This window comes from Panicum virgatum, chromosome 9K, assembly GCF_016808335.1.
Source record: "Panicum virgatum strain AP13 chromosome 9K, P.virgatum_v5, whole genome shotgun sequence".
In the NCBI taxonomy this organism is placed as follows: domain Eukaryota; kingdom Viridiplantae; phylum Streptophyta; class Magnoliopsida; order Poales; family Poaceae; genus Panicum; species Panicum virgatum.
Genome location: NC_053144.1, coordinates 22,950,731 through 23,073,429, shown reverse-complemented (window position 1 = coordinate 23,073,429; position 122,699 = coordinate 22,950,731). Strand labels below are relative to the sequence as shown.

The window sequence follows — 122,699 nt, the reverse complement described above, 5'->3', positions numbered from 1 at the left end:
AATGGGCAAATCGAACTGCATGCCGCCTCTGTGGCGCATACCGTGCGGGATGCAGAGCCCAGTGCGGGCAGCCTTATGGGTTGTGGGGTAAGATCCGCTTGGGGATTGACTTGGGTTCACTCAACCTCATGGCCAATTGGCCACTCTTGATAGAAGATGGAATGGAACTTTCAGCAACTTCAGATGTTTAGGCAAATTAGCTTGGTTGGCTGCGGTTTCAAGGTTGACAGGCTACGTTCGAAAATAGTTAGAGCTTTGTTAGCATGAATTTTCTTTAACTGTCGAAGGAGAGACGACACATAAAAAGCATGTAACAACTTCCCTTTAGTATTGCAATGAGTTTATTTCCGGCCTTTTCTTGAGCTACTTGCATTGGTGGATTTCTAATCATATTAATTTTGTCGGCTTCTCAAGTTTAATGTATTGACTAATACATAATTGTTGGTGTGTGCACACGTGAGAAGTTATATTACCTAATGCGCATATGGTAAATCATTCCTTTTTCTCCGCACGTCACTTTTGTGTTTTTATATGTATGCTCCTTGAGCTAGAAGACTAAATCCTAACATTTTTTGTCAATATAAATCCCGGTTGACATCCGCAATGATGAATCTCCGGTTGACCGTAAGTTTTGCAACTTACGGTCGACTGCTCCTCCCCTTTTCCTCCAGCGGCGCGGCTGCTCCTCCCCTTTTCCTCCATCTTCTTCCCCCCTTTTCCTCGTCCCTCGCTCCCGTCCGGTGCTCCGCCGTCCGGAGCACCCGCGCCGCCGCCGCCGCCCCTTTTCCCTTTCCATCTTCTTCCCCCCTTTTCCTCCATCTTCCTCTCCATCCTGCATCTAGCAGGGGAGCCCCTCTCCCTTCCTCCCGGATCTAGCGGCGGGCGGAGCGGGGCGGCGACAGAACTGGCGCGGCGGCGGCGGCGCCGGATCTGCGGCGGAGTGGCGCCCCTGGGCGGCGCGGCGGGGCCGGCAGCCGGAGGCGGGACCGGCGGCGGGAGGCGCGGCGGGGATGCCGGATCTGCGGCGGAGCGGCGCCCCCGAGCGCCGCCGTCAGGTTGTTTTTTTTATAATCTGAATAAAAAAAATTTCTACCGCAATTTTTTTTATGTAATTTTTTTTCAATTGATTTTTGCACAAATTTTTCTCGTTAATTTTTTTCTTGAATTTTTTTTATCTATCTAAATTTTTTCTTGAATTTTTTTCTCTCTCTAAAATTCCCCTTGAAATTTTTTCTATCTCTCCGAAAATGTTTTCTGAATTTTTTTTCTAAACCTTTTTTATTACAAAACGACATAAACTTACTAAAAAAGAAAAAAAACGGTCGGGAGATCGATCGTAGGGAGCCCCTCCCTACGGTCAACCGTAAATTAGCGAGACCCGTTGACATCCCACATGCCATGTTTCCCCTCATCAATCTTAGTTGTGGTATTGTCCAAGTTGAAGCTCTGCACATATGAGTTTGTATTGGACTATTTTCAAAGTTAATATATTATTCAAATATTTGAACTTGTTTGAATTGCCTAATATCATCATCAATATTTTTAGTCCAAACTTGCAACCGCAAGTTTTGAGTTTTCTTGTATATGATGGTGTGTGAATTAAAATAGTGAGTTTAAGGTAAAATAAATAGGTTCAATGCAGATATGTTGTATGGGTACAAATCATATAATTATCTTGGCAAAGAACAAAGTTACCATGTAAATTTGACACATAGCCATCATTATAGTGTTGTACTACCAGCGCAACAATAAATACAACTTGCATATTACTATATTTTTATCATTCCCCATAGCAAGTACAACCTGCATCATGGTCATATACACTAATACACATGGTATCCTTGAACAAGATGTTTCATGCATGTAGACAATACATTTGTTGAGAATATTATTTAACATGTGTATTTTCTTTATTATACTAGTTGCTCAAAATGACAAAAAAAATACACAAAATCTTTGAGAAGATATTTTGTAGCTAAGAAGATCTTAAGGATGTAATGAATATCTTCCCAAATATTTACTCTAATATAAAGCTTGACATGCACAACAACAACATATCTCCAAATACCTTCTATTACTTCGTTGTAAAGTTTCCAAAATTATTTGGTATACCAGGTATTTAATTACTTTGAGGTTCACATATATAGAAACAATTTATATCATTTAAATATCTTCTGTTACTTCACTGTAAAGCTTCCAAAATTAGTTCTACCCAGTAGTCAATTACTATGAGATTCGCATACATATCTTTCAAATATCATCTATTACTTGATTGTAAAGCTTCCAAAATTAGTTATCTTTTGATACACTAACTATTCAATTTCTTTTTAACATGCAATCCATGAATTTTTCTGTTCTCTTCTCACTTCGTGGATGAATCTGATGCGCCTTGTCCAGATGAAGGAGAGGTAGCTGTCAGGGTGCCTACACTACATGAAGAAGATGCAATTTATCTTAAAGCTCGACATGCATGAACATGAATACGCCGAATATCCTCTATAGACTGTACTTGCATCACATCGCCTATCTTCCCCTAGTGTTCTACCCTAGTAGACTTTTTAAGTACCTCAGCCATATGCTCATCATCCTGCAAAATTTTTCCATGACACTTCACTACTATACCGGTCGTGGATGGCTGCACATTTGGATCCTAGCTAGGTTAGACTTGGGAGTAGTAGTTACCCATGTAGCTAGCTGGCAATTTCCATAATTCACAATGATTGTATTAGATATATAATCATGGAAAAAATGTAGAATGCCAACGGTAAGATTGTAACCTTTTTGATGTGGTAGTAGCAAAGATTTAGAAGTTGTATCTATATTTGTAGTAGCAAAAGTTATCATAAAATATCAGTTCATTTTTGTCGGTGTCCTGACCCCGCGACCCAGCACCAACTAGTGAATGCGCCGCGTGTCCCCGCCTCCAGATGGTTGATGCAAGAAGAAATACAATGACACCGGGTTTATCCTGGTTCCGGCCAAGGAGGCCGTACGTCCAGCAGAGGAGAGTGCACTGTATTACTTGCACCGAAGTGCTTGTAGTAGGGGGTACAAGCTTGGGTGAGAGAGGGAGTGAAGCTCCCAAGTCCCAGAGTGAGCTAGGGATGTGAGTGCTCGTGTGCTTGAGCGCGAGTGGAGCTGTTGGGATCCGATGCCCATGTAGGGCGCCCGCCGCCTCCTTTTATAGATCAGGGGGGGAGTTACACGTGTAGGATTTCTACAGGTCGTCTCCTCTCCCCCCGGTCTAGGGGAGAACAGTCGGTCTTCCTTGTCGCCGGGTGTCGCGGAGCGTGACGCCGGACGTGGGCGTCATCCTGGCAAGTCTCCGGCGGTGCCCAGGGCATGTCCGAGCCCTGTGGCGCCAGTTGACGGCGTGGCGAAGACTGCTGGGGGCGCAGTGCCTTGCGTCGGATGAGGTGGCGTGCAAGGACGTCAAGGGTGCTGAAGGCTCTGGGCTCGCCTTGGTGGAGGTTTGTTCTGTGCTCGAGGGTCGCTGCCCATACCTACTGAGGGTCCTGTGAGGGAGAAAAGTACAAGGAACAGGTGGCACAGTGGACGGAGATGTCAGGCAAGTCCGCACAGAGCTACACGGCCCTGCCCTGCACCGGGAATAGTGGTACAGTGGCGGGCGCAGGTTGAGGGGACGCTAATCACGTCCGCTGTGCGGTGTGATGGCCGACGCCAGCTGACGCCGCCTGACACCCGCCCCATGCCGTGGAGTGGTTGACGAGTAAATGCGCCCCGTCCCATCGGGTGGTTGGGCCGCAACCCCCGCTCGCCGAGGGTGGTCTTGAGCGAGGCGGTGCCTCCCCCGCGCCGAGGCCCTACGGGGGGCTCGGCGGAGGGGGCCTCGAGCGAGGCGGAGATTGCCTGTGCTTCGAGGGCTCTCGACGGAGGACCCTCGAGCGAGGCGGAGGTTGCCCCATGCCTAGCGAGGCCTCGAGGGAGCCATGGCGCGATGCTGGGCCATGGGCTGATGGTGACTTGGGCCTTCCGTACCGGAAGAAGCTTCGGGAGTCCGAGTTAAAGAGAGATCCGGCTCGAGTGCCAAATCCCATTTGCGTGTGTTGAGGGCGTTTTAGCCCGGGGTTAGGGTGCCCCATAAATATGGTACCCGACAGTAGCCCCCAAGCCTTTGGTCGAGTGAAGGGACTCGGCCAGAGGGTATTTTGGCGATTTTGCTCGCAGACGTGATCGATCGGCGCAACACTTCCGCTGGGCGCGTCTGGGCGTTCGCCTGCAGGAGGTGATGACTCGCGTGTCGGGATAGTGCGTCTGCAGAGAGAGCACTCCGGGGCGCGCACCCCTTCTTGTTTTGTTGTGGTGACAAGACGCGTCTGCGCAGTGAGCGGGTCACGGCCATGATGGCTCCTGCTGCTCTGCGGCCTGTGCTGGCGCCGCGCTGTCCGGTGCACAGGGTCTCAACTCTGCCTCGCCTGGTCGCCTTGTGGCACACCGTTCGAGAGCAGTCGACCAGTGTTGATGCTACGTTGCACGGCGTTCAGGGGCTCGACTTGGCCTGGTCCGGTTGTGTCCTGGTACGGTAGCCGAGGGCATCTTTCGTTCATGGGGTGTCGCGCCGTCACGGGCGGTCCAAACCTTGCCTCTGCAGTAGGCTAAGGCTTGGCGTCCGATGTGGCTATAAATAGGGTTCCTGGGACTCCTCTTCCTCCCCAACTCTCCCTGCTCTTATTTCTAGCTCCGCCTAAGTCTCGGGGTGGCCTGGCTTCCTTAGTCTTTGGAGCTAGAAGAATGCTTGCGAGCGGCGGGCGAATGCTGGAGAGAGCGTGCTCATCATCCCTCGGCTTCAGTGGAATCGACAGAAGAACATGGGGCCTGTGGGGTCCCTCTTCTGTGATGTCCCCCAGCCTGAAGGGGCGTTGAGACGCCTGACCATGGCGTTGGCGCCAGGTTTGGTTTCCGTTCTTTGGGTCGTCCCTTTCGGCGAGGAGACGGCTTCGAGGGTGCTGTCCGCCAGCATGACCCCCCGCAGGGTCTTCAGTGGAGGAGAAGCTAGAAGAAAGCCTGCGAGAAGAGCATCCCTTTGGACCTGTGCGGTCTAGGGGCCGCTTCTCGCAATCCTGAGCAGCTTGGTCGGAACGTCGGCCAAGGACTTGGTGCTCTTCGTCAGCGCTCGCTCCTCCCCAAGACAGGCAAAGTTGCCACGTGGGTGGCAATGCGTTTGCATCTTTCGACGGCTTCGAGCCGGCAGCCCTTTGTAATCTTTGTCCGCAAAAAACAATGAAGTCTCTACTTCTTTGGCGCGTTTTCTGCTTCCTGCTTGATTATTAGGGTCCTTTGTAATCTTTGTCCTCGAACTAGTGAAGTTCTTTCCATGGGGGCGCGTCAGCGCACCCGCGGATGTAGCCCCCGAGGCCTCGGAGGAGTGGAACACTCGTCCGAGGGCTATGAGCATAATGTTTGTTTGGTTGGACGGCAGGGTTTCATAGCGTTCGTTTCAGCCGGCCTCGGCGTTATTTCAGCCGGCATCGGCATTCAGCTGGAAATGCAACCTGTGCTTTGTTCATACCAGTTCAAACGGCTCGTCGAGCATGCAAGGGGGGCAGTTTGATATGTAAGATTTCACCATCGGGCGATGACCGGTTTGTTCGAGGGTGTGGCCTTTTGCCGTGAAGTGCGAGGATCCCCCGAGCCCCAGCCCGTGTGAGGGCGATCGAAGGGGTCCCTCGTCTTGTCGGTACGACCCTTGGTCTACCTTTTTGCAAGGAGGAGGCGTGAAACAAACCATGCTACCCTTGCCCGGGCCGCGAGTCATGGATGCTTCGGTGAGCTATTAGCGGGCAGTTCGAGTGAACGTCCATGCCCCATTCAGTAGGGGTCGGCTCGTGGTCCGGAGACACGTTCATGATGCACTTGCAGAGGTTCGCTAGGCAGGGCTCGGACCCGTTCGATGGGGTCCGAGGGCTCGGTGCTCTCCCTCAATGGGATCCCTCGTTCTAGCTGTCGGTGTTTACTGCCAAGCCTGCTCAGGGATACCCTTAGTAGTAGGGTTTGTAGGTAGGGATCGACGGCTCTGGAACTCGATGGTGCAAGGAACACAAAGATTTAGACAGATTCGGGCCGCAAGTTGCATAATACCCTACGTCCTGTGTGGTGGTTTGTATTGCCTTAGGTGTAGATGTGTTTCGAGGGGGGTCCCTGCCCGTCCTTATATATCCGTGGGGACAGGGTTACATAGAAAGTCCTAGCTGAGCACAGTTGGAGTCCTTCTACAATACAATCAGGTAGTTTCCTTGTACTGCAGCTAGTACTACGCCAATAATTGTAGTTACAAAAGAGGTAAGATACATCCATGAGCTATCCCTTACTCTAGAACATTCTATGCCTGTGAGCAGTCCCGCTGTCCCGGGTCTGACAAGCCCCTGAGCTCTTTGTAGCCGAGTCCTGCAAGCGTCGAGTACTTGGACGGCGTCTTCGAGTACTTCAAATAGTCAGAACATTCTTCTGGTTGCTTCTGGGTCTTCCTTCTGATGCGCCGAGTAGTCCTCCAAGTACTCGTGGTTGCTCTGAGGCTGTGAGGTGCTCAAGCCCCGAAATCTTGATCATATATGGTGCGCGAAGTACTCGCACTCCATATGGAGTAGCCCCCGAGCCTTAGGTTGAATCGCAGAATCAGGATGAGGGTCACTTCAGTCTTTTTCCTTCTTTATTTCCCAAAAAATTTGAAAAATAAATCTCTGTTGCACATATCCCGTAGCCCCCGAGTCTTGAATTTAAATCCCTCCATTTAGATTTAAGAATCAATGTAAACTCATGGCAAAAACTAAAATCTTCCCTGAGAAGGAAAGAATCCATTGGCATCCCAAATATTCACAGAATTATCCCTGAAGACCGTATAAAGCCGGTTGAAAGCCTCCAAAGGTTTTAACTCTTGAACTCCTGGCCGCTGTCAAACTCAGATTCACATTTGCCTCTTCTCAGTCAAAATCCAAAAGCCCCTCTCGTAGCCCCCGAGCTAATACCAATGACTGTGAGATGACTCCCAAGAAGAACAAGTCTAAGATTGAAGAGGGAACAATCACCAATATGTCCACAGGTTGGCGTAAAAGCAAGATATCTGAATCACTGGTCCGGGAGTTGGAGAGTATGGTTCTCCTCCAAGAGCAGGGCGTGAGCCAATGACGCACTGGTGAAGGAGAAGATTACACTATGGAAGGTACTCTTGAGACCGTTATGTTTCGTGATTTTGTAGAACGTGGTCTCACTCTTCTCGTGTCAGAATTTTTTCTATAGACTTCTTCAGTTTTGGGGAATTCAATTACACCATCTCACTCCCCAATCCATCTTGCATCTTTCAATTTTCACTCATTTCTGTGAGGCATTCCTTGGAATTCTCCCCCATTTCCACCTTTTCCAATATTTTTTCTTCCTTCTTCCAATCCCTAATGCCACCAATCCCGCCGTCGTCGGGGGATGTGAATTGGTACTCCGCCCTGAGAACCGAGCCGAGTACTTGGCTTATGATCCGGCGGGTCAAAGAGCCGAATGGAAGAAATTCTGGTTCCATGTTGGGAACTTTGAATCCCCACTTCCAGAAAGGACTGCTGGTGCCCCCCAAGTCCAGGAGAGCTGGTCGAGTAGAGGACCTGGTGGCAAGCAAGTTGAAGCCATTCTTCGTGCGGTTGCCATTATTAAGAAAAAAGGAGTCACTGGAGATCATGTGGTCTTCTCATTTATTAGTCGCCGTACGCAGCCTCTCCAGTTGCAAAAGCATCCTGTCTTTAGATATGAAGGTACGCAGGATCCCACTAGGATGTCCTCAGAACAAATGGCTCAGTCTGAAGTAGTAAAGAGATGCTACAAAGTACTCGATAACTTCGACAAGTCTTTGATGCTTCCAACACTCTTCTCGGCACAAAATCCTCCCGAGAATGCCTGTGTTTGTGATTTGGATACCATGTCCAGTACTTATAGTTAACCATTTTTTGATCTTCTAACTAAGTATTGGCTTCTCGGCACAAAATCTTCTAACAGCAATAAACGGAAGGTGGCTCCCGGATCAATGTTGCAGAGGAAAGTTCCTCGTCTCGATGCCGGCTAGTAAGTATATAATATTCTGTTGATTGTATCCTGTTTGCCTTAGCTTTCTTATTCAGAATCTTGCTTGGCTAGGATCCAACATCTTTCGCCGCATGACAAAGATCAAGTCCAAGACTTCCGCAAGTGGGTGTCGAGTGGTTCGGAAGGAACTAATCGATCAGCCCCTGATTCTCCTATAATTGGGTTGATCGACAGCTCGGCCGCCGGTTTCATGAGTGCAGACACAGCTGAGAAACCAAGCGAACCAAGCCCTGAAACATCTGATACTCCTGTGGCTGCTGAAGGAGCCTCCAAAGCTGGTGGCTCTAGGAGTAGTGGAGCAGAAGGGTCAAAAGGTCCTTCCATTCGACTGGTACCATTCCAGTCTATGCCTCAGTCCGCCCAGGAAGAGTTGGGAAAGGAACTGTTTGATGATCCACTGTTGTCTCTAGACAACATGAAAAAACTTGTAGATTGTATGCAGTGGAGCTTTAAATTTACCAATGTGAGTCTTCTGTCACTACTTGTCTTTGTCGAGTAATTGTTGATGTCTGACTAGATTCGCCTTGTATGTCTCAGGATGTAGCCAATCGATCTTTCTTGAAATCTCATACTTTATATAAGACTGTAGACAATCGGAAGATCTTAGAGGAGCAAAAGGCCATGATTGCCAAACGACTGGATGAAGCCCTTGCAGCTCGGAACAAACTTTATGAAGCAAGTCAGCAGCATCATCTGGAGATTTGTGACATGAAGCGCCGGATTAAGAACCTTGAGGAAGAAAGATCAAAACTTCAAGAAGAAAATTCCAGGCTTCAAAAGCAATTGCAGACTGCCCAAGCCTGTAAGCACTCGATCTTTTGTCCTGATTTTGCTTTGGCATATCAATTTTTGAGATATCTTTCCATCAGGTTCTCCGAAAGACCATTCTCGACTAATAGCAGCAGCTCAAGCCCTTGTAGATGTGGTTGATATTTAAGAGGAGTCGTCAAGTAGCAAGTCCTTGGTGGAGCGCTTGGAAGAAACTCCCCAAAATTTTTTTGATGTCATGACGGCTACTTCCAAGAATTATCTAACCCATATGATAGGAGTTGTCAAGTCATACTTGCCTCAGTTTAATTTAGCTCCGATAGCTAAAGGAATAGCTCCCAGTTGCTCTGATGAGAAATTCCGAGAATATTGTAAGGAATCAGAAGTGATTGCGGAGGAAATTCTGAAGAACATGGCAGAGTAGACCGCTTGTAACAACTCTTATAATCCTCAGTGAGCTCTTGTCGTTGTTCATAGCTTGTATCCTGTTGGTGTGTCTTCAGAAGCATAATATGATACAGTAGGATAAGTATGAACTAGTCGATAAGTCGAGTAGAATACCCGCATGGAGTAATCCTTAAAGTTAATCAGTTAGGATGAATCCCATTGGACTATCCAAATAGAATAAACTTGTAAAGATATCCATAAACTACTCGATCAGGCGAGTAGTGTGTCCTTACCAAGGACTGGAGTAATCCGTAAGACAAAACTGTTAGGTACGAACCCCATCGGGTTGCCCAATATGTAAATGTCATAGGGATATCCAAGGCTTACTCGAGTGAGGCGAGTAAGGTGTCTAACTTGTAGACTGGAGTAACTACTAAGATTGACCTATTAGGGCGAACCCCGTCGGGTTGCCCAAGATGGACAAAATGCAGTAGTATCCATAACATACTCGAGTGAGCGAGTAGTTTTGCCTTTATAGTAAGGCTGGAGTTCCTTATAGTTGACCTATGAGGATGAACTCCGTCGAGTTACCCAAGATGGACAACTAGTAAAGGTATACATACACCTTCTCGAGCTAGATCAGTAGGTTGTGCCCTTATATTAAGGGAAAGGATGCGGCTTGTGTAGTTGTCTTGATGGAAAACTGTGTAAGATTATCCTGAACTAGTGATGCCGTCAAATTGCCTTTAATGTAGTCGATATGCCAATAAGGTTCCTCACTTTATTAAGGAAATCAACTAACACCACTAAGCTACTTGGCTCAAGGATAGAACTTGCGCAAGTGCTCGATGTTCCAGGAATTCGGTACCTCATTGCCATCTGCATCAGTGATTCTGTATGAACCTGGTCTTGTAACCTTAGTTACGATGAAGGGACCTTCCCATCTGGAATTTAATTTGTGCAGTCCTGTCTCATCCTGAATCCGGCTGTCGGTACCCCAGGACTGGGGTACCCCCTCTTGCTGTGTCTAGGCAAGAGTCTCGTAGTTATCCTTAACTACGCCCTAACGGCCGAGCAGCCGGACCCTTGTGGTCCGGAGCCCTACTCTCCCGGCAAACGGCCCCGGACCCGCTCCCCGCTTGGGGAGGCTCCGGTGACGCCACGTGTCCCGGAGGAGGTAGCCCTCAGCCAAAACTGCTGGGGCCCCCGGACCCCCATATACTATCCGGAACCCTTAGCGGGGTGGAACCGACACCCCGCCTGGGGCTGGTCCGGAGCCGCCACGTGTCCACAAGTGCGGGCACGCACGCGGGGACGCGTGGCTTCCACTGAAAGACTCGCCTACCTACTGCATTCAATGCGGTAGGCGGAAGTGCGCTCTGCCACAGCAGAACCCGAGGCGGCTTTTGCTAGGTTGCACTGTTGGTCGCGTGTTACCAAGGCGCACAGAGTAGTCGCTGGCGCCGCCCACGCTGCGTATGTCAATCTACTATGCCAGTTGGACACGACGGCTCGGCTTCGCCTATTATGACGCCTACACGGTAACCTCGACAAACTACGCCGCAAGCTACATTGCCCCAACGGGCGCCTCGCCGATGGGACAAATAAAGACTCCCCTCGGTCAGAGAGTCTAGAGGGCGATGAAGCGTATCCGAGAAGAGATTCTCAACCGCTATAGCTCCATTGAAGCTTTCTGCGCAGTATACTATACGTCCACGTTAGACCCACCTGTCGGGGTCGGAACGCCTGTGTACGCGTCCCCTTGGTCTATAAAAGGGAGACGCTCGCTAGAGGAAGATTCAGTCAAGTCCCGGCTGGGCAGAGGATAGACTCATTCATACTAAGAGCAATACATCTCACAGTGGACGTAGGGTATTACGCTCCGGCGGCCCAAACCACTCTAAACCCGAGTGTTCTTGCGTTCTTGCCCCCAAGCCAGATCGGCCTAATCGCCTAGTGCTTTCCCGAGTACTCTCCCTCGTGGATTAGGCGGGTGCGTTCCGCCACCCGGCTGTGGGTACCCTAAAAAACCCACGACATTTGGCGCCGTCCGTGGGGAAGGTGCAGGCGTTGGCTAGATCTCCAGGCTTCTGAGGCTGAGCTCAACCTCTGCAACGGCGACGAGAAGATGAAGAGAGGCATGGCATCACCCTCCAACACCTCTGCGTCGGCTCAAGGTTTTCTCTCAAGCAACCATCAGGGTTCCCCTGTGGCGGCATGGCGTCGGCTCAAGGCTTTCTCTCAATATGAAGCCTGGAGCCGACCGCTGTGGCTCGGTGTAACACCGTAATTTAAATTTCAATATTTAATAATAAATTTAATTGGCTTTATTTATTTTTCTAGGATTTAATTTGCTTAGCCTTGCATTTATAATTTATTTTTGGCTTCATAAAGTAATTAAAAAATTTCTAGGTTTAAACTTGTAGTTGCATTCATGCTGGTGCATGGTTTTATCTTGTTTGATTGTATAGGAGTTTGAATTCAAATTCATTTGAATTCAAATAGATTTGAGTTTGGTTAGAAATAGAAAAGGGAAGGAATTAGAAAAGCCCAAACCAACTCAAACCGGCCCATGGCCCACCTCCCCTTTTCCCCAGCCCAACCCAGCAGCCCAGCCGCTCACCCTTCCTTCCCCATCCCGCGGCCCATTCTCTCCCGGCGCCAGTCCAGCGGCCCACGCGCTCCTCTCCCTCCTTGGCCCAGCGCTCAGCCGCGCCCGCGTGCTCGCTCGCGCGCGCCGTTCCTCTCGCTAACAGCACCGGGCCCGCATGCCAGTGCCGCCCCGTGCCCCCGCGTTGCGCCCGCACTCGCCCGTTGCTCACTCTGACTGTTCGGCCCCACCGCGCCAGCGCTCGATCTCCCACTGACGCACCACGCGCTCAGCCCGTGGGCTCTTCCTCGCACTGACAGGCTGGCCCCGCGCCCTGCTTGCCCCACCTGGCAGCCGCCGCAGCCCAGCTCGCCGTCACCCGCGCAGCCCGCTCGCTGCTCTGCCGCTGACCAGCCGGGCCCGCTTGCCAGTTCCATCCCTTCCGCAGCGCAACGACCCCGCCATCCCGGCCGAGATCCCCGGCCACGATCCCGGCGAGCCTTCCTTATCGGGCGTACACGCCGAGATCCCGGCACCCCCTTTAAACCACCCCGCAACCCCCCTGCTCCCCATCTCACGCGCTAGCGCCACCCCAAACCCTAACCTACCACGCCACGCAGAGCTCCCTGCGCCGCCGACGCCACGCCACTCCACTGCACCCCAACCCCACCGGAGCCGCGCAGAGCCTTTGCCTCGACGCTGTGAAGCTCCCCGGAGCCTCCACGCTCGGCCTAGATCCCTGCAGCGCCGGAATCACGCTGGACCTCAACTCGGGTGAGAAGGGCCGCCGTCTCAATTTCTCACCACCGGTGCATCTCCAGCCCACCTGACCCTTCCTCTGGCTTCACAGTACGCTCGCACATCGATCCGCGGGACCAGGACGACCGCAGCTGGACACCCGCACCCGGACCGCGAAGCTCCGCCCCATCGCCGCCGCCGTCCTCGCCGACGACTCCCCTCTACGCGACATCCCCGACCCAATCCAAACCTCGGTGAGCACCCGCGCCCTCTCCTGATTCTTTTGCACTAACTTTTGCAGCACGTAGGCCTTTCCCGAGTCCAGAATGCCGTTCAGCGTAGCACCGCCGTGCGCAGGGCCGCCGCCGCCATAGCCCTCCCCACTCCAGACCTCCCCGAACCCCGATAACCCCATGGGTGGATTACGCGTTCAACGCTGACCCTCCACGGCCAAACCCCGGCCCAAACGGAGCTCGGTAGCCCCAAAAACCCCTTCTCCGGCGAGCTCGCCGCCGCGGAGCTCTGCTCCGGTGGTGTTCCGCTGCCGCCCCGAGCGCCCTTGCCCAGATCTGTCCGATCCGAAATGGACGCACGCGATTAGAACCCAAATCGATCAGATCTGGACCGCTAGATCTCGATGCAATGGTCTGGATCCAAACGTACCGGTTCGGCCTGGCTCTTTTTCTAAAGAGACCCTCGGCTTTTCCCTATTCTACCCGCAGTCCACCTCTATTCAAAAGTAATGGCAGTTTGGCCCAGGTTTTTACTCAGACCCCCCTGACCTTTCTAGATTTAGTACCCGCAGTCCAGCCCTGATGTTTTTGCGAGTTAGCCCCTGAATCTAAGGTTTAATTACGTTTGGGCCCTAGGTTTTTGCAGAAAACCCCCTGGAACCTAGTTTTTCTCGCAGATAAGCCCCTAGAACTTGTTTTTGCTCTAGATTTCGCGTTTTAACTCCGTTTTAGGCGTTCTTTATGTCCACGCGATCGTTGTAACGCGTAGAATAGTTCTAGCATAGTTTTGGTTGCTGTTTTCATGTATTGTTGTACTGTTTCTTAGTTTTTGCTATTGTTTGCATGTATGTTTGTGTTGTGTATTATTTTTGGCCATGTGTTCGTGAGTAGACGTTGATCCATCTGAGGAGCCCCAGTACCAGTACCCAGAGCAGCCATCTTCAGACCAGTTTGAGCAGTAGTAGGAGCAGTTTGAGGAAGGCAAGTATAACATGAACACCACCCATCACTTTTAAATACGTTTTCATACTGCATTTTAATATTGTACGCTTATAAGGACTTTCCTAGCCACTTTATATCCTTTATATATATATCCTTGGGTTGTATTTTGGTTAGTTGTGCTAGGTGCTGCGCTATAACACACTTGGTCCTTTTTAATTAATTTGGTTAATGGTATATGCTACTTAATTCTGGGAGTGACCCGTTTGAGTGGCTCACGTCTCGTTAAAATTGGTTTTTCTAGAAACTTGGTTTAGGGGGCTCGCACTGTGTTATGTGCTAGCTACTCTCCATAAGGACCGTACGTCATTAGAGCGACAACCTGGGACAACCGCGCAACCACAAGACTGGAATGGGATGGTCTTGGCTTACTAATTAGGTCATTTTGGTTCGGGAGTAACTTACCGACGGGGCAGGAGGGGTGGTGAGCTTCAATGGTCCCCAGGCTACGAGACTTGGTCTGCGTACCCCTCGAGGTGGTCACCATCGTTGTGGAGCCTGATTCCTTAGCGGTTACACCTTACCTACGTGTCCTTTGTAACGTCCTCGTAGTGAGTTTGTCAGTCATCTCACCTAAGGAAGTGTGATGAACAACTAGCGTAGCTCACAACTTGTGGGTAAATATGTGCAACCTCTGCAGAGTGTAAAACTAGTATACTAGCCGTGCTCATGGTCATGAGCGGCCCGGATCCTCCTTTTGGTTAGTGGGGTTATCTTCCTTTGACGAGGCAGGTTTCCCCGGGTGGCTTGGTTTGGTATGGTTCTCAGTAGTAACATGATTAATTTTGATTAATTACTATGTAACTGAGTTTATGGTAATTCATCCACTTGTAGTAAGTAGCTTAAATAAAATTTTGCCAAGACTTAAAAGCTAATGCAGTCAGTCAGCCAACCTAGAGCCTCATAGTTTGTGTTATACTTGTTGAGTGCAAGTTGTGTACTCACTCTTGCCTACTCTACTCTTTTTCCTCTTGGGGACACTCTACGGCTGCTTAGTTCCTGCCGACGCGAGGGAGTTCGCTCAGTGCTACCAGGACTACGAGGACTTCTAGGCGTTCATCTCCCAGTCGACGTCCCTGTGGTGCCCAGCTTCCGAGAGGCTTCGTTTATGTATTACGCTTCCGCATACTCTATATCAGACATTTTGTTATTAATATAATAAATAACATTCGTATTCATTTTATTATATCTTTTTACGTGATATGTGCTGTGTTATATTGTCCATTCTGTTGTATATACGTGTGACTTGATCCTGGCACGTATATGATTGCTCGGTTTATGTCCTTTTATAAACCGGGTGTTACAGGAGGTCGGGCTGGGCGGTTCGGCTTACCTTGTCTTTGCCTTCTTCCTCCTCTCGCCGCCTTTCGCTCGAGCAGACGGAAAGAAAAAGAGACAGAGAGAGAGCAGGCGCACCCTTTCCCTTCTTCCAGTCCTTCTTTTCCCCGCTTCCTTCCGCCGTCGCGATGGTGAAGGAGGTGCATCTCGTCGACCCGGTACCGTGGGGCCACTCCACCGCCGATCAACAGCATCTGGAGTCACTGGTGGCCGTCGGGCTGCTGGCGCCCAACACGGATCTGGCGCGCCCGGTGTGTATTGCGCCGGGGTCGGCGACGGCGCCGAACCCTCCGAGCGGCTACGTCGTTAGCCTGGCGCGGCTGCACGAGCGGGGCTTCGGCATCCCCGCCGGCAGGTTCATCCGTGCGCTCTGCCACCACTACAGGGTGGAGCTGCACAACTTCGCCCCCAACGCCATTTCGCAAGCGGCGGTCTTCATCACCGTCTGCGAGGGCTACCTGGGGATTCCGGTCCACTGGGACCTATGGAGGCATCTATTCCGGGACGAGCTCTACACCGAGTTCATCTCGGCGTGGGTGAGGAGGCCCGTCCGCGCTGGAGGCCTGACGCTCCAGGTGCGGGGGACGAGGAAGGAAGACTACTTCCCCTGTAGGATGACCACCACCAACAGCGATTGGGACCGAGAGTGGTTCTACCTCCGCAACGATGGCGGGCGGCTCCCGGCGTACTCCGGCAGGGTGCTGTGGGAGAAACAGGACACCTGGGTGTAAGGGGTGTCGCCCCCGAGCGCCAGGCTAGGCTCGAGGTGTACACCAGCGCCCTGCGCTGCCTGGCGAACAAGGGGCTAACCGCGGCCGTCGTCATTGCGCATTTCCACCAGCGGAGGGTGCTTCCCCTCATGGAAAGGAAGCTCCCTCTTTTTGGGATGACGAAGGATGCCTCGTTCGAGGGCTCTCGGATGGCAGTGGAGGAGCTGTCCCAGGAGGTCGCCTCGCAGAGAGCCATCCGGGCAGTGTCCCACCCCACGGGCGGCCACAGGGATCTGTGGAAGCTCCCCATGCGCCCCGACAGGGTGTACATCCAACTAGTTGGTTTTGTTTCTGAGCCTTGGTGCTGGTGTTGCCGCTTTTGCCTGACTTTGATTTCGTTCGCAGGGGGTGACCCACAAGGGATACCCATCGACCCCTCCGCTTCCAGATGAACGGGATGCGAACCACGCGCACGCGGAGAGGGAGAAGGAGCGGAAGGACGCAGAGAAGCGGCGCTGCGACCGGAAGAGGAACGAGAAGGAGGCATGGGAGAAGGAGAACCAGGTGTGGGAGAAGGAGGGCAAGGTGCCCATCCCGACGCCTGATTCCACGCCAGAGCCAGAGTCCCCGTCCCCGGTGGAGGCGGGCCAGGTAGATTACTTGATGGTGCCCGACATCGACGCGGAGCAAGCCAAGGGCGAGGACATGGGCGCGCAGTCGCCTATCAAGAGGTTGCCCGCGCAGCCGGGCACGGGGACCCACAAACGGGTGTCGCCGCCGAGGGGTCAGACCGGCCTAGACGTGGCACCCGGTGACCACCCGGCGGGAGCCGGCGGGTCGTCGAGGGCCTCGAAGAGTGGTTCGAAGATGCACATGCTCGACGCCGCGTCGGGGTACGTTTCTTCCACCCATTTCTTTGCCTTTCATCTGCTATTTCCCCCAGGTTTAACGCCTTCCCCCCTTCGCTCAGCGTGAAGGCCTCCTCCGCCCGGAACCCTCGGCTGGCGCCCATCAAGGCCCTCAAGACGGGGAGGTCCGTGACACCGAGCATGGCGCCGCAGCCCCCGAGCAGGGGGACTCGGTCGGTGAAGGAGATGGCCGAGGAGCTCCGGGTGGCGATGGCCCGCGGGGCCGCGTCGGCCCGGAAGCAGACCGGAGCGGGTGACACCGGTGGGCGCGCCCCGAAGGAGGGTGCCCAGCTAGATGTTGGGGGAGAGGCTGGCCGAGGTGGCACGGAAGATTTCGCCCGGCCAGACGCCGAAGGGGAAGTCGGTCGAGGCGGCAAGGAGGAGGCCGCCCAGCCGAATGCCGGTGGAAGAAGCGGGGCCGACGGGGCTGCGGTCAAGTGGAAGGAGAAAGCCTCGTCCCGGGGCCCGAGGAGGCCAGGGACGAGGGGGCCATGGTTGTGGTAGAGACATCGCCGGCAACGGAACCGGTGGGTCCGGTGCTGCAGTCGGTGCTGTAGGAGGTGGTGGCAATGTCGGCGGAGGATGAGTCGGCGGAGGATGAGTCGGCGGTGACGGTGCCAGGGCAATCCCAGGCCCCGGGGCAGGTCACCCCGAGCTCCGCCCCTAATGCTGCCGGCGTTGAAGCCAGGCAGGGGCCCCCCGTGGGAGCCGAGCGGGCGGTGGTCCGGCACGGGGGCGCCCCGGGCTTTAGTCGCCAAGAGCGAGAAGAAGAGGAGGTCTGTAAGGCACAGCACGAGGTCGGGTCCCAGATCCAGGCCGCCCTCGAACTCGCCCTTCGACTCCATAAGACGTCAGATTTCGAAATCAGCAGCGTAAGTGCCCTTCCCCAGGATTTGTCTACTCCTGATCCCATTTGCGTGTCTTCCGCTTACACTCTCCATCCGCAGCGGCTGAGGCAGATCTCGCGTGACAAAAGCACCGAGCTGGCCCAGCAATACTCCGAGGTGCAGTGGCTTGAGCTGCAAAACGCCACTCTGATCGTGTTATCGCCATAAATTAACAGGGTTAATTAATGGGCCGCGAGTGAGTTGGGCTTAATGAAGAAATTGAAGAAAGCTTACGAATCGGCTCCTGCATGAGCATTTGGGCCATGTGGGCCATGTATCCTTAGATTTAGTTCAGATTGAGTTAGAGATAGAGTCCGATATGGACACATTAGTTTAGATTGTTTCCCAAGTCTCCGGACTATAAATATGTACCCTATGATATTCGTAAAAAGGGAGAACGTCATCACGTTTTGCAACAACACCTTGGCGCAACGCCGCCCCTAATTCTAGGGTTTCATCCAAGTAAGCGCCATGCTGCCCTGATCGTCTTCTTGCGATCAGGGCAGCATTGTTCTTGCCTTTACCTTGGTATTACTCGTATTGAAGCGTTTTTTATGGGGAGTAGTGCTAGTAATCTTGATGTTCATAGCATGATTTTTAGTAGATCTATCGTGTTTTTATTGCTTACCATCTACGAATATCATGTTCTCTCTATGCATTCATGCTTGATCTTAAGCTAATTCTCGTCGCAGAGGGTTAGCTGCGTAGAGTTAACACCTTGCTTCTTTTCTATCTAATAGATCCAGTCTGTTATGGTTTGTTCTTATTTTATAAGGATTAGCTTAATATCTGCTAGGTTAGGCCCTGCAAACGGATTAGATGTTCCGGTGATGCAATAGATGCTTTATTATGTCCTTAATAGGGATTGTTCCGGGAATCGGCTCTTGCTAGTTCTTAGGCCTCTGTTTTTTGTTATGGTTTAGTTATCTGTTATGTTCGCTAGGCCTAGTTACGTATAGGATGTTTTGATCTAGCGGTGAAGCTTTTACTGTCGTGGATCGGATCAGCTAGATTTAATTGAAGCAAGTTTTTCATAATTATTTGCTTTATTCATCAATATCCGGATAGATGCAGATCCAATCTGACACCGGGACTCGATCAGTTCTTTGAAATCCGATGCAAGAGTCGTCCCAGGGAGCCGACCACGGCTCGGACTAATGTTTACACGTGTTTGTGCATGCAGGCAAATCGTTTAAAGCACGTTCGCACCTTCCTAATCAGGTATAGGTCAGGTGGCACGGCTTACATTCTCCGGAATCTTCGGCGTGTGCCAGATTGCGGTCCGAGGAAGCAGTGCCTGCCAGCGCCCCGGCGACCTCCCGGCTCTTCGTGTTGCCTATCGCTACTCGCCGGTGGGTTTTGACGAACAACACATACTGGCACGCCTGGTGGGGCATTCATCAACAACAACGCCCGCCGTAGAGATGACTGGACCTCAAGACCAAGCTCCTGTTCTGCTGGTCACCAAACCTATCACATATGAAGAGCTGACTCTAGAACACAAGCAAAAATATGATGAGGTCAAAGCTCAGTTCGAGGCCGATCTCATCGGCTCTTTCGAGAGGACCCGCAACCACGGCATTAGGTGGAAGGGGTTCTCACCAGAGGGCGCTCTCGACAACGTTGATCTGTCTGTGCCATCAGAGGAGTGCACCAGGGCTCTACGCCAGGAGATGAACTATATGGTGGCTCATACGCTTCATCGGCACTCAGAAAGCCTGGTAAACGAGCTTGAGCGTGTGGCACATCGCGTTGTCCAGGAGGTGATCAAGAACCAGTACTCCCCATCGGGACCAGTCCTGGGGAGTCACAGGGGGGAAGCTGCATTGCAATCTAGGCCGCCAGTATCGTACTCGCTCGCGACAGCAGGACAGCAGAGTTCGCCGATCTACGTCGTCTACAAGATCGGCGGTGACCCCGGGGAGGGACAGTTCCTAAGCGAGCCGCCCAAAGAGATCCCGCACGGCTACACGTGCGTGTACATACCTAACAATATCAACCCAACACGCACGGGGCAGCTGGTGGGTACAGGAGCCTCAGGAGCAGACGTAGAGAAACAGGCATGGCTGGCAAAGTACGCTACCGGGCCGAGTGCTGAACCCTCGACCCAGGAGTTCTTAGTGTGGTGCAGGTCAGTACAATACTAAGGGACCAGTTTGGCATCCTGCCCAAGAGAAAGGCGATCGGCTATTCCAAGCCGTATCCAAGTGACTACGATTTGATCCCATTGCCACCCAAGTATCGGCTCCCGGAGTTCACCAAATTCAGCGGAGCAGAAGGAGCCAGCTCCATTGAACATGTGAGCCGATACCTGACGCAGCTTGGGATGATCGAAGTATCGGATCCTCTGAGGGTCCGTTTCTTCTCACAGTCTCTCACGGGTTCAGCTTTTGGATGGTATACATCACTGCCCCCAGATTCGATCCGGACTTGGAGGTAGCTGGAAGACCAGTTCCACACCCAGTATCATTCAGAGGCTGCTGAAGCCGGGATTGCCGACGTCGCCCAAGTTAGGCAGAAGCGAGGGGAAAGTGTCTCAGAACCGGTGCTACACGTCACGCATAACAGAAAAGGAAGTGATTGATTTGGCAGTTCTGGGACTCGCTAAGCTGATCAAGGATCTGGCTTTTCAGTTGGAATTCACCTCTCTGGCACACATGGTGCAGAAGCTTACGGCGTATGAACACTACCACCCCGAGCTGTACCAGGAGAAATTCAAGCGCCATGTCAATATGGCCCAAGCAGGTGATTCCGATGATTCTAGCGAGGAACAGGAAGTGGCTGTAGCAGAGTGGACCCGGGGGGCAAACCCCGTCCCATGCAAATGGGTCAAACAGAAGGGGCTTGTGAAGGGCTTTGACTTTGATGTGGCCAAGGCAGAGCAGATATTCGATCTACTGCTCAAGGAAAAGCAGTTGAAGCTCCCAGAGAATCACAAGCTACCAACAACACAAGAGCTGCAGGGGAGGCTGTACTGCAAGTGGTACCACTCGTTCACCCATGCCACAAATGACTGCAAGGAGCTACATCGGTAGATCCAATCGGCTATCGAGCATGGCCGATTAATTCTGTCCCAACACAAGATGAAAGTGGACATTCAACCATTCCCACAAGCTAACATGGTGGAGCTGTCAGATTTCGGACCCAAGGGCCAGAACTTGGCATTCCAGATCAACATGGCGGGACCCATGCGCCGCCGTGACGAGCAGAGGAAAGAGGCCGCTTCTGGCAAACGGCCCCAGGATAAACACGAGCCGGAGCAGCAACATGTTACTGAAGAACAAGTACGTCACATCCGCAATCAGCTTCCAGCTTCCATTCGGCTTTTGGAAAAGTACCAATATCAGTACAAGTTGCGCCGCCGATATGAATCAGAAGAGGAGGAGTATGAGCACCGCACAGGGAGGACGCTGGGGAGGCGGTAGGCTATACGCGACCACTGGCATTGCCCGTTCTTCAAGTATTGTTGGAATTCCGTCATGAGCCGATTGCCTACTATAGATGATTGCTTGGAGTGCAGGCCTCGGGAACGTCATCCAGGCGAGACATCGGTGTTCCAGCGCTTGGGGCCCAAAACACGTCACAACGACCATGTTGAGCGGCCATCCAGAGACGATTTTGAGCTAGAAGAGGAAGACAAGTATCATCGGCCACGGTGGTGTCCTGACGGGCTCAGCCGCTCACAGAAGCACCGAGTGTAGCGCCTACGCAACCTCGAAGAGGCAGAAGCAAGATACCTTGACGTGCTGAGGAAAGCGAAGTGTGGAAAGGCATCCTCCAAGGAGGGAGTGGCGCCCCAAGCAGGCAAGAGCCGATGAGAAGCCATCGGCTAATGTGAACATGGTGTTCGTGCTCCCATCGGAGTTTCGGGCGCCCCAACCGGAGGAATTGGCCATCGCGTAGCTGGATCTCGGCCCACAGCCGATCATCTTCGAGAAGCCCAAGGAGAAAAGCTACAAGCACATGAAGGGATTGTATCTCAAGGGTCTCATCGATGGCAAACCTGTGAATAGGATGTTGGTCGACACTGGCGCCGCAGTCAATCTGATGCCGTACTCAGTGCTGTGCCGGTTGGGTCGTTCCACTGCTGATCTTATCAAGACCAATGTGATGCTCAATAATTTCAATGGTCAGCCGTCGGAGGCACAGGGTGTCCTCAATGTGGAGTTGACAGTTGGCCGCAAGACCGTTCCAACATCATTCTTCATCATCAACAGTAAGAGTACATACACAGTGTTGCTTGGGAGGGATAGGATTCACGCAAATTGTTGTGTTCCTTCCATGATGCACCAGTGTTTGGTCCAGTGGGATGGCGATGGAGTGGAGGTGGTCCGTGCAGATGATTCCAACGAGGTATCGCTTGCAGACATGAATGCCTGGGATGCGGAAGGGCAAGAGCCGATCTCAGGGATTGCGCTGGAAGACTGTGATTGGATTGAAGCGACAAAAAACAGGCTGAGCCTGGTCTTATTCACTGGCCTCACAGAGTAGACACATCCTAGCAAGCTACGGAATCCAGCAAGGTTAGAGAGGCTGGTCCCAGCGACCGGCCCCAAAAAATGAGTAATATATTCTTGGGGTTACAATTATTACATTATGTACAAACAATGTCCTTTGCTGAGCATTCAGTTGTGAATAATAATGGAAATGTGGGAACGGCCAGCCCGTGCAGTTGGCCGGAAAAATTTTCTTGTTATCTCCCTGTGTTTGCTGTCGATGTCGATCTTTCAGACGGCGGCAAGTTAGGGTTCAGGTTCACGTCTGCTGACGATTTGGAGGAAGTCGATATCGGTCCCGGGGATAAGCCGCGACCGACATTTATCAGCAAAAAGTTAGACCCGATCTTGCGTGAGCAAATGATAGCATTGTTGAAGGAGTACCGGGACTGTTTTGCATGGGATTATACTGAGATGCCCGGTCTGGATAGAAACATTGTCGAGCATAGCCTCCCGCTTAGGAAGGGGTTTTGGCCGTTTCAGCAACCAGCACGTCAGATGAAGGCCGAAGTCCTACAAGAGGTTAAGAAAGAGGTGCAAAAGATGTTGGATGCAGGATTCATCAGGCCATGTCGGTATGCGAAGTGGATTTCCAGCGTGGTCCCTGTACAAAAGAAAGATGGCCGATGGCGAGTCTGTGTGGATTTCAGAGACCTCAACAGAGCAACGCCAAAAGATGAGTATCCGATGCCTGTTGCGGAAACATAGATCAACGCAGCGGCTGGTCATAAGATGATGAGTTTTATGGATGGTAATGCCGGCTACAACCAGATTTTTATGGCCCCAGAGGATGTACACAAGACCTTTGGTTATGACCTTTGGTCAGAGTACCAGGCGCGGTTGGGTTGTTTGAGTACTTGGTTATGACCTTTGGATTGAAAAATGCCGGTGCAACATATCAACGTGCCATGAATTACATTTTTCATGATCTCATCGGCAAGTTGGTAGAGATCTACATTGATGATGTCATGGTCAAGTCCACGTCGGCTAGGGGACATCTGGAAGATTTGCGTCAGGTCTTGGAGCAGACTCGAAGGTTTGGGCGCAGAATGAACCCAAAGAAGTGCGCCTTTGGTGTATCGGCCGGTTAGTTCTTAGGATTCCTAGTGCACGAGCGGGGAATCGAGATCGGCTTGAAAAGTCAAGAAGCTGTAAGGAAAATGAGACCGCCTACTACGAAGAAAGATTTGCAGAAGCTCATCGGCAAAATAAACTTTGTCAAATGATTTATCTCCAATCTGTCTGGGCGCATCGAGCCGTTCATGGGTTTGGTGAAAATCAAGTCTGATGCTGAGTTTCGCTGGGGGGCAGAACAACAGAAATCAAGGAATATCTATTGAGGCCTCCAGTGTTGGTTCCACCCCAGCAAGATAGGCCTTTATATGTATACCTGTCCGTGGGTGATACTTCCATTGCTTCGGTATTGGTTCAGAAGCACGACGGCCAGGAGAGGGTGGTTTTCTAACTTAGCAGGCGCATGTTAGACTCCGAGACCAGGTACCTTGAGATCGAGAAGCTTTGCCTCTGTTTATTCTTTACATGCACAAAGCTTCATCATATTTTGCTCTCGACGGAAATGATTGTCATCTGCAAATCGGATGTCATAAAGTATATGCTGTCGGCTCCAGTTCTGAAAGGCCGGCTCGGGAAGTGGATGTTTGCATTATCAGAGTTTGATATCCGATATCAGCCTGCGAAGGCAGTCAAAGGACAGGCACTGGCAGATCTCATGGCAGACAGGGTCAGCACCGATATAGCTGCACTGTTTATACGTGCCTGTGCCATGTTTTTTGACGGATCGGCTTGCGACGATGGATGCGGCATGGGAATTTTGTTGGTGTCACCTCGAGGGGTGACTTATTCTTTTTCCATCAGGATGACTGCTCCATGCACCAATAATTTAGTAGAATATGAAGCTGTGCACAGAGGGATGGAATTACACCTGGAAGCTGGTGCAGAGGCAGTGGAAATATTTGGGGATTCGAAATTGGTGATTTCTCAGCTCACGGAAGAATATAAATGTGAGAGCGAGACTCTTTTCCCAATATGGATGCAATGCCATGAGTTGATGTCACAATTCAGGTACATTAATTTCCACTGGATACGCAGAACTCTGAACAATGAAGCCAATGATTTAGCACAGATGGCTTCCGGTTACAAGAAAAACAGCCGATGGGGTCGATGTGGAGGTTCAGTTTCTAGAACCTGGAGACTGGAGAGCCGATATCTTCAATTATTTGAAGGATTCGGATCGGGGGGCACTCAGAAGGATAAGACTCAAAGCCATGAAGTATGTTCTGATTGGGGACGACATGTTCTACAGGACTTTAGAATGACTGCTGCTTAAATGTCTGGGACCTGCAGAGTTGAATCGGCTCTTGCATGAGATTCATGAAGGAGCTTGCGGTACTAATCAATCGGCTCACAAGATGAAATGGCTGATTAGGCGATCGGGGTATTACTGGCCTACCATGCTTGAAGATTGCTTCAAATATTACAAGGGATGTCAAGCATGTCAGATATTCGGCAAGATTCAGATGGTACCGGCATCAGTAATGAATCCTATTATTAAGCCATGGCCGTTCAGGGGTTGGGCCAGGGATATGATCGGCCAGATTAACCCACCGTCTAGCAAGGGCCACCAATGGGTGTTAGCTGTTACAGATTATTTCACAAAATGGGTAGAGGTGGTACCCATGAGGTCGGTGGCATCAAGAGATGTGATCAGTTTCGTTAAAGAGCACATTATTCATAGGTTCGGGATTCCTCAAACCATTACGACTGATGGAGGATCGTTCTTTATATCGGAGGAATTTAGGAAATTCGCTGATGATATGGGGATTAAGCTGATCAGATCATCTCCATATTATGCCCAGGCTAATGGACAGGCTGAAGCATCCAACCAGAGCCTTATTAAGCTGATCAAAAGGAAGATCGATGAATATCCTATGCGCTGGCATGAGGTGTTGTCAGAAGCTTTGTGGGCATATCGTATTTCATGTCATGGATCCATTAAGACGTCACCGTACCATTTAGTCTAAGGTCAAGACGCTGTGTTACCATGGGAGATCACGGCTGGATTAAGGCGTGTTGAGTTCCAGAATGATCTGACGACTGAAGAATATGCGGCCATGATGAGTGACAATGTGGAAGATCTTACAGAGCTGAGACTTTGGTCACTTGAGAAAATTAAGGAAAACAAGGCTAAAGTTGCTCGTGCATACAACAAAAAGGTCAGACCGAAAGAATTCCAAGTTGGAGACCTAGTTAGGGAGGCAGTGTTACCATTGGGAACCAAAGATAGAAAATATGGCAAGTGGTCTCCAACTTGGCACGGACCATACAAGGTTGATCAGGTTTTGCCTGGAAATGCCTACATGCTTGAGGAGTTGGATGGTGTCAAGTTTCCTGTGGCTATCAATGGCCAACACCTCAAGAAATATTTCCCGAGCATGTGGGAGGGCGAATGACAAAAGCTGATGAAATCCATCTGGCTGAATCATGAAAGGCCAACACGTTGAGTTGGATAGTAAAAAAAAGAAAAGAAAAGGCCAACACGTTGAGTTGGCCAGTAAAAAAAAGAGAAAAGGCCAACACGTTGAGTTGGCCAATAAAACAATAAAAGGGGGAAATTAGGCCAACACGTTGAGTTGGCCAGTTAAAAAAAATATTTGAGAAGCGAGACAGCCGATGTGTGACCATCGACTTAAGATGTTTTAAACAGTTAAAAGTTTCAGGTTAACAGGAAATACTAAATGTTTCTTGAGCCTATCTATTAGTTCAGGAATTCTTCTATGGCATGGATGGCTTCTGTGCGGACAGCGTCTGCTCGTGCAATGATTGCTTCGTCATCCTTGTCATCGCCTGTTACTATCTGTCGACTCAAGGTGCTTATCTTTGCAAACTCTACTTGTATCTGCTCAGCTATTTCTTGGGTTTCTTGCTTGGAGTTTGCAATAGAACCTTCCTCAGCCTGGATGAGTTTCTTGGTGGTGCGGACCTTTTCTTTGAGTTCTGCCAATTCTTTCTTCAGGAGACCGAGTCGATTCATGTTGGCAGACACGTCAGCTTTGATATCTAGAGTTGCCTTCTTCAGGATGAGAGCCTTGCACTTTTGAGCAATGTCAGCTTTCAGAGAGACTTGAGAACGACGTGCTTCTATTCTTTGTTGTGCTCTATTCACTTCTACCCGGAAGAATGGAAGATTGCTGGCTGGCCAAAGCTTGATTTGCAGCGGCTCCGAGAGTTGGGATTCTATTTGCTCGAAGATGTTCTTTATTTCACTGGAATCACCAACTAGAGCAGTAATTGGAGCAGAGAGCAGACGCTTGATATTATGAAGCTGATTTGTAATTGTAATCGGCTGCTGTGGTGACTGCACTTCTGCATTCGGTGCATTCAGACCCATTGATGCTGGGTCAACGGAGAGCAGGTCTGAAATATTGAAGCCCTGCCGATATGATAAAGATTAGTTTGGAGCGAAGTGCATTAATGGAGTGATCAGCTGATTTAAATCAGCTCATAAAGTTACCTGTTCTGAACAAGAAGTGATGATCGGTTCAAGTGCGGCCGGTCCAGTTGGTTTGGAGGTGACAACAGGGGCTTCGATTATGTCAGTCAGTTCGTCATGCACATCCGTCAGAGCATTGGAAATTTCAGTTGCTCCAGTGTCAGCTTCATGAACGACGACTTCGTGTTGTACTGGGCTACTAATATTAAGGATGTCTTCAGCTGCGTCCTGGAAATAGAATTATGGTCAACCAGAATACATATGTACGCAATAAATAAGAGGTTTTAGAAAGATGAATTACCTGGTTGGTGTTAGACTCTGATGGACTCGAGGAAGCTTGTGCTGATTTCTTGATGACTCGCCTCGTGATCATCTTCGTTTTCTTAGTTGGGACTCGGGGGGGCAACACTTGCAGAGGTTTGTCTTCGTTTAGGAGCTGACTGGAGTAAGTCTGGCTGAGCATCCATTATTACTTTCTTCATTGATGGTGATCCCTTGCAGAAGAGGACATCAGGAGCAGTTGGAAGAAAGTGGAATGGTTCCTCGTTACTGGTCACGGGTTCTGGATCATCTTGTTGCTGTAAGCAGGGTGAGCAGGATTAGTCAAGTAAAGGGATAGAGGACTCAGAAAGGATTCAGTACCTCTTCCTCGGGGATTATATATTCAGGATCAATTTGCTGCAGTCGAGCACCTAAAGCTTTTCTGAAAACATGAGTTTTCCACATTCCCCACCATGTGCAGAAGTCGATTGATGAGGGAGTGAAGGACAGATCGGCTGGTATTGGAATGTGGAGGTTGTCAAACATGCTGTAGCATCTTGAACTGGTGAGACCATCAGGCAGATCGGCTCTACTCTCCACCAAGTGGTGAATATGGAAGTGGGGAGGGACTTGTCCTAAGCCAAATTGCCGAGCTACAATGACTGGTTGATAGGTTTCATAGCCCGGTTTGATAATTCTATTGGAAGTACTCATGCCAACAGGGAGGAAGCCAGGTCGAATCATCAGGGAGTATAGATGCCGAGTGCTGTCGTCATCGGCAAAACTATCCAGCCTAATGGCAGTTGGGTTCTCAAAGGATTCAGATTCAGTGAATGGAAAATAGAGTGGATTGTTTAGTCCTTTGTAGAAAACTCTGAACCAGTTTGCTGCATCTGTTGGATTTAGTTTGCTGCCAGGGAGGCTGAATAGGGCTTGGCCATAGCTAGTGCATCTAATTGGCTTGCCGTTTTCGTCGGGGAAGGAGTTCTTGGTTAGGCTTTGAAAGTTTGGGATCTGATGCTGAAAGTAAAGTTGTGCCCATAACTGAATAAACCACCAAGGGCCTCCAGTTTTGAGTTTCTTTTGGTTGAGCAAGTTGATTGTCATCAGGTGGAGACATCTGTATGTTTCTCCAAGGAAAAGTTTGCCTAGGCCGGTGCGGTTGCCATGGGCCAGGTGGTAGGCCAAAGGAAGGTAATTCTTAGTTGGAGCTAAGGAAGGACCACAGAAGATGAAATGTTCTAACCAAAGATTTAAAAAGGTTGTGTGTTCCATTTTAGTCACTGGACCTTTTGTTTTCATGTGCTGGTTCATGTAAGTGCCCCAGTTTGTGAAGTTTGCCTTGGATGAAAGTTTAAAGGGGACTTCTGCCATTTTGTGGGCAGCAGGATTGGGGGATCCAATGTCTAGGCCAGTGATCATGGTGACATCTAGTAGAGTAGGGGTCATGGGACCGTGGCCAAATAGGAAACAGTTTAGAGCGTCAGACCAAAAATAGCCGATGGTTTTCAGAAGGTTCTCATCTTTTTCAAGGGGTGATAACGATAAGCTAAGTGCATCGGCTATGTTCAATTCCTGCCACAAGGGCATATAAGTTTTTGCTACTCTGCTATACCATGTAGTCCAGCTCTCAAGAGGATTAGGCCAGGCTCTTAAGCAGTCGGCCCAGAGGTTCAAATCAATGTTTTGACTTACGAAAGGGATTCTATTTGCTTCACAGAGATTAAATCGGTGGGATTTTCATAAGTTCGTGGGCCAAGACAAAAGGATTCGGGATTGTAAGGATGCGGCAGAAGGATGTCTGACACTTGAAGTTTAGAGATTCAAAAATTTACATTTGGTGTCATATTTCAGAGTTTAATTTGTTGGAGGCTCAACAAGCTGAAGAAAGTCAAAAGGGCAGGCTGAATATTACCTTTAGGCCGCAGATTGCCGCATCATTGGTTGCCGAATTCGTCATCTGAGCTGCAGAATCCGATATGGTTCAAATCTGCTGACTTAGGGTTGGGTTGTTTTGCGGATTTTGATTCGAATTCTGGATTATTTTGCGAGTTTTTGCTCGAATTTATGGAGCGGGGTTCTCGAATTACGCTCAGACTTGGAGTGTCTATTACGAGTCAGATTCAGAATGGAAGTGGTGTTCTGTTCTTATGCGGGTTGCTTCCAATTTTGAATTCCGTCGGCTCTTGGACATTAGTAAAGCCTGATGCGATGTCATCGGCTTTTTTGGGAATAATCCAAACAAACAAGATGAAAAAAGACTTCATTAAAGGTTGGATTTTTACAAGCAAGAAGTCAATTTAACAAAGGATAATTCCTTTGGCTTTATAGTACTACTCCTATACTACTACCTACATCAACCGCTCGTAGGTAGCTAGTACCTACGGCGCTTGGGGCTTCGGGCCGGCGCATCTCCACTGTCGCTGTCGTCTTTGTCGTCGTCGTCGTCACTGGCGCCGTCGAAGGCGCTGCTGCCCTCTTCTTCGCTGTCTTCCTTGGAGGACCCGAGGAATCGGAAGGGTTTTCCTCCCATCGGTTCGTCGCTGCTGGAGGAGGAGCCGATTTCCTCTTCCGAGGAGGAATCGGCTCCATCCGAGGAGGAGTCTTCCTCGCTGCTATTCTCCAACTCCTCCTGGAACAGGAGTTGGAGGTCTTCGCCTTCGGTCTGGGGCTCGTCGTCTTCGGAGGCGATCCCGAAGTCGAACTCCTCTGTATCCCAATGCATAGGAGCGAGCGCCTCGTACGCCGCCGCCGGGTTGTACTCCGGCGTCGGTTCTCGACTCTCAGGGATGGAGTCGAGGGAGGAGGCGGAAAGGTTTGAAGAAGAAGGGGAAGAAGGTGGGGAAGGAGATTGGCCGATGGAGTTGGAACCGGAAGAGGAAGAAATCGCCATGACTACCGGCTACTGAAGGTTGGGGTTTTCTGCGCTACCTGGCTTTGGGAAGAAGATGAGTTTGCGATGAAGAGAGCCGATTCGGGATGAGATTAAATAGTAAAAAAATGGGAGATGGATTGGCAATTTCACGTTCTACGAGGAGCCAGTTACAGAGACGTTGCGTCTTCCTTGGTGGTTGCAGTGTGTTTTAATGAGCATTAATGGGAAGATGAAGCGACGGAGTGGTTTTGGAATTATCATTGCCAAAACCAGGGGGCATGTGTTATCGTAATAAATTAACAGGGTTAATTTATGGGCCGCGAGTGAGTTGGGCTTAATGAAGAAATTGAAGAAGGCTTACGAATCGGCTCCTGCGTGAGCATTTGGGCCATGTGGGCCATGTATCCTTAGATTTAGTTCAGATTGAGTTAGAGATAGAGTCCGATATGGACACATTAGTTTAGATTGTTTCCCAAGTCTCCGGACTATAAATATGTACCCTATGATATTCGTAAAAAGGGAGAACGTCATCACGTTTTGCAACAACACCTTGGCGCAACGCCGCACCTTGGCGCAACGCCGCCCCTAATTCTAGGGTTTCATCCAAGTAAGCTCCATGCTGCCCTGATCGTCTTCTTGCGATCAGGGCAGCATTGTTCTTGCCTTTACCTTGATATTACTCATATTGAAGCGTTTTTTATGGCGAGTAGTGCTAGTAATCTTGATGTTCATAGCATGATTTTTAGTAGATCTATCGTGTTTTTATTGCTTACCATCTACGAATATCATGTTCTCTCTATGCATTCATGCTTGATCTTAAGCTAATTCTCATCGCAGAGGGTTAGCTGCGTAGAGTTAACACCTTGCTTCTTTTCTATCTAATAGATCCAGTCTGTTATGGTTTGTTCTTATTTTATAAGGATTAGCTTAATATCTGCTAGGTTAGGCCCTGCAAACGGATTAGATGTTCCGGTGATGCAATAGATGCTTTATTATGTCCTTAATAGGGATTGTTCCGGAAATCGGCTCTTGCTAGTTCTTAGGCCTCTGTTTTTTGTTATGGTTTAGTTATCTGTTATGTTCGCTAGGCCTAGTTACGTATAGGATGTTCCGATCTAGCGGTGAAGCTTTTACTGTCGTGGATCGGATCAGCTAGATTTAATTGAAGCAAGTTTTTCAAAATTATTTGCTTTATTCATCAATATCCGGATAGATGCAGATCCAATCTGACACCGGGACTCGATCAGTTCTTTGAAATCCGATGCAAGAGTCGTCCCGGGGAGCCGGCCACGGCTCGGACTAATGTTTACACGTGTTTGTCCATGCAGGCAAATCGTTTAAAGCACGTTCGCACCTTCCTGATCAGGTATAGGTCAGGTGGCACGCCTTACATTCTCTGGAATCTTCGGCGTGTGCCAGATTACGGCCCGTTGTCCGAGGAAGCAGTGCCTGCCAGCGCCCCGGCGACCTCCCGGCTCTTCGTGTTGCCTGTCGCTACTCACCGGTGGGTTTTGACCGACAACAGATCGAGCGGCTGGGCGAGGCCAACACCTTGGTGGCCAACCTGGGGGGGCAAGACCACGGCCGGCAGGAGGAGCTGGCCCAAGCCATCGAGGAGCGCGACGTCCATAGGGCCGCGGCGGAGCAGAAGGCCCAGAAGGTTGAGGTGCAAAGGGCGACTGTCGAGCAGAGGGCCCAGGAGGCCCAGCAGCAGATCACCGCCTTGCGTAGGAGCATGGAGGAGCTCACAGCGAGGGTAGCTCAACTGGAGGAGACCCACGAAGCGCAGGCGACCTCCCTCATAGAGAAGGAGGTCTTCATCGAGGGGCAGAGGAACGCCCTCCTCACCACCGAGCGCAAGCTCACCACTGCGAACACGGAGATAGAAGAGGGGAGGAAATGCATCGCAGGTAAGTACCAAGATTAAGTTTGGTGTATTTCGATTTACCGAGACTTATCTTTGTTGCTACTCAGGGCTGCGGAAGGAGGTGTCGGAGGAGACCGCGGCGAAGGAGGCCCTCCAAGCTGTGTACATATCCCTACAGAGGGACTATGGCGACCTGGAGGAAGCCGCCGTAGCTGCGTGCCAGGCTGCCGAAGGTGAAGATGGCCAGTCGGGCAGCTCGCTCGTCAGCCGCCTAAGATCCTTGCGTGAGCGGGTGACCGAGCAGCTGAAGGGCGCCCTCCGCCTCGGCGTCCAGAAAGCTCTTGGCATAGTCTCGACGCTCTACATCGTCGACTAGGACCTACTGGCGACTGGCTGCATCGTCCCCGATGGCGATGATGATGCCAAGATCGACGCTATGGAACAAGCCGATGCAGGTGCCGAGGGTGCCGCCACCACCTTGGCCGGGCTTTTTGAAGGCGACCTCCTCCCCGACGCCGTGGACGATGAAGGAGAAGGCGAGCGCGATGAAGGAGGAGGCAGCAACCTGTAGATAGCCTGGGTCTCGAGCCCAAGTAGACAAGTTAGGATTTTGCCTTTTGTTTCGCTTTGTAAAGACAATATCTTAACTGAGCGGCCGTTCGAGGCCTTCGTGTGTATTCGAGTGCTGTTTTTTCTCTACTCGTTTTCTCGCGCTCTCGCGTACGACTTAGATAAACTTCTGCAAGGATGTTCGCATTCGTAAACTACCTAGGCGCAGGGAGGTGAGTGAGGATGCCGTATCCTGAAGGCGTAGGCGGTCCTCAGGCCCGGCCAGTCCCTTGCCAGAGTTATTTACGCCCTGCGTCCATTTTTTCTAAGCATTCGAGAGACTTGGGTGCGAAATGCGAAAAAACTTTCAGAAAAAATATGACACTTTGGGGACATTTTGGGTCCCCCCCTTGTAGCCCCCGAGGCAGGCTCGGCTTTGCCGGGGGCAAAGCCAAGACTCTCTCAATGTTGTGCGCATGTTCAAGCCCCTGAGGGTTCGAACGACTCCCGAGAAATTTAAGATACGAGTACAAAGTATGTACAAACGACTTAGAAATTCAAGGATAGAAACGACGTAGCTGCTGAATGTTCCAAGCGTTGGTGAGGATTTCGCCCTTCTCGTTGGCCAGCTTGTAGGTGCCGGGCTTTAGGACTTCCACGACGATGTACGGGCCTTCACATGGCGGCGTGAGCTTGTGGCACCCTCGGCTGTCCTGCCGAAGCCTAAGCACAAGGTCTCCCTTGTTGAGGTCTCAACGTCGAACCTTCTGCGCCTGGTATCGTCGCAGGGACTGCAGGTAGCGTGCTGAGTGTAGAAGCGCCACGTCACGGGCCTCATCCACCTGATCCAGCGAGTCCTCGCGAGCCTGCTGGTTCTGGTGTTCTTGGTAGGCTTTGAGCCTCGGGGACCCGTACTCCAAGTCAGTGGGGAGGACGGCCTTGGCGCCATAGACTAGGAAGAACGGGCTGAACCCCATGGCCCAACTCGGGGTTGTTCTCAGGCTCCAAATGACCGAGGGTAGCTCCGTGAGCCACCTTCGGCCAAACTTGTTCAGCTTGTTGAAGATTCTTGGCTTAAGACCTTGTAGGATCATGCTGTTGGCACGCTCTACTTGGTCGTTCGTCTGTGGGAGTGCCACCGCCGACCAGTCCACACGTATGTGGAAGTCGTCGCAGAATTTCAAAAACTTCTTTCCTGTGAATTGGGTGCCGTTGTCTGTGATGATCGAGTTCGGAACCCCGAATTTGTAGACGATGTCGGTGAAGAACTGCACAGCTTGCATGGACTTGATCTTGGCGACTGGTCGAGCCTCGATCCACTTGGAGAATTTGTCCACTGCTACCAGCAAATGGGTGAAGCCCCCGGGTGCTCTCTGCTGTGGCCCGACGAGGTCCAGTCCCCACACGGCGAAGGGCCATGTGATGGGGATGGTCTACAGAGAATGAGCTGGGAGGTGCGTTTGATGGGTGTAGAACTTACAGCCCTCGCAGGTTCGCATGATTTCCGTGGCATCGGCGACTACGGTTAGCCAGTAGAAGCCCTGTCGGAACGCGTTACCCACAAGGGTGCGTGGCGCCGCGTGATGGCCACATGCTCCGGCATGGATGTCTTGAAGCAGTTCCCTACCCTTGGGGATGGGGATGCATCGCTGCAGGACCCCCAAGGGGCTGCGCTTGTATAGCTCTCTGTCGATCACGACGAAAGACTTGGCTCGCCTAGCGACGAATCGCCCCTGTGCGCGGTTCGAGTGTAGCACCCCTTGGTTGATCCAGTCGAGGTACTGGTCACGCCAGTCTTGCGAAAGTGGAGCCTCGTCAATTTGCATTGCCTCGCCCTCGTCCTCCGAGGGTGCCTCGGTTTCAGTTTCCATGGGCTCGGAATCATCCGCCGAGGGGTCCCCGCCGTGGGGCTCGGCGTTCGAGGGGCCTGGTTCCGCCGGATCCATAAAATCGACGGAGGGCTTGGCGATGTCGCGAGCAAAGATGTTCGCGGGGACGGTGGTCCGCCCTGACGCGATCTTGGCTAATTCGTCGACATCCTCGTTGTACTTGCGCGGGACGTGGTTGAATTCTAGGCCGTCGAACTTGTCTTCGAGGCGGCGTACTGCGCTGCAGTATGCCTCCATCTTTGGGTCGTGACAGCTAGACTCCTTCATCACTTGGTCGATGACGAGCTGAGAGTCACCGCGTACGTCGAGGCGCTTGACGCCTAGTTCGATGGCGATGCGGAGGCCACTGAGGAGGGCTTCGTACTCCACCATGTTGTTGGACGCAGGGAAGTGTAGGTGAATTATGTAGCGCATGTGCTCCCTGAGGGGTGAGATGAAGAGGAGGCCGGCGCCGGTTTTCATCACCGACCCGTTGAAGTACATGGTCCAGCATTCAGCTTGGATTTGCGGTGGGGGCAGCTAAGTGTCCGTCCACTCAGCGACGAAGTCGGCCAAGATTTGGGACTTGATCGCCTTGCGAGGCGCGTAGGTGAGAGTTTCTCCCATCAGCTCCACGGACCACTTGGCAATTCTACCCTCGGCTTCCCTGTTGCGGACTATCTCTCCCAGAGGGAAAGACGAGGCCACAATGACGGGATGGGCCTCGAAGTAGTGGCGCAGCTTGCATCGAGCCAAGACCACCGCGTATAGCAGCTTCTAGATCTGCGGATAGCGTGTCTTGGTTTCGGACAACAATTCGCCGATGTAGTACACCGGCTGTTGTACAGGCAGAGCATGGCCCTCGTCTTGTCTTTCGACAACGATCACCGCGCTGACTACTTGGGTCATCGCGACTACGTACAGGTAGAGGGGCTCGCCGTCTATGGGTGGTGTGAGAATGGGGGCATGAGTGAGCGATGCCTTCAGCCTGTCGAGGGCTTCTAGAGCCTCGGGGGTCCGCGTGAAGCGCTCAGTTTTCCTCAGGAGTCGATACAGAGGCAAACCTTTTTTGCCGAGGCGTGAGATGAAACGGCTGAGAGCTGCGAGGCAGCCCATCACCCTCTGTACACCCTTCAAGTCTCGGATCGGTCCCATCCATGTGATGGCCTCGACTTTTTCAGGGTTGGGCTCGATTCCCCGCTGTGAGACAATGAAACACAAGAGCATGCCTCGAGGTACCCCGAAAACGCATTTTCCCGGGTTGAGTTTTACACCTTTGGCCCTTAGGCAATCGAACGCGATCCTGAGATCAGCGACCAGGTCGTCCGCCTTCCTGGATTTTACAACGATGTCATCGATATATGCCTCTACGTTCCGCCCGATATGGTCCCCGAATACGTGAAGCATACACCGCTGGTATGTAGCTCCGGTGTTTCTGAGGCCAAAAGGCATCGTGACATAGCAGTACATGCCGAATGGTGTGATAAAAGAGGTCGCGAGCTGGTCGAACTCTTTCATCTTGATTTGGTGGTAATCGGAATAAGCATCAAGAAAGGATAAAAGTTCGCAACCCGCAGTTGAATCAACGATTTGATCAATACGTGGCAAAGGAATGGGAACCTTCGGACATGCTTTATTTAAACTAGTGTAGTCTACGCACATCCTCCAACTTCCATTCTTTTTCTTCACTAATACAGAATTAGATAGCCACTCGGGATGGAATACCTCCTTGATGAATCCGGCCGCCAGAAGTTTCTGCAGCTCCTCGCCGATCGCCCGGCGCTTGAGCTCGTCGAAGCGTCGCATGCGCTGCTTCACCGGCTTGGAGTTGGGTCGGATGTCAAGGGAGTGCTCGGCGACCTCCTTCGGTATGCCCGGCATGTCCGAGGGGCTCCACGCAAAGATGTCTGCATTGGCGCGGAGAAAATCGACGAGCACCACTTCCTATTTGCTGTCGAGGGTGGCGCTGACCTGCAACGCCTTGTCGTCGGGGTGATTCGGGTTGAGGGGCACCTTCTTGATACCCTCGGTGGGTTCGAAGCTGCCCGCGTGCCGATGCGTGGAGTCCAAAGCCTCGCTTGCCATCTTGTCGAGGGTGGCCGCGAGGGCCTCGTCCTCCGCTTGAGCCTCCGCGACGTCGCACTCGTAGGCATGCTCGAACGACGGGCCGACGGTGATGACGCCCTTCGGAGCCGGCATCTTCATCTTGAGGTGTGTATAGTTGGGGACCGCCATGAACTTGGCGTAGCATGGCTACCCCAGAATGGCGTGGTACACCCCACGGAATCCCACCACCTCGAAGGTGAGTTCCTCTTTGCGGAAGTTCGTGGGCGTGCCAAAGCAGACGGGCAAATCAATCTGCCCGTGTGGTTGAACTCGTTTTCCCGGCGCGACACCGTGGAATGGTGACACGCTAGGACGCGGCTTGTCCAAGCCGATCCCCATGAGCTCGAGGGTGTGGGCATACAGGATGTTGAGGCTACTGCCCCCGTCCATGAGCACCTTGGAGAACTGGGTGTTGCCGATGATGGGATCCACGACGAGCGGGTACAGTCCCGGATTCGGGATGTAGTCAGGGTGGTCGTCGTGGCTGAAGGAGATCGTATCCTCCGACCAGTCGAGGTAAGTTGGCGTAGCCTTGGTGACGGAGAAGACCTCTCGGCGCTCTCGTTTGAGTTGTCGAGCGGGCATGTTCGCTGCAGGCCCGCCGAAGATGAAGAACACATTCTCCACATGTGGGTAGCCGTCGCCACCTTTGCCTTCCTCGTCCTTTTCCTTCTTGGCCTCGTCCTTGCGGCCGAGGCGGTTGAAGTACTTGCAGAGCATATCACACTCTTCGAGGGTGTGATTGACCTTGCCCTTGTGGTAAGGGCACGGCTTCTTGAGCATGTCGTCAAATAGTCCGCCACCTCGAGGGGGGCCTCGAGGACCTTTGCCGTGGGGGTGACGATGAGGGCCTCATCAGAGTCCTCCTCTTGCCACTGACCGCACTGGTTTGGCGGGCCCTTCTTCTTGCCCTTCTTGCCTCGTTTGGGCTTCTTCTGGGTTTCCTTGGCTTTGCTGCCCTCCGCGGGTGCGTCCACCTTGCGTTTGCCCCTTTTGCTGTCGAAAATAGCTCCAACTGACTCTTCGCCGGAGGCGAAGTTGGTAGCTATATCGAACAGCTCGTTGGTGCTAGAGGGAGGATTCCGCCCAGCTCACGCACAAGATCCCTGCACGTGGTGCCCAAGTGAAAGGCACTGATGACTTCAGAGTCCTTGACGCTAGGGAGCTCGGTGCACTGCTTGGAGAAACGCCAGATGTAATCTCGCAAGGGCTCGTCAGGTTGCTGATGGAACCCTCAAACATCCCAAGAGTTGCCAGGGCACACGTATGTGCCCTGGAAGTTACCCACGAAAGTCCTGACCAAGTCAGACCAGTCGTGGATCTGGTTGGCTAGAAGATGCTCAAGCCAGGCTCGTGCAGAGTCCGCAAGGTGCAGAGGAAGATTGCGGATGATGACAGCATCGTCGGTTGCGCCACCTAGCTGGCATGCCAGGCGGTAGTCATTGAGCCAGAGTCCGGGATCCGTCTCTCCCGAGTATTTGGTGATCGTGGTGGGCTGCCGAAAGCGTGGGGGGAACGGAGCAGCACGGATTTCCCGGCTGAACACACGGGTGCCCGGAGGCTCCGGTGATGGACTCCTATCTTCCTTGCGATCGTAGCGTCCACCACGTCGAGGGTGGTAGCCGTGAACGGCACCGTCCTCCTTCTTCTGGTTCAGGATGTTGCGGGTGTCGCCGTCGCGAGCGTCGCCACGCGTGTCCTCGAGTCGCTCCTTCGCAGGAGTCAGCCTCACGCGGTCGTGTTCCGTGGGTGCCTTCGCTCTGTCCGCTGCCGGTGGGGTATGCACCGAGGCCTCGCGGTCTTGGTGCGTCGTCCCGCCAGCTCCTACCGAAGCCACCGAGCGCATGCGAGACGCCGAACTCTCAACCTGCTGCACCGCGGCATCCTCGAGGAGCACTTGTGCTTCTTTGCGCAGGTTACGGCCTTCGGGCGTCGGTGGTTCGGGCATTGCAATGACCAGAAGTGCCGCCGCAGTGATCTTCTGGCTGGCCCTGGGCAAAGCCAGGGGACTTCCTTTGCGGCCGTCCGCCAGGATCTGCTGCTGGGCGACACGTCCTGCATCTCGAGCCTTCATACCGCGACCGGCACGCTCTTGCTCGAGGGTGTGACGTAGCTTCTGCGTGTGCCGGCGCTCCTCCTCGAGCTTAGCTTCAAGCTCTCGGAGCTGCGCCAGCTGAGCTTGTCGTTCCGCTGCGTCGGCCGGGGTTGGCGGTTTTGGTGCAGCGGTTGCTTCCACCGCGGCTGTTGCGGCACGGGCCACATCTGCCATGATGATGTTGTCGTCGGTGTCACTGTCGTGCCCTCCCAGCACGGCAACGAAGGATTCCCGAGTCGGGTCGTAGTCCCCCTCGCTAGAATCATCGGAACAGGCGAGGCAGTAGTCTGCTGCATCCTGAAACGACAAGAAGGCTCCGAGATTACGGACCCCGGAGTTATCCCACTCCGGGTTCACGCGACCCTGCGTGAGGACAGACCCCTCCTCCACCGACTTAGGGTATGAGCTGTTTGGCGTAGACGCGATGAGGTTGTGAGCCGAGAGCAGATGATGTCCGGGCAAATCCTCGTACGCGCTCATGTCGGTGCTGACTGACGACGCGTAGGTCACGGCAGAAGCCTGCATCCCATAAGGATAGCACGGTGGCCTGGCCGTATGTCCTTGCGTCGGCGTTGCCATCATTTGTGGTGACGAAGTGGTGATGCCGTGCTCCACCAGGGCGTCAGCTCGCGACTCACCGGCTTCGACCCACGCGGGGGAGCCAAAGCGTGCCTCGCTGCGCCATTGCATGCGCGCTCATCGCGCGCGCTGGCCCGAGCATCTCCGGTGTTGGGGTTGCGGCGCTGGAGCATCGGGGTTAAGTGAGAGAAGCTCCATGAGGTATCCGTAGCCGGTTGCCCTGAACTCAAGGCTCCCGAACCAGATCACGTATCCCGGTGGGAACGGATCCGACACGCCCATCGGGAATCGTCTCCACATGTCCTCCATCTGGAGACAAAAGGGAACGAGATTGTTATGCAGCGCAGCCCCTACTTGGCGCGCCAACTGTCGGTGTCCTGACCCCGTAGCCCGGCACCAACTAGTGAATGCGTCGCGTGTCCCCGCCTCCAGATGGTTGATGCAAGAAGAAATACAATGACACCGGGTTTATCCTGGTTCTGACCAAGGAGGCCGTACGTCCAGCAAAGGAGAGTGCACTGTATTACTTGCACCGAAGTGCTTGTAGTAGGGGGTACAAGCTTGGGTGAAAGAGGGAGTGAAGCTCCCAAGTCCCATAGTGAGCTAGGGATGCGAGTGCTCGTGTGCTTGAGCGCGAGTGGAGCTGTTGGGATCCGATGCCCATGTAGGGCACCCGCCGCCTCCTTTTATAGATCAAGGAGGGGGGAGTTACACGTGTAGGATTTCTACAGGTCGTCTCCTCTCCCCCGGTCTTGGGGAGAACAGTCGGTCTTCCTTGTCGCCGGGTGTCGCGGAGCGTGACGTCGGGCGTGGGCGTCGTCCTGGCGAGTCCTCCGGCGGTGCCCAGGGCATGTCCGATCCCTGTGGCGCCAGTTGACGGCGTGGCGAAGACTGCTGGGGCGCAGTGCCTTGCGCCGGATGAGGTGGCGTGCAAGGACGTCGAGGGTGCCGAAGGCTCTGGCCTCGCCTTGGTGGAAGTTTGTTCTGTGCTCGAGGGTCGCTGCCCATACCCACCGAGGGTCCTGTGAAGGAGAAAAGTATAAGGAACAGGTGGCACAGTGGACGGAGATGTCAGGCAAGTCCGTACTGAGCTACGCGGCCCTGCCCTGCACCGGGAATAGTGGTACAGTGGCGGGCGCAGGTTGAGGGGACGCCGATCACGTCCGCTGTGCGGTGTGATGGCCGACGCCAGCTGACACCGCCCGACACCCGCCCCATGCCGTGAAGTGGTTGACGAGTAAATGCGCCCCGTCCCGTCAGGTGGTTGGGCCGCAACCCCCGCTAACCGAGGGTGGTCTCGAGCGAGGCGGTGCCTCCCCCGCGTCGAGGCCCTGCGGGGGGCTTGGCGGAGGGGGCCTCGAGCGAGGCGGAGATTGCCTGTGCTTCGAGGGCTTCCGGCGGAGGACCCTCGAGCGAGGCGGAGGTTGTCCCACGGCTGGCGAGGCCTCGAGGGAGCCGTGGTGCGATGCTGGGCCGTGGGCCAATAGTGACTTGGGCCTTCCGTACCGGAAGAAGCTTCGGGAGTCCGAGTTAAGGAGAGATTTGGCCTGAGTGCCAAATCCCATTTGCGTGTGTTGAGGGCGTTTTAGCCCGGGGTTAGGGTGCCCCATAATTATGGTACCCGACAATTTTCTATCATAAGAAATATAAATGTTAAATATTTTGGAAGCCACTACTTTTATTTAGTTCTCCCTTTTCAAAGCCCAACAAGTTGGGCAATTAAGAGAAGAAGTAATTCATTCATATTTTCATATTTGCCATCCAGATGCTGGCAAGAGAAGAGAAGAGAAGGTAATGTGATTATGATCTATATGGATGAATTTCAAGCTAGGAACAAGCCATTACTTTAGCGAATACAGATGAACTCAGAATTAAGTATAAAAAATAAAATATAAATTTGAACATTAGCTTTTTGATATAGGCACAATCTCTAATGATAATCTTCTTAGTACCAAATCTGGAGGAATATATTTTTATTTTTTGCATCACTACCAGCAAAAAAATGCTTATGTAGTTCAATTAAGGTGGGAAGCATCGTGCTGAGAGAAGATTTATGATTCCGCCTGCGGCCGGCGGTAACCAATAGAAGCACAGGAATTAGCGGTGGAAGGCTCTTCGTCCGCTTTTTGCTGGCGCGTAGCGCGTCATTTGCTTTCATCTCTGCTATTTTTTTTTCTCATCCACGTTAGATTCCGCCAGCTCGACGCCGCTTATAACGCTCGCTCTGATGGAATTTGATTCACTGCTCGCTGGCTCGCCCAGTTTTCTCTTGGCCTATCGGCTATCGAGCTGATTTGAGCCGAGCTCGGCCTCCAAGGCGTTGTCCAAGCCCTCCGCTCGAGGTACCGTCTAGCTGTAGCTTAGGTCAGTCTCAATGCAGTTTTATGAGAATTTTATGAGCATTAAAACTCTTGCCACATCACCATTTTTACTGACACGGCTCGGGCTCGACTGTCTGATGAAACGGAATGAAACCTGCACTGAGAGCTTCATCGTTTCATCGGGGATCTGGTGCGCTATCGCTGCCATCCCAAGCTCGTGCCCTCGGCCTCCTGCCCTTCCTGCGCTTGCCGGGGGAGCTCTTGGGAGGGCGGAGGGGAGCTGCGGCTCGCCGGAGATGCCGGCAGAGCTGCGCCTAGGGGAGGCCGAAGGGAAGGAGGAGGGGAGTCACGCCTAGCCGGAGAAGAGACCGAAGAGGAGCTGCGCCTTGGGGAGGCCGAAGGGAGAGCGGAGGGGAGTCGCGCCTCGCCGGAGAAGAGGCCAAAGAGGAGCTGCGCCGGAGAAGAGGCCGAAGGGAGCGGAGGGTAGGTCGGAGGGAGCACCTGGCGGACAGGAGAGGCGAGCAGCAGCTCGCCGGAGAAGAGGCCCAAGAGGAGTCAGGGAGGGCGGACGGGAGCTGTGGCTCACAAGGCGGAGGGCAGCGACGGATGGGGGATGCGATTCACGCAAGGAAGAAGATAGGAAGATAAGGTTGGATGAAAAGAAAAATAGAGAAAAATAATAATGGAGAATGACAAGTAGGGTCTATAAAATGACAAATGGGCCCATAGCTGTTTTAACCGACGGTGTTAATATAGATGTTTCAAAAGGGTGCTAAAAAAGAAGATATTTGAGATTAAGAATTCCGTGCAAACTATAAAAACTTCAATCTGATTTATTGGATCAACATCCAAAGGGTACGGGAAATTGAGTAATTTTACCATATAGACTCATTCTTGGATTGGGTAATCACACTTTTGTAAATCTTCCCTCCCACCTTTTTGCGCCTCTCTTCTTGGATGTTGATCTGATGGTCCAGATTGAAGTTTTCATAGTTTGCACGGAGAGATTAGTTTACATCTGATATGTTCCCATATAATATAGTACAAACATATAGTATTAATCAATAAGTTTTATATATAAGAATGTTTATTTATTATATTCAACTCTACTAGTATTTAATTTAGATACAATTGCAAAAAGGCTATAGAGTTCTCATGGCACACTTGATCACAACACAACACAATACAAAAAGTAAATGATGTATTTTATCTATAAAACTGTGCTATAAAACTGCGCATTAAGAGTAACAGTTTCGTCCTATTAAAAAGTTGACATGGCTGTTTTGCCAACCCCATGAAACTGCCAGTGGGACCGGTCTTGTGCCATTCCCCGTGCCCCTGGCCGCTGGGCTCGCTCGAGCTCGGCTCGTTGACTTAGCTCCCGCCAGGCCGCCACCGCCACGCTGCCATTCCGTCGAACACGTCGCCGGCATCCCCGTCTCCTCCGCGCCCCGGCGGAGATGCAGCGGTTCTTCTCCTCCACCTCCAACGCCCCACGGAGTGACGACGACGCCGGCATCATCCTGCTCTCGGGCCCCCCGTGCTGGTACGCACCTCGTGCTCACCACGCGTTGCCTTGCTCCAGCTAGCTCGTTAGCGTACGCGCCGCGCCGGGATCGAGCTGTTGCAGACCTTAGCGGCCCACGCATCACGCCGTGCTCCTGTTTTGCTGAAGGGCAGCGGGAAGACCTCGCTCCTCTTCCAGTTCGCGGTGAACCGCGCGGCGGAGAGCGGCCGCGGCGTGGTGTTCCTGTGCAGCAAGGGGAGGCTGGAGAGCAACCCCCCTTTCTTGTCCCAGGTGAGGATCCTTAATTTGGTTGGCAGCGTTGCTTATGGGGAACGGGAGCAACCTGCGGGGATTGCACGTGCTGGACCAATGTTCCTCATTTTTCTGAAGCCATACCTGCTCATTTGATTCCAGGGTGTTGATCCATCGATGAGCTTACTTCAGAGGGTACAAATCAAGTAAGGGATCTTTGGCTTGTGGATGTGCTTCTTTTCCTGCATATTTGTTGTCATGAGGTGATAGATTGTGCAACGTTGTGTATTTGATAGACTGTGATGCCGGTTTTTCTCTCTTAATCTCTGGTCTAAATTTTGCTAAATGGTAGCCGTTTCATACAGCGATGGGTAACTTTTGCTCAAATTATGTGTTAACTAGATACATTGAAGATGGCGATGAAATCAGAAAGTACTTTGCTGCATTTCACCTTCTTGACAACTACCCCGCTGCAGTCATTGTCGACGATTTTGCAGATTTCTTCTCCGAAAGGTGTAACTTCTGTTCTGTCTTTGTGACTTTATTAATGACATTTGTCTCCATAAATTGCGAACTTCATGCCATGGCTTGCAATTCTGATTCAGCATTTGTTACATAAACTCCCAATAGGCAGTAACCTTGAAATGCCCCCTTCTATGTTCTTCTAGCAAACTTAAATTACGGATTTGAGGGCACTGATATCTGAAAAAACAGATATTTTGCTGTGTATTCTGTATCGAATTGTTAATGTTACACTCAATCATTTTTACATATTGCTTGAGTTACATATTGTCCCATAGTTCAGATTATCACATTTGAAATACTGCCATCAGTTGTTAAGCATTTCCTCATAGCACAACTACTCTATGTTTTAGGGATAATATAACCTCTGAACAAGCATTTGTGTTTGATTCACGTTCCGTTATACAAAAAAGTTATACACCAGTACACAACAGTAAAATTAAATTCAAGACTTGCAGTCTTCATTTTTCTATATAGGTAGTTCTGATCTTGTTGAAACTGTAATAGGAGCTGCCAACAAAGATATGGAACTACTAGGGCTCGAGATCTAGCAATGGTTCGTGTATTAGCTTTGTGCCACAATGCTATTGCACATGCAAAGTAAGTGATGCAGTCAATGCAAAATCTTGGAATTTCTTATTACCAGTTATTGTTTTCAGTAACCATGTAAATCTCTTTCGTAGTGCAAAGCTTGGATCCCTTGGTTCTTGCAATCTATTACTATCTGATGTACAGCAAGGTGATACCCCAAGATCACTGTTTATTTACAAAAGATGGATAAATTCCATATATACAATCCGAGGTAAATCCTGTAGTAGACACTATTCTTGTTCATTCAGTTCTTACTTTTATTGTGCAATTCCTTGTGTTGCTACTCATCACCTGGAAAGTTTTGGTCATTGAGATGGTAGAACAGTTTACACTAACATACTCAGAATAAAAGGTATGTTGGGGCATGATATTAATTACCAACTTAAAATACCCAGGTGAACATGTCAAACTACCTGTCAAATAGTCATCACAAAATTGCAGATTTATTATTGAAAATGCCAAGTGACCTTTTCTTTTATTTCATAAAGTTAGCTCCAATTATGTTGCTCATGGCTGAATTGAGGTTTAATATTGCTTGAGTTAGCATGTTTAAATAATTTAATTTCTTGTCCTTTTGCAGCTGATGGCAAAGGATCCTACATACTTAACAATATTGGCAGTTCAGAAAGTGAAACCAAGAAAGCAAGAAAAGCCAAATACTCAATAGCGCTACAATATCTTGTTCTTGAAGAGATCAGCAATTAATAATTCTCCCCTTTTTTATTACACTGCGGTGCCCAAGAATCTGGAAAAATTGCCTTAGGCTGTTTGGAAACAAAGATCGAAGCGGCCAGCAGCTAGTTTAGCATTCAATTTTCTACCAGTTACATTTGGTGCATGTGAGTTTGTTGTAAATACAAATTTGCATCCCTAGTTGATATTGGGCATTTGCACCAAACCGCAATCGGCTTTGATATGTTGTACTGGACTTCAGCAATTATGTTGTATTGGGAAATTTCCAATGTCCTCATCTTTCCTGAAGCTCAGGAATTGTTCTAGTTGTTGGACTGGGTTTTCGACATGTGCCTGAAAAATATTTAATGAAGCAGCAAGGCCCTTCTTTAACGACATCCTTGGCACGATCAAAGTGGCAACTAAGTAGTCAACTTCACCATTCTTAATCAAATTAATGTACTTATGTCAGGCGTATTTCCAATTTTCCATTAACTAGCCTTTGCTAGCTCTCCCAGTGAACGCTTCATTCAGTGTATGCTTTTCCCTTGAATGCTTCATGAAAACGGCTAGTAAAGTACATCAAAAATATACAGGGCAAGACAAGCTACAGATTTGCATTTTACTTATCAACAAATACTGCATTCCAGGCCAGCCTATGTCATAAGAGCCTGATGCTTATCCGTCAGCAATTTTCAATCATTTCCAAAGTATAACATATCCATATGGAAGACACTGGCATTGCAATGTATTATTTAAAACACCATCGAGAAACCACAAATATCAGTTAAGTTGCCAAGAAAAGAACAAAAGGTACCCAAAAAAAGGCTGGACCAAAGGCTATGCCAGAAATTGTATAGGAGTTTATACTCCTCCTAGAAGGGCATCAGGTATCACGATGGTAAAAAGCTCAGTGACATAGGATGTTCTACCTCTCCAGAACAAACTAAAAACTAGGAACACACAAATGTCACGGAATTCTTCCTGACTTTAAGGCTTGCCAACCTTCTCATAAATCTTTAACAATCTCAATGCCCATGGAATTAGCTGTGCCAATGATGGACTTGCACAGCGCCTCAAGCGACATGTGCTTGCAGAAGGGGTCGGACTGCTTCAATTTCGCGATCTCATACACGTGGCGGAGAGTGAGGGATGACACATTGCTGTGGCCTGGGCGACTGCTGGCTGTTTCTATTCCTGCAGCCTTCTTGAGGAACCATGATACTGAGGGTGACTTGACAACGAACTCGAAGGTGCTATCCTTGTAAGCAGTTAATGTGACTTGCATTGGAGTGTCTGCCTTGTACTTCTGGGTCCTGGCATTGAAATCCTTGCAGAAAGCCATCAAATTGAGCCGATAGAAACCCAGCGCTGGACCAACTGGAGGTGCAGGACGGGCAGCACCAGCTGGAACAATAAGACGAATTGTTGCCAGTACAGGCTTCCTAGCAGCAGCATCTTTCAGAGTTGCCATCATTCAGAGTAATACCTGGATTATAACAAAAGGTTCCATCAATCCACATCATTCAGAGTCAATGCAGTAGCTGAAAATGACATCCCACTTAGTGCACAGTCTGCCTCCATTAGATGCCCAGAGTTCTGAAACACTTTGGGCTTAAGAAGCAATTTTCACATGAAATATTTCCGAAGCTACCTGCCCTATCGAATTTATCCCAGATGTCAAGAAATAGTATTGCATCTGGTCCAAATAAGAGTTCATAATGACCAGTGTAACTAGTCATCGTTCAGGAACAGATAAAAGCAAATCATCTACTACAATGAACCTTCATGAACACTGGAATCATCCACTACAGTGAACCTTCAAGAACACTGCATGGCAAGCGTAGAGGGCATCACTCAAAAAAGACTTCAAGACAAAAATTGTTATTCTAACCTTCAAGGGAAAGATGCTATTCTTGAAATGTACGACGACTGTCGATCAAATAGTAATGTAACTTGGCATGTTGAGTTTACTGAATATATGACTCTAGGCAGAGCCAAAGGACTATCTAGTTAGAGAGACCTATGTCGAATTTGCAACAGGAGTTAGCCAGTGACACAGCTTCTCTCTGTCAGCAGCATAATCATAATAAAGGGAAAGAAAAGTAGAGATTTTGAAACAGATCAAAATATCAGGAATGCCAACACCAAGGTATGGCATCTGGTTATACTTGCACTCAAGTACTGAACTCTAAGAAGCAGTACCCAGAGAAACATGCAGCATGATCCAAATACCATGCCATATGATATTTCTGGCAGGAAAATCGTTGGACAGTAGCATGGAAGCTACCAGCGCGGGGGCGGACCAAGCATAGGACATATATTGTAGCTGGATTCGGATCCGAATACAAATAGTTTTGTTAGGGTTTGGGGTGCTCCGTCTTGCACAGCGGAAGGAAAGAGAAGGGGCGGCATACCTGGAGGATGCTCTTCGTCGGCAAAGGGCTTGGCGAAGACGTGACAAATGGCGCCGCCGCTCGCCCAGTCGTCGCCGCCAGGGAAGGAAGAGCAAGGGAGAGTCCGAGAGAAGGGAGAAACAGAGGGAGGAGATGGGAGAACCTGAAGCCCTGAGCCCTGAGCGGGGGCCGAGAGGGCTATGAATGGGCCGAGCTCGAGCGAGCCTGCCACCTAGGGTCTGTTTGGTGGTCTCCTAGCACATCTAGCACAAATTTTTACCAATAATTAGATGTACTAAATAAAGCTAGTTTTTAAAAATAATTCCACAACTCTGTGCTACTTCACGAGACGAATCTAATGAGGTCTTTGACCGCATGATTAGAGAATGGTTATTGTAGCCAATCATCAATTAATTACCGACATTATATTCGTCGCGAAAAATTACACTCATCCGTGAAAAAGTTTTACAAATAAATTTTATTTAGTACTTCATGCATATAAGATTTCTTTGTTGCGCTAGTTGTGTTTGGAGAAACCAAACAGGGCCTCGAGGATCCCAAGCCGAGGTCGATTGAGCCCGAGATGTTCTTAACTCCTTTATTTTTCGACTCCACCGCAGCAGCATTCATGGTAGATGAGGAGATGCACGTATAAATGATGGGTTTAATTTGATAAATAAATGATGGATTTAATTTGATAAAAATATTCAATTTCTCATGCCTTTTGGATGTTAATTCGATGATTCAGATTGAAGTTTTCATAGTTTACACGGAGAAATTGGTTTGCATCTAATATGTTCCTTCTAATTTATGCGAGACAACAGCTCACTAGCTAATGAAAGGCTCAAATAGTTGGAAATTTAATAGAGGTAGTAGGATGTATCCGCGTGCCATGCAAACAAAAATACTCGAGCTACATCGAATCTTATATTGCTGGAGCTCACAAGCTCCAAGTTAAACCCAAGCTCGAGTTGATTTCTAGTACAGCTCAGCTTGAATTGAGTTTTAGCAAGTCAAATTTAAATAGGTTAATTGAATTTATGTCATTACAATTATCACGCTTAAAAGATACACCATTACTTAAATAATTCACGAGTCTCGAGCTTTTCTGGTAGTCCTACTGAGGAATAGAGGTGAACTTCGCGGATCAGCAGGTATAAATCAGCTAGTCATAACATATTTTATTGAGTAAAATGCACCGTCGGCCCCTAAACATGACAGCGGGTGTCATCTAGGTCCCCAAACTCTCAAAATGCGCATCTAGCTCCCCGATCTTGTTAATTGGTTCACGTGGGGTCCAAATCACCATTACCCATGTTAAACCGCCAGCTTATCAAGCTGACTGGGCACCTAACATGTGGGCCCACACGTCAGATCCATCTTCCTTCTTTCTTATTTGCATTCCACAACCATGGCCGGCACGGCGGCCCCGCCGGCACGCGGCCAGCTGACGGCGCGACAGACCTTGCACGTCCAGGGCAGCCTGAAGGGGTCGGCGCGTGCGGCGGCGGAGCACAGGCTCGTGCAGGGGCGCATGCCGGCAGCACGACCTACGCGGCGGCGCGACAGTGTTCTGGCAGTAACGGCGCCGGGGTCGAAGGGGGAAGAGGATGGGGAGCTTGAGGGGGTCGCGGGAACCTCACCGTTGGCTTGAATCGGGCGGAGGAGGGATGGAGGGACGATATCAATAGGTGGGGGCGAGGTCCGGCAGAGCAGCAATTCCGGCGGCCTAGAGATGGTTGATTTCGGTCGGGTTAGGGCTCTGGCAGACTTGAGGTTGCTCGCGGAGGTGTGGGGTGGGGTGAGGGGGTCCTGGATTCGCGAAATCAGAGAGGGTGCGGCCGGAGATGGCCGGCGCGGCTCCGACAGCTGCCTGTGCTCGGCTCGGACCTCGTCTCGACTCGTCGATCTCCTCTCTCCGGCCCTCGTTCGCCCGATTGAAGCCCATGGTGAGGTTCCCCGCGACCCTCTCATGCTCCCAGCTCCTTTCCCCTTCGTGCCCGGCGCCGCTGCGCCGCCGGCGTGCGCCCGTCACATCCCGCCCCTGCGTGGGCCTACACCACGCCGCCATGCGCGCGCCGACGCCTTGGACGCGGGTAAGGTCCGACGCCCTGCCGGCTAGCCGTGCACCGGCAGGGAACGCCGTGCCGCCGCTGCGCTGGCCATGGCTGTGAAAGGTAGAGGAAGAAAGAAGATGGATCCCGGACTTGTGGGCCCTACATGTCAGGTGCCCAGTCAGCTTGACACGCTGGCAGTTTAACATGGGTAACGGTGATTTGGACCACACATGAACTATTAACAAGTTCAAGGTGCTAGATGTGCATTTTGGAAGTTTGGGAACCCGGATGACACTCGCTGCCAATTTAAGGTCTTGCAGTGCATTTTACTCTATTTTATTTCTTTACTTCTCTTTCTCTTTTTATATACTTCTATCTTTTCTTTTTTAATATACTAGATGAAATAGTAAAATTAATTGGTCATATTTTCAATAATGCTCTATTTAGCTACATAAAATATGTTATACCAATTAAATTAGGCTCTCATCCAATCCAATTTGTTCCTAGTTCGAGAATTAAACTCAAACTCTAGCAATAATTCAACGTAGACTTGTTTCATCTTTTTTTAAAAAAAAACTCAATATCGTATGATAGTTCCAACTCTAGCAATAATTCAATTGCTTCTACATATTTATACATGTAATAATTTAGAATATCATTATCATGTAATTGAGTGCTAAAAAATGGTATGTGATCTATTGTGAATTTGGTTAATCAAGCATAATTTTAGTTTGACTCTGGCCTCCTTGAAAAGATGAATCGATTCGAGTGCTTGTCAAGTATGATCAAACCAATATCAAACTAGAAAAGCGCATAACCTTTTTATCAAAAATTTTGATTTGGTCCAATACGCATCACTGAAGAATGAACCTTAATTTCCCTATAAAAAAAGAATGAACCTTAATCTCGAAGCGTATATAATAATAGGAATCAAACAGCAACACTCTATTGTAACATAGGAACCCAAATACAATTGAACATAAACGGACTCAAATATAATAAGAAATTGAAAACGCACCAAAATCAGTGGCGACCCATGCGGGACCTTTCACCGTGTCACATATTGGCTAGTCCGAATATAACTAGAGAAGAATTTTTATGGCCTAAGATAATCTGTAGACTTTGACGAATGCAGAACAGTTCGTCTTATCATTTCGTGCAGTAGGAAAAAAAAGTAGAAGTGTTATGATCAGCGACTCAGGTTACGTTGAAGGACATCGACCAATATTCTGGTGAGCTGCACCGTAGCTCATCTGGCAAAGGTATTTAGCGCAAAGACGACTCCTCTAGAAACAAAGGAAACATAGAAATGTAATTCTCGAAGCTCTGGTTTGGTTTCAGGCTGACAGTGATACCTGCACGTTGGCAAGAGCGGATAAACTGCAGCGGAGTCTGTTACCAACTAGACTACGTGGGTCACACTCGCAAACTAGACACTGAAACACTGCGCCTATGTAATAAAGATGGAGAGAAACAAGGACCTTTGAATCGCTTAAATCTCCGCAAGAGAACTTTAGCATCGTACTCGTGTTCAAAATAGAACAAATCATATCCTCATCAGACGAATTAGTAAGCCCTACAATACAATAATGTCACAAGCTTGTTTACACTGACCGATGCCGAGACCACTGCTCCCTGCGAGGATCTTCCTTCCCTCTTGTAGTGGTGATGTATCCATGCGCACGCTGCCCTCATCAAATGACACCAGGAGCATCGCAAAAAGAAATAAATCAAGTACAATGGTTTTCCTCACTCGGCTGTATTCGATTCCTCCATTTGGTCATCTCCAGGGAGTCCAAATATCCGTAGGTTGCGGTCCATAGAACCTACGGCAATGTACTTAGCATCGGCTCCGAACTTCACAGATGTTACTTTACCTGTGGAAGGATAAATATCACAACAGAAGGTCATCAGTGTGCTCCAAGTTGAGATGGTAATCAAAGACTGCGACAAAAGAGGGATGTACCTGTTCCTGATAAGTCTGGTAATGTCTTGATAAGATTCCATTCAACCTTGACATTAGCTACTTGGTAAACCCTACAGACAGTCAGAAGGCAGTCTTTCAGTTTACTACCACTAAGGATTGTTCTTATGCATTGCAGAAGCTTTTATACTAGGCATAATACTTAAAACATAATTCGAATATTTGTCAAGTTCTATAGGGAGACCAAAGAGTTCATATTATTTATGCAACAAAAATAATGCAGACACACGTGTTGTCTTGTCTATCAAGTTAACATCAGTACCAGCCAGAAGCCAAGAAACCAACGCATGATTGCATTTAAGTGTACTCGATGGAAGAAACCACAGCATCTCAAGCAGTCTCTCGTGGAATAAGTATGACCTTACTATACAGAACACACCAAAAGCAACTAATTTGAAAGTCGGAACATTTAAACAAGTAACAGGCAGTGTACCAAAACAATATAAAAGAACTCAGTGCGACCACAAGGCCATCGGGGTGTGATTGGTTAGGTGGCTAGGCTAGGTTGTAGCCTGGCTAAGAGTTATGCATGGCCTGCGGGGTGTGATTGGTTAGGTGGCTAGGTTGTAACCTTGTGCAAGCTTTTGAGCCTGTGTTTGGTTGGGTGCACTAGCACTTTTGGCTTGTGTAAGATCTTGATTGGTTACCTGCATTAGGGACTGGGCTGCACAAGAGCGCCTATTCCGATTTGTTTCGATGGCTGCTGTAGCCGGATCAGCCCACCACATGCCCAAGTTCAGTTAGCTTGCCCCCTATCCTTTTCTCCCCCCTTGTCTCCTGTACTGCTACCCCTCGTCTACTCTCCTCTGTCTAGCCCATGATTTTGGCGCGCAGCTCCTCGCCGCGCGGCGGTTCTCCGCTGCCCTAGACCCTTGGTGCTTCTATGAGCCATCAATCCCTTTGCACCAAAGCCCCATTCTTCCGCCACCAAATCACATTGATGAACCATCAATCACTCTGTTGCAGTGGAGAATATCGAGAGGACTAAGAAGGGGTACATAGTAGCAATAAAGGCCATGGTGTGCGGCTCTCAGATCCGCCGGCGACATGCTCCTCGTCTCAGTGCTTGAGCTCCTGGTAGAAGGTACTCAGCCACCAAATCGATGGCATCTCCGCGCGGACGCCGCACCTGCTGCCGCCCGCAGTGCTGGAGCTGCTCACGGTGCTCCCCGAGGAAGCAGGAGCAGCTGCAGCAGCTGACCGCCAAGGGCCAGGCGTGGCTGGGTGTCGGCCGGAGCCACGAGGCTGTCGCCGCGGGGCTACGCGCCATGCTCGACCAGCTCCTGCAGCAGCTCGCCAGCAACACAGAGAACACGCAATCCTGCTGCTTAGAGACCTCGCCGGTGTTTGTAGCCTCCTCCGCGCGTCCCAGGGCCCGGAGCCGTCCTGCAGCGGCGTTGACGCGCAAGGTGGTGCGGCGACAATAGCACGACCTGGGGAGCGGCAGCGGTAACGGCAACCTGACGGGTTTTTTTTTCCCACACAAGGTGGGCTGCAGTGACCAGTGTGGGCCCACCAAACTTGGCCTCGCGGGGCGCTATACAGGCTGCACAGCAGGAGACGAGGCTGATCTGCGTTTCCCACTGTGAAGGCCGGGCCAATTGCACTATGGGAGCCTGGCTAAAGGGGTCTATCCAGCCAACCAAACAAACCGGGCTGCACTATGGAAGCCTGGGTAAGGCCTTATGCAGCCTACCAATCACCCCCCAAGTAACCAGCCTGCAAACTGGAGGTTCGTGTATACCTAAACTAGATTACAAATAGGAATCCCCAAATAACATTGCCAGGAAATTCATGAACTCTCAAATGCCAGTAGTCACAAATAGGAATCAAGTTACTGGAACGTACTGTAGAGGAGAATAATAGTTGTATCCCTCCGAACCCTAGAAGGGTGGGATATATAGGTCCTATACATGGGCCTCTATACACGGGCTCACATATACACCAACACCCCACCCCCCACCCCCCGCAGTCTGAACTACCGGCGCAGCAGTATTCAAGACTGGACAACAAGAAAGCCAAAACCACCCCCCCCCCAGCCTAAACTACCAGCGCAGCGGTGTTCAAGACTGGACAAGAAGAGAGTATAAAGGGCAAATACCCCCGCAACCACAACTAGCCACCTGCTACGTTGAGGCTGGAGGAGGGTAGTCCCTTGGTGAAGATGTCGGCAAACTGGGAGGTAGTCGGGACATGGAGTACCCGAACATCGCCGATGGCGACCCTGTCGCGCACGAAGTGTAGGTCGATCTCCACATGCTTCGTCCGCTGATGCTGGACGGGGTTGGTGGAGAGATACACAGCGCTGATGTTGTCGCAGTAGACGAGTGTGCTCTTGGCGAGCGGGCTGTGGAGCTCCGCCAAAAGCTGTCGTAGCAAGGACGCCTCCGCCACACCATTAGCGACAGCCCGGTACTCCGCCTCAGCACTGGAACGGGAGACAACCGGCTGCCGCTTGGACGACCAGGAGACCAGGTTGCCGCCCAGGAAGACGGCGTAGCCGGAAGTGGAGCGACAAGTATCCGGGCAGCCAGCCCAATCAGTGTCGGTGTAGACCACCAGCTCAGCAGAGGACGAGCGGTGAAGCACCAGGCCGAGGTCCACAGTGCCACGGACGTAGAGGAGACGCTTCAGCGCAGCAAGGTGTGACTCCCGAGGATCATGCATATGGAGACAGACCTGCTGAACAGCGTAGGTGAGGTCCGGCCTGGTGAAGGTGAGGTACTGCAAAGCGCCGGCCAGACTCCGGTAGGCAGTACGATCAGCCACCGGATCACCCAGATCAGCAGACAGCTTCGCCTGAGTGTCGACAGGAGTGAGCAGGGCTTGCAATCAATCATCCCAGCCCGCTCCAGAATATCGAGGGCGTACTGCCGCTGGTGAAGGAGAAGACCAGACGGGCGAGGCTCAACAATGACGCCCAAGAAGTGGTGGAGCTGACCCAGATCCTTCATAGCAAACTCCTGCTGCAGAGAGGAGATGACACTCTGAAGCAACTACTGACTGGAGGCTGTGAGCACAATGTCATCGACATAGAGCAGCAGATATGCAGTCTCCTCTCCACGGCGGTAGATGAAGAGAGACGTGTCAGACTTGGCCTCGGTGAACCCCAATGTCAGCAAGAACATGGCGAACCGAGAGTACCAACCCCGAGGAACCTGCTTCAGACCATAGAGAGACTTGTTGAGCCGGCAGACCACATCCGGACGACTTGAGTCCACAAATCCCGCTGGCTAAGAGCAGTAGACAATCTCTGAAAGAGAGAAACACATTCTTCACGTCCAGCTGGTGCACAGACCAAGAACGCGAGAGCGCAAGCGAGAGGACCGTGCGCACAATAGCAGGCTTCACCACTGGACTGAAGATCTCATCATGTCCACACCAGGCCACTGAGTGAACCCCCGGAGAACCCGGCGAGCCTTGTAGCATTCTAGTGTACCATCAGCCCGACGGTTATGCGTCCAGATCCACTTGCCAATCACCACATTGCAACCAGACGGACGCGGCACGAGGTCCCACGTCTGCTTGGCAAGAAGAGCGGCGTACTCCTCTTCCATCGCGCGACGCCAGTGAGGATCCGCCAAAGCGTTGCGGACAGAGGAGGGTACCGGAGAGACCCGCGGCTCTCCCTCGGTGGTGGAGAGAGTCGCGGCCTGAGACGCCATCCGCCGAGTCACCATGGGATAGATATGCCGAGGATCCCGATGGACGACTGGCGGGTGGTACACCTCCGGCTCGACTCGAGAGCGAGTCGGCAGAGCCGAAGGCGGCAGCGGCTCCGGTGTGGATGGCGGCGGCGACGACTTCGGTGTAGGCGTCGGAGGAGCCTCCGGAGCCAGAGTCGGTGCCGGTGCCGGCGCTGAACGACGCCGGTACACCTGCACCGGCTGAGCGTACCACGGCGGCGCCAGAGTCAGCGCCGGACGACGCCGGTACACCTGCACCGGCTGAGCGTACCGCGCAGGTGCAGGGGGAGGTATCGGGGCCGCGCGTGGCGCAGCAGGAGACACCGGGTCCGCGCGCGGCACGACCAGAGGTCCGGAGGCCGCGCGTGGCACGACTGCGGGCACCGGGCCACACGTGGCGCAGCAGGGATCAACGGAAGCAGCGCCGGTGTGCCGGGAAAACCTTCAGGGAAAGGACGTACAGGAAAAGGTGGCAGAACCACCGGGTCAGTCGGAAACAGAGACTCCAGCTCGGGGTCAGGAGAAGGTGTGGAGGAGGTGGAGTAGGGGAAATCCGACTCGTCAAAGACGACGTGTCGGGAGATCAGGACGCGGCGAGAGGTGAGGTCAAAGCATCGGTACCCCTTGTGGTCAGGGGAGTAACTAAGGAACACACAACGAGTCGAGCGGGACGCCAGCTTGTGAGGAGCAGTGGCGGAGGTGTTAGGGTAACACGCACACCCGAAGACCCGAAGGTGGTCGTAGCGATGAGGGGTACCGAAAAGAGCGTGGTGTGGAGTGGGAGCAAGAAAAGCAGTGGACGGAAGACGGTTGAACAAGTAGGTGGCGGTGTGGAGGCTCTCAGCCCAGAAGCGCGGGGGCAGAGAGGCCTGGATCAGAAGGGTGCGCACGACGTCGTTCGTCGTGCGAATCATCCACTCAGCCTTGCCTTTCTGAGGAGAGGTATACGGACAAGATATACGCAGTTGAACACCCCGAGAGAGGAAGAAAGAACGGGAGGTGGAGTTGTCGAACTCCCGCCCGTTGTCACACTAGACGGCCTTAACAGTGAGGCTGAACTGAGTGGACACCCAGGCAAAGAAGTGAAGGAGGGTGGGGAAGGTCTCAGACTTGGCGCGCAAAGGAAACGTCCAAGAGTAGTGCGAGAAGTCATCGACCACCACCAGATAGTACTTATAACCAGAAAGGCTAAGTACAGAAGAGGTCCACAGGTCACAGTGAACAAGATCAAATGTATGTGTCGCCTGCGAAGAAGAAAAATGGAGCCGAACATGACGACCGAGCTGGCACGCATGGCTAAGGAGCACAGCGGGAGCCCTAGTACCAGAAACATCGGCATTACGACTGAGCTGAGCCAGAACGTCGCGGCCAGGGTGACCAAGACGGCGGTGCCAGGTGGTGGAAGACAGCGTCGCGGCAAAAGCGGCAGACCAAGACGGCCAGGGCGAAGAAGAAGGCGAGAGTGGTGCAGCGGAAGAAGGAAGGCGAAGGGTGTAAAGGGGCCTCGTACTGTCACACCGAAGTAGCGGACGCCGGGAGGCCGAATGCTTTACAGTGAGGCCAGAAGAATCAAACTCGATGGAACAAGAATTGTCAACTGTAAACTGACGAATGGAAAAAAGGTTATGAACCATCTGAGGAGCAACAAGGACATTGGGAAGACGAAAGGAGGCAGGAGCAGAACCCACGGCGGTGAAAAAAAGGCAAGACCCGTCACCAACCATGATGGAAGAAAGACAAGAGGGGTGTGGGGGTCGGACAGAAGAGATGATACCGGCATGTGGGGTGGTGTGGAAGGAGGCGCCGCTGGTAGCGCCGCCAGCACCACCACCACGTCCACCCCGACGACGACGCCCGCGGCCTCCCCCACTCCCGGTCTGGCCGGTGAGAGGAGCACCAAGGAGGGGGTCGGTCCGGAATCCAGATCCAGAGGGCGGAGCCTGGTGGGTCTTGACGGCGAGGAGGGCCGCGGCGAGAGCAGCTTCGGCCGTAGCAGAAACGGCGGTGGCGGCGAACGGCGCGTCCGCGGGGGGCATCCCGAACGCTGGCCACGCGGCGGCGAGGGAGGCAATGGCACACGCGGGGCCCGTGGGCGCGACGGCCTGCGCGGCGTGCGCGACGGCGAGGGAAGCGGCGGCCCACACGGCCTGCGCGACGGCGGCCTGCGCGGCGCGCGCGGCGGGCGCGACAGCCTGCGCGGTTAGGGCGGCGCCAGCGCCCTGGGGCGGCCATGCGCACGCGCCAGGGGCGTCCGTGGCAGTCGCAGCGGTGGCAGCGGCTTGGAAGGGCCACGCGCGCACAGAGGCCGGAGCCAGAGGAGGGAGGGCCGCGCCAGCCGCGCCCGCGTGGGCAGCAGCGGCAGTGGTTGCGCCGGCCGTGGGAGCAGCAAAGGCGGCGGCGGCGGCGGCAGGGGGCGGCGGCAGCTGGGCCGACCCAGGGTGGGCGCGTGCGGCCCAGCCCCTTCCGCGCCCCCGAGCTCGTCCGTAGCGACAACCCCTACGGCCCCACCCACACCACCGGCCACGGCGCGCGCGGCAGCCGCGGCGGCTGCGGCAGCCGGGTCTGGCAGGAGAGCGAGGGCAGCGGCCGGATACCAGGTGAGGGCCGGAGCAGGGGAGGCGGTGGCAGCAGGGTCCGGGACCCCTGCGCCCGCTACGCCCCCCGCGCGCGCGCCAGGAGCGGTGGCGGCAGCGGCAGGGGCCCGAGGGCGGCCGCGCCCCGACGGCCCCCGATAGCGGCAAGAGCAGCGGCTGTGGAGCCGGCGGCGGCGGCGGCTTATCGAAACAGAGAGGCCGCAGATCCAGCGCCGTGATGCCAGGCGCGCGAAGCAGAGGAAAGGGCGCCGCCGGCAGTAGAGGAAGGTGCGCCGCCTGCAGCAGAGGAGAGTGGAGGGAAGGTGGAGAGGGGAGGTGGCGGCAGCGGCTGGCCAGCCATGGCGGCGGCGGCGGCTCAAGAGAGGAGAGAGGAAGAGAAAGGCTAAGCTGATACCATGTAGGAGAGAATAATGGTTGTATCCCTCCAAACCCTAGAAGGGTGGGATATATAGGTCCTATACATGGGGCCTCTAGATGGGCCTCTATACACAGGCTCACATATACACCAACACGTACCTTATATCTGAACCACCAAGTGCAAGATAGTTTCCGGTAAAATCGAATTCCACTGCAGGACAAAAGAGTGATATATCATATGATTAAGCACATTTTAGAGAGAGAAAAATCTACTTAAAAAGAACAAATAAATACCACAGAAATAGGCACATTCTGAATTCCACAAAGGACGGTACAATATCGAGGTGACAAGGTAACATGTCGATAGTGAATTTCATGATTCAGATGACCTTGTTCAATTGAACTATAAAGATGCAAGCATGCGCACCATTGTGGTTGTTCACAACCTACTTACCAGCATTGGTCGGTGTGTCTGAATCATAAGGAGATAAGGTCCTAAAATTTCTTAATTTCCGGAGATCCCAAAGCTTGACACCATCGTGAGCAGCGGTCTGCAATGTGATGGGAGAATATCAGACACCAAATAAATTCAAAATTGTGTGCACTGCATTTATGGAAAAGTACTTACTGCTAGGAAGTAACCATTTTCAGAGAAGGACATAGCAGTGACTGGTCCAACATGCCCCTCGAACGTTGCAGCCTTTGACTACAGACAGAATATTCATTATCAGGCGTGTTTCAAGAGCATGGTCACCTAAAAATATTCTTGAATAAAGTGACGCCTAATACCAAATCATACCTGAGTCTTCACATCCCAAATTTTAACAACACCATCAGTGGTTCCAGTTCCAAGGATAAGACCATCCGGATGGAACGATGCAGAAGTATATCCCTCTTGTCCTGAAGCCTCGCCAACCTGATGAAATAATCACGCATATTTATTTGCATATTCATGTGCAGTAAGAATATGTGCAAGTGCTGTGTTCATGTGCATAGAGGGAGGAGGTGACCTGTGTGAGGCAAGATCCTGTCGAAATATCATAGAAGCACCAGGAGTTATCCTTGGAAGCAGTCACGAAATACTTTTGAGTTGCATGGACTGTAACAGCTTCAACCTACGAGAATACAAAAAGAAACAATAGGTTTTTTTAATAACAAAATTTCTAAAAAAATAAACAGGAATTATTGAAGTACCACTACAATTCCTGCAAACTAAAAAGGTGCCAAGCACTGTTATGGTATAGAAGTGAACAAAGACAGGGAGCATTTCACATTTCTGTAATTAATAGCATTGATAAATTAGCTAAAACAGTTCAGAGTGCAAAAATCAAGAAAACTTGATTGAAAAGAGTCATATTTCCTATGACTTTGTGAGACAAACATATGATATATATCCATCAAAAAATATTTTGCAAATTATAATTTATCGTACAAATTTCCCCTTTATTCTTACCTCAAACCATGAAGTCTTTCAACCAGATCTTCATAGTAATAATTGCAAATTTGTAAGCCAAGCCAAATTTACAGCAATGGCAATCTGAATGCAAAGAAAGGAATATAGATCTACGCATGGAGCATATTAACCGCTGTCTGAAGAAACTAGTCTTCAGAAGACGGGAAAATTGTGGAATAATGCAAGTGCCATTAGAGAAACCATAGAACCTAAATAGCATATCGATGGTGTCTGAAGAAGCTATTCTTCCAACCTAAATAGCATATCGATGGTGGAATTAACAATGCAAGAACCATTACAGAAACCAGACAACCTAAATACTAACCTCAGCAGTATGATCTTTCAATGTATGGATGCAGTTATAGTTCCCATTCTCGCTCTCTCGCCAAATGCGTACAGTCTGCAACATTTGAGAATAAGTCAGTAATCCAATATTACTATGACCTATTACTTCTGCAGTTAGTTAAAACCCATAATAAATGGAAATTACCTTATCTGCAGACCCAGTTACAAAGAGTTCATCACGTGGAACAAACTTCAAAGTGGTTATCTGTGTGATGGAATATAGCATTATAATGAGCTTAGAAAGATACTTGGGGAAAACTGTAGAGGATACAGTAAAATTTAAAAGCATACGGTAAAGGACCTTCTTTGAGTGACCAGTAAGCGTGCACAAGATTTGACCAGACGGTCGATCAAACAGTACTGCATTTGTATCAATACCCCCAGTTGCAACAATGTCCTGTGAATCCATCATAAGAATAAAGTAACTGAACAAAATTCTCCGCCGATATAACTAATCTAAAGTTGAAATAAGCAAACCTCCAATTAAATATAAAGGTACATCGATAATATCATGATGATAACTGAAACTAGTGAACATAACAGAGTATAACTCAATATTTTCACAGAAGGCTCTTGCCTCAAGAACAAAACACTGGGTTTCCTGTTCACTGATAATACCACATCAAGGCAAAGTACACTCCAAACATTTTGATACAAGGGGAATGTGCAAGAAAATGACAAGAGGCGTCATGGGATGCCCCCTATTGGTGATTGTTTACAAAAAGTGCCACAAACTAACCTCTATGTCCAGTAACAACACTGTGTGATTCGATATGCTAAGCAATAACAATATCCGAACAAGGCACAGTAACAAACTAACCTTTGAAGGATGAATGTCCATGGACAAAATGCCTGGTTTGTTTGTCTTATGAAGGGGATGACTGCTGATCTGAGTATAACTCTCAAGTGCATCGATCGGCGCCAGAGTTGGCGGGACCTAAAAAAATAGAAAGAATTCGTTACTAACTGAAAAAAAATGCAAATAAAGCTTAACCTACCACGTAAGGGTATGAAACAAGCTCCTTAACAATGTATCATATTTTAAAAACTTGCAGCAAGCTCATGAAAATGGTATATCTGGAGTAGTTTTTTTTTTGATAAAGTATAACTATCATAATGAATGGTTTTGACCCTGTTATACTTTTAACACTCATAAGGAGCACAATGTATACCTGTCTTTTCTTACGCTGTGCGGAAAGCATGGTATTGCATTCTGTAAGTTCTTCGATCATGACAGGGTTGATACCAGGACGAATCTTCTTGCCATCAGGGCCAATTTCATCTTCCATTGCTGTATCAAATAAAGATGAATTATTTTACCCAAAACTTGAATGATCAATTTATAGGGAGAATCTGAACTTGTAGATACAGTTGTGCTCATGGCAGCGAATTCCAGCTATGACATGAGGTTAAGTTAGTAAAGATCACATTGAACAGCTGATACCTCTTTTTCCGTTGGAAACTACAGTTGCAGGAGCAGCTCCTGCAAGTGATGCAGGAATCTGTCTCTCAGCTTGGGCCAAAAGTGTTCTTGCCTCATCTCTTTCCTTCTTTAATCTGGCTATAACACGGCAGGCAGCATCATGCTGGAAGGGACAAAAAAAGCAAGTACACAGATCAGTTACCAGATAATGTTCTTTATTTCTTTTCGAAAAAAACAAATATAACAAAACCATTTAGTTGAGAACGACTTCAATACAGCAGAAAATTCTAGAGGTAATAAGAACGTGAGCATACAGAGTTTTCTATCAAAAATTGAAGAAACTAAGGTAGATATAGTTCTTTACCAAAAGAACTCAGTAGTTGAGACTTGCTGACCACTAGACATGAATCTTTAAAAATGAATTAGCAGTTTACACTAATAATATTTAGGGTTCTAAGTACTTCAGGTCCCTCCTAGTTGCTAAGCATTAATCCATTTGTATATTTTATCATGCAAACGGAAACGAAAATAGAATTCCTTATCAATAGTTCAGCATACAGGAACATAATCAACAGACCAATTTAAATACCAGAAATAAATGCCCAGCATCATTAAGTCAACAACCATTAAAACATGCACTGCTGCAGTAAACAATAAAATTTTTGGCAGTCAAGCCTATTTTTCAGCACTGAAATGCAAGACCTATGTTCCTCTTAAGGTCAACCAGCAAGAAAACCTACAAGAATAACAAATGCGGACACTCCCGCCAGTCACAAATAAGAAAAATGTCTAGGGTTGTTAGTAATCAAACCATGTAAACCTTTTTGCATATTGCGACTGAATTTTGAAACACATGAGTATATTTCCAGCAAAAAAGTATTTTCATTATATTATAAGTTCACTATAACCTCAGCATATTTAAAAAACACATTTAGAACAAACTACTAGTCAGAGTAAGCTTTGGGCTTGTGGCAACATGCAAAACTACACTTTTTCATTATATCAAAATGTAGATCGTAATTCGGGATCGCCAATCTTGTTTCGAAAAAGTCATCTTAAAACAAAGGTTACATGTCAAAAAAAAGAGTTATAATTATAAGCCATTAAAGATGAATGGAGCGAGCAACATAGTTCAGCTACTGAATGTTTTGGCATCCTAGCACAAGTATGGAGATGAAAACTCAGTCTCCTCAATTGAAATGGTAAGTTCAACATGAATCTACCATGCTGCAACTACAAAGGCACAAAGCTATGGAGAAGCTCCAATAAAGCCAAACAAACCCTTGATCAACCAAAGTAACAGACGTATGCTATGCGAAAAACAAACATTGATATATTGCTTCAAGCAAACTATAACACATTCCATAAACAGGACATGGAGAAAATGCATAGGTAAAAGAAGGACCTGATAGAGTGCATGACTAAGTTCTTGTCTTGCTGTGTGAAGCTGCTGCTCCAAAGCAAAATTAGAAAGCATGAGAGCATCCCACTCCTGCAAAGTTCAAGAAAAACAAGTCCTGCTTAGTGCTAGATAGGATCATGATTCAAAAATTTTGGAAAGGACTGTAATATATGTATCGCATAAAGATATTAAATTTCCATGATGATTAAAGATAGTAAAGAACCAAACGATTTCTAGGTTAATTCATAAGAAAGGGTCAACTGCCATATTCACTTTCAAATAGAACACTTGGAGCAGCCAACGGTGGAAATATAGATGGCAGCGGGGCGGGTTCGGGGCGGGTATCCGCGGGTTTCGGGTTTGCGGGTTTCGGGTTCGATTTCTAGATTAGACCCGCGGATTTGCGGGTTCGGGTACCCGAAATATTTCAGGTTCGGGGCGGATCTCTAAATTAATCCGCGGAGCTCCATTGGGCCCCGAAATCTTCAGCCCACTTAAAGCCCATCTAGCAACCCTAGCAATATATACCTGGAAGGAATCTTATCCTCACCCCATCCTGCCTCCAGCCCACCCCCACCGCCCCCCCATCCCCTGCACTACGTCGTGCCCCCCGATCCCCTGCGCTGCATCGCCCCTCCGAGGCCGGAGGCCGCTATCCCCTGCGCTGCATCGCCCCTCCGAGGCCGGAGGCCGCGATCCCCTGGGATGCACCGCCCCTCCGAGGCCGGAGGCCCCGATCCCCTTCGCTCCGCCGGCTATCCCCCTCCCCTCCACCGATCCCCTGCGCTGCGGTGGCCGGATCCGCACCACTTCGCGACCGCGAGCGGCGAGCCCCAGCGGCCAGCACCCCGCGAGGCCCCGAGCCGGCGAGCCCCAGCTCCCCCGCACGGGCTTGTGGAGACGGACTGGCAGAGCCGCGGACTCGCGGAGGGTGGAGGCGCGCGACGTCCGAACGGGGGAGCGGGCCGCTCGCACCCTCGGCCCCTCGCAAGCTCCCACCGCCGCATCGGCGTCTGGAGGGCGGATGGCCGCCCGCGCCCTGCACAGCGCCCGGCCGGCCGCACGGCCTCGCTGGACAGGACTCCGCGACCTCGCTAGACAGGACTTGGAAATATTGTTGCTGATTTGTAAAAAAAATTCGGGTTTCGGATTATCCGTCGGGTTTCAGGTATCCGCGGGTTTCGGTTTTGGGCATGAATTTGCACCCGAATTGGAGTTCGGGTCGGGTTCTAGTTTTAAGTTCGGGTTTCAGTTTTGGGTGCCCAGTCACTCCACCCGAACCGAACCCAACCCGTTGCCATCCTTAGGTGGAAACCACACTTGAGATGAAAGGTCCTTAAATCGCCTTAGGTGTAAGGCGCAAAAAACACATGCCTGAGCAATAGCATGGACAAGTATTAAAAATGTTTCACCAGCATGTAGTGTTTGAATTCAATCCATAACCTTGAGCAATATTTGACTGATCACAAATCAGCATATATTAACATGTAGAATTGCCTCCTATCCGAGAATTATGGATCGGTAGCATGCATTTTGTTTAGAAAACAGCTTTCTGGTAGGAGGTAGATGAAAATAAAGCTTCTGTAACATGCTGTTGCTACTAACTACACAATAGAAGAGGGTAAAGCTCTGCAGAATTTAATAGTAGTACGGACACACATGGATGCAATGGGATAGAGCTGTCTGATCTGTCCATCCATAACATAAATAGTAGGGTCTTAAATAGCCGGTTATTGATTATGTACATCCTCTATAGCTATCTATAGCTGTGTGATACATGCTGCAATAAGTGGTACAGTCTATTCTGGTACAACACTGCAAGGCCGCTATAAACACTGTTTAAAACCTCGATAAAAAGGATAGAAGAGGCCTGACGTGCAGGTTTAAAAGGCACGTATAGTTAATAGCAACAGCATACAGGCACGATAAGTTAAAACTGCACAGGTTGTCAGAGGAGAGAAAGGTAAGCGCTTTGCATCCTGCCACTTTGTGCTTAAGCCCAAAAGGGTGCGAGCAAATGCGCTGGGCCTGGAGGGGGTTCAGGCGTTCATGTTGCGTTGTACCCAGACACACTTTTTTTTTTTGCATTACAGGATACAAATGCTAACAAAAAGAATCAAAGGAATGTCAACAACAGCTTAGAATCAGTTTTTAGATATGCTAAGATATGCATGGTAGAAATAACTGGCGAAGGTTTGAACCCCTTACGTTTTGAAATATCCCAAGAAGTCCTGGAATGCTTGCAGACTGCAAAGGCCTCGGCTTCACAACCTGCGAAGGATAGAGTTCTTCAAGAGTTTTGGCATGTTGGGAGCAGTAATAAAATATTTCAGGTTTGCATGAGACTGTCAAGAGTCATTAACCTAATGAGTGATAAGACAACTGTTGTAGTCCTAATAGTCCTAAAATAAATACATCAATCAGAATGCAAAAGTTTATAAATTCAGTCCTCAAAATTTCAGAGTAGCAATCATTTAATGTTTCAAAGGTGCAGACAAAAGAATCAATCAAATTTTCACAGAATTCGTAAGCTTGATTTTTTAGAAATTATTTTTGCATTGCAAGTAGCAGAAGAACTACAACTTAAGCATAGGTATGTTCCTTTGCAGTTATCAGATACAGTGTTCTAACAGCAAAGTGCAAAAAGAAAACATTAAACAACACAATATGGATCTAGGATTGACCATGTATATCTATATCTATATCTATATCTACATCTATACCTATACCTATTCCTAAAGCGAGTAAGGTTTCCACCCAAATTTTTGGTTTGGTCCGGCTGTGTTATTGACAGGTGGACCTTAGTCCATCCCGTATGCAAGTCTGACCAACCCCCTCCGTCCACAACTTGATCACGTAGATCCCTACAAATTAACACACAGGCACCAGTATGTATCCGATACTTATACCAACTTTGTCCGTAGCAACGCACAGGCATAATTGCCTAGTAATTTCCTATGACAGTAAACTAAAACCCTAGAATAAATTTTTGTCCACTGGTATCTGGGCCGCTAAAGTGAACACATCACCCGACCAAGGAAAACATCAATAGATAAAAGGTTATGCAGCGGCTACAAACCGATCCCAAACATCACAATCTTTTGTGATTGATTTCTTTTGATCTCAGATGTATGGTTCATAGGCTTTACCTACTTAAGTAGTGGAAGTTATGCTAACAATGTGCTACCTGTTGTTAGTTTGTTACTTCACAATGATCTTATGGCGTAATTTGGTTTCTTCATATGATGCCAGGGATCCCCTACCTGCCTTGCTCAAAAATATCTCAATCAAGCAACCTTACGAGACATAAATTGGCTCATGTGATACTCTACAGTCCACACGTATGCTAGTGCTACTGGAAAATGTTGTTTCAACAACTTGTTAGCATACCATCGAAGCCTTACCTTGTTGGTCTTGACCGGCACGATATCGTCCATGGTGAGCTCCTCCTTGGTGACCGGACACTTGCCATGGTCCTGCAACATCGCCGCCGCCGCATGAACTTAGCAGAAACAATTTTTTCCCGAATAAAAAAATTGCAGCGCGAGATCTGGGACGGAGCTACCGACCTCAATGTAGCGCTCGATGAGCCGCCGCTCGAAGAGGAGCCCCGACTTCTTGGACACCACCGGCTCGGCCGGCACCTCGCCGGAGACTGCGGAGAAGCGACACGGGACGATTTAGCTCACGAGGCGACGGATCAGGCAAGCTAGGGTTACGGGGCGGAGATGCGGGAGGCAGAGAGGGGAGGGCGTTTACTCGGGCAGATCATGGCAGCCGAGGACGGCGGCGCGTGGAGAGGCGCAGCGCCGCGCGAGAGCGCCCCGGACGGCGAGCCCCTCGGCGGAAGCGGGCGGTGGCGCCGGCGGCGGGACGGGAGGAGCAGGCGGCGGCGCGGACCGAGGTTTTTGCCGCTAGGGTTCTAATTCGAGTGGAGTGGGAAATTTTGTCATCCTGGGTTCCTTTTTCATTTTAGTCCTCAGTTGGCGCCGGGTGGGGGCGCGAAATTGCTGGAAGCGCTCTGAACTTCTAGAAAATTACAGGAATGCCCTTGAGAATTTCACGGTGCGTCGGTGCTTTTTTTTGAGCGGGCTTCTTATACATAAGTCATCCATCTTTAAAGCCTAATAAAACTTATTATCCTACTGCAAGTATATTCGACATTTTGATATGATTAATTTAACACTTTATTAAATTGGTTCAACATTTGACTATCAAAATGTTGAAATTGTACGGATAAAATATTGAAACTAGAAGCACAAAATATTAAATGTTGAATTCGAAATGTCGAACGGCGACCATCACATAGCTTCTTCACCGCGCGGCGGCGCCGGCGCCTCGAGCGATGGCAAGGCGGCGGCGCAGCACGCAGCGGGGGCGGCGCAGAGGCAGGCTGTTGTTGTTTGCACGAATCTCAAACAATAAAAAATGATTAGAAAAAAAATTCCGGAAGATATATAATATAGGTTCCACGTTTTTGAGCGGCACACGACCCGACGGGCATGACTGGACATTTCTGTTGGGCTTAGTAGGCCTTATCCTCGCTCTCTCTCTCTTTAGTCTTTACTGCTTGCTGGCCCGTTCAAACGGCGCCACCGGCCGTCCCCATCGCCGCGGCAGCAGCATCCATCATCGTTCATCGGCGTCGTCGTTCTCGCCGCCGCCGCCGGACCGGATCCTGTGTGTATGCAGCGGCACGGTCGCGCCGCGGTTGGCAGCATCATCACTCATCGTGACCGAAAGGGCAGGGGCGAACCACGAAGATGCCACGCCACCCACCAGCATCTACAATCTAAAATATATTCTAGCGTGCTTCTGCTTCCATGCTCGCGCATCGCATGGAATGTGAACAGCAAACACCTGCATGTACCTACGGCCACACGCCTTGACGGCTACTCTCCCTGGTTAATCGTGTGATTCTGTCGGGGAGGCCGATAGAGTTTGGGAGCTCCGGGGATGCTAACAACAGCATAATTTATCGTTATCCGCACTACAGGGAGGAGGATGCGTGTGTGTATATATATTTGTCCTTATCCGGCCAAATTTACGAAGCCAGTCGCAGTGGGAGTGTCATCAATACAGTTATCAAGATTGAAAATTTGAGAACTGTGCCAGTCGACACTACTACACAAAGCCTTTTCTGAGGCGGGTAAAAAGCCTTTTCCGAGGCGGGCAGCGAAAACACCTCGGAGCTTCCGTCACAGTTAATGAAACATTAACTGAGACAGTTTTCTGCCCGTCTCGGTTAATCAAATAAAAAGATTAAAAAAAAGAAAACCCCATGATGAGCCCGCCGAGCCCATCACAGGCCCGCCGGGCCCATCTGAACGGGGCAGCTCGCCGCCGCGGCGTTTGGGAGCGCCGCCGGACTGCTCGCCTGCGCCGCTCGGGGGCCCCACCGCAGCGCCGCCCGTGCCCCAATCGCCCGCCGCACGGGCCTCCGCTGCTGTGCTGCCCGCTTAGAGCCGCCGCCGCCGCCGCGCCCCGGCTGTCGCGCCCCGGCCACCAGATCCGCCCCGCTGCCGAGGAGGCCCCGCGCCGCCGGATCCGGCCGCGTCGGCGGCGGATCCGGCAGTGGGAGGGGAGGGAAGCCGGCGGCACTCGGGGAGAGGGAGAGCCCCGCGCCGCCAGGTCCGGATCCCGCCGAGCCCGCCATGCCGCCGCCGCCGAGCCCGGATCCCGTCGTCGTAGGGTCATGCGCGCTCGCCGCCGCCGGATCCCGCCACCGCAGCCGGAGGGGGGGCGCTGAAAGCATCTAGGCCCCTAATTCAAGTTTTGGTAATTAATGACAACGGTTCGTGGATTAACGATTCCATTTGAGATAATGAGTATAGGTTGATCCACGGATGAAAGAGATTTAGTTGTGAACATGTGGAGTTTTGGAGATGATGTGCAAAGCTCGGGCTCAAGGCAAAGGTATCAAATAGGGCTTTTGCATTTTACTGGTCACACGGTGTTTAGCGGATGAAAAGTGACCGGATTTGATTGGATAGTTAGCCGTACTATCAAGAGGGGTCATGTACTCGTGCTTGACGGATCCTTAGTGCCATTTTGCTCAAAATGTCTAGTTGCATGCATGAGGGCTAACGGCGTTTTGAAAAGATTTGAAAAAGACTAAATTTGAGAGCTGACTGAGTAACTGCGGATAGTCCGCACACGACTGGCGGACAGTCCGCGCCCATTCCAGAGAGCTTGTAGAGGCTCTGGTGGGCTGGCAGACAGTCCGGCCCAGGTAGGCGGACGGTCCGCCACTATATTTTCAAAAAAGTACCAGAGAGGGTGTCTCTCTGGTGGGATTCAAAGTTGAACTGCGGACAGTCCGCCCATGGGGCGCGGACAGTCCGCCGGCTAATCTCAGATTTGTACCAGAGAGGTTGTTTATCTGGTTTGGGCTGAAAAGTGAACTGCGGACAGTCCGCCCTTGGGGCGCGGACGGTCCGCAGGCTAATTCGAATTTGTACCAGAGAGCTTGTTTGTCTCTGGTGAGTCAGATCTCTTAACTGCGGACGGTCCACCCCTGGGGTGCGGACGGTCCGCCGGGGTTTAACGGCTAGTTCTGACACGCATTAAATGCACTCTGACTCACTGGTTTATAACGGCGGATGGTCCGGTTTTTGAACCGCGGACGGTCCGCGACTTCGCATAAAAGAGTGTAACGGCTAGTTTTTGAAGGGATGTCTATATATACCCAATGCCCGGCCATTGGGTGTCTCTCTTGGCCATTTGGACTGCATTCTTGACACCATAGAGCTAAGGCATCCCTCTCTCATACACACTTGCTTAGAGATTGCATTCTTGAGGGTGTGAGGGCTTCCTAGTGCATTGCATCAAGAGTTTGAGATTTGTGGCACTAGGGAAAACTTCAAGCAAGCGTCATCGACTTGTTACTCTTGGGAGTTGCCGCTCCCTAGACGGCTGGGAGAAGAGGATTTCGTGGAGCTCCTCCAAGGAGATTGTTGAGGAACCCCGATTTCGGTTGTGAGAGGTCTTGTGCTCACCTCACCGGAGTGGTGAAGAGCAATTCTAGTGGAATCGAGGTGTGGAGTGGTTCCTTGATTCAAGCCGGCTCAAGATCAAGAGGTTCTTGATAAAGGAGCGGTTGATTCTTGGAATCTACCTCAACGTGGATTAGGGGTGACCGGCAAGTCATCGACACCACGGGATAAATTCTTGTGTCAAGCTTGGTTACTTCTCTTGTTCACTTTAATTCTTGTTTTTACTTTGAGCAATTTACTTTACTAGAGCTTGATTTGTATCTTGTCATCCTAGGTTGCAAACCCATCTAGAGATAGCAATAGCATGACATAGGGTTTTTTTGTTACTAATTAAATTTCTCTAGTGTTGTTGACTTTAGATTTTAAACCCCCTATTCACCCCCCTCTAGTCGGTGTTCTTGATCCTACAGCCGCCCCACGCCGTGGCGAGCGCGGCCTAGGGGGCTGAGCCCGCGCGCGCCGCCGCCATGGCGAGCGCGGCCCCTCCTCGCGATTTCTGGTGTGGGAGCTTTGGCCGTGGCCGTGGCCGCCGCCCCTCCTCGCGAGCGCCGGAGGGGGCGCGCCCACGCCGTGGCCATGGCCGCCGCAGCCCGCGAGCAGGGCCCCCGGCGTGGGCGCCCTGGGAGGAAGGCACGAGAGAGAGGGAGGGAGGGAGGGGGGAGAGGAAGGCTGCGGGGGTGAGGGAGAGATTGGAGTGAGTTAGGGTTTGATGTTGTTTTTATATATTGGAGGTATCAGTGGGCTCGTGTGGGCTGGACTTCTAGGCTTGGTTTTTTGAGGCGGACGAGTTATACGCGTCCGCCTCCGTTATTGATTAACCGTCTCAGTAAATAAAACAACCGTCTCAGTTAATTCATTTTGCGAGACGGTTTTAACAAACCGTCTTGGTTAATAAAAAATTGTGCCCGCCTCCGAGTCAATTTTGTAGTGCCTCGCAAAATAGAATTTTGTAGTAGTGCGAGTGTCATGGTCATAACACTCCTCTCACATTTCATGATATTTCTCTCCTCTCTCTTCATACTATTAGTACATGTTAGTAAATTTAATGTTCATGACACTCTTACAACACTTCACTGAGATTGGTCTAAGTTATTTCAGACATCATTCTTTTTTTTTCACTTGCAACCGGTTCGATCTTTTTGTCTAAAGCGTCGTGTAAAAGTGAACGTAGGCAGTACTTATTTCGCACAAATTTGTACGAGATGCATATTTTACCAACGTGTACATGTACTCCTAATAAAATTATTTTTCGTAATTTTTAAATGCCCGAGTGCACAAAAATAAAAGTATTAAAGAGTTTCGCACAAACCTCGAAGTAGAGAGATACGACAAAGATATAGAGGGGAGTATTGTAGCATTTGCCACCATTAATGCTACACTTAAAAGGAAAAAAAGGATTTATACTGATGGTAGTTCAAACACATTGTGAAAAGGAAATAACTAGAGATTACGACGTAGGAGTATATAAGATTTGTTTTCTAGCCCCTATGAATTTCGCCCTCTTTCTATTTTCCATGCAGAACGGTGCTTCAGTGTCATTTTGATGGCTCCCAAACCTGCACACTACACACGTATCTCAAAATTCTTAGATACGCCAGCGATCGCCGGAATGGCAGAATCGACCTGTCGTCACTAGTCTGCTTAGGGATTAGGATTGGGAGTTGCTGGATGAATCATGATCGAGCAATCCATAGATGAGGCCAATTTCAATGGGAGAGTCATAAAAATGTCATGACATTAAATTTGTTAACATGTACCAATAGTATGAGGAGAGAGAAGAGAGGAGTGTCATGAAATGTGAGAGGAGTGTCATGGTGATAACCCTCCTCTAGCACAGTTCTTAAGATTTCAGTCTAGATAACTGTGTCGATGAGACTCCCACTGAAACTGGCCTAAAGAGCGTGGGGACGGCGGCGGTGACAGGTTGCCCAGCAAAGAGGCCGAGCGGTAGGACGCCACTGGGTGTAACATTGTCGATGACTCCCAAACCTACTACACAGCTGGGTGCCCTAAGTAGGCGGCTAGGCCACACCCGCACATTCATCTAGTATCTCTGAGGCCAATTTTAGTGGGAGTGTCATAAGAGTGTCATGGATATTAAATTTGCTAACATATACCAATAGTATGTGGAGAGAGAAGAGATGAGTGTCATAAAATGTGAGAGGAGTGTCATCACCATAATACTTCACTGGCACAGTTCTTAAAATTCTAGTCTAGGTAACTGTGTTGATGACACTCCCATTGAGACTGGCCTGATAGATCTTTGTTGCACGTGACATGGCTCTCACACATTTCATCTCAAAATTGACAGGAATGGGCTGGCTTTAGCTACTTGAGTGCATTATACGTGCAAGTTACCTGCAGACCGGAGTGTAGCGAAAAGGGTTGTCGACGCTTTGAACATGTCCTGGGCCCCGGCGATTTGACCTAGTGATGCATCGGGCACTACTAGAAAAACAGAAGTAGGCACCGGTTGAAAGAAGGCATAAGTACTGATTTTTGAATCGGTGTCTCGAAACCGCGACCAATGGCTTCCCTCTTCGTCACCGGGTAAATCAACCGGTGCCTAAAATATTCTTTGGCACCGATTGAAAATAACAATCGGTACCAAAGGCGGTCACCCCGTTCCATCGCATCCTCTCCCGTTCCCTCGTATCCTCTTCCGTTCTCTTCCCACCTTCCACCAATCATTCAAGAATCAACCACAAAATATTGGATCGACATATACAAAATTCATATATAGATTTATCATTCAAAGAATCGATCACATGATAGATACAATAAACAACCATCTCTATTTCAGAAAAGTAAGAAAAAAAGAAAAAAATCACCAACGGCTGGGTGGAGCCACTCGCCGCCGCGGAGACGACCCTCGCCAGCTGGGAGTTGCTCGCCTGCAGGGCCACCGCCGAGCTTGAGGTCTGCCATGGAGGGAGGAGGGCGAGCACCCGACCGTGAAGCTCGAGGCCGCCGCGTGCCATGGACTCCGCCGCGGAGCTTGAGGCCGCCCATGCGAGCTCCGCTGGCTGGCGTTGGAGGCCCCTCACCGCGCGCGCCCACCGCCGCCGCCGTAGGCCCTGCACAGATCCGGCGGCCGCCGTTGTGGCCCCGCGCGGAGGAGGCCGGCCGGAGATCCGCCGCCGCGGCGGAGCTCGAGCCGGGCCGCCACGCCCTGCGAGGGAGAAGTCGGGCCGCCTGTCGCTCGAGCAGGGGAGGACCTCAGGCCGGAGAGCCGAGGCGGCGGCGCACGCCCGCACGCGCGGAGCTCGCCCGCCCGCACGCGGTGGCGCGGCGCACGGGGAGAGCTGAGGCGGCGGCGCGGCACTCGCCCGGGTGAGGGAGAGATGGAGGGAGGGAGGGAGGAAGGAGGAATAAGGAGGTGCGGCCGTGAGGAAGAAGAGAGCGGAGAGAGAGAAAGAGGAGCCAGGTGGAGAGACGAGAGAGAGGACGCGGCCAGCACTTACAAATATCCAGACGCGAGAGGCATTGGTACCGGTTGGTTTCTTCCACCAGTATTAATGTCTGCTCCATAAGCACCGGGTCGTGCCACCACCCGGTGCTATTGATGTATGGCCAATTTGGTACCGGCTGATGGATTTAACCGATGCCTTTGTCAGTGCATTGGCACCGGTTTGTGCCGTGGCGCACCTTGTCAGCGCTCGGCGCAAACCAAAAGTATCGGTTATTGTTGTAGCCGGTACTGATGTCTCACAATAGTACCGGTTCAAGCAAAAGTGGTTCCTTTGGCCTGGATCTTTGACATGTTTTCTAGTAGTGGGGAGACATATTCCTGCCCGGAGTTAGTTAGCTAGCTAGGCATGCCACTCCGAGCTAGTTGATGCGATCCGGGGTGCATTACATATACATACTCCGTACGATTTACAATGGCGAGGATCGGAAGAGACGAGGCCGGAAGGCACGCATTGGTTCCGTTTGGTGCGCGTACTTCTCCGTTGTCGGAGTAACATTTTTCCTTTTCCTTTTTATGTGTTTTTGAAAACAAAAGGTTACTTGCATGTGCTGCGCTAATTAATATCATGCTGTGCATGCATGCCGTGAATCACTTTACTGTTCATAAAGTTTATTTTTAGATTTTCAGAAATAATCTTCGAGACAGATCGAATTGCTTCTAAGAAAGCAAGATAAATCCGGTCGATCCAAATCCTTGCCGTTTTCGTACGTGCCCGCACGAAACGCTCCGATCCGGTCTAGCAATGAAATCTCCCGGAGTCGATCTCCAATCCAATCCAAGGCGATGGAGACGAGGAATCGCATCGGATGTCTGCATCTCTCGTCGGGCTGAAGATCTCTGTCCGTCTCCGCCGCCTCCGGTCGACCTCGCCGCCTCCACCGGCCGGCCAGTGGAGTGGGAGCGAACGCGTAAAGCGCGCGTACGTACCCCGCCGCCGTACGAGCTTTTTGCCCATCCAGCCTTTAACTGCACTGCACTGCACCGCACCCCACCCCCGACGCGACGGCGGTGGAGGCCGACCCCGCCCGACCGGGTTCCATTCGCGCGGGGGCATGTCGCGCGCTGGTTGGCCGCCCGTGTCAGCCAGCCCGGCCCCCAGAGACCGCTCGACGTCGACGGGCGCCGGATCGGAGATCACCTGGCCAACTGGCCTGGGGGTTCGTGCCGGGCATCATCGATCGCGTACGAATCGGGAGTCACGTACAGGCGCCGAGGTGTCGAACAGTGCGGGCGTCGGGTCGTAGGCGCCGATCCGACCGCCCACAGCCCCCGAGGGCGCGGACCGCGGAGGGATCGACGCCTCCGCCCTCCGCTCGTCCGCGGTCGGCTCCAAATATCTTCGAGCAAGAGACGGTGAGATTCGGCGACGCGTCGACGGCGGACCGAGAGATGCGCATGAATAACGCTAATGCTTCTATCTTTTCCTATCGGACGATGAATAATGCGAATGCTGCTATCTTCTCATCAGCTGGACTATTCCCCGTCTGGGAGCAGCGGCCGAGATTTCATTTCGTAAATACTTCTAGCTGTCTACACACAATTCAAAGCGCGCTGTTGGATCTGTGACGGCTATAAAAAGCTTGGGTGATGAGCGAGTTTGATCAAGCGCAAAGTGTGCATGCCTAATAATTTTCTAAAGAATATAGTTGAACGGTTAAAATTGAACTTAATGTTCGAATATAAAGATTTGAATAATTAAGTTAGAACTTAATTTTCTAACTTTGAAACATTATGCTAACAAAATATATTCAACTAGAGAGGTCGACGGCTCGTCAGCGCTGATCCGACCGTTTAGCTGCCGAGGCCGCAGAGAGATCGACGGCCTCTGCTATTGGCTCCAGATATCTTGAGCGAGATGGGGGCGTCTCTGCTCCAAATATCTTGAGAAAAGGGACCGGGTGAGCAGGGGCGGAGCCAAGAATTTATTTTTTTATTATTAGGGGGGCCAATCATATTAATTTATATAAAAATTTAATAAAATTTTAAATTTATAATGCAAAATTGGGAACCATATGGGGGCCAGCCCCCCCTAGCTACGCCCCTGCGGGTGAGATTCGGCGACGCGTGTGCGCGTCGATGGCGAGGACTTTACATGCAGATGTATAAAGGACCGAGAGATGTGCATGAATCATGCTAATGCTACTATCTTTTCATCAGAAGGAAATGAGATACCTCCATTACGACTATTCCCCATCTAGGAGCGGCGACTGGGATTTTGTGTACGTACCCTTAGCTAGGTAGTAGCCATGTTCCCTCGGTCTCAAAGTAAGTGTTCGTATATAAAATTTCAGGCACATTACTTGTAGTAAGAAATGACCTCGTTACTTATAATAATATTTCATGATGAAATTGTGTTGTTTATTTGATTCTCTATATCCTCAATGCTTAATTTTTTACCTCATATACTCAGCACCCCATAGCACAAATCTAAAACATTGAAATTTAAGTCCCCTTTTTAAACTATATAATGTTATTCAGATAATCAGGTATGCTTTTCTGCAAAATAAAATTTGAATTTGGCTTAATGAAGTGGACATATGGTTAAACTTAATTATTAATTTTATTTCTCTTGTAGCCGAGTAAATATATATATACTTGGGATCAAATGAGAACTTACCAATTACTAGAAAATAACAAATGAAAATATCTCATATTCAGTGTAATGCATTAATAAAGTAAAACATATACAACGGAATGATCCAAATATAACATTTATAACTCACTTATGAAATAAACCTATTAAATCATTAGCACGCCCCATTGTCAAAACAATACGTATACACATGTTCAGACTAGAATACAACTTGAAAATTGCTAGTGAGTATTAAAAAATTCGTATTAATTGACTCGACTAGATTATCTAGTTGACGTAAATTTTAGCCATGTTGGAGATGCAACCTAGGAGCAATGGTATCAAATGGTACCTCCACCGTACCTAAGGCATCTACCTAAACTCTATATATAGTTGGTTGTGCTCTCATATAGTAGACACATGTCTCAAAAACGACCTTGTTCCTCAATTCCTACACCTTCTACCTTTTCTCTAGCTTACTTACATCATCGTTAGGAAGATTTAGTAATCGCTCTTCATAGGTGAAGATGATGTTTGTGATGAACCGCATCATGACGTTGTCAAATGAGATATGCAGTGTAATTTGCTCCAACATCTTCTTTAGATTTGTCCATCTTTCCTAGTTCTAATGTCAGCATGTGTTATCAATTGAATTTTTTTATTGAAATTTTGATGCATTTTTACTCATAAATTAGTGCATCTTTTGTAACTTATTAAGGTGAATATCATGTTCTTATCCAAATGTTTAATGCTTTTGTTTAAACTAATTAACAAGAACTATATATGAAGTTCTCATCTCACTTAGTTCAGGAGCAAGAATAAGGTCTTTCTTTAGGAGTTCTTTCTTCAGGCATCTCTATCATATGTGATATTATCGATGTTGCGCCTTGTTCTAGAAGATCGCATGCAAATTTTGCAATTGTATGCATGCACCTTCTTTGTAGTTCTATACTATCTTTACAACCATCAACATTCATGTCATGTGCATACTAATTGAATGATTAGGTTATTTGTCGAAACTTTGAGACCTATTAGAGAATCATCATGTTACACTATTACATGAAGAAATCATGAGATAGAGTCACTTACGATTTGTTGCATAATCGTGTACTCATCGTGTATACGCTTTACTACTTTTTGTGACGTCTGGCATCTAGTTCTTCAGAAGCATCTGCCAAAATTGATGGCTTGGCTTGATATGTCACCAACCGAAGGGTTGCTGATGCTCACGCTAAAGCGAGAATGTCTTTCCACTTTTCTTCTCTAGCTAGGTCTTTGTACACAACATTTCCACTGATATTTTCTGGATTACTATACCATACATATATAACAAGGAATTTATCTGAAAATATGGAAAAATATACTTTGCAAAATTATACATGAATATAAAGAGTTTTATGTTACTTAATAGAAAGTTATATATATATATATATTTGAAAGTTATCATTGGTTGGTAACTAAATATCACTGGCCACGAGAACTTTCAGTTTGGTGCTAATCATTGCCCTGAGCTGCTAGTTCGAGCCATGGTGATGCACAGCTTAATTAAGCATCCTTTTCCATTGTCAATGAACATGAGTAATAAAAAAATTGCCACTTTCTACCTACAAAGGGTAAAAGAAAATAAAACGATGTCTCGGTCAAAACCGAGCTAGGAGTAAGGAAAACTAATCTTGGGTAGGCAAAGAGGTGGTTAAGTAGTTGCTCGAGCTATATTACAACACATAGCATGCACAAAAATAGTTAATTTGCCGTCGATGTTTTTGCTGAAAGATCAGGTAAATTAAGATTTTGACAATAATATGACATATCTGTAAACCCTTCTCCTAAATAAGCAAGTAGTACTGTTTGCTTGTTGAATCCAAAGTTCTTGCCGTCTCTTATGGGCTATAAATAGCCTGTAAACTTTCTGTTTGTTCGTCTTCTCAGCATTATAAATAGAAGCTGTTGCCATTTGCATGATCTACGAGTTTTCATATCCTTTCTAGTCTTCAATCCTCTCTCTTCAACAACAGCGAAAGGGAGAAGAGAAATTATTCGCCCTAGCGGTTCTGGAGTCGGAGATCCCACCATGCTTGACGACGACCATCCCTTCGCCGTAAATCTCCTGGACTAACATTAGGCTCCATTCAATGTGTTTCCTGCCATTGTTTGAGAGTTTCAGAGCCTCTGGGAAAGGGTGTTTTCAGGCCTTCTTCAAAGCTTTTCCGGTCGATGCATGGTTTGATGCATGCATGCCCCTCCACCCCCCTTGTCGCGCCCATGCTTGTTCTTGATCAGGAATCCATTGGATCGGCAATGGCCATGCAGGCTTTGATCTTGCAAGACCAATGGGCATGTGGTGCAATAATTGTTTGGTGCCTATCCAAGAAAAGCAAAAAAGACGCAAGATCAGGAAGAAATCTCTTTCAGCTTTTGGACCCCCCCCCCCCTGCGGTACCAAGAGAATAGATGCCCCGACTTGATTGTTTTAGCTTGTTGGTCTGGATGAACTTTATATCCATTTCGCCGGGAATTTTGATTATTGGGACATTTCTTTTGCTTAAATTCCCTAATCCTAATAGTAACATTCTCCAGCATACGTACCCTCATATTGTTCTTGCCATCCCCAGAGAGATGGCAAATAGAACATTACTGTTGCCCATACAACTGTGCGGCATTTGATTCCCTGGAAAGAAAAGACTATAAAAGAATCACAGAAATATTTTCACAACGTAACACAGAGTCGTTAGCAGTTTGCGATTTCAATCTCTAATCGTTCAAATCTTGTGTGTGTTCTTGAAAAAATTCTCAATTTAGCATTTACATGACGATTAGTATTTGTACACAACAGGTTTGCAATACACAGTTGTTCTATTTGATGATAAAAAAAAGGAAGCTTGGCCTGAAATGGATGTTGCTGACAAGTTCTTGGTTGACCTCTGAATTCTCGCAGGATGACATCTCGAGCCCCATTGCGGCGCACATCCTGGACTTCTGCGACGATGGCAGCGGCGGGGACCTCTTCGCGGCGGCCTCGGACATGTTCACGGCGTCCTCCGAGGACGCCTCGTCGTCGTCCGTAACGACGCCTCCCGCGCCCTGCAGCCACGGCGACAACGTGTCGTCGGGCGCCACGGCCGCCGCCGCCTCGGCCTTCTCCCCCATGCCGTCCCTGGACTCCACCCTATCGGCGCTCCTCGAGGAGGACGATCCGCCAGTTCCGGACACCGAACTCCTCCTGCCCATCGATTACCAGTTCGCGGCAGCGGTGGCCGGGGACGAGCCGCCCCAGCCGGAGCAGCAGTTCGGCCAGGTTCCGGTGGCGCTCCCATCAATGGCCTCCGCGGCGGAACAACCGGCGGCTCTGCAGACGCAGATGAGCAGCACGGCGTCGGAGCTCATGCACCTCACCTCCTCCGGATACGGCGACGAGTGCTTTGCGGCGGCGATGGCCGGCGGAGGGTATGTGGGCCTGGAAGAGGCCCTGTGCCAGCAGCAGCAGCCGCCGCCGCCGCCGCAGCCCGGCGCGCTGCTTCCCGCCGGCGTCATGGAATCCGCGGCGCAGGGGTGCTTCTTCGGCAAGGACGCGGCGGCGCAGGGCGGCTTCTTCGGGGCCGCCGGCTGCACCGGCATGGTGATGTCCATGATGGGGATGGAGGAGATCGGCGAGTACCAGCGGATGATGGAGAGCGCGAGCGCCGCGCTGGCCGCCACGCACAGCCCCGACGCGGACTCCGCCGCCGCCGCCGCCGCGGCGGCGCAGATGGCGTTCGGCGGCAACGCCGGGGAAATGCAGATGGGCGGCGGCATGAGCCCGGGGCGGCTGCCGGCGGCGACGGAGGCGTCGAGCCTGGAGGACGCGAGCTTCAAGACCGCGAAAATCAGCGTGGAGGAGAGACGGGAGAAGATCCACAGGTACATCAAGAAGCGGAACGAGCGCAACTTCAGCAAGAAGATCAAGGTGACGCCAAGCGCCGTGCCATGGATATTCACCTCGGACAATGCATGTTACTGACGGCATTGTGTTCTTGCTCGCGCCGCAACAATGGCAGTACGCCTGCAGGAAGACCCTGGCGGACAGCAGGCCTCGCGTGCGCGGCAGGTTCGCCAAGAACGACGACTACGGCGAGCCGTCAAGGGCGCTGCAGAACCACGACGAGTATGATCAGATTGTAAGTGATCACGAAACCAAATCAGGAACGCGATGAAATTCTGAACGACAGGCATTGAACACGATCGGACTGCTTGTTTTCAGGCAGGGTTGAAGGAGGAAGACATGCTCGACACCGACGCCCTGCAGGCGCACCTCAGCGGGATGAATTCCTACAAGTACAACCACACGGTCGAGTCCTGGATGTAGTGCAAGCGAGACATGGCTAACGTTTCCCGTTTCTGTTTCCAAATTTTGTGCAGATTTCAACAGTATTTTTGTCATTTGGTCCCATGGAATAATTTATACTGTATAGGTTATGAAGTGCAGTGCGCAGCTTGAGTTTGCAATATAGATCTACCAAGTAGTCTTGTTTCTGTATTGTCAATCTTATTTCACCCTGTTGCGAATAGCCCATAGTTGCATCATGCAGAAGAACCAGGGCAATTCGAAGCTTTGAAGAAAAATAATGCATGTACCTTTAAATAGAACGAAAGTTTATGGGATCACATATGGTTTTCATGTCCAGATCCATCAATCTGTAAGTTTCCATTGTAAGAAATCATCACCAGAAACATTACTGAACAAACGGAGAAAGCTCGAGTCATGAAAGCACAAATGGAGTCCCGAGCCCAAGGCAGACAGGAAAACAAGTCAGCACCAGCCAGCCCAATGCAAAATGACTAGGTTCACAATTCTCCGTTGATTATGCTTTCCACTTGAGTTCAATTATCATATAACATTTTCAGAAACATAACTCGCAAGTACATTACCATAGATGTTCGGGTACAAAAACTGCATCAGATAAGACCTAAATAAGGAGCACACAAAACTCTAAATTTCCCCAAATCCTGATTTCAGACAATGGCATTTGCTGCGCTAGCAATCCTAGGCCAAAGGTCAGCACACTCCTTGCCAATGGGTCCAGTAATAGCAGATCCTGCAAAAGGAAAAACCATGTGTTGAGCAATTGTGTACCGGGAAACCAAGATTAAGAGATTGCATCGAATAGCACGCCACACTACCTTTCATCTCGCCTTTTGGGTTCACAATAACCCCAGCATTATCTGCAAAAGAAATTTAAAGGTGCTCAGTTCTGGAGTCAAATACCACAATATGGAATTAACAGCAACATGATTTGTAAATAATGACCTGAAACTTCTGGGAGACGTTGCAGGAATCTAATTCATGCATGAATCGGTAAAGATCAAACAAGAAGCTATTCAAAATATCCTACATAATAGTGATATTTGGCATTTTGTATCAAACAAATAATCTAGCCCTACACTGAAGGTCGAAGGAGACATCAGACAATGAATAAGGAATATCTGTCTCATGGCCAGTCCCAAAGTTTCATGGCAGCAACACCGCTACCCAAGGCGATGGAATATGAGACCACTCCCAGGTGGAGAAATTCTTACAAAGAAGAAAGTCTCAACACCAAGAAGCTTCATTTATGACGTTTGCTTAGGAATATGCAAACATGGAAAGTTTGCTCCATATAAAGCTAAAGAACCTCGCAGCCCTTCCGTCACTGAGTGTTCAAACCATACAACTAAAAGCCAAAAGGAAAAAAAAAACAAAACAAGTTATGAAATGCTTGCTTCTAACCTGTAGATCAAGCAAATTGCATTCACAAGGGAAAACATTCAAACATACACAATTAAGCAAACTGCAGAAGAGCACTAAACTAATTAAAATGTCCTAAATGCACATATAACAATGATTTCTCAGAAATGACATTTTGCAACAAACTAACAATGTAGATACCCAATGTAGACATCATACAAATATAAGGAATATCTGTCTCATGGCCAGTCCCAAAGTTTCATGGCAGCAATGCCGCTACCCAAGGCGATGGAATATGAGACCACTTCCAGGTGGAGCAATTCTTACGAAGAAGAAAGCCTCGACACCAAGAAGCTTCTTTTATGACGTTTGCTTAGGAATATGCAAACATGGAAAGTTTGCTCCATAAAAAGCTGAAGAACCTCGCAGTCCTTCCGTCATTGAGCGTTGTTCAATCCATACTACTAAAAGCAAAAGAACAAAAGAAGCAATGAAATGCTTGCTTCTAACCTAGATCAAGCAAATCACATTCACAAAGGAAAACAATCAACCATACAAAATTAAGCAAACTGCAGATTAGCAAATAAGCTAATCAAAATGTCCTAATGCACAAATAACAATGATATCTCAGGAATGACATTTTGCAACAAACTAATAATGTAGATAGCCACTGAGAGACATCATATAGTGGTATATAAGAACTATATGTCTCATGGCCAGTCCCAAAGTTTCATGGCGGCAACGCCGCTACCCAAGGCAATGGAATATGAGACCACTCCCAGGTGGAGAAATTCTTACGAAGAAGAAAGCCTCAACACCAAGAAGCTTCATTTATGACGTTTGCTTAGGAATATGCAAACATAGAAAGTTTGCTCCATAAAAAGCTGAAGAACCTAGCAGTCCTTCCGTCATCAAGTGCTGTTCAATCCATATACTAAAAGCCAACAGGAAAAGGGAACAAAAGGAGCAACGATGTGGTTGATACAAGCCAAGATCAGAGCAAGCAAACCACATTCACAAGAAAAAAATGTTTAGACATATACAGAATCAGACAGGCAGTGGATTAACAAGGTAACCAAAATCTCCTAAATGCACAAATAACAGCAGTACTCAGGAACGAAATTCTGCAACAAATTAACAATGCAGATACCTACTGAAAGAGACACGATATAGTGGTATATAAGAAATATATGTCTCATGGCAGTCCCAAAGTTTCAAGGCAGCAACGCCGCTACCTAGGGCAATGGAATATGAGACCACTTCCAGGTGGAGAAATTCTTACAAAGAAGAAAGCCTCAACACCAAGAAGCTTCTTTTATGACGTTTGCTTAGGAATATGCAAACACAGCAAATTTGCTCCATGTAAAGCTGAAGAACCTCGCAGTCCTTCCGTCACAAAATGTCATTACATACTACTAAAAGCCCACAGAGAAAAGAATGGAAAAAATATTGAGGTGCTTGTTCCATGCAGAGGGCAGCTAAATCGATGAGGTGCCTACTACAGAAAGGTCAGTCAGCGAAATACACTACAAGCAACAGAACGCCAGAGACGCACACTACAAATTAGAAACAAAGCATCTAAACAGACCCCGCTACGGATCCGGTTGGGCACATCGAGATCGAGCGGTATAGTGGGACCAGGAGGCATCATTGGTTACCTTCGAAGTACATGTAGACTCCGTCCTTGCGGCGCCACGGCTTGCGCTGGCGGACGATGACGGCGGGCATGACCTTCTTCCTGAGGTCGGGCTTCCCCTTCTTGACGGTGGCCATGACCATGTCGCCGACGCAGGCGGACGGCAGGCGGTTGAGCCTGCCCTTGATGCCCTTGACGGAGATGATGTAGAGGTTCTTGGCGCCCGTGTTGTCGGCGCAGTTCACCGTCGCCGCCACGGGCAGACCCAGCGACATGCGGAACTTGTTCCCCGCGGAACCTCCCCTCCCTGCCCGCGTTCCATTCCGACACAGAAGGCAGCTGAGTTAGCAAAGACGAGAGAGGAGCGACGGAGTAAGGGACCGGATCGGCGGGAGGGCGGATGGAGGTGGGCGGAGCTGCGTACCGCGCTTCGACATGGCGGCGGCGGCGCGAGGAGAAGGGGTCGGCTAGGGTTTGCCCTGGCTCGTGCCTTATAGGGGGGAAGAGAGCGAAGCGAGGTGGTAGTTGGGCCTGGGCTCGGGAAGCGGGCCGCACGAGAGGCCCTATTGTGTGAAAACCTTTTGGGCTCTGAGTCCGATTTGAGCGACCCACCTGATTTGGGTACATTTATTCAGATCACACTTCGCAGCTGGCATCGTTGGCTGGCACCGCCCGCGGGCCCGCCCGGCACGGCACGGAACAGGCAGGTGATTGAATAGGTCACACACTCAGACGACACAGCTCCGCAGGTCAAATTCCCCTGGCCAACTGCGTGCTTAAGAGGAAGCAACCGTTGCACAACCCATGTTTTTTAACTAAAAATGCAAGCTGCTCAATGCAGTCGCAGTTTATACCTTTCAACTATCACAAAAGTTCGATTTTCAACATTCAACTATAAAACCGGATAATAGAGACCATCCAACTGTTGAAACCGGGAAAATTTAGCCCCTTAGGTGGTTTCGAGGGCAAGTATTGTGTCAATAGGTAGATTACATTTTAGAAATTTTTTTGAACTAGATTCATATATTTTCCAATTTAAAATGAAATAGTTTTGATATTTTAGATCTAATTAGAAATTTTTTTATTTTTTTAAAATACAAAATCACCTTTGAAATCACCTTAAGGCTAAATTTGTTCAATTTTGTAGTTGAAGATTCAAAATTGGACTTCTGCAATAGTTGAAGGATAAATCAAACTTTTCTCAATTAATTACGCAGTCAAGTATCAAATCCATTCGTCCTCTCAAAGACCAATGAAACGATTGCAACCAAAGCATGGCAATGTGGCCGTCGATCATTGCTCGCCAGGGAAAAAAAAAGGCACAAACGGCCGGCCGATCATGGCTACGCGCTGGGCCGCCGGCCCTTTGCAAAATCCAAACTGCCACCACCGGCCGTCCTTTTCGGTGAGATTTGTCGATCCCCGACCACACTGATGACTCACACCGCACGCCGCAGCTTGGTTCCTCGGCTCTAAGCCAGCTCGACGCGAGTAGCTAGGGGGTTCCCTTCTCGACGCGACCTCTGGCTCGTTCTACCGATGCAGGCTTTGGCTGCCTAGGCTCCTGCAAAACTTCTCCTTTACTACGGTAAGTATGCTATTAAAAGCTTCTAGGATGAAGCAGTCCTCACCTCACTATCACCCATTCTCCTACGTCAATGTAGCTCTTCGCCCTTTTCTCCCTCTTGTTAGTCTTTCATTCTGTCTTAGATTTCTTTCCCCGCTGTTAGTTTGCTTTACAGGAATCATTTTTGCGAGCAGGGTTCCAATGAATCCGAGGAAAAAAGCACATTATGGCCAAGAGCTTTTGTTTGGTTTTCGCTTCTGCACAGCCAGGCCGAACCGAGCAATTGATTGATTACCTGACTACCACCTGCTCTCGTGTACTTTTTGTTGTCACTGCGCAAACGCTCAGGCGTGGACGCGTGGTTGCTCGCTCCACGCCAGCTAGGCCCCGCGGAAACGGCCGATTTCTCCGTTTCCCGCGAGCTTGGCCCGGGGGCGAGTTTTGCATCTAGCTAGCCAAGGCCCCAATCTTACTCAGGCATCCAATCATGTCGATGCTGTATCCAGCCGGCCTGGCCAAGTCCAAAAACAGGCAACTAGACAGCCTCTAGGTCTAGGCCAACGACTTGGCGGCAAGAACATAGTTCGTGCTCGTGCCTTTTCCTCCCTCTTCGCGCAGCCTGATCCTGCGCTCGTGGCGCTTTGGTTCGATCTCGCCGGTGGCCAAGCCAGTCGTAGATCGACGAGCTGCGTGGGAGATGCGGCGGCGATGGCGCTGGAATGCATTGTTGTTATCATCAGAATTTGACCAGGATTGGTAGGCCAAATGTCAGAAGAAGCCCACGGTAAAGGAGTCCACTTAGCCAGGCTTATATCATAAGTTTGGCCAAATACAATGATAATTGGGCACTCAAGGGTCAAGCTAAGATGGGGTCACGGGCCTAATCCATGTTGAAGTTCAGTCTATTCGGGAGGCTGGTTCGGACTGCAGGAAGAGGCCGCACAAAAATGGACGCTCAGGCCACATATGGACTCCGTTTTGGATGTTCTAGATATGCATGGAAAGCTAAGGAGATAAGCTTTCCAATACAACTGGAATGACGTCCAGATTCGCTCGGAGTTGACGGGAACTGCCGAAACAATAGGACGACCAGAATCTGCCACAATTATACGGCATGTTTCGGCTGATATTTGGAAGCTTCATGAAGATCTGGACCAGTGGAGGGAAGAGTCCAGATCATGTTATCTAATCTTCGAGTCTTTATTGAGTTGTAATCTGTCTCTAGTCTTCGTTTAGGAAAGAGTTTAGAGGTTGCCTTGCACGGCAAGAAATCTCCGGACTATAAATATGTACCCTATGACATTTGTAAAAGAGAACGTCATCACGTTTTGCAACAACAACTCTCGGTGCACCGCCACCCCTAATTCTAGGGTTTCATCCAAGTAAGCGTCATGCTGCCCTGATCGCTTCTTGCGATCAGGGCAGCATTGTTCTTGCTTTTACCTTGGTATTACTCGTACTGAAGCGTTTTTGATGGCGAGTAATACTAGTTATCTTGATGTTTGTAGCATGATTTTTAGTAGATCTATCATGTTCTTATTGTTTACCATCTACGAATATCATGTTTTTCTCTATGTATTCAAGCTTGATCTTAAGCTAATTCTCGTTGCAGAGGGTTAGTTGCGTAGAGTTAACACCTTGCTTCTTTTTCTATCTAGTAGATCCGATCTGTTATGGTTTGTTCTTATTTTATAAGGATTGGCTCAATATCTGTTAGGTTAGGCCCTGCAAACGAATTGGATGTTCCGATGATTTAATAGATGCTTTATTTTAGCCTTAATAGGGATTGTTCCGGGAATCGGCTCTCGCTAGTTCTTAGGCCTCTGTTTTTTGTTATGGTTTAGTTATCTGTTGTGTTCGCTAGGCCTAGTTACGTGTAGGATGTTCCAATCTAGCAGTGAGGCTTTTACCGTCATGGATTAGATCAGCTAGATTTAATTGAAACCAAGTTTTCCATAATTATTTGTTTTATTCATCAATATTCGGATAGATGCAGATCCAATCCGACACCGGGACTCGATCGGCTCTTTTAAGCCGATGCAAGAGTCGTCCCGGGGAGCCGACCACGGCTCGGACTTACGTTTCCACGTGTTTGTGTATGCAGGCAAGTCGTCGCAAGCACGTTCGCACCTTTCTGATCGGGTATAGGTCAGGTGGCACGCCTTACATTCTCCGGAATCTTTGGCGTGTGCCGGATTGCAGGCCGTTGTCCGAGGAAGCAGTGCCTGCCAGCGCCCTGGCGACCTCCCGGCTCTTCGTGTTGCCTGTCGCTACTCGCCGGTGGGTTTTGACTGACAACAATTGTACATGTGACAATTCGTGCGGACATGAACATCTCCCCGAGACCCATTCGATCGGCTGCGCGGCCGTGCCGAACTTGCCGTCGGAGTCCTTAAAAATCATCAACCGGGGCAGTGATGGCATGCATCGAGATGCCCGCCATTATCGTTGCCAGTTTATTTGCCACCTCCCACTAGTTAGTACTAAGAATAAGTATTATAATAGGCTGCAAGCAGACTAAATCATATGTCGGGGACAGAGAACAGAAGAGGAGAGAGAATAAAGCGGGCGTTCCACTTGCCGCCGGCTCAACCTGACATTTTATTCTCTGCTTCTAGGCCCTCATGCACCGAACAGCCCGCATGCAGCCTGCAATAGCGCAGAGGCGAGCGCATGGCCACCCATGCAGTCGGCCAGTGGGCTGCATCATTAGCCCTGCTCTAAAGCTGAATCCTTATCCGGTTAATGATAGCCGCCTACATCTACGTTCTGGCAGCAGGTATGGGCCCAGCTAGCGGGTGCGTTTATTCACCGTGTTCGACAGACTGGAGCTGGAGGCTGGAGCTGGAGTGGTGTGAGAGAAAAATACTATTACCTGGCTGGTGGCTGGAGGCTGGAGCTGGAGTGGTGTATGAGAGAAATACTGTAGGGATGGAGCTGGAGGCTGGAGCCGAACACGGTGATTCATCGCACGTGCGATTAGAAGCCATATATACTATTGCACAAGTTCATCAGAGATAAAAAATATTCAAAAGATAGCAATTGTTCCGGAACAAAATAAAATATTTAAATATAAATGTTTCAAGAAATATCTACATATAGAAATTGTTTTGGAAACATATATGTTTTAGAAAAAATATCGTTTTGGAAACATATATGTTTTAGAAAAAATATCATCTAAATATAGTCCAGTGCGATTATATGTGATGAATAGAAGCTCCGCGGCTGGCCGCGGCCAGCGAGATGGACACTAACGAACGTGACCAGCAGGCAGAGGAGAGAGTTCCTTGCCATGCATGGACAGTCTTCAGGCTTCAATTTAAAGAAAGGATTCCTTGCCATACATGGACAGGCTTCAGGCTTCAGGCTTCACTCCTTGGAAGACAACAACTCAACAAGCTACCTACCTATAGTTTACCTACCTATAGTTGTGAAGGCGCGCGTGAGTGAGTGGGATGAGTCCCTCTCTAGTACTGCAGACTACGGTGGAGGGTGATATAGAGAGGACGATGGTCTCATAATTGAAATCAAAGGTCTATTATAGCATCTCCGGCAGTCCCTCAATCTTCAATCAAACTACCATATTGGGAGAGCAGATAGGAAAATAGTGCCCCAACAATCTTTCAAAATATTTTTGTTTTGCCAAAAATTATTGGGACAACCCAATAATTCACCCCAATTCTCCCTAAATAAAGGAGAAAGTTGTGACTCTCCCAATAAAGTAGTTGGGTTAGGAGGAGGTTTTTGGGACTCTCAATAATCCTAAAACTTCTATTGGAACATCTCCCAATACTAGTTATTGGGAAAAAATTATTGGGGGACTGCTAGAGATACTCTTAGAGCATGGTTAATAGTAGAGCAAAATGCTTGGCTATAAGTTAAGTGCTAAGAGTCAAGTCATACAATAGTTGTCTTATATTTGTCTCTTATAAAGTTTTTTATTATTATGTGTTACCTTTCTTTTTCTTACTCTTCCTCACATATACTTCTATTTGAGCCCACAAATACCTATGCTTCCGTGCCAAGCTTGGTGCTAGAACAAAAACCAAGCTCTCTTCTCTCACCTCTCTTCTCTCGACATCTGCAAAACTGCTGACTATTTTGGTTTTAAGATCATTATTGTACTTGCTCTTAGCACTAGGTCATTTGAGCAATCAACACCGGTTCTTGAACCGTCTCGGTCTTCGTCATCGGGTAAATGATCTGATGCTTATCTATAGTTCCAAGTAGATCTGATCACGGGCCGCGCGACCTGACAAACCCGACCCGACTCGCTCAAAAAAAATCCGACCCGGCCAGACCGACGACTGCATGGACCGGGTTCGGGGTGAAATTTTTGACCTGAAACTCGAAAAATCCCGACCCAATCCGAAAATTATACATGAAAAATTGAGTTTTACCCAACCCGAACTGAACCGACTCGACCACGTGCCGGGTCGGGCTCGTGCCAAAAAATTTGATCTGATAATTTCTTTTGCCCTGACCCAAACCCGACGGATGACCATGTCTAGTATTAGGTTGAGGTTCCACCGGTAACAAAGTTTTTTGGTAAAAAAAATATTTTGAACCTGGAAGAGGCCCGCAGAAAGAAATAACCCTTTATTACACGGTGATTTGATACCAAAAAAATGATTTGATGAACTTTTCTGATTTGCTACCATCTTGATCCTACGCACGACGATGATTAGATGTCATCTAAAAAAAATACATCCAAGGGACCATGTTCCAAGCTTTAACACGTGTTGTGGATATACATATACATTTGGATTTAATTTGCCTTCGTTACAAAGATAAGACCATGCAAAAAGAGTAACCCTTTACTAGTCAGTGGCAGTGACCATGTTCATGTATCGTCACTGCAACCACAATCAAGTGGCGCCACGAGGGAAAACTGACATAAGGAGCGAAGCCTGAAAAGTGAAATTCATCTGTCACCATTGAGCTATGATGAGTGGATCAGATGATCCATACGACATGCCCATGCTACCGCGTCCACCACCGACCGTTCTTCCTTTCTGCGCGACATGCCGGCCGATGACTCGACCACATACAAGTAGAAGCTTCCTCTCGCCTAGGGATTTATCTGTTGCTTTTTCTCTTTCTTTCTAGGGTTACAGTCGTCAGAGATGGCACTTTGTGATTGTTTTTCCCACCTCGATCCTGCGCTCGATGAAGACTTGTTGGCATTCTTTTTTTTTTGAAGATATCAAAAGACCATGCTCCAAGCCACTTTAACACGTGTTGTGTAGATATGTCCTTTTGGATTTAATTTTTCTTCATCGCAAAGGATAAGACCATCCAAAAGGAATAGAGCTAGGTATTAGTCAGTGTCTTGGGAGTGCCCTCGCGTCTGCCCGTTGTCACAGCAACCACACAACCGATCTTTCCGCATGTGTTCATTTCATCGTACCCCGGTCCCGGCCGGTCTGTGATGGGTCATGCCCGGCACTCACTCCGGAATACCATAGCCTCGAGGACGAGGGGAGGCATCACATCCCCGCGGAAACAAACGCATCGTGCACGCGCGTGCAAGCATACGCACGTGCGTAGGCGCAGCTTCCCGTGCATCAACACGTACGCCCACGGAGCGGCCATGTGCAGGCAATCCCGCACATGTATGGAACATGCCACTGCACCGTGCCGAACACTGCCGGTTTCGGCAGCCACCAACGGGGACGATGAGCATGAGCTCTCGGATAGGATCGATCCGGCGGCGCAGGCCGGCGATCGGCTTCGAAAAAAGATGCCTGAAATCGCCTTTTTCTTTTCCCCCCATGGGACCGCGATCCGATGGTCGCCGACTCGCCGTAGTGGTTGCCTCGTCACCATGTACGTGAGTGGGTCTCGCCGGGCGCGGCGTCGACGCGTGTCCGGCCACACCCCCTCTGTCCGAGCCTATATATACGCAGCACCATGGCCGGTTTCCTTTGCACGAGCTCTTCATTCAGAAGTTGCAGTTAAGTTGCAGAGGTAGTAGCTAGTTAAGCTGCGAGAGCGAGTCTGTGCCTTTGCGCGCGAGAACGCTGCGACGACGTACTGTGAGCGATCGAGAGAGGATATATAATGGCGTCTCTTCAGCTGGGCCGTCTGCACACCGGCGGCAGCGGCTGGAGGAGGCTCCACGCCAGGAGCGGCGGCCGGCCGGCGGCGGCGGCGGCGGCGGCGGTGAAGCAGCTGCTAAGGAGGCTGATGAGGTCCACGTGGAGGAGGGGGAGCAGGAGAAGCGCGGCGCGGCCGAGGCGGGCCGCGGCGAGGTCGTTCGCGTACGACCTGCAGAGCTACTACCAGAACTTCGACGACGGCCTCGCCTCCACCGGCGGCCGCCGCCGCTTGTAGCTGGAGGGATCCCTTCCGCTGCATGATAGTAACTTCTTTGTAAATACTAGTAGCCAAGTGACTATTAGTGAGCTATCATCCTCGCCGAGAAGGGCGAGAGATCGAGTCGACAGTTGATTTCTCCGGTGGTTAGCTAGATCATCCAGCTATTGTGTATTCCTCTCTGTAATTATATTTGCTCCCCCCGTTGGTTCGTCGAAGAAATATTGTAGTGCTTCAATATGGTGCGATTCTTCGAAAGGAGGAAAGACTGGAACTTTTTTCCTTTACCTAAATATAGTGATCGTTTGAGAGAAAAAATAAGGGTTATTTTTATTTATACCATTGCAATTTTCAAACTTTGGAGAAACACCATTACAATTCGCGTATTTTGAAACGTACCATTATAATTCTTGGCTTCCCACAAAAATACCACTTAATACGTACGGAGATGACTTGAGCCCAGCTGCATGTGTATATGAATACGTATACTTCATTGCAACCCCTCTTCTCTATCACTGAAGTGCGGACCCCACCTGTCATCTTCTTCTTCCTCCTCTTCTCATTTTCCATTCGCTGAGTCACGTTCACTGCCGACCTCCATCCATGGCAAGCAACAGCACGTGGCCCGAGCAGCAGCAGCAACATGGCGGTTGAGAGCTCCATGCCGGCCGGGAATCTCGAGCTCGCCAACGATGGGGCGGCAGCAGCAGCACGCCGGAGTACTCGCCATTGACGATGCCACGAGCTCCACACTGGCTGAGAGCTCCGCGCGCCGCTCAAGCCGCGAGCTTCGTGCGTCGGTCGCCTGCTCCGCCGACCACGTGCTGTACGTCGGTCGTGCTTCTCCTCAGCGAGTTCCTCGGCCAGAGGCGGAGCTAGCAAAAAATTCTAGGTGGGGCAGGCCGGCAAGGGGCCGCCGGCGCCGGCATCGGCGGCTCAACCGGACGGAGCCCCACCAACCTGATCGGCCGGCCGGCCACTCGCCACCGAGGCTAGTAAGCTAGTAGGGGCTCTGTCCCTGCACGTTGCCGTGCGGGTTGTAGAGGCAGAGCGTGAGCGTGGCGCAAGACGCCTGCGCGCACCCGAGCTCGGCGGAGCGGCGCCACACCACCTGCGTGTAGGTGCCGCACTGCCGCCCCGTGGCGCAGGTGTTGCTGGCGTGGGTGTAGTACCGCCCCTGCGCCACCCACGACGCCACCACCTCGGCGGGCCGCGCGCGGTAGCTCGCCCACCCCTGGTTCGCGCCGTAGGGGCTGCCGCCCATGTCCACGAACGCGCACCCGACATGCCGCTGCTGCTGCGCCATGACCGCCGCTGCGGTCGACGCCAGGTCCGCGCTCCACCGCAGCGGGGGCACGCCCACCGCCGCGCGCGCCTGGTTGTGCGGCGCCAGGTACTCGTCCGCCGCCGCCGACATCGCGTTGCTGCCGGTGCCACCCTGCTGCGCCTTGGTCACCGCGCCCGCGCGGCCCGGCGGCTAGGTGGGGCATATGCCCCACCCTGCGTGACGGGTGGCTCCGCCACTGTCCTCGGCCATGTGTTGCTGCTACTGCTCGCCACCGCCCAGGCCGCGCGCTGCAGCTGCAGCTCGCCATCGCCCAGGCCACGAGCTCCCCGGCCACGTACGTGTTGCTGCTGCTCACCATCGAAGGCAGCGGATGCTGTTCAGTTCAGCAATGGAAGATGGCAAGAGGAGGAAGAAAAATATAACAAGTGAGGCCGCACATCAGTGACAGAGGAGAGGGGCTGTAATGAAGTATACGTACTCATATACGCCTGCAGCTGGGCCCAAGTCATCTCCATACGTATTAAGTGGTATTTTTGTGGGAAGCCAAGAATTGCAATGGTACGCTTCAAAATACGCGAATTGTAATGGTATTTCTCCAAAGTTCGAAAATTGCAATGGTATGAATCAAAATAACCCAAAAAAGAAAGGTATAATGTATTCTCAACATGAATTTTTGAGCAACTGCGATATTCCAAATCACTTTGTAGTCCTACGAAATTCCTTAAAATCCATGCAATTGGCCTGAAAAAACAAAGATAAATTGACTCGATCGTTTTAATTAGCAGTAATATAAGCAGCACCATCAAATCACTAAAAGTTAATCTTGGCAGCCAAAGCTACTGATCTCGAGTAGAGGGAAATTAAAGGGGAAATGCTAGAAGTTCATATGAGTTTAAGTTTAGCACATGTTGATGTCACAATCCAACAAGCCGATGTTGCAATTGAGTTGAGTGGTGCGATGGCATAATGCGCAGGTTGATGTTATTATTTTTTCGATCTGGATTTTATTCTTTTAGCATATATATAGTGCCCCCCGCCTGTCGGCCGACTGGCTAGCAGCGCTAAGTAGCGCCTCCTGCCTGCCGGCCGAGGTTCGATCCCCGCTGGTGTCGGATCCGGGCCCACAGGACTGTGCACATCGCATAATTCCGAGTAAAAGAAGAAAGTGGAGGCCTGCTAGGACTCGTCTGTAATTCTACTAGGACTCTATTTGGTAATTCTCTTAGAACTCCTACTTGTAAACCGAATAGTATCCCACCCCCTGGACTATATAAAGGAGGGCGGGGTACCTAGATCGGTAGAAGCTCAAGAGAGGCTCAACAGAGCCAAACACACCAGCGCAGGGCGCAATATACCAAATCACCACACATGACGTAGGGTATTACGCTATTCTGGCGGCCCGAACCTGTCTAAATTTGTGTCTTGTGTCCTTGTGTTTACCTTCGAGTTCTAGATCCAGCGATCTCTCCCCAAACAATCTCCTACCTGGGGCATCCCTAGGTAGACTGATGGTTAAAACACCGACAGCTAGGGACGGATTTTCCGGTGGCAGTGCAGGAGTAAAAAATTCCCCCTCGCTATGCTCGCCGCAAGGCATGACCCCTGTGGGCATGGGCCAGGGTTCGGGGAGTTTTTCCGCGGTCAGAGATGCCGTGGTCGCTTCTTCTTAATGTGACATAACCGCCAAATTAAAACTCTAAATTAAGCGTAATGGCCGTCTGTTATCGCCATAAATTAACAGGGTTAATTAATGAGCCGAGAGCAAGTTGGGCTTAGTGCGGAAATTAAAGAAGTCTTGTGAATCGGCTGTGTTACCACCAGAATTTGGTCGAGAAGGATATGGGCCGAAGCTGCCGATGAGCCTATACAGATTGTCCAGGGAAGATGCGATTGTGGTCCATGCCAAGAGCCGATGGGCTCTTCTTATCTGTGTGCGTTGGGAGCCAATGGGCTCTCTTTATCTGTAATCATTAGAGATAGATTAGTTTTCGTATTGGACTAGATTTTGTTTAACTTGGTCGTCAAGTCTACAAGACTATAAATATGTACTCTATGACATTTGTCAAGGGAGAACGTCATCACATTTTACAAACAACAACTCTCGGCGCACCGCCACCCCTAATTCTAGGGTTTCGTCCAAGTAAGCGCCATGCTGCCCTGATCGCTTATTGCGATCAGGGCAGTGTTGTTCTTGCTTTTACCTTGGTATTACTCGTACTGAAGCGTTTTTGATGGCGAGTAGTACTAGTTATCCTGATTTTCGTAGCATGATTTTTAGTAGATTCATCGTGCTTTTGTTGCTTATCATCTACGAACATCATGTCATTTCTGCGCGATCATGTTTTAATCTTATACTAATTCTCGTTGCATGTAATTAGTCGCGTAGAGATGACATTCTGCTCCTTTTTTATCTAGTAGATCTAATCTGTTATGGTTAGTTCTTATACTTAAGAATTGGCATAATATCTGCTAGTTTAGGCCTTGCAAACGGGTTGGACGATCCGGCGACATATTAGATGCTTTGCCTTGATCTTAATAGGGATTGATCCGGGAATCAGCTTTCGCTTGTTCTTAGGCCTCTTTTCTGGTCAAGGTTCGGTTATCTTTTACGCTAGTTAGGCCTAACTACGTGTAGGATGTTCCGATCTAGCAGTGAAGCTTTTACCGTTGTGGATTAGATTAGCTAGATTCAATTGAAGCAGTTTTTGCAGTTATTTGCTTTATCCATTACCATCTGGATATGCAGATCCAATCTGACACCGTGACTCGATCGGCTCTTTAAAGCCGATGCAAGAGTCGTCCCGGGGAGCCAACCACGGCTCGGACTAATGTTTACACGTGTCTGTGCTTATAGGCAAATCGTCAAAGGCACGTTCGCACCCTCCTGATCGGGTATAGATCAGGTGGCACGCCCTGCATCTCCGGAAGCGACGGCGTGTGCCAGGATCTGGGCCGTTGACCGAGGGACCGGTGGCAGCCAGTGCCCCGGCAGCCTCCCGGCTCCTCGTGTTGCCTGTCACTACTCGCCGGTGGGTTTTGACCGACAACACATTCTGGCACGCCTGGTGGGACACTCATCAGCAACAACGTCCACCGCTGGAATGACAGGACCTCATAGCCAAGCTCCGATCACCAGCCCTATCACGTATGAAGAGCTGACCCCCGAGCACAAGCAGAAATACGATGAGGTCAAAGCTCAGTTCAAAGCCGATCTCATCGGCTGTTTCGAGAGGACCCGCAACCACAGCATCAGGTGGAAGGGGTTCTCACCCGAAGGCGGTCTCGATAATGTTGACTTGTCCACACCATCAGAGGAGCGCACCAGAGCCCAGCGCCAGGAGATTTACTACATGGTGGCTCACACGCTCCATCGGCACTCAGAGAGCCTGGTGAATGAGCTCGAGTGTGTGGCACATCGTGTCGTCCAGGAGGTGATCAAGAACTAGTACTCCCCATCAGGACCAATCCTGGGGAGTCATAGGGGAGAGGACTCACTTCAGTCTAGGCCGCCAATATTGTATTCGGTCACAAATCCAAGTCCGCATGCTTCGCCGGTCTACGTCATCTACAAGATCGGCGGTGATCCCGGGGGAGGGCCAGTTCCTGAACGAGCCGCCTAAGAAAATCCTGCACGGCTACACGTGCATGTACATACCTGACAGCATCAGTCCAACGTGCGCGGGACATCTGGTGGGTACAGGAGCTTCAGGGGCAGATGCGAAGAAATAGGCATGGCTAGCAAAGTACGCTATCGGGCCGAGTGCTGAGCCCTCGACCCCAGGAGTTCTTAGTGTGGATCAGATCAGCGCAATACTAAGGGATCAGTTCGGCATTCTGCCCAAGAGAAAGGCGATCGGCTATTCCAAGCCGTACCCAAGCGAATACGACTTGATCCTGTTACCACCCAAGTATCGGTTCCCGGAGTTCACCAAGTTCAGCGGGTCAGAGGGGGCCAGCTCCATCGAGCATGTGAGCCGATACCTAACTCAGCTCGGGATGATTTCGGTATCGGATCCTCTGAGGGTCCGGTTCTTCTGTCAGTCTCTCACGGGCTCAGCCTTTGGATGGTACACATCATTGGCCCCAGATTCGATCTGCACTTGGAGGCAGCTGGAAGATCAGTTCCACACCCAGTATCACTCAGAGGCTGCTGAAGCCGGGATTGCCGACCTCGCCCAAGTCAAGTAGAAGCGAGGGGAAAGTGTGTCAGAGTACGTGCAGCGCTTCAGAGAGGTTAAGAATCGATGCTACTCATCGCGCATCACAAAAAAGGAGGCAGTCGATTTGGTAGTTCTGGGGCTCGCTAAGCCGATCAAGGATCTGGCTTTTCAGTTGGAGGTACAGAAGCTCACGACGTATGAACACTATCACCCTGAGCTGTACCAGGAAAAATTCAAGCGCCATGTGAATATGGCCCAAGCAGATGATTCTGATGATTCTAGCAGGCAACAAGAAGTGGCTGTGGCAGAGTGGACCCGGGGGGCAAACCTCGTCCCATGCAAGTGGGTCAAACAGAAGGGGCTTGTGAAGGGCTTTGATTTTGACGTGGCCAAGGTAGAGCAGATATTCGACTTACTGCTCAAGGAAAAGCAGTTGAAGCTCCCAGAGAATCACAAGCTGCCAACGACGCAAGAGCTGCAGGGGAGGCTGTATTGCAAGTGGCACCACTCGTTCACCCATGCCACGAATGACTGCAAGGAGCTGCGTCGGCAGATCCAATTGGCTATCGAGCAAGGCCGATTAATTCTGGCTCAACACACAATGAAGGTGGACAGTCAACTGTTCCCACAAGCTAACGTGGTGCAGCTGTCGGGTTTTAAACCTGAGGGCCAGAACTTGGCGTTCCAGATTAACATGGCGGGACCCATGCGCCGCTGTGACGAGCAGAGGAAAGAGGCCGCTTCTGGCAAACGGCCCCAGGATGAAGACGAGCCGGAGCAGCAACATGTTACTGAAGAACAAGTGCGTCACATCCGCAATCAACTCCCAGCTTCCAATCGGCCTCTGGAAAAATACCAGTATCGGTACAAGTTGCGCCGCCGATATGAATCGGAAGAGGAGTATGAGCACCGCACAGGGAGGATGCTGGGGAGGCGCCAGGGTATACGCGACCACTGGCATTGCCCGTTCTTCATGTACTGTTGGAATTCCGGCATGAGCCGATTGCCTACTATCGATGATTGCTTGGAGTGCAGGCCTCGGGGACGCCAGCCAGGCGAGACGTCGGTGTTCCAGCGCTTGGGGCCCAAAGCACGTCACAACAACCATATTGAGCGGCCATCTAGGGATGATCTTGAGCTAGAAGGGGAAGATAAGTATCATCGTCCACGATGGTGTCATGACGGGCTCAGCCATTCACAAAAGCGCAGAGTGCAGCGCTTACGCAATCTCGAGGAGGCAGAAGCAAGGTACCTCGACGTGCTGAGGAAAGCGCGTCCGGATCTCGCGGAGCAATTTAGGCACCTGCGAAGGGTGGAAAGGCGCCCTCCAAGGAGGGAGTGGTGCCCCAAGCAGCGAAGAGCCGATGAAAAGCCATCGGCTGATGTGAATATGGTGTTCGTGCTCCCGTCGGAGTTTCGGGCGCCCCAACCGGAGGAGTTGGCCGTCGCACAGCTGGATCTTGGCCCACAGCCGATCATCTTCGAGAAGCCCAAGGAGAAAAGCTACAAGCACCTGAAGGGATTATATCTCAAGGGCCTCATCGACGGCAAGCCTGTGAACAGGATGTTGGTCGACACTGGCGCCGCGGTCAATCTAATGCCGTACTCAGTACTGCGCCGATTGGGTCATTCTGCTACTGATCTTATCAAGACCAACGTGATGCTCAATGATTTCAACGGCCAGCCGTCGGAGGTACAGGGTGTCCTCAATGTGGAGTTGACAGTTGGCCGCAAGACCGTCCCAACCTCGTTCTTCATCGTCAACAGTAAGAGTACGTACACAGTGCTGCTTGGGAGGGATTGGATTCATGCCAATTGTTGTGTTCCTTCCACGATGCACCAGTGTTTGGTCCAATGGGATGGCGATGAAGTGGAGGTGGTCCGTGCAGATGACTCCAGCGAGGTTTCGCTCACAGACTTAAACGCCTGGGACGCGGAAGGGCAAGAGCCGATCTCAGGGATCACGCTGGAAGACTGTGATCGGATCGAAGTGACAAAAACAGATTGAGGCTGGTCTTATCCACTGGCCTCACAGAATAAATACATCCTGGCACGCTACGGAGCCTAGCAGGTTTAGAGAGGCCGGTCCCAGCGACCGGCCCCAAAAAATAGACAATTCTTGTTTAGAGTCGAAACTGTTACCTTGCGGACAGACTTTAGCCTGCTCTGGCAGTTGGTTAGTTAATGAGCATTCAGTTTCGAGGGGTAATATAGAGACGGCCGGCCCGTGTGGTCGGCCGAAAATTTTCTTTTATCATCTCCCCGTGTTTGTTGTCGACGTGGCAGATGATGACGAGTCGCCTGTTGTAAGCATCTAGGCCCTCAAGGTATGTTTCGGTGATTAATGACAACCATTATTGTGACTAATGAGTTTGTGCAGCTTAATAGATCATTATCGCTCATTTGGTCATATGTCAAAAGAGGCCCCCTCAATTTCGGTTATTCAAAAAGGCGATCTCGGTTTTCAACTTATATATGTCAAGGCTAAGGATCTTTCTAGTCCTAAGTGTCACAAGGTTGAGAAGGACACTTAGGTTAGTATAGGTTTTATAGTTTTGTAGTGATCGCACTATTAAGAGGGGTTAAGGCTAAGTAACTTGAGCATGGACATGGTCATTTGAAAATGGATGCACACTATGGTCACTCAGGTTTCTAGAAGTTCAAATAAGTGGTTCTCAAACTATATCTCAAGAATATTTGGATTTCATTCAAGACTCAAATCAGAAAAGACAAAATCAGAAAAAGTCTATACACCGGTTTAACCGACGCTCTCAATTTTCTATACGTCGGTTAAACGAAGTCAGCAGAGTCAGGACAAACTCAATACACCAGTTAAACCGACGTGTTTGAAATTAACGTCGGTGCATTAGTCCAGAGTTGGTTTTTCCAGAGTATTTCAAGTTCTATACACCGGTTAAACCGATGCTATTTAAATCAAGACGTCGGTGCAATTGACCAGTGAGATGGTTTTTCAGAGGAATTCAAAAGTTGTACTCACCGGTTAAACCGACGATAGGTTTAAGTTAACATCGGTGCAGTTGTCCAGAGACTTGGGTTTTCAGTTGATCAGTGGACAACTACACTCACCGGTTAAACCGATGATACGTCGGTTAATCTGCCCAAGTGGTAACGGCTAGTTTTCAGAAGAGGCAGTTTACATTCACCGGTTAAACCGACGATGACTATTGGAGGGACGTCGGATTAACCGGCGCTACGCAGTTTTCTGGCAGCTTTTCTCCAACGGCTCTATCTGTGTGAGCTGCCTATATATACCTCTCCAATGGGTCATTTCGCCCACTCTTGACACCAGGCAACATCCATACACTCATACTATAGTCAAGAGCCACCTTGAGCTTCATCATTCACATACTTGTGCATTCAATCAATCAAGAAGCAAGATTAAGGACTTGAGTAGAGAGAAGCTAGTGTGCATCCGTTCTTGGTGATCGGTTCTTTCTCAAGTGAAGGCCTTAGCTTGTTACTCTTGGTGATTGGCATCACCTAGGCGATCTTGGTGATCGAGGTGTTTCTCGTGGAGCTTGCCAAGGATTGTGGGAGCCCGGAGAAGAAGATTGTACGTGGCTTGATCTCCACCACACCGGGATGGTGAACGGAGACTCTTAGTGAGCGCCCTCATCTCGGTGACTTGGGAGGTGACAATACTCTTTGTGAGTGTCACAACGTGGATTAGGGGTGTGTGCCAACACATAGATACCACGGGAAAAAATCCGGTCGTCTCTTGTCCACTCTCTTTATTCAAGCATTTTCTTTCTTGCAATTTACTCATGTGCTTGACTTAGAGATCATAACTTAGCTCTACCTTGCTAGGCTTTACTTTGTTTTATCTCTCTTAGCTTGTGTAGGTAGCTTAGTTATCCGGTTGGTGAATTGGTGCCCTACTAGCATTGCATAGGTTAAGGTTGCTTTACTTTGTTTTAGAAATTGAAAAAGGCCCAATTCACCCCCCTCTTGGTCCATCGATCCTTACAATTGGTATCAGAGCCTCGTTGCTCATTTGGATCATTAGGCTTCACCGCCTAGAGCTATGGTCAAGATGGGTGGTTCGCCGCCTCACTTCGAGGGCAAGAACTTTGCTTATTGGAAAGTTCGCATGGCCGCATATCTTGATGCGATTGCCCCCGAAGTGTGGTTGGCCACTAAGACCGGGTTCACCGGAACTCCCACCACCGAACAATTAAAATGGAATGCCAAGGCTAGAAATGCAATTTTCGAAGCCATTAGTGAGGAAGTCTTTGCTAGAGTTAATGGCATGGACTTAGCAAGTGATATTTGGAAGGAGCTCATTGAAATTCATGAAGGCTCCACTAAAGTTCGTGAGCAAAAATATCACTTGTTTAGAGCTAAGTATGATTCTTTTAAAATGCTAGCTCATGAAAATTGCAATGATATGTACTCTCGCTTGAATATCATTGTCAAGGACATTAATGCACTTGAAATATCCAAAATTGATAGTGCCTCCATCAATCGCAAGATTCTCATGCTCCTCCCGAAGCCCAAGTATAACATCATCAATGCTATGCTTCAAAAGGAGAATCTTGACACAATGGAAGTAGGAGAACTTGTGGGCGAAATTCGCGCTCATGAGATGAGTATCCTTGGTATGTCCGAAGAGCCAACTTCAAGCAAATCAATTGCTCTAAAGACCAAGGCAAACAAAGCCCGCAAGCTCAAGATGATCAAGCAAGATTCAAGCGATGATGAAGAAGAAGAAAGGATAAACAAGAACAAGAGACTTGGGAAGAAAAAGAGCCATGACAAGAAGACCAAGCTCTTCCCAAAGAAGAAATGGCACACCAAGAGAAACTTCTTGGTGGAAAAACAAGAGTGGGTGACCGATGTCTCATCAAGCGAAGAGTCAAGTGATGAAGAAGACATAGTCACCATCGCCCTCACAAATGAAGAACCATCACTACCTCCACCTCCAATGTGCCTCATGGCCAAAGGTAACTTTAAGGTATGTGAGAGTGAAGATGATAGTGATGATGAGCTTGACCCTAATGAGTTTGCTAACCTCATTAATGAGTATACATCTGTTATCAAGAGGGAAAATGGCAAAGTCAAGGTTCTTGAGAGCACTCGTGCCAAGTTAGAGCTTGCCCACTCCGATTTGCTTGGCAAGTACAATGACTTGCTTAAAAAGCACAATGAGTCACTTGTACTTGCTAAGCAAGTTGAAGAGAGCCACAAAAAGCTTAAACAAGAGCATAGGGAGTTGGCTCACAAGTATCAAGAACTTGAATTTGCCTATGAAGCAATTGACCCAAGTCTTGAATACTTTGCTCATGAAACTATTGAGAAGGTCAATGCTTCTACTTTATGTGATGACCTACTCATTAATGCAAATGCTACTAATGCTTTGCCCAAGCTTGCACCTTCTAGGGAAAAGGAATTGATGGATCAAGTTGCAAGCCTCAAGAGTAGTGTGGAGAAGCTCTCAAGAGGAGAATACATCCACAAAGAGATTCTCTTCAACAATGCCCGTGACTATGGCAAGAGAGGTCTTGGTTCATTTCCGGAGCCAAACATAGCTACTACTCCTTCTCCGGAGATAAAGATTAGCTTCATCAAGGAAGTTGGATCATATTGCCAACATTGCCAAGTCACCGGGCACCACACTAGGGAGTGCACTTTACCATCATGTCCTCTTCCTAAATTACCCAAGAATTACTCTTCAATGTTTCAAAATAACCATTTTCTCTTGAGTAAAGTGAAGGGCAAGGTGAAGGCCAAATTCATTGGCAAACTCACTAAGGAGTCAAAGAAGAAGCTCCCCAAGCAACTTTGGGTCCCAAAAGCTCTTGTCACACATGTGCAAAGCCCAAAACTTGTTTGGGTTCCTAAAACTCAAAAGTGAATTCTCATGTGTAGGTGAACTACAAAGCCGGTGGAAAACATTGGGTACTTGATAGCGGTTGCTCTCAACACATGACCGGCAATGATAGCATGTTCACCTCCCTTGAAGACCCCGGCGATCATGAACATGTCACCTATGGTGATAACTCAAGGGGAAAAGTTTTAGGTTTGGGTAGAATAGCTATCTCTAAAGATTTATCCATTTCAAATGTTTTGTTTGTAGAAACACTTAGTTTCAATCTCATTTCTATTGCTCAATTGTGTGATCTTGGACTAACGTGTACCTTTGACAAGAATGGTGTTATAGTAACTCTTGAAGAAGACAAGTCAATGGTATTCACGGGGTTTAGGCATGGCAACATCTATTTAGTGGACTTCTCTTCAAAGCAAACAAGCACCATGACATGCCTCTTCACTAAGTCTTCTCTTGGGTGGCTTTGGCATAGAAGAATTGCTCATATTGGCATGAGCAACCTCAAGAAAGCCCACAAGAGAGGGATGATCACCGGCTTGAAGGATGTCACGTTTGACAAGAACAAGCTATGTAAAGCATGCCAAGCCGGGAAGCAAGTTGCAACACATCATCCCATCAAGACGATGTTGTCTACCTCCAAGCCGCTCGAGCTTCTTCACATGGATCTCTTTGGTCCAACTACATACAAGAGCATTGGTGGTAACCTCTATTGCCTAGTAATTGTTGATGATTTTTCACGTTACACTTGGGTCATGTTTCTAGGCGATAAGGGTGAAACTCCGGAAATCTTCAAGACTTTTGCAAGAAGAGCTCAAAGGGAGTACAACTCCCCAATTGTGAAGATCCGGAGTGACAACGGCACCGAGTTCAAGAACATGAAGATTGAAGAATGGTGCGATGAATAGGGCATCAAGCATGAGTTTTCCGCCACCTACACGCCTCAACAAAATGGAGTGGTGGAAAGAAAGAACAAGACTCTCATCACCCTAGCTAGAGCATTGTTGGATGATTATGGCACGTCCGAGAAGTTTTGGGCGGAAGCAATCAACACGGCGTGTCATGAATCCAACCGAGTATATCCTCACCGACTCCTCAAGAAAACTCCATATGAGCTCATCACCTGTGTCCACAGTCGATTTTACAGGCGACGGCAAGTTGGGGTACGGGTTTACATCAGCTGACTATTTGGAGGAAGTTGATATCGGTTCCGGGGATAAGCCGCGACCAACATTTATCAGCAAGAAGCTAGACCCGAGCCTGCGTGACCCGATGATAGCACTGTTGAGGGAATACCAGGATTCTTTCGCGTGGGATTATACTGAAATGCCTGGTCTGGATAGAAGCATCGTCGAACATCGGCTCCCGCTTGAGAAAGAATTTCGGCCGTGTCAACAATGAGCAAGGCAGATAAGGGCTGAAGTCCTGGAGGAGGTCAAGAAAGAGGTGCAAAAGATGTTGGACGCAGGGTTCATCAGGCCATGTAGGTATGCAGAATGGATCTACAGTGTGGTCCCTGTACAGAAGAAGGATGGCCGATGGAGAGTCTGCGTGGATTTCAGAGACCTCAACAGAGCGACGCCAAAGGACGAATATCAGATTCCCGTGGCAGAAATATTGATCAACGCCGCTGCCGGTCACAAAATGCTGAGCTTTATGGATGGTAACGCCGGCTACAACTAGATCTTCATGGTCCTAGAGGATATAAGCAAGACCGCATTCAGAGTACTAGGCGCGGTCGGCTTGTTCGAGTACTTGGTTATGATATTTGGATTGAAAAATGCCGGCGCAACGTATCAACGCGCCATGAATTATATTTTTCATGATCTCATCGGCAAGCTGGTAGAAATCTACATTGATGATGTCGTGGTCAAGTCCACATCGGCTGGGGGGCATCTGGAAGATTTGTGTAAGGTTTTGGAGCGGACCCGGAAGTTTGGGCTCAAAATGAACCCGAAGAAATGTGCATTTGGCGTATCGGCCGGTCAGTTCTTAGGATTCTTGGTACATGAGCGAGGAATCGAGGTCGGCTTGAAGTGTCAAGAAGCGGTAAAGACAATGAAGCGGCCTACTACGAAGAAGGAGTTATAGAGGCTCATTGGCAAAATCAACTTTGTCAGACGATTTATCTCCAATCTGTCTGGGCGTATCGAGCCGTTCATGGGTCTGGTGAAGATCAAGTCCGAGGATGAGATTCACTGGGGGGGGGGCAGAACAGCAGCAGGCTCTTGATGAAATCGAGAAATATTTGTCAAAGCCTCCAGTATTGGTTCTGCCTCAACAGGACATGCCTTTCTACGTGTACCTGTCCGTGGGTAACACTTCCATCGCCTCGGTTCTGATTCAGAAACATGACGATCAGGAGAGGGTTGTCTTCTACCTCAGTAGGCGCACGTTGGACACCGAGACTAGGTATCTTGAGATTGAAAAGCTTTGCCTTTGTTTATTCTTTACATGTACAAAGCTTTGACATATTTTGTTCTCGGCAGAAACGATCGTCATATGTAAATCGGATGTCATCAAGCATATGCTGCCGGCTCCTATTCTAAAAGGCCGACTAGGAAAATGGATGTTTGCATTGTCAGAATTCAATATCCGATATCAACTTGTAAAGGCGGTCAAGGGACAGGCACCGGCGGATCTCATTGCAGACAGGGTCCATACTGACGTGTCTGCACTTTTTGTACGTGCCTGGGCCATGTTTTTCGACGGATCGGCTTGTGATGATGGGTGCGGCGTAGGAATTCTTTTGGTATCGCCTCGTGGGGCGACTTATTCTTTTTCCATCAGGATGGCTACTCCATGCACCAATAATTTAGTAGAGTATGAGTCCGTTCGCAAGGGGATGGAATTACTCCTGGAAGCTGGTGCAGAAGCAGTGGAAATATTTGGGGATTCGAAACTGGTGATTTCTCAGCTCACGGAAGAATATAAATGTGAGAGCGAGACTCTTTTTCCGATATGGATGCAGTGCCGTGAGATGATGTCACAATTCAGGTATATTAATTTCCACTGGATACGAAGGACTTTGAATAGTGAAGCCAATGACTTGGCACAGATGGCTTCCGGATACAAGGAAACAGCCGATGGGGTCGATGTAGAGGTTCAGTTTCTAGAACCTGGAGACTGGAGAACCGATATCTTCAATTATTTGAAGGATTCGGCTCGGGAGGGCACCCAGTAGGATAAGACTCAAAGCTATGAAGTATGTTCTGATAGGGGACGACATGTTCTACAGGACTTTGGAAGGACTGCTGCTTAAATGTTTGGGGCATTCGGAGTTGAATCGGCTCTTGCATGAGGTTCATGAAGGAGCCTGCGGTACTCATCAATCGGCTCATAAGATGAAATGGCTGATTAGACGATCGCGATATTACTGGCCTACCATGCTTGAGGATTGCTTTAAATATTACAAGGGATGTCAGGCATGTCAGAGATTCGGCAAGATTCAGATGGTGCCGGCATCAGTAATAAATCCTATCATTAAGCCACGGCCGTTCAGGGGTTGGGCCATGGATATGATTGGCCAGATTAACCCGCCATCCAGCAAAGGTCACCAATGGGTGTTAGCTGTCATGGATTATTGTTGTCGGTCGAAACCCACCGGTGAGCAGCGACGGGCAACACGAAGAGCCAGGAGGTCGCCGGGGCGCTGGCAGGCATTGCTCCCTCGTCGACGGCCCGCAATTCCAGCAACGCGCCGCGGCTTGTGAAGACGCAGGGCGTGCCACCTGACCTATACCCGATCAGGAAGGTGCGGACGTGCTTGCGATGATTGACCTGCACACACAAACACGTGGAAACGTAAGTCCGAGCCGTGGTCGGCTCCCCGGGACGACTCTTGCATCGGCTTTAAAGAGCCGATCGAGTCCCGGTGTCAGATGGGATCTGTTACATCCAGATATTGATGATTAAAGCAAATAACTGTAAAGCTGCTTCAATTAAATCTAGTTGATCTAATCCACAACGGTAAAGGCTTCACCGCTAGATCGGAACATCCTACACGTGACTAGGCCTAATAAACGTAGCAGATAACTAAACCATAACCAAAACAGAGGCCTTAGAACTAGCAAGAGCTGATTCCCGGATCAATTCCCTGTTAAGACTAAAGCAAAGCATCTAAGACGCCACCGGATCGTCCAATCCGTTTGCAAGGCCTAACCTAGCAGATATTACGCCAACTCTTAAGAACAAGAGCAAACCGTAACAGATCAGATCTACTAAACATAAAGGAAGCAGGGTGTTGTCTCTGTGCAACTAATTCTATGTGATAAGAACTAGCATGAGATTGAAACGTGACTGCACAGAGACAACATGATATTCATAGATGATAAGCAACTAAGCACAACGGATCTTTTAGAAGCCATGCTATGAACATCAAGATAACTAGTATTACTTGCCATAAAAAATGCTTCAGTACAAGTAATACCAAGGTAAAAGCAAGAACAACGCTGCCCTGATCGCACCTCGCGATGCGCCGAGAGTTTGTTGTTTGCGAGACGTGATGACGCTCTCCTTTACGAATAACAAAGGATACATATTTATAGTCCGGAGACTTGGTATACAATCTAAACTAATCTTGTCCCGATCGGACTCTATCTCTAATCTTAAACTAAATCTAAGGATACATGGCCCATGTGGCCCAGATGCTCACGCAGGAGCCGATTTACAAGTCTTCTTCAATCTTCTTCTTTAAGCCCATCTTGCTTTCGGCCCATAAATTAATCCTGTTAATTTATGGCGATAACACATGCCCCCCTGGTTTTGGCAATGATAGTTCCAAAACCAATCCGTCGCTTCATCTTCCCGTTAATGCTCATTAAACACACTGCAACCACCAAGGAAGACACAACGTCTCTGCAACTAGCTCCTCGTAGAACGTGAAAACTGCCGATCCGTCTTCCATCTTTTTACTATTTAACCTCACCCCGAATCGGCTCTTCTTCACAGCGAACTCCTTCTTCCTCCCAAAGCCAGTAGCGCAGAAAACCCCAATCCTCCAACACCAATAATGGCAATCTCTTCCTCCTCCGACTCCAACTCCTTCGGAGATTCTTCTTCTTCCTCCTCTCCTTTTTCTTCCCCCCTCCCTGCTTCTTCCATCGACTCCATTCCGGAGAGTCGGGAGCCGACGCCGGAGTGGGACCCGACCGCAGCGTACGAAGCGCTGGCCCCTCTGCACTGGGATGCAGAGGAGTTCGACTTCGGGGTCGTCTCCGTGGAGGACGAGCCCGAAACTGAAGGAGAAGACCTCCGGCTCCTGTTCCAGGAGGAGTCAGAGAACGGCGAGGAAGAAGACCCTCCTTCTTCGGACGGAGTCGACTCCTCTTTGGAAGAGAAGATCGACTCCCCCTCCGATGACGACGAGCCGATGGGCGGAAATCCCTTCCGGTTCCTCGGGTCCTCCGAGGAGGACAACGAGGAAGAGAACAGTGGCGGCGACGACGAGGACTGGAGAGACTTCGGGTCCGAAGGCGGCAGCAGCGCCTTCAGCAGTGACAACGACAGCGACAACGGCAGCAGCGGGGATGTGCCGACCCGAAGCCCCAAGCGCCGTAGGTACTAGGTACCTACGAGCAGTAGTAGTAGGTAGCATCGTAGGGGTAGGATCACAAAGCCGAAGGATCGATTCCTTTGTAAAATCGGCTTTCCTTGTAATAAACTCGTATCAATGAAATCAGTTTCCTTTAATTCTGTGTGTCTTCTTTTACTTTCCAAAAAGCCGATGGCAACGCATCAGGCTTCTATAAATATCCAAGAGCCGACGAAATTCAAACTAGAAGCAACCCGCAAAAGAATAGAGTAATACTTCCAGCCTGAACCAAACTCTTGAATCCGAGCATAATTCGAAAACCAAGCTCCACAAATTCGAGCAATAACTCTCCAAGCAGCCGGAATTCGGATCAAAGCCTACAGCAATCAAACCCTAAGTCAATAGATCTGAATCATGGCAGATCCTGCAGCTCAGACGACAAGCTCTGCAATCGATGATGCGACAATCTGCGGCCTGAAGATAATATTTGGCCCAATCCTTTAGTTTTCTTCAGCTTACTAAGCTTCTGAAACTGAAACTCTGAAACACGACACCATATGCATACTTCTGAATTTCTGAACTTCAGGTGTCAGACATCCTTTTGCCGCATCCCTCCAATCCAAAATCTTTCTGTCTTGGCCCACAAACTCATGAAAATCCCATAGATTTGATCTCTTGTGAAGCAAATAGGATTCCTTTTGTGAGTCAAAACATCGATCTAAACCTCTGGGCCGACTGCTTAAGAGCCTGGCCTAACCCCCATGAGAGTTGGATTACATGGTACAGCAGAGTAGCAAAATCTCATATGCCCTTGTGGCAGGATTTGAATATAGCTGATGCACTTAGTTTATCACTGTCTCCACTTGACAAAGATGAAAATCTTCTGAAAACCATTGGCTACTTCTGGTCTGATACCCTGAATTATTTCCTCTTTGGTCATGGACCCATGACTCCCACTCTGCTGAATGTTGTCATGATCACTGGCCTAGACATTAGTTCTCATAATCCTGCTGCTCACAAAATGGCAGAAGTCCCCTTCAAGCTTTCTTCCAAAGTTAACTGCACAAACTGGGGCACTTATATGAATCAGCACATGAAAACAAAAGGTCCAGTGACTGAGAAGGAACACACAGCCTTCTTAAATCTTTGGCTAGAGCACTTCATCTTCTGTGGTCCTTCTTTAGCTCCAACCAAGAACTATCTTCCCTTGGCCTATCACCTGGCCCATGGCAATCGCACCGGCCTAGGTAAACTTTTCCTTGGAGAAACCTACAGATATCTCCATTTGATGACATCTAACTTGCTTAACCAAAAGAAACTGAGAACTGGAGGCCCTTGGTGGTTTATTCAGTTGTGGGCACAACTATACTTTCAGCACCATATTCCAAACTTCCAAGGCCTGACCAAGAATTCTTTTCCTGACGAAAGTGGCAAACCAATTAGATGTACTAGCTATGGCCAAGCATTATTTACTCTTCCTGGCAGCAAATTGAACTCAACAGATGCAGCAAATTGGTTCAGAATCTTCTACAAAGGACTAGATAATCCACTCTATTTCCCATTCACTGAATCTGAATCCTTTGAGAATCCAACTGCATTCAGATTAGATAGTTTTGCCGATGACGACAGCACTCGGCATCTATACTCTTTGATGATTCGACCTGGCTTCCTCCCCGTTGGCATCAGCACCTCTAATAGAATTATCAAGCCAGGTTATGAATCTTACCAGCCAGTCATAGCAGCTCGACAACTTGGCCTAGGACAGGTCCCTCCCCACTTCCATATTCACCACTTGGTGGAGAGCAGAGCCGATCTGCCTGACGGTCTCACCAGTTCAAGATGCTATAGCATGTTTGAGGACCTCCACATCCCAATACCAGCTGATCTGTCCTTCACCTCTTCATCAATCGGCTTTGATACTTGGTGGAACATGTGGAAAACTCTTGTCTTCAGGAAAGCTTTAGGTCCTCGACTGCAGCAAATCGATCCTGAATACGTAATCCCCGAGAAAGAGGTACTGAATTTATGCACTTTATTCCCTCCAAACTCTCTATTCCTTTCTCTTGGATAATCCTGCTTTCTTTGTTAGCAGCAACAAGATGATCTAGAACCTATGACCAGCAACGGGGAGCCATTCCACTTTCTTCCAACTGCCCCTGATGTACTCTTCTGCAAAGGATCACCACCAATGAAGAAAGTGATAATGTCTGTTCAGCCAGACTTACTTCAGTCGGCTTCCAAGCGAAGACAAACCCCTGCAAGCGTTGCCCCCTCCCCCCCCGAGTCTTGACCAAGAAAAGGAAAATGATCACGAGGCGAGTGATCAAGAAACCAGCACCAGCTTCCCCGAGTCCATCAGAGTCTAATACCAACCAGGTAACTCATTTTTCTGAAACTTCTTCTTTATCTCATACATGTGTACTCTGGTTGACTGTAATTTTATTTCCAGGACGCAGCTGAAGAAAACCCCAATGCAGAAAACCTGGATCAACATGAGATGGCTGCAACTCCTGATGCACTGATGGATGCAAACGAAGAACAAACCGATACGGTCGATGTCGATGTCATCACAAGCTCTAACAGGATGATTGCTCCTGAACCGCCCAACACTCCTTCAGAACAGGTAACATTACAAAACCAATTCTGAATCAGCCGATAGTTTATAAATGCATCTTGTTCTAACTCCAGATATATCCACAGGATTTTGACATTTCAGGTTTACTTTCCTTTGACCCGGCATCAATGGGTCTGACTATCCCCGGAGTAGAAACACCATCTTCGTAGCAATCGGCTAATTTGGCACATCAGCTTCAACTCGTCAAGAATCTTCTATCTGCTCCGATCACTGCTCTGGTCAATGATTCCAGCAAAATAAAGAACATCTTCGAGCAAATAGAAACCCAACTCCCGGAGCCGTTGCAAATCAAATTCTGGCCAGCCAGCAACCTTCCATTCTTTCGGATAGAAGTGAATAAAGCACAACAACGGATGGAAGCACGTCGCTCTCAAGCTTCTCTGAAAGCTGACATTACCCAAAAGTGCAAGGCTCTCAACCAGAAGAAGGCAACTCTAGATACTAAAGCTGACGTGTCTACCAACAAGAAGCGACTCAACCTCCTGAAGAAAGAACTGGCGGAACTCGAAGAAAAAGTCCGCACCACCAAGGAACTCATCTAGGCCGAAGAAACTTCCATCGCAAACTCCGAACAAGAAACCCAGGAAATAACCGAGCAGATACAAGCAGAGTTTGCAGTGATAAGCACCTTGAGTCGGCAGATAGTAACAGGCGATGACAAGGATGACGAAGCAATCATAGCACGAGCAGACACCGTCCGCACAGAAGCCATCCACGCCATAGAAGAATTCCTGAACCAGTAGCTAGGCTCAAGAGACAATTAGCACTGCCTGTTAACCTGAAACTTGTACTTGTTTAAAAACATATTAAGTCGATGGTTACACATCGGCTGTTTCGTTCCTCATATGTATTTTACTATTTTTTACCGGCCAACTCAACGTGTTGGCCTATCTCTTTTCTTTTCTTTTTTTTCTTTTTTTTACTGGCCAACTCAACGTGTTGGCCTGTCATGATTTTTTTTACTGGCCATCTCAACGTGTTGGCCTGTCATGATTTTTTTTTGCGGCCAACTCAACGTGTTGGCCTATTATTCTGCAGCTAGATGGATCTCATCGGCTTTTCGTTACTTGCCTTCCCACATGCTCGGGAAATACTTCTTGAGATGCTGGCCATTGACAGCAACGGGAAACTTGACACCGTCCAATTCCTCGAGTATGTATGCATTCCCAAGCAAGACCTGATCAACCTTGTACGGCCCATGCCAAGTTGGAGACCATTTACCAAACTTTTTATCTTTAGTCCGCAATGGCAATACTGCCTCCCAAACCAAGTCTCCAACCTGGAAATCCTTAGGCCTGACCTTCTTGTTGTACGCACGAGCCACTTTAGCCTTATTTTCTTTGATCTTCTCCATCGACCAAAGCCTTAGCTCTGTCAGGTCCTCCACATTATCATTCATCAAGGCTGCATACTGTTCAGCGGATAGATCATTCTGAAATTCAACACGCCTTGATCCGGCCGTGATCTCCCATGGTAGCACAGCGTCTTGGCCGTAGACTAGATGGTACGGCGACGTCTTGGTGGACCCGTGACATGAAATACGATATGCCCACAAAGCTTCTGATAACACCTCATGCCAGCGCCTAAGATATTCATCGATCTTTCTCTTTATGAGCTTGATGAGGCTCTGGTTGGATGCTTCAGCCTATCCATTAGCGTGGGCATAATATGGAGATGATCTGACCAGCTTAATTCCCATGTCATCGGCAAAATTTCTGAACTCCTCGGATATGAAGACCGATCCTCCATCGGTCGTAATGGTCTGAGGAATTCCAAATCTGTGGATGATGTGCTCTTTGACAAATCTGATCACATCTCTTGACGCTACTGATCTCATGGGCACTGCCTCTACCCACTTTGTGAAATAATCTGTAGCAGCTAAGACCCATTGGTGACCCTTGCTAGACGACGGGTTAATCTGTCCAATCATGTCCATGGCCCAACCTCTGAATGGCCACGGCTTGATGATAGGATTCATTACTGATGCTGGCACTATCTGAATTTTGCCAAACCTCTGACATGCCTGACATCCTTTGTAATATTTGAAACAATCTTCAAGCATGGTAGGTCAGTAATATCTCGATCGCCTAATCAGCCACATCATCTTATGAGCCGATTGATGAGTACCGCAGGCTCCTTCATGAAACTCATGCAAGAGCCGATTTGACTCTGAAGGTCCCAGACATCTAAGTAGTAGTCCTTCCAAGGTCCTGTAGAACATGTCACCCCCTATCAGAACATACTTCATGGCCTTGAGTCTTATCCTTCTGGGTGCCCCCCGAGCCGAATCCTTCAAGTAATTGAAGATATCAACTCTCCAGTCTCCGGGTTCTAGAAACTGAACCTCCACATCGACTCCATCGGCTGTCTCCTTGTAGCCAGAAGCCATCTGTGCTAAATCATTAGCTTCATTGTTCAGAGTCCTGCGTATCCAGTGGAAATTGATGTACCTAAATTGTGACATCAACTCACGGCACTGCATCCATATCGGAAATAGAGCCTTGCTCTCACATCTGTATTCTTCCGTGAGCTGAGAAATCACCAGCTTTGAATCTCCAAAAATTTCCACCGCTTCTGCTCCAGCTTCGAGGAGTAGTTCCATCCCTTTGCGAACGGCTTCATATTCCACCAAATTATTGGTGCACGATGCAGTCATCCTGATGGAAAAGGAGTGAGTCTCCCCTCGAGGCGACACCAATAGAATTCCCACACCGCATCCATCATCACAAGCCGATCCGTCGAAGAACATAGCCCAAGCACGAACAAATAGTGCAGCAATATCCGTGCTGATCCTGTCTGCAACAAGGTCCGCCAGTGCTTGTCCTTTGACTGCTTTCACAGGCTAATACCGAATATCGAACTCTGATAATGCAAACATCCATTTTCTTAGTCGGCCTTTCAGGACAGGAGCCGACAGCATGTGCTTTATGACATCCGATTTGCATATGACAATTGTTTCCGCCGAGAGCAAAATATGGCGAAGCTTTGTACATGTAAAGTATAAGCAAAGACAAAGCTTCTCGATTTCAGGATACCTGGTCTCGGCGTCTAACATGCGTCTGCTAAGGTAGAAAACCACCCTCTCCTGTCCGTCGTGCTTCTGGACTAACACCGAAGCAATAGAAGTGTCACCCACGGATAGGTACACGTAGAACGGCCTATCTTGCTGAGGAGAAACCAACACTGGAGGCTTTGACAAATATTCTTTGATTTCATCGAAAGCTTGCTGCTGTTCTGCCTCCCAGCGAAACTCATCATCGGATTTGATCTTTATTAAACCCATGAACGGCTCAATGCGCCCATACAGATTAGAAATAAATCGCCTGACAAAATTAATTTTACCGATGAGCTTCTGCAACTCTTTCTTCGTAGTTGGTGGCTTCATCGTCTTCACGGCTTCTTGACTCTTCAGGCCGATCTCAATTCCCCATTCGTGTACCAGGAATCCCAAAAATTGACCGGCCGACACGCCAAAGGCACACTTCTTTGGGTTCATTTTTAGCCCAAACCTCCGAGTTCGCTCCAGAACTTGACGTAGATTTTCTAGATGCCCCCCAGCTGATTTGGACTTGACCATGATATCATCAATATAGATCTCTACCAGTTTGCCGATGAGATCATGAAAGATATAATTCATGGCACGTTGGTACGTTGCACCGGCATTTTTCAGTCCAAAGGTCATCACCAAGTATTCAAACAAGCCAACCGCGCCTGGTACTCTGAACGCAGTCTTGTTCACGTCTTCTGGGGCCATGAAGATCTGGTTGTAGCCGGTATTACCGTCCATAAAACTCATCATCTTGTGGCCGGCAGCTGCGTTGATCAATGTCTCTGCAACAGGCATCGGGTATTCGTCTTTCGGCGTCGCTCTGTTGAGATCTCTAAAATCGACGCAGACACGCCATCAGCCATCCTTCTTTTGTACTGGTACCACACTAGAGATCCATTGTGCATACCGGCATGGCCTGATGAACCCAGCATCCAACATCTTCTCCACCTCTTTCTTGACTTCCTCTAGGACTTCGGCCTTCATATGACGTGCTCGTTGCTGAAACGGCCGAAACCCTTTCTTGAGCGGGAGCCGATGCTCGACGATGCTTCTATCCAGACCGGGCATCTCAGTGTAGTCCCATGCAAAACAGTCCCGGTACTCTTTCAGTAGTTCAATCATCTCCTCTCGCAAGGCCGGATCCAACTTCTTGCTGATAAATGTCGGCCGTGGCTTATCCCCAGGACCGATGTCAACCTCTTCCAAGTCATCAGCTGACGTGAACCCGTATCCGAGTTTGCCGTCGTCTGAAAAATCAGCTGCGAAAGTAAGCGAGTCTTCGTTATCCACAAGATCAGCGGCAAACACAGGGAGATGACAAGAAAAATTATTTGGCCAACCGCGTGGGCTGGCCGCTTCTACTCTTCCATTATCATTCGAAACCCAATAGCCGATGAGTGGCCAACTGCTAGAGCAGGCCATCGTGTGTACATGTGGTAACAATTCCGAACCCAAATAAGATTTTTCTATTTTTTGGGGCCGATCGCTGGGATCGGCCTCTCTATTTCTATTATGCCAGGATGCGTCTACTCTGTGAGGCCAATGGATAAGACCAGCCTCAGTCCGTTTTTTGTCGCCTCGATCCGATCACAGTCTTCCAGGGCGATCCCAGAGATCGGCTCTTGTCCATCTGCGTCCTAGGCATTCATATCTGCGAGTGAGACTTCGCTGGAATCGTCTGCAGGGACCACTTCTACTTCATCGCCATCCCATTGGACCAGATACTGATGCATTGTGGAAGGGATACAACAGTTGGCATGAATCCAGTCCCTCCCAAGCAGTACTGTGTATGTACTCTTGCTGTTGACGATGAAGAACGATGTTGGCACAGTCTTGCGACCCACTTTCAGCTCCACATTCAGGACCCCCATCGCCTCTGATGGCTGTCCATTGAAGTCGTTGAGCATCACATTGGTCTTGATCAGATCGGCAGAAGAACGACCCAATCGGCGCAGCACAGAGTATGGCATTAGGTTGACTGCGGCACCAGTGTCGACCAACATCCTGTTCACAGGCTTGCCATTGATGAAGCCCTTGAGATACAATCCCTTCAGGTGCTTGTATCTCTTCTCCTTGGGCTTCTCGAAGATGATCGGCTGTGGGCCCAGATCCAGCTGTGCGATAGCCGATTCTTCCGGTTGGGGTGCCCGAAACTCCGATGGGAGCACGAACACCATGTTCACATCAGTCGATGGCTTCTCATCGACTTTTGACTGCTTGGGGTGCCACTCTTTTCTGGGAGGGCGCCTCTCCTCTCTTCGCGGTCGCTTGACTTGCTCCGCGAGATCCGGACGCGCCTTCTTTAGCACGTCGAGGTACTTTGCTTCTGCCTCTTCCAGATTACGCAAGCACTGCACTCTGCGCTTCTGCGACCTATTAAGCCCGTCATGGCACCACCGTGGATGATGGTACCTGTCTTCTTCTTCTTCTTGCTCGGAATCACCCCTGGTCGGCCTCCTTACATGGTCGTCATGATGTGTCCCGGGCCCTAAGCGCCGGAGCACTGACGTCTCGTCCTGCTGGTGTCCTCGAGGCCTGCACTCCAAGCAATCATCTATGGTAGGCAATCGGCTCATGCCGGAGTTCCAACAGTACCTGAAGAACGGGCAATGCCAGTGGTCGCGTACAGCCTGGCGTCTCCCAAATGTCCTTCCTGAGCGGTGCTCGTACTCATCGTCTTCCGATTCGTATCGGCGGCGCAACTTGTACTGGTACTGGTATTTTTTAGAAGCCAATTAGAAGCTGGAAGCTGATTGCGGATGTGACGCACCTGCTCTTCAGTCACATGCCGCTGTTCCAGCTCACGTTCATCCTGCGGCCGTTTTCTAGAAGCGGCCTCTCTCCTCTGTTTGTCATGGTGGCGCATGGGTCCCACCATGTTGATCTGGAATGAAAAATTCTGGCCCGTAGGAGTGAAGTCCGACAACTCTACCACATTTGCTTGTGGGAAAGGCTTCATGTCTACCTTCATCGTATGTTGAGCCAAAATTAATCGGCCTTGCTCGATAGCCAATTGTATCTGATGACGTAACTCCTTGCATTCACCCGTGGAATGAGTGAACGAGTGGTGCCATTTGCAGTACAGTCTTCCCTGCAACTCTTATGGCGTTGGTAGCTTGTGATTTTCTGGGAGCTTCAGCTATTTTTCTTTGAGGAGCAGATCAAATATCTGCTCTGCCTTGGTCACGTCGAAGTCGAAGCCCTTCACAAGCCCCTGCTGTTTGACCCACTTGCACGGGACAGGGTTTGCCCCCCCCCGAGTCCACTCTGCCACGGCTACTTCTTGCTCCTCGCCAGAGTCATCAGATTCATCCACCTGGGCCATGTTCATGTGGCGCTTAAACTTGTCCTGGTACAGCTCAGGATGATAATGTTCGTATGCTGTAAGCTTCTACACCATGTGCGCCAGAGATGTGAACTCCAACTGGAAAGCCGCATCCTTGATCGGCTTAGCGAGTCCCAGGACAGCCAGATCGACTGCCTCCTTCTCTGTGATGCGCGACGAGTAGCATCGGTTCTTGACCTCCCTAAAGTGTTGTATGTATTCTAACACAGTCTCCCCTCGCTTCTGCCTGACTTGGGCGAGGTCGGCAATTCCAGCTTCAGCAGCCTCCGAGTGGTACTGGGTATGGAATTGATCTTCAAGCTGCCTCCAAGTCCGAATCGAATCCGGAGCCAGTGATGCATACCATCCAAAAGCTGGGCCTGTAAGGGATTGGCCGAAGAACCGGACCCTTAATGGATCCGACACTGAGATCATCCCAAGCTGCGTTAAGTATCGGCTCACGTGCTCGATGGAGCTGGCTCCCTCTGACCCGTTGAACTTGGTGAATTCAGGAAGCCGATACTTGGGTGGCAGTGGGATCAAGTCATAGTCACTTGGATACAGCTTGGAATAGCCGATCGCTTTCCTCTTGGGCAGGATGCCGAACTGGTCTCTCAGTATTGCGCTGACTTGCTCCACACTGAGAACTCCTGGGGCCGATGGCTCAGCACTCGGCCCAGTAGCGTACTTTGCCAGCCACGCTTGTTTCTCCGCGTCGGCTCTAGAAGCTCCTGGGTTTACCATCTGCACCGAGCGTGCTGGACTGACGCTGTTAGGGATGTAGGCGCACGTGTAGCTGTGCGGGATCTCCTTGGGTGGCTCGGTGAGGAACTAGCCTTCTCCAGGATCACTCCCCGATCTTGTGGACGACGTAGATTGGCGCGCTCTGTGGTTTTGGAGCCGCAAATGAGAATGACAATTGCGGCCTAGAATGTAGTGCAGCTTTCTCTGTGTGACTCCCCAGGGTTGGGCCCGATGGAGAGTACTGGTTCTTGATAATCTCCTGGATGACGCGGTGCGCCATGCGCTCAAGTTCGTTCATCAGGCTCTGAGAGTGCCGATGAAGCGCATGGGCCACCATGTAGTTCATCTCCTGACGCAGGGCTTTGGTGCGCTCTTCTGATGGCACAGACAGATCTGCGTTGTCAAGAGCGCCTTCTGGTGAGAACCCCTTCCACCTGATGCCATGGTTGCGAGTCCTCTCAAAAAAGCCGATGAGATCGGCTTCCAGCAGTGCTTTGATCGCATCATACTTCCTCTTGTGTTCAGGAGAGAGCTCTTCATACGTGACGGGCTTGGGAGCGGGTTCTTGATCTTGAGCTCCAGTCATTGTTGCAGTGGACATTGTTGCCGAGAGTAGTCCCACCAAGCGTGCTAGAATGTGTTGTCGGTCGAAACCGGCCCGCAATTCCAGCAACGCGCCGCGGCTTGTGAAGACGCAGGGCGTGCCACCTGACCTATACCCGATCAGGAAGGTGCGGACGTGCTTGCGATGATTGACCTACACACACAAACATGTGGAAACGTAAGTCCGAGCCGTGGTCGGCTCCCCGGGACGACTCTTGCATCGGCTTTAAAGAGCCGATCGAGTCCCGGTGTCAGATGAGATCTGTTACATCCAGATATTGATGATTAAAGCAAATAACTGTAAAGCTACTTCAATTAAATCTAGTTGATCTAATCCACAACGGTAAAGACTTCACCGCTAGATCGGAACATCCTACACATGACTAGGCCTAATAAACGTAGCAGATAACTAAACCATAACCAAAACAGAGGCCTAAGAACTAGCAAGAGCCGATTCCCGGATCAATTCCCTGTTAAGACTAAAGCAAAGCATCTAAGACGCCACCGGATCGTACAATCCGTTTGCAAGGCCTAACCTAGCAGATATTACGCCAACTCTTAAGAACAAGAGCAAACCGTAACAGATCAGATCTACTAAACATAAAGGAAGCAGGGTGTTGTCTCTGTGCAACTAATTCTATGCGATAAGAACTAGCATGAGATTAAAACGTGACTGCACAGAGACAACATGATATTCGTAGATGATAAGCAACGAAGCACAACAGATCTACTAGAAGCCATGCTACGAACATCAAGATAACTAGAATTACTTGCCATAAAAAATGCTTCAGTACAAGTAATACCAAGGTAAAAGCAAGAACAACGCTGCCCTGATCGCGAGGTGCGATCAGGGCAGCATGGCACTTACTTGGATGAAACCCTAGGATTAGGGGTGGCGATGCGCCGAGAGTTTGTTGTTTGCGAGACGTGATGACGCTCTCCTTTATGAATAACAAAGGATACATATTTATAGTCCGGAGACTTGGGAAACAATCTAAACTAATCTTGTCCCGATCGGACTCTATCTCTAATCTTAAACTAAATCTAAGGATATATGGCCCATGTGGCCCAGATGCTCACGCAGGAGCCGATTTACAAGTCTTCTTCAATCTTCTTCTTTAAGCCCATCTTGCTTTCGGCCCATAAATTAATCCTGTTAATTTATGGCGATAACAATTATTTCACAAAATGGGTGGAGGCGGTACCCATGAGGTCGGTGGCATCGAAAGATGTGATCAGTTTCGTTAAAGAGCACATCATTCATAGGTTTGGGATTCCTCAGACCATTACGACCGATGGAGGATCGGTCTTTATATCGAGAAATTTAGAAAGTTTGCCTATGACACGGGGTTCAAGCTGATCAGACCATCCCTGTACTATGCCCAGGCTAATGGATAGGCTGAAGCATCCAACCAGAGCCTTATCAAGCTGATCAAAATGAAGATCGATGAGTATCCTAGGCGCTGGCATGAGGTGTTGTCAAAGGCTTTGTGGGCATATCGTATTTCGTGTCATGGATCCATCAAGACGTCACCATACCATCTGGTCTACGGTCATGACGCTGTGTTGCCATGGGAGATCACGGCCGGATCAAGGCGTGTTGAGTTTCAGAATGATCTATCGGCTGAAGAGTATGCAGCCTTGATGAGCAATAATGTGGAGGATCTTACAGAGCTAAGATTTTGGTCACTTGAGAAGATCAAGGAAAACAAGGCTAAAGTTGCTCGTGCATACAACAAAAAGGTCAAGCCGAAAGAATTCCAGGTTGGAGACCTAGTTTGGGAGGCAGTGCTACCATTGGGAACTAAAGACAGGAGGTATGGTAAGTGGTCTCCTACTTGGCATGGACCATACAAGGTTGATCAGGTCCTGCCTGGAAATGCGTACATGCTTGAAGAATTAGATGGTGTCAAGTTTCCTGTAGCCGTCAATGGCCAACACCTCAAGAAATATTTTCCGAGCATGTGGGAAGGTGACTAACAAGAGCCGATGAAATCCATCTGGCTGTATTATAAAAGGCCAACACGTTGAGTTGAAATCCATCACCTCCAGGAACAGTGTGGGGAGCTGATATGTTGCCATCGCCTCAAGGGACAGTGAGGAAAGCCGATGCGTTGCCATCACCTCTAGGAACAGTAACATTAAGGAAAGCTGATGCGTTGCCATCACCTCCAGCATATAAAAAAGAGCAGGATCTATTCTATCGACCAATTGTTGAGAACATCGGGAAACTACAGGAGATCACCAACAAATTGCCGATGCCGCCAACACTGCTGATACCGGTATGACGAGCAAACTTTATTTCTTACTGCAAAATACTTGGGAATTTTGAATTTAAATAGCTTAGCTCCTCAGTGATATGCTAAATTCCTACTAGAGCCATATATACACATTTAAAACTTTTATACATATGCTGCTTGTGTTTGCATTGAGCATTGTCAAATTCTTTGTGATCCTTGTGAGATTCGCTTCATATTTTTAAGATCAAGATCACGTACACTCCATGTACTCAACCACTCATATGCTGACTTCTACACTGGAAGTTATGCAAGTATATGCCTTCCATCCATAAAAATGCTCCATTTCTTTTTTGACAGAACTCTTTATATTCATCATGTAGAAAGATTTGGGCTATGTAAAAAAAGAGAAGAAAAAAAAATATAAATGTCCGTGCCCCAAAAAGCATCAGGAAAAAAAAGAATAAATAAAAATGAAAGACAGCTCATATCTCAGCAAAAGATAAAAGGGAGAGTTCTGCAAAAGGGGGATGCGAGTTCCAGCCACAAAAATTCCACACATATGCACATCTTGATCTGATTGTATGACTTGCTTTCTCTATTGGATCCGGTCTTTGACTTTGCAACATGTGCGGCCCGAGTATGCTACCTCTTCATTCCCTACCCTGAACTCCACAAAAAGCCATACTAGAGATAGGGAGAAAGGAGGCAATATAATGCTTTGGTGAGGAATCATACACATTGAGCGATTTGAGAGAATCATTTGAGGAGTGAAGTTATTTTCTGTTCAAAAGATCCAAGTTGTTTAGTAGGAGGAGTAAAGTCGATTCGTCTCTTTGCGTCGGCTATCAGTAAAGCATCAGCTATCAGAAGAGCAACATCAGAAGAGCCGAGGCGCTGAGTCTATCATGCAGATTGAGGTGTCGACTTTACAAAATTTCAAAGCATTCATACTTTGAAACTTGGGGGGCATGTGTTATCGCCATAAATTAATACGGTTAATTAATGGGCCGAGAGCAAGTTGGGCTTAGTGCGGAAATTAAAGAAGGCTTGTGAATCGGCTGTGTTACCACCAGAATTTGGTCGAGAAGGATATGGGCCGAAGCTGCCGATGGGCCTATACAGATTGTCCAGGGAAGAGGCGATTGTGGTCCACGCGAAGGCGGGCGCAGATGGTACAAGCATGACAAATACTTAAAAATACAACAACACGATATAATATAGGGAAAATTCGATTCATGCCACCACAACTCCGTGAAATTGGGTGTCACGTTCAAAATCATGCCACTCAATGGCATGATTTTCAACATGAGATCCAATTTCAAGAAATTTTACAAAGTTTACATAACTCAATAATTTACAATGTTACAATAGGGTAGTCCAGTTTAAACGGAAAACAACCTACAACTACTTTAGTGTTCAACCACTACACAACCGGTCAGACCGGTCTGCATGGAGACCCCCACGAAGCCACCGGTCAGACCGGTCCAACCAAAGCAGACAGGTTGCACCCTCAGCCCGCAAGTGTGCAACTCAACAAACTCCTAGTCTAAGGATCTCGATCCACCACTTCCCACCCCTCTGCATCACGACGGATAAATTTGACACAGCAGGGGCAGAAATCCACGTCCGAGTGTCCTGAAATGATTTGGGTAGCAACAAACCCTGAGCAATTAATACTCAGCAAGACTTACCCGACCAGTGGGTATACTTAGCCCACGTATCTAGACATGCAAGTCATTTGGCTGGTGGTTATTTTGCAGAAAAAACAACTAAAGTAATTCCTTCTTTTCATTATTTTAGCTCTAGATTCTATGTAAATTAGCCATAATCTAACATTTGCATAAATCAACTATAGCAAATATGGTGGAGCAATCAATAATAATACTAGGTATTCATAACCATAAATATCATTATCAATCCAACATAAAACTACGATGTGACGCAGTGACCAAGGTGCTCATATCCAAAAGCGACCGACGGCGAATCGATCCGATTTAACCTTGCAAGGTAGACCTAACCAACACGGCACACATTTGTCCCGTTGGACTATACATGCCAACCATTCCCCTCCCCGCCTCTAACTACAGGAACCAGCCCAACGACATATAGTCAGCCGAGCCCTACGTGAGACCACCAAAAGTAAACATATGCAACCCCTTTTCTCTGCGGCCACTCGACTACCCTAGGAGTTGGGTGCGGGTTCCTGTACTTTCGAAGCAAGGCAGTACTCGGCTTACCGGTTTTGACTACCTCCTACTCCCGATATGCGGTTAGTACAATTCAAACATGATCAGTAGGGCCAACAATGGTACGGTCCTTAACCGACTCAGACGGGGCTAAGACACCCAGGAACCCTGTCCTGCTGCCATACCTATACATCATCAGCATTCCACGTCCGGTCTCCAAATACTATTCATATCATCTCGAATATAGTAAACTATATAATGTAATATAAGGACATCATATATCTCGCGAGTGACAGAAATATCACTCGGCTTCTATCGAGCCCTATTAAGCATAGCAGTGCTAACAACCTATCCATACTAGTATAAGGCCCAGGAAAACCTAGAGATCATGCAACTAAGATTTTAAACAACTCCTGAAACGT

The 122,699-nt window shown here is 49.4% G+C and overlaps 7 protein-coding genes across 10 annotated transcripts; 3 read left to right on the top strand and 4 right to left on the bottom strand.

Moving 5' to 3' along the window:
• The first annotated feature begins 17,322 nt into the window (after nt 1-17,322).
• Nucleotides 17,323-32,025, top strand: LOC120647839 (adventurous-gliding motility protein Z-like). Its single transcript, XM_039924669.1, has 3 exons — nt 17,323-17,625; nt 31,308-31,692; nt 31,757-32,025. Exons 1-3 carry the CDS (start codon nt 17,323-17,325, stop codon nt 32,023-32,025), a joined length of 957 nt encoding a protein of 318 aa, XP_039780603.1.
• Nucleotides 32,026-41,067: 9,042 nt separating this feature from the next.
• LOC120650835 lies at nt 41,068-45,060 on the top strand. 2 transcript variants are annotated; one of them, XM_039928123.1, is made up of 8 exons: nt 41,068-41,188; nt 42,475-42,713; nt 42,848-42,965; nt 43,089-43,132; nt 43,329-43,439; nt 43,956-44,048; nt 44,132-44,250; nt 44,620-45,060. In XM_039928123.1, the coding sequence occupies exons 2-8, from the start codon at nt 42,628-42,630 to the stop codon at nt 44,742-44,744; spliced, it is 696 nt and encodes a 231-aa protein (XP_039784057.1). In that variant the 5' UTR covers nt 41,068-41,188; nt 42,475-42,627; the 3' UTR covers nt 44,745-45,060. The 2 variants fall into 2 exon arrangements, with proteins under 2 accessions (XP_039784057.1, XP_039784058.1); XM_039928124.1 differs by having other exon boundaries at nt 41,081-41,210.
• Nucleotides 45,061-45,396: 336 nt separating this feature from the next.
• LOC120650836 (54S ribosomal protein L19, mitochondrial-like) lies at nt 45,397-47,318 on the bottom strand. The gene is made up of 2 exons (XM_039928125.1): nt 47,129-47,318; nt 45,397-46,200 (listed from the first exon to the last, which is right to left on the bottom strand). Exon 2 carries the CDS (start codon nt 46,186-46,188, stop codon nt 45,721-45,723), a length of 468 nt encoding a protein of 155 aa, XP_039784059.1. The 5' UTR covers nt 46,189-46,200; nt 47,129-47,318; the 3' UTR covers nt 45,397-45,720.
• A 3,312-nt stretch (nt 47,319-50,630) lies between these two features.
• On the bottom strand, nt 50,631-66,360 carry LOC120650834 (pre-mRNA-processing factor 19). Its single transcript, XM_039928122.1, has 18 exons — nt 66,168-66,360; nt 65,978-66,063; nt 65,813-65,884; nt 64,617-64,679; nt 62,412-62,498; nt 61,028-61,169; nt 60,756-60,874; nt 60,404-60,520; nt 59,885-59,980; nt 59,729-59,788; nt 59,564-59,638; nt 58,796-58,900; nt 58,585-58,701; nt 58,414-58,491; nt 58,240-58,336; nt 57,945-57,996; nt 51,131-51,201; nt 50,631-51,041 (listed from the first exon to the last, which is right to left on the bottom strand). The coding sequence occupies exons 1-18, from the start codon at nt 66,178-66,180 to the stop codon at nt 50,914-50,916; spliced, it is 1,578 nt and encodes a 525-aa protein (XP_039784056.1). The 5' UTR covers nt 66,181-66,360; the 3' UTR covers nt 50,631-50,913.
• Nucleotides 66,361-75,884: 9,524 nt separating this feature from the next.
• LOC120650832 lies at nt 75,885-79,967 on the top strand. 3 transcript variants are annotated; one of them, XM_039928117.1, is made up of 4 exons: nt 75,885-76,025; nt 78,383-79,390; nt 79,482-79,601; nt 79,685-79,967. In XM_039928117.1, the coding sequence occupies exons 1-4, from the start codon at nt 75,975-75,977 to the stop codon at nt 79,787-79,789; spliced, it is 1,284 nt and encodes a 427-aa protein (XP_039784051.1). In that variant the 5' UTR covers nt 75,885-75,974; the 3' UTR covers nt 79,790-79,967. The 3 variants fall into 3 exon arrangements, with proteins under 3 accessions (XP_039784051.1, XP_039784054.1, XP_039784052.1); XM_039928120.1 differs by lacking the exon at nt 75,885-76,025 and adding an exon at nt 77,265-77,545; XM_039928118.1 differs by lacking the exon at nt 75,885-76,025 and adding an exon at nt 77,588-78,280.
• Nucleotides 79,968-80,252: 285 nt separating this feature from the next.
• LOC120650833 (60S ribosomal protein L23) lies at nt 80,253-83,356 on the bottom strand. The gene is made up of 4 exons (XM_039928121.1): nt 83,209-83,356; nt 82,807-83,091; nt 80,605-80,646; nt 80,253-80,519 (listed from the first exon to the last, which is right to left on the bottom strand). The coding sequence occupies exons 1-4, from the start codon at nt 83,219-83,221 to the stop codon at nt 80,437-80,439; spliced, it is 423 nt and encodes a 140-aa protein (XP_039784055.1). The 5' UTR covers nt 83,222-83,356; the 3' UTR covers nt 80,253-80,436.
• An 8,211-nt stretch (nt 83,357-91,567) lies between these two features.
• Nucleotides 91,568-92,315, bottom strand: LOC120647838 (STS14 protein-like). The gene is made up of 2 exons (XM_039924668.1): nt 92,262-92,315; nt 91,568-92,146 (listed from the first exon to the last, which is right to left on the bottom strand). The coding sequence occupies exons 1-2, from the start codon at nt 92,313-92,315 to the stop codon at nt 91,670-91,672; spliced, it is 531 nt and encodes a 176-aa protein (XP_039780602.1). The 3' UTR covers nt 91,568-91,669.
• Between the last annotated feature and the right edge of the window lie 30,384 nt (nt 92,316-122,699).

Coding starts and splice junctions, on each gene's coding strand:
- LOC120650835 (XM_039928123.1), top strand. CDS start 42,628: ATGCAGCGGTTCTTCTCCTCCACCTCCAACGCCCCACGGAGTGACGAC. Junction 42,966..43,088: donor ACCCCCCTTTCTTGTCCCAG/GTGAGGATCCTT, acceptor ATTTGATTCCAG/GGTGTTGATCCATCGATGAG. Junction 43,133..43,328: donor CTTCAGAGGGTACAAATCAA/GTAAGGGATCTT, acceptor TGTGTTAACTAG/ATACATTGAAGATGGCGATG.
- LOC120650836 (XM_039928125.1), bottom strand. CDS start 46,188: ATGATGGCAACTCTGAAAGATGCTGCTGCTAGGAAGCCTGTACTGGCA.
- LOC120647838 (XM_039924668.1), bottom strand. CDS start 92,315: ATGGTGAGCAGCAGCAACACGTACGTGGCCGGGGAGCTCGTGGCCTGG. Junction 92,147..92,261: donor AGCTCGTGGCCTGGGCGATG/GCGAGCTGCAGC, acceptor TGCCCCACCTAG/CCGCCGGGCCGCGCGGGCGC.
- LOC120650833 (XM_039928121.1), bottom strand. Junction 80,647..82,806: donor AGTCTACATGTACTTCGAAG/GTAACCAATGAT, acceptor TTTCTTTTGCAG/ATAATGCTGGGGTTATTGTG. Junction 80,520..80,604: donor CCCAAAAGGCGAGATGAAAG/GTAGTGTGGCGT, acceptor TTCCTTTTGCAG/GATCTGCTATTACTGGACCC.
- LOC120647839 (XM_039924669.1), top strand. CDS start 17,323: ATGTCGGCGGAGGATGAGTCGGCGGAGGATGAGTCGGCGGTGACGGTG. Junction 17,626..31,307: donor CAGATTTCGAAATCAGCAGC/GTAAGTGCCCTT, acceptor GACCGACAACAG/ATCGAGCGGCTGGGCGAGGC. Junction 31,693..31,756: donor GGGGAGGAAATGCATCGCAG/GTAAGTACCAAG, acceptor GTTGCTACTCAG/GGCTGCGGAAGGAGGTGTCG.
- LOC120650832 (XM_039928117.1), top strand. CDS start 75,975: ATGATGTTTGTGATGAACCGCATCATGACGTTGTCAAATGAGATATGC. Junction 76,026..78,382: donor TGTCAAATGAGATATGCAGT/GTAATTTGCTCC, acceptor GAATTCTCGCAG/GATGACATCTCGAGCCCCAT. Junction 79,602..79,684: donor ACGACGAGTATGATCAGATT/GTAAGTGATCAC, acceptor GCTTGTTTTCAG/GCAGGGTTGAAGGAGGAAGA.
- LOC120650834 (XM_039928122.1), bottom strand. Junction 58,702..58,795: donor CAGGATCTTGCCTCACACAG/GTCACCTCCTCC, acceptor TTATTTCATCAG/GTTGGCGAGGCTTCAGGACA. Junction 57,997..58,239: donor AGACACACCGACCAATGCTG/GTAAGTAGGTTG, acceptor TTTGTCCTGCAG/TGGAATTCGATTTTACCGGA.